Raw genomic sequence first — 142,941 nt, forward strand, 5'->3', positions numbered from 1 at the left:
TGGAGAGAGGAACCCACTCCTCTCCCATCGATCCATTCTCTCCATCATTTGGTCCATGGCTGATCCGATCCGATGGAGGACGGTGGTGTGGTGGAGAACCCGTTCCTCCATCGAGGTGAGAGGGTTGGCTGCTGCTCTTGCTGACTCCATTTCGGCGGTGCGGGATTCTGTAACTCTGGGTGTCGGGGGGTGTGAAGTCAAGCGCAGGAACAACAGACAGTTCAATTTTGGTGCTTTTAATGCACAACTGGCAAACAACGTCCACACGAACAAACACTGGGTGCAACAAACAAATGTCCCCTACACGGAGGACAAAAAACCCAGTCCAAAATACAATTTAAGAACGAAACCAACAAACGTTCATCTACTCCCGAATCCAACATACAGCTGAACAATCCCGCACAAAGAACCGTACGGGCTGGCTGACTAATAAAGCCCCACTAATTATAAATCACCTCAACACAGGTGTACCAAATAAACACATAAGGAGGGGGAGGAAAAAGAGTCAGTGGCAGCTAGTAGGCCGGTGACGATGACCGCCGAGCCCCGCCCGAACGGGAAGGGGAGTCACCATCGGTCGGAGTCGTGACAGTCACATAAATTAGACAAACTATTTGAATTTTAGAACCCAAGAAATGGCAGAGCGAATTCTGCATAGTGCATCTTTATCAAAACAAATATAGGGATCTTGCAGTATTTGGGCGATGGTCTTCGACATCTTCAGATGATAGGCAGTATAGAAAGGTAGTATCTTGTGAACAGGGAGCATAGATGGTACAGCCAGGGAGGTAGAGACATCTGACTGACAGGCCATGGAGCTCCTCAACAGGCACCTGGCCGTCTTCGATAGTCACAGCTCCTCCTCCGTAGGTAGGCTGGATCATTCACTACTGAAATGTAGTACCCACTTGGGTGATGTTTCGGCGACTGTAAAAGCACCAGTAAGACCACCACAACTCAGCAGTGGTCCAGATAAGCCCCCTTGCAGGCTATTCTACATTGTAGAATAATAGTGAAGACATCAAAACTATGAAATAACACATATGGAATCATGTAGTAACCAAAAAAGTGGTAAACAAATCTAATATATTTTATGTCTTAGATTCTTCAAAGTAGCTACCCTTTGCCTTGATGACAGCTTTGCACACTCTTGGCATTCTTTCAACCAGCTTCACCTGGAATGCTTTTCCAACAGTGTTGAAGGAGTTCCCACACATTCTGAGCACTTGCTGGCTGCTTTTCCTTCACTCTGTGGTCCAACTCATCCCAAACCATCTCAATTGAGTTGAGGTCGGGTGATTGTGGTGGCCAGGTCATCTGATGCAACACTCCATCACTCTCCTTCTTGGTCAAATAGTGGTTAGAGTGTTGGGCCAGTAACCAAACGGTTGCTGGATTGAATCCCCAAGCTAACAAGGTCAACAACAAACAAAACATATTTTGTTCTGCCCATGAACACGGCAGTTAACCCACTGTTCCCCGATAGGCTGTCATTGTAATTAAGAATATGTTCTTAACTGACTTGCCTGGTCAAATAAAAATAAATAAACTAAGCGCAAACCAGATGGGATGGCGTATCACTGCAGGATGCTGTGGTAGCAATGCTGGTTAAGTGTGCCTTGAATTCTAAATAAATCACCAAGAGTGTCACCAGCAAAGCACCATCACACCTCATGCTTCACGGTGGGAACAAGTCTCTTCTTCTTATTGGTGTCCATTAGTAGTGGTTCCTTTGCAGCGATTCAACCATGAAGGCCTAATTCACACAGTCTCCTCTGAACAATTGATGTTAAAATGTGTCTGTTACTTGAACTCTGTGAAGCATTTATTTGGGAAGCAATCTGAGGTGCAGTTAACTCTAATGAACTTATCCTTTGCAGCAGGGGTAACTCTGGGTCTTCCTTTCCTGTGGCGGTCCTCATGAGAGCCAGTTTCATCACATCGCTTGATGGTTTTTGCGACTGCACTTGAAGAAACTTTCAAAGTTCTTGTAATTTTCAGGATTGACTCACCTTCATGTCTTAATTTAATGATGAACTGTCATTTCTCTTTGCTTATTTGAACTGTTCTTGCCATAATATGGACTTGGTCTTTTACCGAATAGGACTATCTTCTGTATTCCACCCCTACATTGTCACAAAACGACTGATTTGGCTCAAACGCATTAAGGAAAGAAATTCCACAAAAACATTTTAACAAGGCACACCTGTTAATTGAAATGCATTCCAGGTGACTACCTCATGAAGCTGGTTGAGAGAATGCCAAGAGTGTGCAACGCATTTATAAAGGCAAAGGGAGGCTTCATGAAGAATATCAATTATAAAATATATTTTAATTTGTTTAACACTTTTTTGGTTACTAGATGATTTGGGCTCCCGAGTGGCGCAGTGGTCTAAGACACTGCATCTCAGTGCAAGAGGCATCATTGCAGTACCTGGTTTGAATCCAGGCTACATCACATCTGGCTGTGATTGGGAGTCCCATAGGGCAGTGCACAATTGGCCCAGCATTGTCCGGGTTTGGCTGGGGTAGGCTGTCGTTGTAAATAAGAATTTGTTCTTAACTGACTTGCCTAGTTAAATAAAGGTTAAATTTAAAAATAAACAAAAAAAACATCCATATGTGTTATTTCATAGTTTTGATGTCTTCACTATTATTCTACAATGTAGAAAAAAGTAAAAAATAAAGAAAAACCCTGGAATGTGTAGGTGTGTCCAAACTTTTGACTGGTACTGTATATTACATTATATGATTTTCTTTTCATCAACAAGTAATATTATTTAGAGAGAAAACCCTGCAGAGTACACAATTTATGGTGTGGGAACTGGCAACTAGACCAAAATCAAAGAAATAAAATATATAAATATATTTGCAATGCTTGTTATTTTGACCATTGCAACTGTCAACACAGGAAAAAATACCACAAGGTAGCACACACAGACATTTATGTAAATGATTAATGAAATACACAGAATGAAACAGCATGGTAATGGAGATGTTTTGGGGGGGGGTATTAACAATGCATTCAGCTACAAGTGTTTGTGCGTTGGTGTCCGCGACGTGACTGGCTTTCTTTTTGTAATCCGTGATCGTGATTTTGAAAAGCACAATCTTTGCATTTTTGTGAATCCGGTGACTGAGATGGGAAGGAGCAAAATGGAGTCGTGTTCAAATTTTCCAAAAGGAGGACGGAAGAGGAGAAAAGTAGAAAATGCGCTTAGCAGTGGTCAAGTGTAGAATTTCGGCAAGTTGGACAGTCAATATGTTGATAGTAGTTGGGGAGCGCGGACCTTAAATTACTTTTGTTAAAGTCCCCCGCGACAATGAACACTGCCTCCGGGTACTCGGTATCCAGTTTGTTTAAGGTCCAATGAACATCTTTGAGAGTATTGTCAGAGGAAAGTCTCAGAAAAACAGAATACGTCAGTCGTCACTAATTCCCACAGCCACAAAGTAATAAACCCTGCCTATTTCTACAATTTGCCTAAAGCTAACCTTAAATTAAGACCAAAAAGCAAATTTTTGTTTTCTTGAATCTTTACAATATAGCCAATTTTGACTTTGTGGCTGTGTTATCTAGTGGATACCTGAGATGTCTTGCTCATTAAGCTCCGTAAGTTTTCACTCCAGGGGTAGATAATCCGTCGGGCATGTAGGTCCTGGGTATGTCTTAAGGATAGACGCGGCCAGCGCCGTAATTGTTCACGATTTTGGAAAAGACTGTCCAGCTTATTCATAAGGGTTATGAATATGGGATAATCAATCCATTTAAAGCTAAACACTGGCATAAAAAAGTTGACATCCTTGCACGCTTTGGAAGATACATGAGAACTGACAGACAAATTGTTCACAAGCTAAAATTGTCACTTTGAAGTCAGGGCTATAGGCCATTGAAGCGATTCTTAGGGCCTTCAGATCACTGCGTCCGCAGACCTGTTCTTCCAGTGCATATCCAGGCAGAGTTGTACCACTCAGGGCCTGTTCAATTTTACAGAGCGCTAGCCTAATCTTAAGCCATTCTCTCATCCGCAGAGCAGGAGAAAAACTCCCAGGTTTTGCCTGATAAAGGGGTTTGGGGCCACTGTCTGTGAATATCTTAACCGTAGAATCCCCCGGTTGGAACATGTAAGACATATGTCCCTCACTTGTACCCAAAACGTCTTTAAAACATTCTGGGGCTTCACACAGAACTTCCTCGAGGCTTTTGTCATTGGGTTCATGACATGAGACGCGTAGCACCCCGAGAATTGGCCTAGGAGACATAATTTTCTGTTTATTGTTCAGGGTTTATTTTAAAAAATCTTGTTAAGTGTTCTGGGGCCGCATGTCTTGTTCTGGGCTTTATTTATAATGCGTCTGCCAACCCCAATACCCCAGGACATTCGTGTTTCATAGACAACAGCCCTAAGGTCAATAAAACAGGGGGTGGGGAGCCATACTCTTTGAAATGTTCATCCCCCCCCAGTTCAAAGAGGTCCCTAGACATTAATCATCATGACAACTTCAAAGGCATTATATACATTTTTTCGGACTCACTCTAAGGCGTGAGAACAGGAACAGGGTGCCCATATATGGGAATAAGCACGTGATCACTTCCCGCCAGGATGTCCAAATATGGGCATGCACACGTCATCCGGACATAGGGTCATAAATCAAACGTTTAACGTGTGCCGTCTACTTTATTCTCTCTCTTGTGTGACAAAACTGCACATTTTAGAGTGGCCTTCATTGTCCCCAGCACAAGGTGCACCCCTGTAATAATAATGTTGTTTAATCAGGTTCTTCATATGCCACACATGTCAGGTGGATGGATTATCTTGGCAAACGAAAAACGTTCACTAATAGGGATGTAAACACGTTTATGCACAACTTTTGAGAGAAATAAGCTTTTTGTGCATTTGAAACATTTCTGGGATCTATTATTTCAGCACATGAGACATGGAACCAACACTTTACATGTTACGTTTATATATATTTTTTTGTACAGAATGGACATGAAACTTCTTACGATGGTCCAAAGGTCAGCCATGTTGGTCAGGGAGTTGGTCAACCATGGTTTGCCACTGCTGTGATAAGATATTGTGTGAAACAATGAATGTGAAGAAATGTTCTGCGCTGTATGTGAGTTAGCTAGCTAGCCAGACAGTTTTAGAGGAATGATTCTATTAATTTTCCAAATGAACTGCCAATATGCCAACATTCCATTCAAACAATGCAGTCAATCCACCGCCATAAACTGGCTCAAATCAGTTGAGGATAGTGTAACCCTTGATATTTTGGTGCTTTGAGAGGTAGAGTCCATATCTCTCTGATCTATGATACTAATGCACCTAGGTCCTACATTATGCAAATTAATTGTGCATGCGTTTTAGGCATGCTGCTAAGTCACATCATTGTTTCTTGCTTATCTTACATTTCTGTGCTTCAAAAACTTCATTTATATATATACACTGCTCAAAAAAATAAAGGGAACACTAAAATAACACATCCTAGATCTGAATGAATGAAATATTCTTATTAAATACTTTTTTCTTTACATAGTTGAATGTGCTGATAACATAATCACACAAAAATTATCATTGGAAATCAAATTTATCAACCCATGGAGGTCTGGATTTGGAGTCACACTCAAAATTAAAGTGGAAAACCCCACTACAGGCTGATCCAACTTTGATGTAAGGTCCTTAAAACAAGTCAAAATGAGGCTCAGTAGTGTGTGTGGCCTCCACGTGCCTGTATGACCTCCCTACAACGCCTGGGCATGCTCCTGATGAGGTGGCGGATGGTCTCCTGAGGGATCTCCTCCCAGACCTGGACTAAAGCATGCGCCAACTCCTGGACAGTCTGTGGTGCAACGTGGCGTTGGTGGATGGAGCGAGACATGATGTCCCAGATGTGCTCAATTGGATTCAGGTCTGGGGACCGGGCGGGCTAGTCCATAGCATCAATGCCTTCCTCTTGCAGGAACTGCTGACACACTCCAGCCACATGAGGCCCCCCAAAGAAATGCCACCCCACACCATGACTGACCCACCGCCAAACCTGTTATGCTGGAGGATGTTGCAGGCAGCAGAACGTTCTCCACGGCGTCTCCAGACTCTGTCACGTCTGTCACATGTGCTCAGTGTGAACCTGCTTTCATCTGTGAAGAGCACAGGGCGCCAGTGGCGAATTTGCCAATCTTGGGGTTCTCTGGCAAATGCCAAACGTCCTGCACGGTGTTGGGCTGTAAGCACAACCCCCACCTGTGGACGTCTGGCCCTCATACCACCCTCATGGAGTCTGTTTCTGACCGTTTGAGCAGACACATGCACATTTGTGGCCTGCTGGAGGTCATTTTGCAGGGCTCTGGCATTGCTCCTCCTGCTCCTCCTTGCACATGCTCTGGACACTATGCTGACAGACACAGCAAACCTTCTTGCCACAGCTCGCATTGATGTGCCATCCTGGATGAGCTGCACTACCTGAGCCACTTGTGTGGGTTGTAGACTCCGTCTCATGCTACCACTAGAGTGAGAGCACCGCCAGCATTCAAAAGTGACCAAAACATCAGCCAGGAAGCATAGGAACTGAGAAGTGGTCTGTGGTCACCACCTGCAGAACCACTCCTTCATTGGGGGTGTCTTGCTAATTGCCTATAATTTCCACCTGTTGTCTATTCCATTTGCAGTCAGTGTTGCTTCCTAAGTGGACAGTTTGATTTCACAGAAGTGTGATTGACTTGGAGTTACATTGTGTTGTTTAAGTGTTCCCTTTATTTTTTTGAGCAGTGTATATATATGTATTTTTTTACCAATGTCGAAAAGTCTGTATACATTCAATAAGTACATAAATAGACAATGATAACATATGCTAGGGGGTACAACAAATGACAGATTATACAAAGACCTTAAAAGAACCACACATATTGATTGTTTTAACAGCTTTCTTATTAGAAATATGTAGAATGGTCTTAATGTACTGCCCTAATTCCTTATAGAAAACACAGAAGAGTTGTTTTTATTAGTGAATTTACATTTATGAATATGAAATTTAGCCATTAGCACAATTAGATTTATGAGGTAAAATTTTTTTTCTTTATCTTTATTATGATTAAGGAAACCGAGCAGCACATTCTCCCATAACAAACACAAGTCATCAAGAATATTAACAATTATAAAACTGTGAATATCTTTCCATAATTGTTTTACATGTAGACAATGCCAAAATAAATGCAAAACTGTTTCTGGATGCTCAACACAAAAAGTCCAATCAATGTTAATATCTTTTTTGAGTTTCTTCAGGTAGTGATTCGCAGGGTAATAGTTATGGATCATTCTGAAAGAGACCTCTTTGACCTTGTTAACAAGCAAGTATTTGTGTGGTAATAAGCAGACTTTTTTTCCAACAGATATTGGTGACCAATGTATTCCAGTAACTTGTGACATAAGGAATGGATACAATTTCCCTTTGAAATAAAGCACGTATAGATCTGTTGTTCTGAGGGAGCGAGGAGAAACATATTTTCCCTATTGGAGAGTCAACTGGATTAAGCGAGTGTAGGTCAAAAAGGTGAGGTCTAGCTACACCTCTAAATAACATGAGAGTTCCAGATGGAATAGCATCAAAGACTATGGTGAACTCTCTAGGTGTTACAGGGATATTGTAACGAGATAAAAATGTCTCATAATTGAGTAACAATCCTTTTGCATTAAAAAGTTGACTCACCAGCAGGATATGATTATGATTATTATTTTTATATGATTATTTAAAAAATAAAGACTTGTTTCTATACAAAATGTCCTTAGTGTTCCAAATGAAATACCTATGCGGGGGAAAATTATGTTTATATATTAACGACCACGCTATGAATACTTGTCTATGAAAAGCAGATCATTTTGCAGGAATCTTTTCAATGTTATAGTTACAAAGTAACATAAAATTGAGGCCACCAAAACAGGAGAAGATATAATGAGGGATGAAATTCCAAATTCCCCCAAAAAATGTTTATCCCAATTTATCTTAAAAGTATTATTCAAAGTAGGAAAAACTAAAAAATTGAGACCACCATATTCATATGAGTTCATAACGACAGATTTCCTAATATAATGTGTGTGATTTTTCCAGATGAAGTTGAAAAGCACCTGGTCAACAGCTTTACCTATTTTGTTGTCAAGATATAGGGACTGGGCTGCATAAGTAAGTCTGGAGATACCTTCAGCTTTAGAAAGCAATACTCGACCTTTCAAGGAAAAATCCCTCTGCAACCAATTGTTACACTTCTTTTTGTTTTTTTCAATAATAGGTATAAAATTTAATGAGCATCTTTCCTGTTGATCCTTAGATATGGTAATCCCAACGTATGTTACTTTTTCCTTGACTGGAATATTGCATATAGAGGGTATCACACAGTCTTTAACAGCAAACAATTCACACTTATTAAGGTTTAGGCAAAAGCCAGATGCTTTGGAAAATATATTTATCACATCGACTGCTCTAGGAATCTGGTCAGCATCTTTCAAAAAGAGGGTTGTGTGATCTGCAAGTTGACTTATGATAATATCTCTGTCAGCAATAGAGATCCCTTTTATATTGCTGGATTTAACAGAACTTGTAAGAAGTTGGGTTGCAAGCAGGAAGAGGTAAGGCGAAAATTGGGCAAACTTGCCTAATTCCTCTTTTCAAATAAAATCTAGGAGAAGTGCCATGCTTTAATTTAATTGAACTGTTCCCATTCATATAAAGAGTTTTAATAGTACTACAAAATATTTCCCCAAAACAAAATTTCTCAAGGGAGAGAAATAGAAACTCATTCTCCACTGTATCGAAGGCTTTATAAAAGTCTAAGAAGACAATAAAACTATCTTTGAAGATTAAATCAGAATAGTCAGTAAGGTCTAACACCAGTCGGATATTATTAGATATATGTCTATTCCTCATGAAACCAGATTGGGTCTCTTCTATAATTGAGTCCAATACTGCCTTCATTCTTTTTGCTCATATTTTGTAGTCATTATTGAGCAGACAGATTGGACGCCAATTATCGAGTAGAAGCAAGTTTTTCTTGGGCTTAGGTATTAATGTAATCAGACTGAGTCAAATTGGGAGAGAGAGCATTATTTGTAATGTTTTCAGAAAATACCTCCAACAGAAATGGGGCGAACTGTTGAGAAAAAGTTTTTTTTATAAAACTCAACAGATATACCATCAGTCCCAGGATACTTATTATTTTTAAGGTGTTCAATAGAATAAATGATCTCTTCAACTATAATAGGGTCATCACACTGTTCCTTCTGAGCCTCCCCAATTGATTTCACATCCACCAGAGAGTCAAAAAAAGAGTTGAAGAAACCTCACAATACTTAGAACTATATAAATTCCTGTAGAAGTTGCAACTAAAGTTAGAGATTAATTTGGGATCATCTGTGATGAGACCATTAATATTTAATTGTTGAATTGTATTATTTTTAGAGTGTTATTTTTCTAACCTGAAAAAATAAGATTTTGTTCACCCTCTAGCCACTTCTTCCTAGATCTGACAAAGGCTCCCTCTGCTTTCAGTGTATACATATCACATATCATTTGTAGCTCAAACAGAACAGACTTGTTCTCCTCTGAGACACTTTCAACAGGCTTTTGAACAAGAGAGGTGATCTTTGTAATGACACTTTCTTCTTCAGCTCTCCTTGTCTTGGCAAGAAAACTCCCATATTTTTTTAAATATTTTCCAACCTCATACTATTACTGTGTGAATTGTCAGTTATAGCTTTGTTCTAAAAGTGTGTAATTAAATTGTTTATCTCCATCTTGACCAACTCATGTTTTACTAAAGAGCTATTAAGCTTCCAGTAGGATGCTCTGACAATGCCATCATCAGAGAAAAAGTTTCATGTCAATATAAATAGCACTATGATCAGTAAGGGGAGTGGCAAGGATGTTAACAGAAATACCCTGTTTATCAAAACATTTAGGCACCAGCCAAAAATCTATGTGATTGTCTGGAGCGTGCCCTATTACTCCAAGTGAAAGACTTGTCATTAGGAAACTGTACTCTCCAAATAGCCGGGCTAGATAATCTGGACCCTTTCTTTCTAAAACTATCTGCTGAAATTGTTACCACCCCTATTACTAGCCTCTTCAACCTCTCTTTCGTGTCGTCTGAGATCCCCAAAGATTGGAAAGCAGCTGCGGTTATCCCCCTCTTCAAAGGGGGGGACACCCTTGACCCTAACTGCTACAGACCTATATCTATCCTACCCTGCCTTTCTAAGGTCTTCGAAAGCCAAGTCAACAAACAGATTACCGACCATTTCGAATCACACCACACCTTCTCCGCTATGCAATCTGGTTTCAGAGCTGGTCATGGGTGCACCTCAGCCACGCTCAAGGTCATAAACGATATCGTAACCGCCATCGATAGGAAACAATACTGTGCAGCCGTATTCATTGACCTGGCCAAGGCTTTTGACTCTGTCAATCACCACATCCTCATTGGCAGACTCGACAGCCTTGGTTTCTCTAATGATTGCCTCGCCTGGTTCACCAACTACTTCTCTGATAGAGTTCAGTGTGTCAAATCGGAGGGTCTGTTGTCCGGGCCTCTGGCAGTCTCTATGGGGGTGCCACAGGGTTCAATTCTTGGACCGACTCTCTTCTCTGTTTACATCAATGATGTCGCTCTTGCTGCTGGTGATTCTCTGATCCACCTCTACGCAGACGACACTATTCTGTATACTTCTGGCCCTTCTTTTGACACTGTGTTAACAACCCTCCAGGCGAGCTTCAATGCCATACAACTCTCCTTCCGTGGCCTCCAACTGCTCTTAAATACAAGTAAAACCAAATGCATGCTCTTCAACCGATCGCTGCCTGCTCCTGCCCGCCTGTCCAACATCACTACTTTGGACGGCTCTGACTTAGAATATGTGGACAACTACAAATACCTAGGTGTCTGGTTAGACTGTAAACTCTCCTTCCAGACCCACATCAAACATCTCCAATCCAAAGTCAAATCTAGAATCGGCTTCCTATTTCGCAACAAAGCATCCTTCACTCATGCTGCCAAACATACCCTTGTAAAACTGACCATCCTACCAATCCTCGACTTCGGTGATGTCATTTACAAAATAGCCTCCAAAACCCTACTCAATAAATTGGATGCAGTCTATCACAGTGCCATCCGTTTTGTCACCAAAGCCCCATATACTACCCACCACTGCGACCTGTACACTCTCGTTGGCTGGCCCTCGCTTCATACTCGTCGCCAAACCCATTGGTTCCAGGTCATCTACAAGACCCTGCTAGGTAAAGTCCCCCCTTATCTCAGCTCGCTGGTCACCATAGCAGCACCTACCCGTAGCACGCGCTCCAGCAGGTATATCTCTCTAGTCACCCCCAAAACCAATTCTTCCTTTGGACGCCTCTCCTTCCAGTTCTCTGCTGCCAATGACTGGAACGAACTACAAAAATCTCTGAAACTGGAAACACCTATCTCCCTCACTAGCTTTAAGCACCAGCTGTCAGAGCAGCTCATAGATTACTGCACCTGTACATAACCCATCTACAATTTAGCCCAAACAACTACCTCTTTACCTACTGTATTTATTTATTAATTTATTTTGCTCCTTTGCACCCCATTATTTCTGTCTCTACTTTGCACTTTCTTCCAATGCAAACCAACCATTCCAGTGTTTTTTTTAGTTTTTATTTTACTTGCTGTGTTGTACTCACTTCGCCTCCATGGCCTTTTTATATTTTTATTTATTTATACATATATCTGTTTGCCTTCACCTCCCTTATCTCACCTCACTTGCTCACATTGTATATAGACTTATTTTTTTATTTTTTTCACTGTATTATTGACTATATGTTTGTTTTTACTCCATGTGTAACTATGTGTTGTTGTATGTGTCGAACTGCTTTGCTTTATCTTGGCCAGGTCGCAATTGTAAATGAGAACGTGTTCTCAATTTGCCTACCTGGTTAAATAAAGGTTAAATAAAAAATAAAAAAAATAAAAAAAAAATATCTCTAATATCAAACCTTTCCATAAACTGCCTCAAACTTGTATTCATAGAAGTGGACTGTCCCGGAGGCCATCTATCAATTAAATTATTCGGAGAAATATTAAAATCCCCACCTACTATAAGTAAAGCATTCGGGAACTTGGTTACAGTGCTGGTGCCAGCTGCTGCTGCTGACGTCACGGAGCTGAACCGTTTGTCGCGTGTTGCTGCTGGATTCGTCGAGCTGACCTATCTGCATGTGATCTTGGCGATGAATTCTGCTTTGGTCTTTGCCATTGAGCTGAGGACTGAAAGTGACTGACTGTGAATTAACTCTATTCCTCCTTAATATTAGGTGGCCCACGCGAGATAACTCTTAACGTGTGCAAACATTATTTTTTACCCATTTATTTATATTATTTCAACAGTTCCGGTACTGCTCAGGGTTATTCATTGTTGAGTGAAATGTATGTGAAAAATATAAATGTATGTTGGGATGTCAATTTTCTAACTCCTATTCACCAAAGAACATTCAAACGACTTTGTTGTCTGCTGAGTTGAGGAACGAGCAGACCTTAATATAAGAACCTCTTTAGGCATTTCATTAGGATAATTGAAGGGTCACAATAGGACTTAGATAAATTGTAAGTGCAACAAGTACTGATATTGTATCATAATATCACTCACAGCGTTCCAAGAAAACATCTGAGACATGTATGGTCTGTTTACAGATATTTTAGAGGCTATTTATACATAATTGTTTTATAAAACCCGTATAAACTGTATTTATAATTATATAGCAATATTTTATGTTTAATATTATTCAATTACACAATTTCTTATATATCACGTCTTACTTTTATTTTCCTGCACAAGTAAACGCAGGAAATGCATCACCTTTGTCTCTACTGCCATTCATTCCAATTAGACTGGTTTTGGATTTCTCCTTGACCAAAATGTATTCATTATGGAATTTGGGGGATTATGACATGGCCCCTTTGTTAATTTAATAGCATCTCTATGTCGAGGACATCCAGGTGCTCTGTGGTAGATCGTCGTTGTCCTCAGTATTATCACAGAGGTTCTAAACTCAGAGGCGCAACATCGCAAGACTTCCGGGAAATGATTGAGAAAGATGCCGAACAGACCAGGCCGGGGTTTGGGATTTGAGACGTCAATGAGACAAGTGAAAGATTCTTCCTTAGTTGTTAATTTTCTCGAAATCTAAAGGTACAACATAGATTCGAGCCAATGTCTTAAGTATCTGAACATGTTATTACTCCGACGTTGTGAAAGTGACAAACAACCGTTTAAATTATTCCTCAAAAACAACTTTATATTGAAGGAGTGCCTTTGATTTCACGGCATGCACACGCGCAGTTCGATGCAAGACGACAGTTAAGTATTTGTGCGCATGAGTTTAGTTAGCCAACGTCGCCAACAACTGTGTTCGAGATTTCTATTGGAGATGTTGTAGTTGCCTCTCACGTATCTGCGGTAGGCTACATTGTTGCCATGGTGAGGGATTTGTCTTTAACACTGTTGTCTCTGCGTCATTACTGACTGCTGCGTGTTGACTGGGATATTAGGTCTAGCTAGAGTTGGTTTGAAGTCTGGAGTATTTTATAAAGGTAATATTTGGCAGAAAAGCTCTAAAACAGATTCTAACCATTGTGTTTATTTAGGCTAGTGAATGTTAGCTGTAGTTGTAGGAACAGTGCCGTTTAGTTATCATCAGTCGTCAATGAATGCATCGATATCTTTTGTTAGCTAGCTAACGTTCGCTAACGACTGCTTTTTCTCTAAACTTGCAACAGTAGGTCATGATCAGCGTGTAACAGTATTTTCTAACTGGCATTACATTTTTTGCTTAAATGATAACGTTACTTTCTGAAATGTGAATTCAGTGAAAAACCTATTCGAGTAGCTAACTAGATAGCTCAATTGTGAATATCTTTCGTCTCTGTCTCGCAACAGCCACAGGTGTTCAGTGATGTGCGAGGGTCCATCCATGATATCTGGGCCCATACCCCCAGATCCTTCCCTTTCCCCCGAATACTACAAACGTCCTGCATCTGGTAAGATAGCTAAAATGTACAGCATTTTAAAATCCCAATAATTGTTGGTACAGCATGTCACACGGTGTCTTCCGTACTTCCTTATCCCAGCCAGGGGTCGTCTGGAGGGGAACGCTCGTGGGACCCCAGCCCTTCTCTCTGGTCCCCTGACCCCGGACCCTGTGTTGTACCCAGGCTGCTACAGCGCCCGTGCCCCTCAGCACCCCCGCATCGGCCCTAATGCCACACACATTCTGGAGAGGGGCCAGAGAGGGGTGGTGGGGGCCCTGCTAAGACTGGAGGGGGTCTCCCTCAGTCCCAACCCCTCTAAGCACAGTAAGTCCAACACCTACTGTTTCGTGGTAACCACAGGCCAACATCATCTTCCACTTAACTTGCCAAATTCAAAGCCACATGTGTGGTTGTAGTGGATGGACTGTTTGTCATTGTAGTACATAGCATGCAAGGGTGGTGACTGTCATTTACTATACAGGAAAATACTTTTAAAAGTTTCAACAGAAACAATATGGGACTGTTACCTTTCTCTCATTCCCGGTATTCTCTGTTTGTCCCACAGAGCAGCTGGTGCGTGACTACGGAAAGGAGAACGTGCGTCGGCTGAGGGAGATCCAGAGACGCTGCAGAGAGCAGGAGGCACAGAGGGAACACTCCCGTCCCGTCCCGGTCAAAGCCCTGTGGAGCTCCCCTAAATACCAGGACATCCCCTCCAGGGTCATGGCCCAGCTACAGGTGAGGGGGACTGGGAGATAGGCAGCCTTTTGTTTAGTGCACTGGGGGCTTCCACACCAAGCATAGACCTGTGCCAGTTAGTTCAAATTATAAGGATGTCCAGGGATGCTGTGCCCTCTTCCTATAACAAACCAGGGCACCACCATTAGTGTGGTATTTTTGTAATAATGTGGGATCGATTCTACATGGCTTCCTCTCTCTCTCTCTCTTCCTTCTGCAGGAGACCAGCCCTCCTATGAAGCCAGAGTGTCAGAACTTTTTAAAAGCACATTCTATCTGTGGCTCTGCTGGCCCCCCGAGACTAAAGCGGGCTCTCTCACCCTCCCCAAGACCAAGCTGTTTCCCGTCGCCGCCCCCCTCACCTCGCTCAGCCTCCCAAAACCATACAGAGAAACAGAGTTTACAGGTGAGATAGGCACATTAAAATAGCCCAGGCTGACTGAATTAATGGATGTACTCCAACTGAAATGTAAACATTTATTCCTCCAATCAGTGTGTATTTTAGCTGTGTATTTGCACATCTACCTCCAAACCTTGCCCTCTATGGTTGGAACCTCCACAGCTGAAGGTTGAGACATCTTTTTATTCAACTTCCATTTACCTCCAAATGTGGCTGAGCAGAATATCTCTTCTGTCTGTTTTCACCTATTACCAATATCAAAAATAAATGTGGTATGATTATTTTATGATGTGCTATGCTCTGAGCCCAAATGCAAACTTAATTAATTAGTATATTCTGTTGCAGGTGCAGGGCAGGATGGTGGACTTTGTGAGCCACAATGCACAGGCTGCAGGGAAGACAGTCCTCCGTCGCTCCCAGTCATTGACCAACCTGAGGAACAGTCAGCCCCTGCCCAGCGCCATCAAGGGACAGGTGCCTCAGTAGTAAGTACACTGAACCAATATACATTACCCTCTGTAACTGCACTGAACAAAAAGTCTATCTTGCATTCAAAAGTGGAAGTCACTGGAAGTAGCAAATCTTCACTCCAGATCCAATAATTCTGCCTCGTTAACAAACCATACTTTTTCTGACACTATAAATCATTCTCTCTATCTATCAGCCTTGAGGAGCGGAAGGAGCAGTGGCGACGGGAGGAGGAGGAAAAGAGGAGGAGTATTCCTGATCCATCCATCCCAGCTGGTCACACCCTGATGCCAGAGAGGGAGAGACAGGAGACCCTGGAGTCACTCAAAGAGAGTAGGTATTTTACCACAAGCACTTTTACATGATTTGTCTTATACCTATTATTTTTCAAGTTGCTTAGTATGTATACATCAGCTCAAATAGATGGTATTTACTATTGAAAAGATGCTGTGTATTTGTGTTGAACGTTCAGACCAAGATGGATGCTCTTATTTATTCTTTCTCTTTCGTCTCTCTCTCTGTCTCTCTTCTTCTAGCCCATCGGTCTCTGGTGAGTGAGCTGCTGTCTCTTCCAGTCAGAGCCGACTCTCTGGGTGTCCGTTCCCGTCGTGCTCAGCTGGACCGCAGGCTCTCTGAGGTGGAGGAGGCCATCAAGATCTTCTCCAGGGACAAAGTCTACATCAAGACTGACTCTTAACACAAGAGGAGGCCTGCCTGGATCTTATTCACTAGGCAAGATCATGGGAGAAAACATTCTGAAGCCTGGGAGACACTATTTGAACTTGTTCCATGAAGGCTCTTTTTATTTTTTGTTCTCTCCTTTATGTGCCTACTGAATGTGATCCTGCAGTCTGAGGCTGCTGGGAAATAGCCTAGACTCTAGAGCTATTATTAGTGTAATTTACAAAGAGGGGAAATTGTAAAATGAAGTGATTTATTTCTCCTGTGACACTAAGCAGGTTGCATTTACTAGTGCTTGACTACCAATGGCCTACTACTGAATGTATTGTAATAATAATACATTACAAACAAGAATCTCAAATTCCCTTGAAAACAAATGTAGGGATCTGGCAGTTCATGGTTGATGGTCTTTCACAGCTTCAGATGTAGAGGCATTTGGGAAAGGCAGTCAGTAGCAGTAGCTTGAGCAGAAGGAGCATCGACGATACAGACCGGCAGGGAGAACGTCAGTCAGATACTTTTCTTAGGAGGGCAATTAGGCAGCCCTACTGTAAACCAAGCACTTCTGTTGGCAGAGAATGTACATACCTTCACTGTAGTTGGTGCGTGTAATGCCCATTTTAGCTGACTCAGAATCATATCAACTTGGAACTGGCACACATGTGATGTTTCTCAGTTACATCCAAAGTGGGTTTATTGTTTGGCATTTGTCATTGACTGTGACTGTAATGAAGTAATTAGGTGTGTAGTACTTGAATTCTAGTTTTGTATTTCATTAAACTTTGAGGGTGTTTTATGGACGAGGACCAGACTCCTCTATATAGCACTCAAACAATTGTGTCCGACCTCTATTTTCAGTCCTTTTTTATGTGTGTACCATATTCGCATAATACTACCCGCTCACTGGTCTACTTTCAACCAAAAATTGTTATTTATCTCTTGCTATTTCTGTGTTCTGTCACGCACGCCCTGCTCCCTCGTAGTAGAGTTCATTGCTCGTCTACCCTCCCCTGTTAATATTAAAAGCTAGCAGGCTGCAGAGGCAGTTTTAGCTAGCTACATTACTTGCAAGAAAGTAAAATAATAATACAGCATACTTTTGAAAAAAGCTGGAATAGAGATGAGTAAAAGTAAAGCGCCACAGGAAACCCCAAACGAGGGAATAACAGACTTTCTTACAGGTAAATCAAGGGGCGTGCTAGCTACTAGCTAACGACACCTGGCTAGCACATAGGTTAGCTAGTCATCACAGTCATCATAGTACCTTCTTTTCTAGCTACCTTAATTTGCAAGCAATAGGTTAAGCAGATTGACATATTACTAGCTAGTATGTAAAACACGAATATAAACGTATTTCATTATTTAAAACTAGTTGCAGTCCTCGTAACGTTTAGTTAGCTAATAGCTGTGTCAAACGTAATTGAAACCCTTTGCACAGCCTGTTAACGTCAGGTAAAACGTCAGCCTCTGTGGTGATCATGGCTAATAGCCTGTGAAACCAACCAATATTCTGTTAGTTTCTTCAATATGCGAAGTCTGAGTGAGTATGATTCTATATTTGTTTCTTACACTCCCAGAATTGCCCAACTATGAGAGGAATGTCTTTTTCTTCTTCTTCTTGTCAATATGGGGGCGCTGTTTTCACTTTGTAAAAATTCTTTCCCAAATTAAACTGCCTCATACTCAATTCTTGCTCGTAGAATATGCATATTATTATTACTATTGGATAGAAAACACTCTAGTTTCTAAAACCGTTTGAATTATATCTGTGAGTAAAACAGAACTCAAGTTGGAGCAAACTTCCGGTCAGGAAGTGAGAAATCTGAAATCGGGCACTCTGTTCTAGGGTCAGTTTATTAATTTGCATGTATTCTATTGGTCAACATGCACTGCATACGCCTTCCCCTAGATGTCAGCAAGCAGTGAGAATTGGAATGGAGTTGCTAGGCAGATCTGAGGCCATATAAAGGGTCTTGGGATGTGGGGTGCACTCTTTTCAACGTTCGCCATGACGCGAGACAGACCTGGATGGCATTCTGGAAAGCTCTCGTTATAGGCCTTAGATATATCCGGCTCTGATTTTATTCGATATAGGTGTTAAAAACGTAATAATGTAGTTATTTTAAACCGAGTTATATCATTTTATATCAGTATATTGCGATTTTCCGAATTTTCTTTGTGCTGCGTATTGAAGAGTTGGACATGTCTGGGCCACATAGCTAATGTTTGCTGCTAATTCCTAAACTGAAGACTACATTCTACAGCCGGAGCAACGATTATTCTGGACAAAGGACAACTTGACCAAGATTCTGATGGAAGCTCATCAAAAAGTAAGAACTATTTATGATGTTAATTCGTTGTTCTGTTGAAAAATGTAAAACTACTATTCCGCCATTAATTTCGGTGCGGTCTTGCTTTAACGCACGCTGTATGTCGTAGTAACGTTAATTTAAAAAATCTAACACAGCGGTTGCATTAAGAACTAATGTATCTTTCATTTGCTGTCCAACCTGTATTTTTTAGTCAAGTTAATGATTAGTTATTGATTAGATTAGGTGCCTCTCCCAAGATTTCTCCCGACATTTTCTTTGCAGCTTGGCTACTATTCTCATTGTATAACCACGATTTGTGCCGCTAAATATGCACATTTTCGAACAAACAATATATGTATTGTATAATATGATGTTATATGACTGTCATCTGATGAAGTTTTGAGAAGGTTAGTGAAAAATGTAATATCTTTTGCTGGCTTATTCGCTATCGCTAACGTGCATGAATCAATGCTGCTGTGTGGTTGGCTATTGTAGTAAGCTAATATAATGCTAAATTGTGTTTTCGCTGTAAAACACTTAAAGAATCTGAAATATTGGCTGGATTCACAAGATCTTTTTCTTTCATTTGCTGTACGCTGTGTATTTTTCAAAAATGTTTTATGATGAGTATTTAGGTAATTCACGTTGCTCTCTGTAGTTATTCTAGTTGCTTTGGTGAGAGTTGTGATGGTGGCTGCAATGTAAAACTATGATTTATACCTGAAATATGCACATTTCTCGAACAAAACATATGCTATACAATAAATATGTTATCAGACTGTCATCTGATGAAGTTGTTTCTTGGTTAGTGACTATTTATATCTTTATTTGGTCGAATTTGTGATAGCTACCTATGCAGGAAAAAAATGGTGGAGAAAAAAAAGTTGTGTCTTTTGCTGTGGTGGTTAGCTAATAGATTTACATATTGTGTCTACCCTGTAAAACATTTAAAAAATCAGAAATGATGGCTGGATTCACAAGATGTGTATCTTTCATTTGGTGTCTTGGACTTGTGATTTCATGAACATTTTATTATATGATATCCCTGTGGCTTTAGGCTAGGCTATGCTATTTTTTTAATTACTCCCCTTTTCGTGGTATCCAATTGTTAGTAATTACTATCTTGTCTCATCGCTACAACTCCCGTACGGGCTCGGGAGAGACGAAGGTCGAAAGCCATGCGTACTCCGAAACACAACCCAACCAAGCCGCACTGCTTCTTAACACAGCGCGCCTCCAACCCGGAACACAGTGGGAGTCTGTACCTGAACAACTGTCAAATCAATTTGAGTAACGCTAATGTGTATTCTACATAGTGACGCAGTTTCACGTTTTCACGCAATGATATCACAACGTCATTTAGCAATAAATCAACCTGCCTCCAGCAACTTACCCTGAAAATTAGTAGGCAACACTGCAACCAACTCTCTTATTCCTGCCCCTAGGCAAAAATATACCCCCTACTCAAACTGAGTTCTGCTTTAATACTATCGTAAGAGTAAAACCAAACTTTCCAACTTCCTCTACTCCAAAATTTAAAAGTACCATGTACTTCGCTAAATTTATAACGTATGTCAGTCAATCCATAAGAATAAAAATATTCGATGGGCACAACTATCGTAATTATCTCTCCGTTATTATTTAGAATTCATTAGATTTAGGTAACTGTCTCTTCTATGATTCAGCATTTTAAATACGACTCCTTTCCCAATACGTTATTCCAGCGGACCATTTAAGCAAGACAACGTATTCCATCGAAATCGCCCCGCTATTATTTAGAATAGATGGGTCTTTCAATTTAACTTAAACAAGCTATTAAAACGTTCAGTTTATATCCTAAACAAACACTGACTAACCGTATCTCTCCCGGCAAACATATCAGTATTTGAATTACAATTTGAATGAATTTTAGTCTATCGGTGCCAAGGCTGAGATACGAACCCGAGTCTCCCGCGTGGCAGGCAAAAAGTTTACCGCTGAACCACCATCCCTATTGGAATGACAGAGCCTCCCTGCAGACACCTCTATTATTATAATTGTCTGTAGCCGCAAACTCCGGTGCCGAGACAATTCCCAGAAAATAGCCCTAATTTAAAGGTCCAAGCTTTTCCCCAGCGAGGATTCTCCTTGTCTCCTTGTTACTCTCGCTCTCCTTGTCTCTGCCTTTCGCTTTCTCTCCCGATTGTCGTGCCTGACCTTCCCCTTAGTTGAATTACAATTTCGGTGGTTGTGCCCTACTCGTTCACAATGTTTACAGGGAGCATTACACTCCCGGGCGAAATGTCCTGTCTCATTTCAATTTAAACATTTTCTATCGGTTGATCCTGTCCATTTTTTATTTTCCCCTGCCTTCCTCTCTCTCTCTCTGGCTTCTGAAAGCCAGACTCTAGCTGTGTTTAAACCTTGTTCCCTCTGCTTATTCTCATCCTTTCCACATTCCTTATGTATCTGTTTTATAAGCAAATCTAGCTTTTCGTGTCTCTATGTGTGTGCTTTTTTACCGTTATCCAATTACTATAGTTTTGTCCTGCACAATCTATGTGTGTGTCTCTTTTTGTGGAATGGTCGAACCTATTTTGCGCGCCTCCGGTAGTTCTTGCCTCCCTTCCTACTAATATACTTTAGATCAATTACTTCAACCAGTGTTACTTTTAGGTCTTACTGTTAGATCTTAGTATGTTAGATCGGCTAATGTATATTGGCCAATTTAACGTTTAGGTCTCAACATTAGATAGTTTCCATTGGTAGTGCGTGCAGATACCTTCGTGCCATTTCGGAAAATCTATGTGTATGTAATGTTTGATGTGTGTTTCTCCTTTCTGGAAACTTTATCTATAGAGTTGACTGTCAATCGGACATTAGGTCTCAAAGTTAATATCTCGTATCCACTCCGCTATATTAGGCTTCCCTCTCCTCCTTTTTGGACTTTATTTCAGTACTGTATAGGTTAAGTTATCTTGTTTGCATATAATTACCTCCCTCTCTCACCAGGCCTAGTTTATATCCTCTTAGGACTTTATTTAGGTATGTTTGTTGAATTGGATCTATGGCTAATCTACCCTGTGTTTAATTAGCCATATGAGTTATCCTATTTGTACAAGAACACCGTCCTATCTCACAGCACCTATTTAATATCCCCCCTTAATAACCCCTCTGGCCACCAAGGCCGCCGGATCTATTAAGCCTTAATAACCCCTCTGGCCACCAAGGCACCTGGATCTATTAAGCTAATTTTATTTATGGTAGTGCACCTTACCTCAGGGCATTTCGGACCTGCCCTGTTATCGATATTGGTTAAAAAACCTCCTGGTGAATCTGTTTGGAATACCCAAGCTCCTATTATTGATAAATTCTAATCATTTTAGAACATCAAATCAAAGATATCTTAAATCATTCCCCCCAAATTCGTAAATAAAGATTTACTGAACTGTCTTGTAGACTTGGCAAAGCAATGTAGGTTGGATCTCGCCACCACCTCTGTCGTGTACCAGTTCACCACTGGCCTGAAATAAACCCTCAATTCAGAGGTCAAGTCTTTGTCTTACGGATCCTGGATCCGCCCGTGCACGGTTTTCAGCAGTTCCTTGGGACGACAGAGGCAGATATTGAGATCCGGCTCGAAGGACCAATTGTTATGAGAATTCTGTTCTCATGTTCATTAACTGAACTTCAATTAAAATACTCTGTCTGTTACTAAGAATTTGTAAGGTTCTTATTCAAATGAAACAGACAGAGGCCAGTCTACTTAGTCAGCAGGTTTAATTACGAGAGCTCTGCTTATCATTTCCTGTACATTGGTCTATATACCTCACATTTCGTCATAAATGTCCCTCCTCCTCTCAGAAACAATGACAATATAGTTCACAAGTCTTCTCCTTCTCATACATTGCCTGCCACCTGTTATACAATCTACTACAAGCCCAGGGTCTTTCCCCTCCCTGGGTGGGGACAGAATGTCCTGTAAGGAACACACTAGTACAGCTCGTCTGTCGATAGCTCCTCTTTTCTCATACATTGTCTCACACTTGCACCCTGCTTACATACTAAAAAGGAACAAAAAGTCCTTGTTCCAGTTCTGACTAAAACTACACACATCAGATTTAGATTTATGATTCTAATAAATTTCATACAATCATACAGTGACAGGGTAGAATTCCGTTAGTTATAGTATACATAATTTAGTCATTATTCATAAAAATCATAACAGTATGTCTTCTGCTTTGTTTGTTAAACCCAATCACTGACCCCTTTTTTCTAGCCCTGGGGTGGCAAACTCTTCTCGCGGAAAACTACTGTTCCACAGGATTTTGTTCCAGCCTTTATCGAACACACCTAACCAGTTAACTCTCCCTCCTTCTCCAGTCCAGCTTAGGCCAGAAAGTTTTTTGATGAGGGAGTGAAGACCCTGGAAGGTTTGCTGAACTTTTAGAGCTACTTTTTACAGCACTTTGGATTTGAGATGATACAATGACTATGAGGTTAATGTGCAGACTGTCAGCTTTAATATTAGGGTATTTTCATCCATATTGGCTTACAAACTATCCTATTCCCAAGACATGCTAACCTTTCACCATTACATTAATGGGAGGTTATGTTATCATTTTGGGGGGGAATGATATTTATGCCTCTAACTTTCTCAGTCATCATTATTCACGATTCATTCAGGATTATCAGTAATCATGGCAGCATCCACATTAATGTAGAAGTGTTTAGTAAGATATTCTATTCCATATCGATTCATCTCAAATTCAAGCTGACAGTCTGCACTTTAACCTCAGTCATTGTATCATTTAAAATCCAAAGTGCTGGAGTGCACAGACAAAACAAAGAATTTGTCACTGTCCCAATACTTTGAGCTCACTGTATACTAACACTGTTACGCTTTTAGATCTGAAGAAAATTGAACACAAGCTCAATCATCATCAGCAGATTGGACTCAAGTAAGTGTGAATTTCCTGTCAGTTGATCACTCTGCCTGCCCCAATGTAAGTGTTTTGCTAATGTTGTATGACCATCAATGGTTGGTGTCTCATACATTCCAATTGAAGTTTCCTGTGCATGCTTGGTGGCGTGTGTGTGACGCTGCTCTGTGTCTGCTGTAGGTACTTTGAGGAGTTTGAGAAGAGGATTCCACGAGTTAAGATGTTGGTGGGTGATATTTGCTGTTGTGAATACTTTTTATTACATTTTTTAAAAGTGGTTAGAACGGAGTGTATTTACTGTTACTACTGTCTTAGACTTTTTGTGTGTTTGTCCAAAAATTCATTCTGCAGGGCGCTGGAGTTGCTGGATGCTGAGTACATCGGGACTATCTGTGGAAGCTACAGGAGAAGTGAGTCCTGACATGTAGTGGTGTACTTGGTGGTTTTTAGTATTAATAACTCTGTGTACTGTTTAGATGTGCATGTTTCATGTATGATCAAGGAAGTGATTGCAGTGGGAAGGAAAATGTTGTTTTTATAAAAACTAGATCATTTTATGTTTTGGGTAATTTCCTAATTATTTATCTGTTCCTGCATTCTCTTCTGCAGGTGCTGAATCCAGTGGGGATATTGAGATCTTGCTGACTCACCCAAACTACACCTTTATGGAGGAGAAACAGGTGACCACCAAACTCCACAATGCCTACTGCTGCTTTGGTACTGTAATGATTAATATACACTAAAATAAGTGGACATTGGGTAAGTGCAATCTCCATTTAAGTGCTTTACAGTTCACCAGTCCAAATACATTCTTCTTATTTGCCATGTATGTCTTCATGCTTTGGTTTAGTACATGCATTCATGACAGCCCAAGGGCATTTCATTCAACAGAAGACGACCTCTTATGACCTTCATATGCTCATCCCATCCTTTCTTTGTTGTTCTTCTTCAAGCCCAAACTTCTCCATGTCGTGGTTGAACATTTTGAGTCCATTGGGTTCATTACAGACACTGTCCAAAGGCGACACCAAATTCATGGTGAGGGCTGCGTGTGGCTAGCTAGCTACAGGGAATTTTGCTTTATCTGTTTCTTTAACAGTGAAATTAACTAAGATGTTTTGATTTGTAATGTAGTTTGTGCAGCAAGGGTCTGAACTGCATTCACTTAACTAAATTGGAAGCAACCGTTCAAGCACATGACTCACTGCTTATTTATGTGATAGTTACTCTCTCTAGTCACATTAGTCAGAATGTTTATCTATTCAACCTTTATTTTACCTGGTCGACGACCTGATCATTGATTTGATAGTTGCTGTCTCTAGGGAGTCTGCCAGCTGCAGCAAAATTATGAAGACGGGGAGGAATATCTTCACAGGCGCATTGATATCAGGTGTGTAGCTAGTTACAAACGCACCTCATCACATGTTGTTCTGATGACTCCGTTACCTGAGGAAGGTCAGACAGAGCACTTTCAACAAGTCATTCTATCTCCCATTATATCTATTTGTCACATGCTTCGTAAACAATAGGTGTAGACTAACAGTGAAATGCTTACTTACAGGCCCTTCCCAACAATGCAGATCGAATGAAAATAGAGAAATAATAGAAAAGTAAAAGCTGTAGTAATAAAGACAAAATGAGTAATGATAACTTGGCTATATACACAGAGTACCAGTACTAAGTCAATGTGGAGGGGTACGAGGTAATTGAGGTAGATACAGTACCAGTCAAAAGTTTGGACAGACGTACTCATTCAAGAGTTTCTTTATTTGTACTATTTTCTACATTGTAGAATAATAGTGAAGACATCAAAACTATGAAATAACACATTTGGAATCATGTAGTAACCAAAAAAGTGCTAAAAAAATCTAGAATATACAGAAGATAGTCCATATTATGGGAAGAACAGCTCAAATAAGCAAAGAGAAACGGCTGTCCATCATTACTTTTTAAGACATGATGGTCAGTCAATCAGGAAAATTCAAGTGCAGTCTCAAACTATCAAGCGCTATAATGAAACTGACTGTCATGAGGACCGCCACAGGAAAGGAAGAGCCAGAGTTACCTCTGCTGCAGAGGATAAGTTCATTAGAGTTAACTGCACCTCAGATTGCAGCCCAAATAAATGCTTCACAGAGTTCAAGTAACAGACACATCTCAACATCAACTGTTCAGAGGAGACTGTGTGAATCAGGCCTTCATTCTTGAATTGCTGCATAGAAACCACTACTAAAGGACACCAACAATAAGAAGAGACTTGCTTGGGCCAAGAAACACGTGCAATGGACATTAGACCGGTGGAAATCTGTCCTTTGGTCTGATGAGGCCAAATTTTAGATTTTTGGTTCCAACTGCTGTGTCTTTGTGAGACACAGAGTAGGTGAACAGATGATCTCCGCATGTGTGGTTCCCACCGTGAAGCATGGAGGAGCAGGTGTGTTGGTGTGGGGGTGCTTTGCTGGTGACACTGTCAGTGATTTATTTAGAATTCAAGCCACACTTTACCAGCATGGCTACAACAGCATTCTGCAATAATACGTCATCCCATCTGGTTTGCGCTTAGTGGGAATATAATTTGTTTTTCAACAGGACAATGACCCAACACACCTCCAGGCTGTGTAAGGGCTATTTGACCAAGAAGGAGAGTGATGGAGTGCTGCATCAAATGACCTGGCCTCCACAATCACCCGACCTCACCCCAATTGAGATGTTTTGGGATGAGTTGGAACGCCGAGTGAAGGAAAAGCAGCCAATAAGGGCTCAGCATATGTGGGAACTCCTTCAAGACTGTTGGAAAAGCATTCCAGGTGAAGCTGGTTGAGAGAATGCCAAGAGTGTGCAAAGCTGTCATCAAGGCAAAGGGTGGCTACTTTGAAGAATCTCTAATATAAAATATATTTTGATTTGTTTCACAGTTTTTGGGTTACTACATAATTCCATATGTGTTATTTCATAGTTTTGATGTCTTCACTACTATTATACAATGTAGAAAATAGTAAAAATAAAGAATAAGCCTTGAATTAGTAGGTGTGTCCAAACTCTTGACTGGTTCTGTATGTACATAGAACTAGGAATAAAGTGACAGATAATAAACAGCAGCAGCGTATGTGATGAGACAAAAAAATGGTGTAAAAAAGGGTCAATGCAGATAGTTAACCAAATAGCCACCCAAACTATTTAACTAACTATTTAGCAGGCTTAGGGGTAGAAGCTGTTCAGTGTCCTGTTGGTTCCAGACTAAGGACTCGTTCCAGGCTTGCATCGGTACCACTTGCCATGCGGTAGCAGAGAGAACAGTCTATGACTTGGGTGGCCGGAGGCAATTTTTTTTTTTAGGGCCATCCTCTTGACACCGCCTGATAAAGAGGTCCTAGATGGCAGGGAGTTCGGCCCCAATGATGTACTGGGTTGTATGCACTACCCTCTGTGTCGCCTTGCGGTCGGATGTCAAGCAGTACCAAGCAATGATGCAACCAGTCAAGATGCTCTCAATGGTGCAGCTGTAGAACTTTTTGAGGATCTGTAGGCCCATGCCACATCTTTTCAGCCTCCTGAGGGAGAAGAGGCGTTGTCGTGCCCTCTTCACAACTGTGTTGGTGTGTGTGGACCAAGATAGATCCTTAGTGATGTAGACAGGAAGGAACTTGAAGCTCTCGACCCTACACTACAGCCCTGTCGATGTGAATGGGGGTATGCTCGGGCCGCCTTTTCCTGTTGTCCATGATCAGCTACATTGTCTTGCTGACATTGAGGGAGAGATTGTTGTTCTGGCACCACAGTGCCAGGTCTCTGACATCCTCCCTATAGTCTTTCTCATCGTCGTCGGTGGTCAGGCCTACCAACATTGTATCGTCAAACTTAATGATGGTGTCGCTATAACCTTGCTCTAACAGAAACGCCATTTCCCTTATCTTACTGCAGGTTAATTCCTAAGGACCAGTATTACTGTGGTGTGCTGTATTTCACTGTCAGTGACATCTTCAATTTGAACATGAGAACTCCCGCTCTGGAGAAAGGCTTCACCCTCAACGAGTACACCATCCGGCCAGTGGGGGTCACTGGTGAGTCACACAAATATCAGCAGTCCAAAATCAACCCCTTGCCTCTGCTGTTAGACATATTATGTTTGGTTCTGAAAGGTCCGGATGGGTGTAAGCTGAGGAAACTCATATTGCTCACATGCAACGAATCCTTCAGATCCAAGTGTCTAGAGGTGGATTTTGGATTAGACACCTGTATCTTAGATACATTTATGAATTTCAGTAAAGAGGCAGTTAGTAAACAGGCAGTTAGGAAAGCAAAGGCTAGCTTTTTCAAACAGAAATTTGCATACTGTAGCACAAACTCCAATACGTTCTGGGACACTGTAGTCCATGGAGAATAAGAACACCCCCTCCCAGCTGCCCACTGCACTGAGGCTAGGAAACACTGTCACCACCGATAAATCCACATTAATTGAGAATTTCAGTAAGCATTTTTCTACGGCTGGCCATGCTTTCCACCTGGCTACCCCTACACCGGTCAACAGCTCTGCACCCTCCACAGCAACTTGCCCAAGCCTCCACCATTTTTCCTTCACCCAAATCCAGATAGCTGATGTTCTGAAAGAGTTGCTAAATCTGGACCCCTACAAATCAGCTGGGCTAGACAATCTGGACCCTCTCTAAAATTATCCGCCGCAATTGTTGCAAACCCTATTACTAGCCTGTTCAACCTTTCTTTCGTATCGTCTGAGATCCCCAAAGATTGGAAAGCTTCCGCGTTCATCCCCCTCTTCAAAGGGGGAGACACTCTAGACCCAAACTACTACAGACCTATATCTATCCTACCCTGCCTTTCTAAAGTCTTCGAAATCCAAGTTAACAAACAGATCACCGACCATTTCGAATCCCACCTTACCTTCTCCGCTATGCAATTTGGTTTCCGAGCTGGTCATGGGTGCACCTCAGCCACGCTCAAGGTCCTAAACGGTATCATAACCGCCATCAATAAAAGACAATACTGTGCAGCCGTATTCATCCACCTGGCCAAGGCTTTCGGCTGTGTCAATCACCACATTCTTATCGGCAGACTCAATAGCCTTGGTTTTTCAAATGACTGCCTCGCCTGGTTCACCAACTACTTCTCAGACAGAGTTCAGTGTGTCAAATCGGAGGGCTTGTTGTCCGGACCTCTGGCAGTCTCTATTGTGGTGCCACAGGGTTTAATTCTCGGACCGACTCTTTTCTCTGTATATATCAATTATGTCGCTCTTGCTGCGGGTGATTCTTTGATCCACCTCTACACAGACGACACCATTCTGTATACTTCTGGCCCTTCTTTGGACACTGTGTTAACTAACCTCCAGACGAGCTTCAATGCCATACAACTCTCCTTCCGTGGCCTCCAACTGCTCTTAAATGCAAGTAAAACTAAATGCATGCTCTTCAACCAATCACTGCCCGCACCTGCCCGCCCGTCCAGCATCACTACTCTGGACGGTTCGGACTTAGAATATGTGGACAACTACCAATACCTAGGTGTCTAGTTAGACTGTAAACTCTCCTTCCAGACTCACATTAAGCATTTCCAATCCAAAATTAAATCTAGAATCAGCTTCTTATTTTGCAACAAAGCATCCTTCACTCATGCTGCTAAACATACCCTCGTAAAACTGACTATCCTACCGATCCTTGACTTCGGCGATGTCATTTACAAAATAGCCTCCAACACTCTACTCAGCAAATTGGATGCAGTCTATCACAGTGCCATCCGTTTTATCACCAAAGCCCCATATACTACCCACCACTGCAATCTGTATGCTCTCATTGGCTGGTCCTCGCTTCATATTCGTTGCCAAACCCACTGGCTCCAGATCATCTATAAGTCTTTGCTAGGTATAGCCCCGCCTTATCTCAGCGCACTGGTAACCATAGCAACACCCACCTGTAGCACACGCTCCAGCAGGTACATTTCACTGGTCACCCCCAAAGCAAATTCCTACTTTTCCTTCCAGTTCTCTGCTGCCAATGACTGGAACGAATTGCCAAAATCACTGAAGTTGGAGACTTATATCTCCCTTACTAACTTTAAGCATCAGCTGTCAGAGCAGCTCACAGATCATTGCACCTGTACATAGCCCATCTGTAAATAGCCCATCCAACTACCTCATCCCCATATTGTTATTTTTTGCTCCTTTGCACACCAGCATCTCTACCTGCACATTCATATTCTGCACATCTATCACTCCAATGTTTAATTGCTCAAATGTAATTACTTCTCCACTACGCCCTATTTATTGCCTTACCTCCCTAATCTTACCTCATTTGCACACACTATATATAGATGTTTTCTATTGTGTTATTGGCTGTATGTTTGTTTATTCCATGTGTAACTCTGTGTTGTAGTTTGCGTCGCACTGCTTTACTTTATCTTGGCCAGGTCGCAGTTGTAAATGAGAACTTGTTCTCAACTGGCCTACCTGGTTAAATAAAGGGGAAATAAAATAAAAATCTCTGTCATTAACTGGTGGGTTAGCCAGCAGTTCATGTCTGTTTCTCTGTGGTTGTCGGTATGGCCGGAGAGCCTCTGGTGGTGGACAGTGAGAAGGACATCTTTTACTACATCCAGTGGAAATACAGAGAGCCCAAAGAGCACAGCGAGTGAAAGGAGGGGCTAAAAATACACTTTTTATCCCCACATGATTTACCTTCAAAGGCTGAAAATTGTGTGTGTGTTTTAGGGTTTCTATATAATTTGGTGTTTGTTTTCCCAGGAGGGAAAAATAGGACAAAACCTTTTAGGTTTCTCCCACAATCCCACAGACTTTTTATACCAGGAAATATATATTGAAGTGAACTCAGTGTTTTTGAAATCACTGGTAAATGCAATGATTCATTGAGAAGGAAACATGCTTTAGATTGTCAACACATTTAGAGCTTCAAACACACTTTACCTCATTATATGCATGATCTGGTTTTTGATTGCCAGTGATTTCTACAGTCTCTGACAATGCCAAGAGTAAGACAAGCTGACAAGGTACAAATCTGTCGTTCTGCCCCTGAACAGGCAGTTAACCCACTGTTCCTAGGCCGTCATTGAAAATAAGAATTTGTTCTTAACTGACTTGCCTAGTTAAATAAAGGTAAAATAAAAAAAATAAAAAAGACCAGAATAATTTGTTTACAGTGCTGTCACTCAGCATAAACATGCAAATATATTTGTATTGATGGTGCTAAAGTAATAACTTATCATGTGTATCAAACAGCAACACCGTGTGTCTGCTTGTCGCTGTCTTGTTTGGCTAGCTAGGCAACAATGCCTTGCCTTGACTAAAGAAACACACTGGCTAAAGCATAGGACTACTACCAGATCTTTTTGGTATGCCTGACTAGTCACTCCTGCAGCATCTGTGTACATTGCTGTTTCCCTCACTCACTGTCCAGTTTCATATTTATGATCTGTGGAAGACATTTATCATGCTTTTGAGATGAAGTTAAGATTTCCATGTGAGGCATTTCTAAATCGACTTTTATTAAGTGTTTCTCATTCTGCTGGAGTTGACCTAGTATTTTATATCAAACCTGTTTCTCCATTTGTAACTCACCCATCAAAAAGCACAATATGCCTTTTTAAATGATTTGTTCTGGTCTAATTCCTCAAATGGAAAAGCAGAAAAATCTGTGCGCTCCCGGATAGTAGTTCATATGGTGCTCTTCGATGTACCATGTTTGTGGCATTGATGAATAAATAATTTTACTTCAAGTTAGGTGTTTTCTATACTACATGGCCAAAAGTATGTGGGTATATGCTTGTTGAACATCTCATTCCAAAATCATGGGCATTAATATGGAGTTGGTGCCATAACAGACCCCACTCTTCTGGGAAGGCTTTCCACTAGATGTTGGAACATTTCTATGGGGACTTCCATTCAGCCACAAGAGCATTAGTGATGTCGAGCACTGATGTTGGACGATTAGGCCTGGCTCGCAGTCGTAGATCCAATTCATCCCAAAGGTGTTCGCTGGGGTTGAGGTCAGGGCTCTGTGCAGGTCAGTCAAGTTCTTCCACACTGACAAACCATTTCTGTATGGACCTCGCTTTGGCAAGGGGGCATTGTCATGCTGAAACAGGAAAGGGCCTTCCCCAAACTGTTGCCACAAAGTTGGAAGCATAGAATCGTCTAGAATATAATTGTATGCTGTAGCGTTAAGATTTCCCTTCACTGGATCTAAGGGGCCTAGCCCAAACCATGAAAAACAGCCCCTGACCATTATTCCTCCTCCACCAAACTGTACAGATGGCACTATGCATTGGGGGCAGGTAGCATTCTCCTGGCATCTGCCAAACCCAGATTTGGGTTTTCAGGAAGCTCCTGGCGAACGGTTATTATGCTGACGTTGCTTCCAGAGGCAGTTTGGAACTCGGTAGTTAGTGTTGCAACCGAGGACAGACAATTTTTAAGCGCTTCAGCGGCCCCGTTATTTGAGTTTGTGTGGCCTACCATTTTGCGGCTGAGTCGTTGTTGCTCCTAGACATTTCCACCTCACAATAACTGCACTTACAGTTGACCGGGTCACCTCTAGCAGGGCCGAAATTTGACGAACTGACTTGTTGGAAAGGTGGCATACAATGACGGTGCCATGTTGAAAGTCACTGAGCTCTTCAGTAAGGCCATTCTACTGCCAATGTTTGTCTATGGAGACTGCATGGCTGTGTGGTCGATTGTATACACCTGTCAGCAATGGGTGTGGCTGAAATAGCTGAATCCACAAATTTGAAGGGATGTCCACATACTTTTGTATATATAGTGTAGGAAACTAGCTTCTTTGCAAAAAACTAGTCTAGTATTCATAGTGCATTGTAAATATCTGACTGCCACAAGAATAGCATTCTGTACAAGTCAGGACCAAATGGATATATAAGGCAACAAATATTAGTTAAATAAAATATGGAACAGTAAATGAAAATATTCAACATATATCTTTCGTTTTGGATCAAGGTAGCTAGCTAGGTGTCAGCTAGAGATACGTGCAGGAACTTGTAGGGATTTGTAGTCTTGCATGATATCTACTTTGATGCTAATTAGCATTTTACAATCTGAGTGTAAATAGAGCCGAATATATTGATAAAAGTCACCTTGCCGGGAGAGATGTAAATGGTTATCAAAACACCACACCAGGGCAAGCCTACATGAAACAGATATTGTTTTAAGTGGTTCTAAAATTCCCAATGGGAAACATTTAATGGTGAAAAAACGATTGTAACCATTTCCGTGTTTGACCGTTACACGGAACTCAAACCGGCTGTGCGCGTGCGCCATCGTGCATAAATGTATTTTGTCCCCCTACACCAAACGCGATCACGACACGCAGGTTAAAATATCAAAACAAACTCTGAACCAATGACATTAAATGGGGACAGGTCAAAAAGCATTAAACATGTATGGCAATTTAGCTAGTTAGCTTCCACTTGCTAGCTAATTTGTCCTATTTAGCTAGCTTGCTGTTGCTAGCTAATTTGTCCTGGGATATAAATATTGAGTTGTTATTTTACCTGAAATGCAAAAGCGACACAAAATTATTTTAGAAATCCAAGTTATTCAATTATTGCGCGCCAACGAGCGTCTGCGATGCCAAGGGCTAAAATAGAACTCCTTTCTATTTCTGACGCTGATCACGATGAAAGTCCTACCTCTCCCATCTCATTGGTTTATAGAAGCAGGTACCCACGTGTCATCTCCTCATTGGTTATACCCACGTGGGTGATTGAAAGATGAACTGTGTTGCCGGTGGTCGTGGTAATACTATTGTAATGAAACAGCAGGGAGCAGGTCTCGAACCCTCGACCTTCTAGCCCGAAGTCCGGCGCGCTATCGACTGTGCCGCAAAAGCATGCTCGTGCGGCAGAGTCAATTTCCTCGCTTATAAACCCAGGGTCGTTACTCTACTCCCTCCTTTCAAAGAGTGCGTCCTCGCGCTAGCTTGCGACTCTACGTCTTACAGGAACGCGCTCACCGGCCAAGCACACGCACTGTCGTGGATGCAAGGTCCAATCACTTCTGACACCAATGTAATGAAACAGCAGGGGGCAGGTCTCAAACCCTTGACCTTCTAGCCCGAAGTCCGGCGCGCTATCGACTGTGCCGCAAAAGCGGAAGAGTTGATTTCCGGGCTTATAAACCCAGGGTCTTTACTCTACTCCCTCCTTTCAAAGAGCGCGTCCTCGCGCTAGCTTGCGACTCTACGTCTTACAGGAACGCGCTCACCGGCCAAGCACACGCACTGTCGTGGATGCAAAGTCCGATCACTTCTGACACCAATGTAATGAAACAGCAGGGAGCAGGTCTCGAACCCTCCACCTTCTAGCCCGAGGTCCGGCGCGCTATCGACTGTGCCGCAAAAGCATGCTCCTGTGGCAGTCGATTTCCACGCTTATAAACCCAGGGTCATTACACTATGATAGTTTAGATGCGGATGGATTAATTGTCGGAGTAGAGGACCTTGTGCATTTCAGGTAAAATAACAACTCAATGTTTATATCCCAGGACAAATTAGGTAGCAACAGCAAGCTAGCTAAATAGGACAAATTAGCTAGCAAGTGCAAGCTAACTAGCTAAATTGCAATACATGTTTAATGCTTTTCGACCTGTCCCCAATTTTAATGTCATTGGTTCAGAGTTTGTTTTGATATTTTAACCTGGAGGCCGTGATCGCGTTTGGTGTAGGGGGACAAAATACATTTATGCACGATGGCGCACGCGCGCAGCCGGTTTGGGTTCCGTAGGTTTTATGGATTTTATGACACGTCCACCACAGATAGAACAACGAGACAGATATTTCACCGGATGTATAAATGTGAAGCATCCGGTTGGGTTCCACTCACGACCAAATATGGTCATGAGAGGAAGCCCGGTGGCCAGCAGAGGGAATAAATGGAGCGAGATGGATTTTGTCCGGCATTCTGCACATTTTCTCATTGATGAAACATTTCATTTCCACACAGTTTTCTGTTTTCGAAACTATAATTTGTGCGAAACTATAAAAGAGTGGACTGCGTTTAGTAGACTTTACCCTTTGCCAAAGTTTCAAAAAAGTGCGTTGTTTAGGAGCGCAAGGGCGAATTGAGATATTGCACACGCGTACTTCACAAAGTAGTCGTTCATTACGGAAATATCCAAATAAATGCTGGAACACGTCAATAGGATTTCACTGGAATGTGCTTGGCTCTACTAACTATGATTTGACTTGGTAACATTGGAAAGACAGGCTCTGGTTTATGTTGGGTTAGTTATAAAGCTATTTTTGTCCACTATGGGGCTCTATTCTAGGGTTTTCCAAACACGGTCCTGCCACCTGAAATTTCGGGAAGATTGCCCATTATTTCGTTTTTCTATAGACACAGAAAACGGAGGCAGTGGGAGAACCTATTCAAGTAAGTAGATATATTCTGAAAGTGATCTAAAGCGATGTATTATTCGCTAGCTTTCTACAAAAACGTGTGTTGAGGATAACTCAAATGAGCTGCTAACGTAATGTTAACTAACTTTATATACTGTATAGTTATCTACGGGAGTTTAAATATCACCCGTTTGCTAACTTCATATTAACTAGTTAGCTACAAACGCATCAAGATAGCTAACAGCCATGGAAGAGGGTGAAAGGATTAGCTAGCACTTCCAGCTGTCAGAGAAGGGAGAGGAGGCTACTCTGGATAGGACCGGTACCTTTTGTGGGAGGACATAATGAAACTATTCTCCAGTTACAGTACCAAGCGAGAAACTGAGGACATATAGCAACATAATATTCAGGGCTGTCTAACTTGAGTATAATGCAGCCTGTTTTAGCTTTCTGTTCTCAGATACAGAGAGTCGTCAAATCCTGTCTGCAGATGAAGAGATCCCAATGAATGTTATAAGAGTAAGGGTACATCCTTGTATGCCAAGGATTGTGTACCAACAATTGTTTAAAAGTCGTAAAAAGTTTATACATTGCAACTGGAGCAGGTCAACCCTGCTGGGTATACACACTTCTGTTCCACCACACACACCTGATTCAATGTATCAAACCTAATTAGTTAATAAAGTGTGCTATTGTTGGGCTGAAACAGAAGTCTACTCACCCACTAGATCAGAGGGAGGTTGGCTGCCACTGGTATTGACTTTTTTTTTTCACATGAAATTGTTTTAGTAATAGCCTACTTGTTACTAATATGTCTAACCTTTTACATAAGTTAGCTTAGTTGTACACTTTGAAATATGAAAATGTTGATTCCCTTTCTTTTTTAACAATTAAAACCAGTTTAAACACTTAACTATTATTCAAGATGACTAGTGTTGATGATAGATCACAATCCTAGAATAAAGATGGGAAGGGAATCTGTCTCTAATTTGTCTGTATTCTCAAATGAACTTGTTGAACATGAACAACACTTGTTTTTCTTCACTCGTAAGATCTCCACTTTAGTTTTATTTGTCACAATTGTTTTCACAGGATATCAGCCATGTGAACCCATTTTGCAGCTGATAATGGCATGCAACGCCAATGCAGCCATAGGATTACAGCAGTGGTTCTTAACTCCAGTCCTTCAGTACCCCCAACGGCACACTTTTGTTGTAGCCCCGGACAAACATGCCTGATGATTAGTTGACAAGTTGAATCCGGTGTGTTTCTCTGGGGCTGCAATTGTGATAATGCCTAAGATATTTTAGGTCCCGGGGTAGGCCGTCATTGTAAAATTAGAATTTGTTCTTAACTGGCTTGCTTAGTTAGTTAAATAAAACACTATCACAATTTGTCTATGCTAAATGTGTTTAAATTGTAAAGACAAGGTGAAGGTGCTCTACTCACACCACACAACAGAATCATTTAGATTAACCACGGCATATTACAACAATATTGTATAATTGAGCGATGTCTCCTTTCATATTTGGAAAAGGACAAAGTAGTTTAAGTAGAAACTGATGCTGCTGCAGCATTGTCATCTTCAGTGGGAATGCAGTTGATGTGGGTGTCTTTATAGGTCAGCTGGTGAACCTACAGTAGTACATAAATGAAAAAAACACCTGATGTTAGAATATCACTTCATGTCATCTAGACCATCAGGGTTCTTGTTGTGTTTAATTAATTCAGGTGTTTTAGTGTCATAAAGATGACATTGTTCGGCTGGAACAACCACTCAACACAGCAGGTTGTCTTATCACATTGAGGCCTTTGTCCAATGCTGTAATTATCATTGGGTTATTTTATGACTATGACAATCACTGGAGTTTTTTTTGTTTTTGTGTGCAATAGTGACCTCCAGGCTCCTCTTCATGTCCATTGCTAGAAGGGATCCAGCTTTTGTTAAATTAATATTTGACATTTCATAGCAGATTAGGATAATTTAGGCTGCAGGTTGGGAAAAGGGTTAGCTAAAATGCAAAACAACTATTTTGGGACAATTTGACCAAAGCTGGATCCCTTTTAGCCAGTACCCCTTCTTCATAGGCCTGGATTACATGGTTGCGTTCAAGACGATGTCGTTTTTATTGGTCTGTTGTCAGTAGAGTAAACCTAGGCTACCATCGTATAAAAAAAGTGCTACTTTCTCCAGTCAGTGTAGAATTGCATGACATGTTTATCAAAGGCCACATCTTCCAGTACAAAGGAAACGTCTCTAAACCTATGCCACTACGCGCTTGTTAATAGCCTAAAAAGGATCACTATCCAATCTACTCATCACAAATGCGATGATCGAGGCATACAGTCCTTTGTTAAAGGTGCATTTTTAGCTTCCCCAAAATGTTACTCACGTGATACATGCTAATTGCTAGACTACAAGCTATCTAGCTAATTTTAGATAATTTAGTGTAAACACCTAGTTAGCATAACAGCTCAACTAAATTCGAAATCAATCAAACTTGATTTGCCAGTGATAATGATCGTAGTAGATCAGTTACTGAGAGCTGTTTGGGTTCAGGTCTTGAACCCAGATATACCGTGTTGATGAATCAAATCATTTTAGGCACTGTTATCATACAGTTTGAGGTAGCCACTCGGCTATTATTGTCAGAATTAATGCGGTGTTCTAACATGGCCGCCAGGAGGCGTCGTATTAAGCTCGGTAATTTAGTATGATCTCTATGCCTTTGTGGCTTTGTTTTAGTCTGCTAAACAGCCAGTTAGAAGCAGGTCATGACTAGAAGGGATCCAGCTTTTGTAAATGGAACGTTTTTTTATTTTATTTAACTAGGCAAGTCAGTTAAGATCAAATTCTTATTTACAATGACGGCCTACACCGGCCAAACCCCGGACGACGCTGGGCCAATTGTGCGCCGCCCTATGGGACTCCCAATCACGGCCGGTTGTGATACACCCTGGATTCGAACCACTGTCTGCAGTGACGCATCTAGCACTGGGATGCAGTGCCTTAGACCGCTACGCCACTCGGGAGCCCAACGTCAGGTAGGACTTTTCGTATCAGGCAGCAAGCTAATATCAAATACAGTACAGTGAAGGATATGTATAAGTTACCCCTTCTGTAGGTGGTAGAGTATGGTTTAAGAACTGATAAATTTGTTTACAACGGTTTCCACCGAAACCAACGACTCGTGGGAACCGCAAAGCATGATGGGTTGAAATAAAATGCAATGAGAAACACCAGCGAAAGCTGCGAGAGATTGACCAATAACTACACCGAATGCATAACGGCTTAGCCAATAGGAGATAGGTGCGATCGGGTCCAGTCAGTTACACACCCACATTACTTTCTGTCAACCACTACTTAGCGGGAGTTGTAGCTGTTAAGCCAGGCGTCCATACAGCGGAGACAACCGGCGTTGGATTAATTAGGTAAAAATGAGCTTGGCTATTATGAGATGTTGATCGTTATCATTTGCTGGTCTATTATTAATTTGCCATCTGAATTGATAAGTAACGTTACAGTTGAAACCGTTATTTGCTTCTGAGTGGCACACGATGGTAATTGACGTTGATTCACCTGCAAGCTAGCTAACGTTTAGATTGTCAGACAGTTATCATTAACTTCCATTTTGACTTCTAACGTTCGCTAATATCGTGACATAATGACTTGTTAGAGAAGTAAGTTAGCACCTAAAGGAAAACAATGCTGTTTGCTCAATGTTAACGTTAGCTAATTTTAACTCTTGACTCATTTGGGAAAATGGTGTTAGCTAGCTACTGTATAACTTGGCTGTCTTGTTTTGTCTGTAACAATCTTGACAACTAACGTTAACTAGGTAGCAAAGGTTCCCACCCCACCCCACCCCACCGGGTGATCATGTGAAAAATGTCGTTAACATTCTTTGGAGAAAATAATTCCAGCTAGCAATTAACTTTAGAAGCGTATCCATAGAAACTGCGCAGTAGCGGTGATGGAAATTGTTATGCAACGTTGATAAAATAATAGTTCCCAGGGATGCCATGTGCCTGTTATGTAACTTTTATTTACATGGCAGCAGGCCAAGTGGTGCTTTGTGTGTTAAGCTCTGATCTGAAGATGCAGTTTTAGCTACTAGTGGATGAGTCTTAACACGCCAAGCGCTTTATAGAAGAAGTGAGTACCGTTAAATGCTGGGTGAGCCCAGGTTAATCCTCCCATGCCATTAATACCGTGATGTGTTTTGGTCTCCTAGGGCAACCATGTCTGACAGAAAAGCAGTCATAAAAAATGCGGACATGTCGGAGGAGATGCAGCAGGACGCAGTGGAGTGCGCCACGCAGGCACTGGAGAAGTACAACATCGAGAAAGACATCGCTGCATACATCAAGAAGGTACCCAGATGACAGTTCAATGACTATCTGGTCAATGGAAGTCACTGAACTTCACTAACAGCGTTGTGCGGAGACCAGGCTTTGTGGAATCTAGCCCCTAATACATCGATTCGCCCAAGGTCAATACTTAAAAATAAATAATAATGCAAGCCGTCTACCTGTTTGGCCTATGTAGTTGCGTGCCTTTGTTTGCTGTCTTTTTCAATTAATACCAATCAAATACCACCAGACTGTTTCCTTGTTGAGATATCAATTGGCGCATTTGCACTGAGTTGCTAGCTTATAGCAACAGCATGAGCAAACGGTTGTATTTGATTAACATTTATTGAAAAAGTATGGATTTCAGCTAACAAAATAATGAAACTAAAGGACAAACTTAAGTACACGTGGCCATTTACGTTAAGTATTGACCTTGGGCGAATCGACAGTGGGAGTTAGATTCCACAAAGTCTGGGTGAAGTTCATTAAACTTTCTTCACTGTAGAGTTTAGTCCGCTAAGTCTGTGCCTGAATGACTGCCTATTCCTCATGCAGAACAGTCCTTGTGGCTCTTGCCAAAAGTTACACTCGGGGCTGCAGGGAATTGATTGGATGTTGCAACGTGTGTTTGATGCTCAAAGGATCCGTTTAATTGCGTACACGGGTAAAGGGATGTTATCCCAGGTTTTGGTATGAAATTGAGTTAAAATAGTCACACCTTCATACTAAATGTTAGCTGCCTAACTTACTGTTACTGGTTTACTATAAATCAAGGGCAAACTATATGAAATTATTTACTAGGTACAGTTACAGCTCTCGAGTGGCGTAGCGGTCTAAGGCACTGCATCTCAGTGGAAGAGGCATCACTTGAGTTCCTTGGCATCCACATCACCAACAAACTAACATCCAGGGCCTCTATACTAGGCGGTGTCCGAGGAAGGCCCTAAAAATTGTCAGACTCTAGCCACACTAGTCATAGACTGTTCTCTTTGCTACCGCACGGCAAGCGATACCGGAGCGCCAAGTCTAAGTCCGAAAGACCTCTTAACAGCTTCTACCCCCAAGCCATAAGACTCCTGAACATGCTGCTGCTACGCTCTCTTTATCTATGCATAGTCACTTTAACTCTGCCTACATGTACATATTACCTTGACTAACCGGTGCCCCCTGTATATAGCCTCGCTATTGTTATTTTACTGCTGCTCTTTAATTATTGAGTTTTTTTTTTTTACATAACACTTATTTTCTTAACTGCATTGTTAAGGGCTTGTAAGGTCTATATACCTGTTGTATCTGCATGTGACAAATAAAATTTGATTTGATGGATGCCAGGTTGCAGTTGTAAATGAGAACTTGTCTTCAACTAGCCTACCTGGTTAAAGGTGAAATAAAAAAAATTATCTTGGCAAATGAGAAATGCTCTCTAACAGGTATTGTAAATAAACATTTGAGATGCACTTTATGTGGAACATTTCTAAGATCTTTTATTTCAGCTAATGAAACATGGGACCAACACTAATTTTGTTCAGTAGCTCACTTAATGGTTTCCTCAATGAATGCTGTGTCTGATTCATCACTGCATTCCTCTCTGCCCCTCCCAGGAGTTTGACAAGAAGTACAACCCCACCTGGCATTGCATCGTAGGGAGGAACTTTGGCAGCTACGTGACCCATGAGACCAAGCATTTCATCTACTTCTACTTGGGCCAGGTGGCCATCCTGCTTTTCAAATCTGGCTAAGCGGCCAGCGGCCCCAGCCCCTTCAACACCAACTGACCATTAAATACTGACTCGACAAAGGCTCTATCATCCTGGTCAATGGGGACTGCCTTTTTCTGTGCTGCTTTGTTTATGAAAGAAAAAATACATGGCCATGTGAGATTAAACACTTGTATTTATTTTTGTTTTCTACTACAGTAGATTTGATGTCACCGGTTTTTATTTTTATTAAAGCGATATTGTTTGGCTCTCTGGGTTTATCTTTTGGAGTACTTTATTTTAGCTACTTATGTTCACTCCTTTTTATTTGTGCTTTCAAGCTTGTCACAAAGTGGATTGTCCAAATTGATAGAATGACAGATTATGTAAGAGGCCATTTTATTTATGATAACCAGAAACTACATGCGGTGGCTGACAATATTCTCACCTCACTCACTTAACCATAAATTACACTCAGGTAAATGTCAAAGATCACATGAGGTAAAGGGCTCTTTGCCAAAATCTTCCATCAAATCGTGTTCATACATCTGCCACTGGTTTCCAAGTACAGCAATTGTACGGGTTAGATGGCTACAGCAGCGAGAAAGGATTACTTTCTAATTTGTTTATTTAACCTTTAACCAGGCAAGTCAACACATTCTTATTCACAATGACGGTCTAGGAAAAGTGAGTTAACTGTTTGTTTAGGGGCAGAACGACAAGATTTTTACCTGTCAGCTCAGATTCATTTTAGCAACCTTAAGGTTACTTCTAGTCAAACCAGGGAATATACACTGCTCAAAAAAATAAAGGGAACACTAAAATAACACATCCTAGATCTGAATGAAATATTCTTATTAAATACTTTTTTCTTTGCATAGTTGAATGTGCTGACAACAAAATCACACAAATTATCAATGGAAGTCAAATTTATCAACCCATGGAGGTCTGGATTTGGAGTCACACTCAAAATTAAAGTGGAAAACCACACTACAGGCTGATCCAACTTTGATCAAATGTCCATAAAACAAGTCGAAATGAGGCTCAGTAGTGTGTGTGGCCTCCCTACAACGCCTGGGCATGCTCCTGATGAAGTGGCGGATGGTCTCCTGAAGGATCTCCTCCCAGACCTGGACTAAAGCATCCGCCAACTCCTGGACAGTCTGGTGCAACGTGGCGTTGGTGGATGGAGCGAGACATGATGTCCCAGATGTGCTCAATTGGATTCAGGTCTGGGGAACGGGCGGGCTAGTCCATAGCATCAATGCCTTCCTCTTGCAGGAACTGCTGACACACTCCAGCCACATGATGTCTAGCATTGTCTTGCATTAGGAGGAACCCAGGGCCAACCGCACCAGCATATGGTCTCACAAGGGGTCTGAGGATCTCATCTCGGTACCTAATGGCAGTTAGGCTACCTCTGGCGAGCACATGGAGGGCTGTGCGGCCCCCCAAAGAAATGCCACCCCACACCATGACTGACCCACCGCCGAACCGGTTATGCTGGAGGATGTTGTAGGCAGCAGAACGTTCTCCACGGCGTCTCCAGACTCTGTCACGTCTGTCACATGTGCTTAGTGTGAACCTGCTTTCATCTGTGATGAGCACAGGGTGCCAGTGGCGAATTTGCCAATCTTGGGGTTCTCTGGCAAATGCCAAACGTCCTGCACGGTGTTGGGCTGTAAGCACAACCCCCACCTGTGGACATCGGGCCCTCATACCACCCTCATGGAGTCTGTTTCTGACCGTTTGAGCAGACACATGCACATTTGTGGCCTGCTGGAGGTCATTTTGCAGGGCTCTGGCATTGCTCCTCCTGCTCCTCCTTGCACAAAGGCGGATGTAGCGGTCCTGCTGCTGGGTTGTTGCCCTCCACGTCTCCTGGTAGCGCCTCCATGCTCTGGACACTACGCTGACAGACACAGCAAACCTTCTTGCCACAGCTCGCATTGATGTGCCATCCTGGATAAGCTGCACTACCTGAGCCACTTGTGTGGGTTGTAGACTCCGTCTCATGCTACCACTAGAGTGAAAGCACCGCCAGCATTCAAAAGTGACTAAAACATCAGCCAGGAAGCATAGGAACTGAGAAGTTGTCTGTGGTCACCACCTGCAGAACCACTCCTTTATTGGGGGTGTCTTGCTAATTGCCACCTGTTGTCTATTCCATTTGCACAACAACGTGAAATTTATTGTCAATCAGTGTTGCTTCGTAAGTGGACATTTTGACTTCACAGAAGTGTGATTGACTTGGAGTTACATTGTGTTGTTTAAGTGTTCCCTTTATTTTTTTGAGCAGTGTATATTTTACCCATACCGACGCAACATTTATCTTCCTATAGCAGTAGTTTAACTTGGGCCAGGCCATAGAATGGGATTTATAGGATCCCTGATCCAGACCTAAAAATAATTCAGACCGTCGGGGCTACTCGCGCCTCGTTAACCATTTTGTTTACAGCAGTTACGTGCCTTCACCGGCAACTCAGTATATCCTCCATTTGGGGCACCGAAAAGCATGCAAAATGTATAGCAAAGAATGACACCGCTTGCATGTAGTCATCACGACGTATTTGAAGAGCATTGTCAAAGCGTCTATAGGAAGTTTATTTAGAAACCTAATACTCCACAAATTGAATGTACAGTAATTCGAATAAACATTTATCCAGGGCATGTGTGCTAGGGCACAATACACTGCACCCACATCTCATGGGGTGCTACCAATGATATGTTAATTTAGAGCAGTCTGCCACAAGAGCTAGTTCTAGCAGTGAACATGTGGGTAGCCAATGCAGCCAGCGACTGTCCACCAGTTTCCAGACCTCGTGTGGCCCAAGTTAAACTACAGCTGTCCTTTATGGAAAGAGTTGCAACCGTGTCAAAATAGCATGTACCTGTCCCAGCATCCGTGTATGGGAGGTTAATGTATGTAGTCAAACCGTTCAATCATTAATACTTTAGTGCCAATTGACTAAAAGCTTTTCAATCTATACCAGTGAAGACATTCTCTAGTGTAGGGGTGAATGAAAGCCAACTGGAAACTGATTTGGTAGACAATACTACAGACTTCAATGGCAGCAACCTGAGACTCCCTGAATGCCATGGCGACAGCCCGCCCTGCCACAGAACCCCATTAAGAGTTATGAATTACAAGGGTGCTGCTGGGGCTCTACCAGGACACCTCCAAAAGATTGTGTGTTGGTGGGCTATTGTTGAAGTTTTGACATTTTCAAATCACATAGAGCCAGAAGGCGGGATAGGACTGTGGTGGTACTCTTTATTACAACATTTAGAAAACCAGTTTGTGAGGGTAGACGCCGTTGGAGAGGCAGAAAGAGGAGCGCAGGTAGCCCTTCAGCTGGGGAACCTTCTTAATGAGGGGCAGCAGCTGAGAGTCTACAGTCTTCTGGTCCTCCTTCCTCTGCTCTGTCAACTGGTACTTCTATAGCGGGGGAAGCAAAGTCAGACAACTTTAGCATTTTCTATTTACAACCTAGTTTTTCCCCCCACAACCAAAGCGGAAAGTAGTTATCTACCATTTATTGAACAATAGACCCCCACCCAAGTGAAAGATTTGAGCTGTCCGGATAAACAGACTATTCTCCAAATAACATTCTAAGGAATGAGGGATTTGGATTTATACACGTGTTGCGCATCTAGTACATGGGTCAGCAGGCCAAAACCAGCTGGCAAACAAATACAAAAAACACCAGGAATCCAGCTAAAAATGGTTTATTTAGGAAAACTGTTCACCAAGTATTACCACTAATACATTTTTAAAAGGAAATGTGATCGTGTCTAAATGTAATCAAGGTATAAAATTGTTACTTTAAAATGCAATCTCTTTTTGTGGTCAGTTGTGGTCAATTTGCACTGTACCAGTTATTATGATTATGTTACTGCCCGTCGACCACCCACTCTGACAAATCGGCCCATGGCTGAATCTAGCTGCCTACCCCGATATATTAAGTGCACACTGCTTGTACGCTACCAGTCCAATGACAACCTTCAATAGTTACCCCTCACCTCTACTCCCTCCCACTAGTTTGTAAATCCCAGAAGGGTTTGCAAGTGTGTATAGGTTGTGTATGTTTAATGTGGGGTTTACCTCTTTCTCTGTGTCAAAAATCTCTCCCTCCTGGTGGCGGGGTCTCCTCAGCCTCTTCTTCTTGAAGTAGGCATCTGACAAAGTCTTGGGGATCTTCATGCCAGAGATGTCAACCTTGGTTGCTGTGGCGATGACAAACTTTTGGTGTGCCCTGCGCAGGGGGACACGGTTCAGGGCCAGGGGACCTAAAAGTTGGAGAGCGAGTGGGGGATTGAGTTACAACTGAAATAGCAAGAGCAGCATATTTTCAAAACATCACATCAAGGTAGGTATGGATACCTGATGAGGTACTGCAGCTGCAGACATGAATGTGAAATAAAATCTCACTGGACATTCTGAAAATAACTTTATGCAACACTTATTTTGCCAATCCACCGTGATAAATAAGAATATTTCAAAGAAAGCACCGGTTCTTCTTACCAGTTACAAGCAGGAGACCACTGGAGAGCTGCTTCAGAAACACAACACGCTGAGAGGAGAGAGAAGAGAGTCACTGGATTGCACAGAACAACATCTACCACATGTACATGCTACAGTAGGGATCACCAGCCCTGATCCTGAAACAGGGTATACAGGCTTTAGTTCCAGCCTAGCGCAAACCCACCAGATTCTTACTTACTGGTAAAATCAAGTGCCACAGCTGAAACCATCAAACTGTGGCTTTCTATTAGAATAAAGAGCATTAAAAAAACTGTCCACAAGAATAGAACAGAAATTGTACTAGGCCACTGCCAATTTAAATGTATAGGGAAACGCATTACATAAATCTTTAACAAATCTGTTCAGATGTTCATCAACTTGAGTTTAATGAAAATGTTCCACTTTACACATTTATGTGCTCCCAATACAATGCTGCGAGTGTCCTCTGGCAATTGAGCCGCACTTCAAAGCTGACACCATAGCAGCAGGACCTGCTGGGTGAATTCAGTGTGTGGGCGCAGTCCTGTGTGTAGGAACTACTGCAGTATGCCAGCAGTATGCCTGTGTGAGGCTTGTATGTGTCGTGTTTCTATGTGTGGGCAAAAGGTGAACTGATTTGTCAATGTGGGAGTATCAGGCAGCTTATCACATGTAGGGCACAAAAGGGCAGCAGAGCAACAAGGGTTTTAAATTCATATGCACAGCACACAATCTGCAATATTATTGGTTGCAAAATAATTCTACAGTGAGTAAGCCTCAGTGTGAAAGCAACAGATATTTATGAGTAAGAGCAGTGTCATGAGTTTGGCCATGAGGGTTCTCACCTTCCTGCACTGGCATCCAGTTAGCAGGACAAGGACAGTTTAAGGTGGTGTGGCTGGAGTGAGGTTACGGTATGATCCAACTCAATGACACATGAATGTGTGTGCATACATGAGTATTAATGCATGCGATCTAACCTTTCCGCGGTGGCGTCCAGTGAGCAGTACAAGCACGGTTCCTGGGGTGATGGTGGCACGCAGGTTCCTCTTATGCTGGCTGAAGGGCTTCTTACCATGGCTCTTCAGTTTCCTTGCCACATCCTCTGTGGGGTAGTAACGGGGCTGGGGGCAAACAAGTCAAGGGATATACATTTACATTTAAGTCATTTAGCAGACGCTCTTATCCAGAGCGAATTACAAATTATTATATTACACAACCTCACAAGTGTAGAATTAAGCAACGCCACATCTTGCTACCAGACCTAACTGTATGCACTATATTGAACCGATGAAAAGTCCAAACCAGCATTTTTATGTATACGACAGACCAAATCCGTCTCAAACCGGAATCTTGATCTACTGAATGTGGAAGTGAGCTACAAAATCCAGCAATGGTTACAACGACCCAAGAGAAACTTGATTCCAACCACAATTTGGGAAACAATGTTTGAGTGAGCGAAAGACTCACCATTTTGCGCATCTTGACAACACGAGTGCCTCCATTCTTGTCACCGCCAACAGTCTTGGTGATGGTGGATGGGGTCTTGACCTTCAGCTTCTTCTCAATCTAAAACAAGGACCGACAGCACACGTTGAGGCTTTCCGTACACTACACAAAGAAATATGACTCAACATTAACCAAGATCTAGTTTTTTATAAAACTCTGAACCTGTTAGTATTTATTAGGTATCCCCATTGGCTGCTGCCTTACTCTTCCTGGGGTCCAAACAAGTTTAACAGGTTTAATCTAGAGAACCAAAGTTACCGCTTCCCCCAGTCGGTGTGCCTCCCCTCTCTCACCTTGGTCTCAGTGGTCTTGGTCTTCCGCTTGTACATGGCCCTGCGGGCATACATGGCGGAGCGAGAGTAGCGACCGATGCCCCTGGCCAGGACAGGGTTCCGGCTGCAGTGAGCCTTCTTAGCCACTTTCTTCTTGTCTCCCTCTGCCATCTGGGGAGAAACGGGGATCAGAATGGGTTAAACCCAGACAGTTCTACAATAGAGCAATATTTCTAATATAGATTTATAGGATTGTAGTAATTCCATGGTCGAACATTCATTACTAGTGGATCATGAATGACTGATGCTGGTTAGTTAACTACTTTCAATATGGTGCTGAAACAGAACTTGACAGCTAGCCTGATGTTAGCTGTAATTTTTCAGCTAAGCACATTGTGGCTTCAGATATTCAAGAACGGGTAACCAAAATACTTGGCTGTAAACTATGGTCAAATTATAGAGCAAAATCAGCAGGCCCCATCACCGGGTGATTGCCTGCCACTACAACACTAGCATGCCATGAACATTTCTGCAACTTGGTAACATAACAGCACAAGTGAGCAGGTAAAAACGGACATTTCAACAGACAAGTCAATTAGGCATTTAACAGAATTGACAAAACACCTTAAATTGACTGGAGAAAGTGTACACGCAAGCATGGGCATATACCGGCATGACAAGTCGTAGCTAACGTTACGTTAGCTATACCATTCACCTTAAGTTAGAAACCAAGCCGGCTGGCCCTTACGTTTTAGTTGTGAGGGCCAGTGAATAGAAATTAAACATGGGCCAAATCTGAAATCTGCTCAAGAATTACAACGCGTTGAGATATGTAGTAGGCAGTGGGCCTACGCTTACGAAACATAACGCTATTTACAAGTCATCACACATAAAAACAACCATATTCAAACATAAAGACTCTTAAGGACATAATCAATAGCCCCGTATAAATTGGATGCGGTTATTTGGTACATTTTGTATGGATGAACACCGATTTTATTTATGCAGTAGTGTGGTGAGACGCCATTCTTACCTTTGCTATGAAAAAAAGACTGATATCCGGGAAAGTTACGTATATAAGCACGTTGCATTTGACGTTGACGTAAACAACGCAAACAAATCTTGGCCCTTGTAGTCCTTTGAGAAAAAACAAATTTAACAATAAAATAAAACAATTTATAGTCAATAAACATTGTTAATGAAATCTATGAATGCTGTATTTGTCTGATAAGAGGAGTAATGTTCATATTTGTAATTTATGGACAAATCTACATTATTTCCAGCAATCATCAAGTAATGATGAGCTGTCTAAGAAAATACTTGTATCTATAGTCTCATAGGACCAGTTTCCAGGACCAAGATTACGGTGTTGTTCCAGGTCACCTTCATTGCAGACACACTGCACAGAGCAGCACATTGCTATATTGATGTGGATCCTGAGATACATTACATGACCAAATGTATCTGGACACTTGCTTGTCAAATATCTCAATCCAAAATCATGGGCATTAATATGGAGTTGGTCCCCCCTTTGCTGCTATAACAGCCTACACTCTAATGGTAAGGCTTTCCACTAGATCTTGGAACATTGCTGTGGGGATTTATTCCATTCAGCTACAAGAGAATTGGTGAGATTGGGCACTGATGCTGGATGATTAGGTCTGGCTCGCAGTCGGCGGTCCAATTCATCCCAAAGGTGTTTGATGGGGTTGAGGTCAGGGCTCTGTACAGACCAGTTAAGTTCTTCCACACCGATCACAACAAACCATTTCTGCATGGACCTCACTTTGTGCATAGGGGCATTGTCATGCTGAAACAGTAAAGGGCCTTCCCCAAACTGTTGCCACAAAGTTGGGAGCACAGAATCGTCTAGAAGGTCATTGTATGCTGTAGCGTTAAGATATCCCTTCACTGGAACTAAGGGGCCTAGCCCAAACCATGAAAAATAGGCCCAGACCATTATTCCTCCTCCACCAAACTTTAGTTGGCACTATGCAAACCATTTCTCTTTGCACCCAGTAGCGTTCTCCTGGCTTCCACCAAACCCAGATTTGTCTGTCGGACTGCCAGGTGGTGAAGCATGACTCATTACTCCGGAGAACGCATTTCCACTGCTCCAGAGTAGAATGACAGAGCTTTACACCACTCCAACCGACGCTTGGCATTGCGCATGGGCTTGCGTGTGGCTGCTCAGCCATGGAATCCCATTTCATGAAGCTCCCGACCAACAGTTCTTGTGCTGACGTTTCTTCCAGAGGTAGGTTGGAACTTGGTAGTGAGTGTTCTAACCAAAGATCATTTTTACATGTTACGGCACTTGACGGTCCAGTTCCTTGAGCTGGTGTTGCCTACAACTTGCGGCTGGGCCGCTGTTGCCCTTAGACATTTCCACATCACAAGAACAGCACTTAGAGTTGACCGTGGCAGCTCTAGCAGGGCATAAAATTGACAAATTGACCGATACCGATTATTGGAGGACCAAAAAAAGTCGATACCGATTAATCGGCCGATTTAAATTTTTTATTTGTAATAACAATACTGAATTAACACTTTATATAATACATCAATAATATCAATTTAGCCACAAATAAATAATGAAACATGTTCAATTTGGTTTAAATAATGCAAAAACAAAGTGTTGGAGAAGAAAGTAAAAGTGCAATATGTGCCATGTAAAAAAGCAAAGATTTAAGTTCCTTGCTCAAAACATGAGAATATATGAAAGCTGGTGGTTCCTTTTAACATGAGTCTTCAATATTCCCAGGTAAGAAGTTTTAGGTTGTAGTTATAGGACTATTTCTCTCTATACGATTTGTATTTCATATACCTTTGACTATTGGATGTTCTTATAGGCAGTTTAGTATTGCTAGTGTAACAGTATAGCTTCCGTCCCTCTGCTCGCCCCCGGAACACATTGACAACAACCACCCTCGAAGCAGCGTTACCCATGCAGAGCAAGGGGAACAACCACTCTAAGTCTCAGAGCGAGTGACGTTTGAAACGCTATTAGCGCGCACCCCGCTAACCATTTCACATCGGTTACACCAGCCTAATCTCGGGAGTTGATAGGCTTGAAGTCATAAACAGCTCAAGGCTTGAAGTCATAAACAGCTCAATGCTTGAAGCACAGCGAAGAGCTCCTGGCAAAACGCATGAAAGTGCTGTTTGAATGAATGCTTACGAGCCTGCTGGTGCCTACCACCGCTCAGTCAGACTGCTCTATCAAATCATAGACTTAATTATAACATAACACACAGAAATACGAGCCTTAGGTCATTAATATGGTCGAATCCGGAAACAAGACGTTTATTCTTTCAGTGAAATACGGATCCGTTCCGTATTTTATCTAACGGGTGGCATCCATAAATCTAAATATTCCTGTTACAATGCACAACCTTCAATGTGGTCATAGTTACGTAAAATTCTGGCAAATTAGGCAGCCCAAACTGTTGCATATACACTGACTCTGCGTGCAATGAACGCAAGAGAAGTGACACAATTTCACCTGGTTAATATTGCCTGCTAACCTGGATTTCTTTTAGCTAAATATGCAGGTTTAGAAATATATACTTCTGTGTATTGATTTTAAGAAATGCATTGATGTTTATGGTTAGGTACAGTCGTGCAACGATTGTGCATTTTTCGCAAATGCTCTTTTGTTAAATCATCCCGTTTGGTGTAGTTGGCTGTCTTTGTTAAGAAGAAATAGTCTTCACAGTACGCAACGAGCCATGTTAGCAGGCAATATTAACTAAATATGCAGGTTTAAAAATATATACTTCTGTATTGATTTTAAGAAAAGCATTGATGTTTAATGTTAGGTACACATTGGAGCAACGACAGTCCTTTTTCCGAATGCGCACCGCATCAATTACATGCAACGCAGTACACGCTAGATAAACTAGTAATATCATCAGCCATGTGTAGTTAACTAGTGATTATGATTGATTGTTTTTTTATAAGATACGTTTAATGCTAGCTAGTGTAAGAAATTGTAATAGATACTGGAAACTTGTTATAACAACTTCTCAACACAAGCTATACTTTGCACAACATGCACCCACCACCCGCTTTTCTCTCAGACACATTCTGCTCTCATCAGATAACAACCACAGACACACACACATTCTTTTCAAGGTTGGGACTCGAAGACAAAGAACAATGTTAAGAGCCAATGGAACGTCGACACCAGGCCCGAACAGGACTACCCACAACCCAGATCGACCAATCCGACGAACAGACTCCCAGAATATACCTACGTCATTTTATTGTATAGCTCCTTCCGATAGTTCCATAAGAACGAGTCCGTGCAGCACGCTTTGCCAGATATCTTTACCTTTGAATAAACTGCCTTTACTATACCTTATCCACCTCGTCCAATGTCCCAACTTGGTCTCATTTCTCCAGTAACGATTCATCAACACTAGCAACTTACCTTGGCTTCTTACTGCATTCGCGTAACAGGCAGTCTCCTCGTGGAGTGCAATGTAATCAGGTGGTTAGAGCATTGGACTAGTTAACTGTAAGGTTTCAAGATTGAATCCCCGAGCTGACAAGGTAAACAGCTGTCATTCTGCCCCTGAACAAGGCAGTTAATCCACCGTTCCTAGGCCGTCATTGAAAATAAGAATGTGTTCTTAACTGACTTGCCTAGTTAAATAAAGGATAAAGGTGTAAAAAAATATATATAAAAAATAAAATCGGCGCCCAAAAATACAGATTTCCGATTATGAAAACTTGAAATTGGCCCTAATTAAATCGGCCATTCCGATTAATCGGTCGACCTCTAGTCCACATTCACTGTATAATGCCTGAAGTTGGCACAGTGTAAGACCTAGTAACTACTACATGATACTCCATAAAGAATCTCCAACAATCTCACACATGACAATTTGTGAATCCCAGGTTTTTTACTTTAATCATAAAAAAATATCTTTACAGGCAACCTGACAGCGTACACACACATCTTACATATATATCCAGTAGTTAAGGCAATGGTGATCCATGCAAAGGAGTGATAATTCAGGCAAGAAATTCTGGATAAATTATGCAGCCAACTCAAAACACTCACCTCAACTATTCATATGCTACAACGAGACGTAAATGGTATGTCCTGCTATGAGCTAGCATTGTCGCTAAGGCAAACAAAGACTTACAAAAACAGGAGTTAGCCCTTCAGATTCACAAGGCCTCTTTAAACAGATACAGTATGGTTGCCATAGATGAACATTTAGAAAAAGGTAAGAAGAATATGAAAAATCCAAGAAAGGAGGGAGTTTCAGACATTTATGTTCCTAAACATACCATTGTCTTCTGTGTTCAGAGAAACAGCCATTTTCTGGAGTAATTATGAGATCTTTGTATTTTTTTTTCTGAGTGTAGATGCTAGAGCCATGTCTAATTTGAAGTGTGGGTCAAACATACAAAGATCTTAATTTTTTTTACATTGGAAAGTGGATATTCTTACATTTCAAGTCGATACTAAGAAAACTCTACATTGGACAAAAACCTAAGGTCTTATTCGAGTGTGTATATGGCATGTACTCTATTGAGTATGTGTGGTGTGTGTTAAGAGTGTGGATGGTATTCTAAGTACACTTCTGAGTGTGGATAGTTTGAGCGGCTCATCAGTGAGTGTTCTTTATGATTATGGCGATACCCTGGCCACCACCGATGCAAGCTGATCCCACAGCATACTTTCCCCCAATCCGCCTGAAGGAGAGAAAGCAAAACCAAATGTAAATCACTCATCTGTGAGATATGAATTGCTCAGCCATTGAACAGTGTTAATTATTAATTTAGCTTCTGTATGATGATTGGCTGAAAGCTGTGGTATAGAACAGCCCTTAGCCGTGGTATATTGGTCAGATACAACCCCCCAGGCCTTATTGCTTAATTAAAAACCTCTTACCTGTTCCCTTACATAAAACACATTTTTTTTCAAGATTTGATTAGACAGTTTGTGGAACTACATATTGAGTAATAAGAAGTGCTCTGAGTAGTAAGAAGACTACTGGTGTGGTGGGGTTACCGGAGCTCGTGGACCAGGTGAGCAGTGATGCGTGCTCCTGAGGCTCCCAGGGGGTGGCCGATGGCAATAGCCCCTCCATCAGCATTACTCTTCTCTGGGTCCAGACCCAATGCCTTGGCAACTGCCAGGTACTGAGCAGCAAATGCCTCATTCACCTGAGAGACAGCAAAGGTGAGAAAGAGGACATGAGAAGTCAGAGCAGGAGAAAGAGAAACAGAGCAAGTGAGAAGGAGGAAGTCAATTCTATAGGGTGCGCTACAAGAAGGAGATTGAGTAAAGCAAAACAATATCTGCGATTTCCTGCATCAGTTCCTACTTCCTATTCATGAACTTAAACAGACAAGCATACCTCCACCAGATCCATGTCTTGGAGGGTGAGACCTGCTTTCTTCAGGGCTTCTGTGATTGCTGGGACTGGGCCTGAGGGGGGAGAATGCCAGAATCTTACCAACAGAAACCACTAGATGGCCATGCTAGAAAGGACTATATTTGGCTGTATCATATGTTTTCATCAAGTACATGAGATATGTTGCCAGTCACCCACCAATTCCCATAATGCTTGGGTCACAGCCAGAGACGTGATAGGCCACTATTCTTGCCAATGGGGTGAGCTTGTGCTCCTTCACAGCTTCCTCACTGGCTATCACCACGGCAGCAGCTCCGTCAGACACACCCTGTTGAAAAGGAGCAGAACTTGAAGAACAGTACATTAAAAACTAGCACATGATTTAAACCTAGCACACAAAAATGATCTGCATGACATTTAAAACCGGTGTGCTTGGAGACAGACTGAATGTGATACTCCGTTGGCAAGAGTTGGTAGGAACTGGATGAAAGGGCTTGGACCCAGAAGTGAATCAGTTTTGTTAAGTACTCACTGATGAGTTGGCGGCAGTAACCGTTCCTCCCTTTTTGAAGACAGGGGGTAGCCTAGCCATCTGCTCCAGGGTGGTCTGGGGACGAGGGTGCTCATCCTGGGTCATGGGTACTTTGCCCTTCTTTGCCTTCACGTCGATGGGTGCAATCTCTGCCGTGTAGTGGCCCGCCTCATGTGCTAAGGTTTAGAGCGCACACAGACAAAGTCAGTGATGTAGTCAGCATTCAGATAGAAATCTGGAAAAGCTGTTCATTGTCATGACAAGAAACAGAAGTATTTCTGGTTTACAGAGGACAGATCATCAGGAATTCCTTATTAAATCAGGACAGTCTTCATGCCTTAAGGATTGTAAACATGTAAGCGTAGTTATGTAAGGGTTGACCTCTAACCTGCCTTCCACCTCTGCTGGGTCTGGTGTGCGTATTTGTCACAGTCGTCTCTGCTGATCTCATATTTCACTGCCAGGTTCTCTGCTGTGATGCCCATAGGGATCTTAATGTGCAGGTCAGTAAGCCCCGCCCACAGAGTGTCCTCTAGCTGAGACAAAGAATACAGAACATGTTAGCTTAGTCCTTGGCATTGGTTTCGAGCAGCTGTTAAAGGGCTCTTGCAGTCAAAAATTATCAAAACCACACACATTTGGTTCTTATCCCTCATTTATTAATTCAATACCTTGAGGTCGAGTCCGAACTTGGTTCCGAAGCGAACGTTGCGGACAGCGTATGGAGCCTGGCTCATGCTCTCCGAGCCTCCACACAGCACCACCTCTGAATCCTTCAAACAGATTTCCTAGAGACATACAGGGTCTTAAAGGGGACAAACACACAAGGCTGCTAATGTTCCTAAGCAATCAGCAGAGGAAGAAACCATGCACCTACAATTGACCTACAAACAAAAGGGTAGGTGACACTGCGGCAGAAAGAAATTTCCTGAGGTCTCTGACCAAAAACTTTGCATAATATATATTTTTTAATTCTAGTGTACAGTGGGCAGGAGTCCAGTTCAGACAGAGATACTTGAAGAAATGCTCAGTGGAGAGTAACAGTGTAGTCTTAGTGCTTACAGTGTGTCTACTGTACCTGAGCTCCATTGATGATTGACTGAAAGCCGGACCCACACAGGCGGTTCACGGTGAGAGCAGGCACTGGAATGGGCACCCCACACCTCAGACCCACGTGACGAGCAATGTATGGAGCATCTGCAGAGCTCTGGAAAGAAAGGAAGAGAGTCTTAAGTCAACACACATTTCCTTCCTAGAGAGTTAATCCTTGCCTCAGCTTACTCTTTGGAGTTTTAGACCCACCTGCATTACGTTTCCAAAGATGACACTGTTGACAAGCTCAGGTGCCACTCCCCCAGCAGCAAGGGCAGCCTTGGAGGCATGCTCTGCTAGGTCTGTTGCACTGTGGTCCTTCAGCACCCCACCGTAGGTTCCAAACGGGGTCCGCTTAGCAGACACAATAAACACATCTGGATGGAGAGAAAGAGGAGTCGGTGTGAGGTGACTAATCAAGCTTTACTGCAGCTTTGGACATGGTTTGAGTGACAAAACAGTAAAAATATTGGACTTGAAAAAAGTCTGTCTTGCCTACACTCACTGCCTGATGAAAGTGCACGTTTGAGAGTCCTATCATAAAACTCCACTGCAGTGTCATTGCAATTCTCATGCAACTATGAAAAGTGTCAGTCACCTTCACCCTACATTCATTTTCAACTCACCTAGCCTTTAGAAATGAAACGATAGAGACAACTGTCAGTTGTTGAATATGTGGAGGGCAGACACTTGACAAGAAATACATATGTTCACATGTAGAGAGACTGACAACTGTCCTTTATTTATTCATTCATTCAGAATAATGATCACAGTTGGAGAGGCTAAACGGTGACAACTCTAAAAGGGAACAATGTTTAAATTCACAAATGTAGGCTATAGTCAGTAGTGAGCAACTAGCCATGAACACTAGTTTGAACTTTGTCGACTGTCTGGAGTTTCTGGTTATAATTTGGCACCGACAGGCTATCAGCGTTACTACCCAGACACCTTTACAGAGCAAGAAAAACATGTTGTCAGAAAACTAAAGTATGCATTTCGTGGCGCGTGGTTTATGAAAAATAACATATTATTACTTACTTCTGAGCAGTGACATAACGTTGATTCCTCCTTACGTCCACGAAGGTCAATGTATCTGTTTGAACCGGGAGTCAACTTAAGGGCGCTTTTATGACAAACGCTGACAATCTTGGGTCGTCACTAGTTACCACAGCCACAAAGTCATAAACCCCGCCTATTTCTACAATTTATATTCTTAAAGGGTGCTTTTAAACCTAACCTTAACCACACTGCTAACCATATGCCTAACCTTAAATTATGACAGAAAAGCACATTCTTGTTTTCATGATTTTTTCCGATATAGACCATTTAGACTTTGAGGCTGTGGTAACTAGTGGAAATTTGACCTTTTACCTAAATAATGTGTATCTAATCATTGAGACAAAAACATTCGACAAAATAACTCTGCTCAACTTGTTTCTGTAAGGAAATGTTAAATGGTTACTTGTACAATATTTATTCAGTTATGTAGCTACGTTTACTTGAAAAAGTGTCTAATGTTACTGACAAATTGTATCTCTGATGTAACCAGTGCAATCTGGTCTCAGAGCATATCTTGTTATTCTTTATGTAAATCCAGGACACTCCGTTTAGTATGATATTCTACTTTCGTATGGTATGTATTAATTTGTGGATGTCCATCACCCATTTGTATGATATGTTACCAATTTCAATTCGTATTATATCTTACGAATTAGCAAAACGTACAATATGTTACAAATATACTAAACACATAATATATTACGAAAATCCTAAACGTGCAATATGTTACGAATTAGCTAAGAGTGTTATATATTACGAATTTGAAAAACTCTCAATGTGTTACAAATTTGCAAAATGTACAATATGTTACGAATTTGCAAAACGTATGATATGTTACGAGTTCTAGCTAGGTGGCTAGAGTTTAGGGTTAAATTTAGGATATAGGTTAGGGTTAGCTAAAATGGTTAGGGTTAGTTAGCTAACATGCTAAGAAGTCCCAAAGTTGTAAGTAGTGGAAAAGTTGCTGATTAGCAACAATTTGTTGCTAACGTTTGCTTAATACACCCACCTCGACCAACCACCTAAGTTACCATCTGTCTTATGCAACCATACTAAACGTAACATTTCATACAAATGGAGTGTATTTACGTACATAATAATACGACATGCTCTGAGACCGAGTTGCAACGTAACGTGAGCGAGGCGAGCTACAACAATGGGATCGAAAGTGTCCATGTGAAGCTCGAGCTAAATTTACGTCTGTTTCAAGTTGCACTTCCGTCCTGCGGCTGTCAAGGGGACAGCAATGATAAAATGTGTTGATACACGTGAATAACTTGTATCTGATTGGATTGAATAGTAATCAAATCGTATATCGATCATGTCCATTGCTGTATCGCGTGCCCTGTGTAGGGTATTGTCCCGACAGGCTGCAGTGCCAACTAATGTTAGGTGAGTTGTCTCATGCAATTCTGGTTAGCATAGGCAAGCTAGCTAACGTTAGCTACAGCAGTTGAACATGTTTTCTTTTCTCATCCAGCTGTTTGCTAAAACCTGAGCTAGTTAGCGAACTACGTTATCTATTCACTGCAGTGGAGTTCCACAAGGTTCGGTTTTGGGTCCGGTACTGTTCAGTAAATGTGTGTTACCTATTGGCAGTGTTATCAGAAGGCACAGCTTTGATTTTCACCGCTACGCAGACAATACACAAATTTACATTTCTGTGTCACCAGAAGATTTTAGCTCCACGGATAATTTAGACTGTATTAGTGATTTAAATACTTGGATGGCTCACAACTTCCTCAAGCTAAATCAACACAAGACGAGGTACTTATTGTTGGAGCCAAAGCACAGAGAGAAAATCTAGCTGCACATTTTAATTCACTAGCAATACAAATAAACACCAGGTACATAACCTAGGTGTTGTTTTAGATTCTGAACAAAATGTTGAATCACACATTAGGAATGTGACCAAAATAGCTTTTTTACCACCTAAGGAACATTGCCAAGGTGCGACCATTTCTCTCAGGGTGATACAGAGACTCATCCATGCTTTTATTACAAGCAGGCTTGGCTACTGTAATGCTATCCTGTCTTGTCTTTTCAAGAAAGCTGTTGGTCAAACTGCAAAACATACAGAATGCTGCAGCATGGGTACTGATCAAGACCAAACGGAGAGCACACATTACGCTGGTTTTAAGGTCTCTGTGCAACAGTATAACTTTACGGCGTCCCCTCGCCCCGACACGGGCGCGAACCAGGGACCCTCTGCACACATCGACAACAGTCACCCACGAAGCGTCGTTACCCATCGCTCCACAAAAGCCGCGGCCCTTGCAGGGCAAGGGGCAACACTACTTAAGTCTCAGAGCAAGTGACGTAACTGGTTGAAATGCTACTAGCGCGTACCCGCTAACTAGCTAGCCATTTCACATCCGTTACATCTGCACTGGCTGCCTATTAGTTTTAGAATTCATTTTAAGATAATTCTATTGTTGTTGTTTTTTTTTTAAATCAATCCACAATTGTGCACCCCAATACATGTCAGACATGAATTAAAGTTATGTACCCAGTAGGTCCCTCAGGTCCTCTGGCACTGGCCTTTTAACTATCCCAAAGCCTAGGACCAAGAGGCAGGCAGCCGCTAGTTATTATGCCCCCAGACTATGGAATAGCGTACCTGAAGGTGGCTGAAACTGTAGACATAAGAGTTCTTAAAACACATATTTTCTGCTTTGCCTTTCCTTAGGGTGCTTTTTGGTTGTTCAGTTTGTGTCATTCTTTTTGTTTATTTATCATGTTTGTTGTGTAGTAAATACTTCAGCTTTTATTTTCATTTGTTTTTTCCTGTAAAGCACACCGCATTGCATTCCATGTCTGAAATGTGCTTTATAAAGCTTGATTTGATCTGTTACAGTGGCTAGATTGAGCTAACTAGTAGTTCTCCCCTTCCTCTGATTTGGTATGTTGTTCTGCACAGCTCTTTGATGGGAGTGGACGGTCATGTCAGTCAAGGTCCTTGGTTTGCATCTGTTCTCACATTGAAGACATCTGCGCCGCTAAGGTAAGTTGAAAATCCTTTTGTCTATAAAGGGTTTGTTCTCTGGTGCACTTTCAGACTCTCTTTGCAGTTTCCTATAGGCACCATTTGTTATAAATGCACTACAAGCTCAACTTTCACTCATTCTGCCTGCGTGTGCTCTAACAGAGCAGAGCCCAAGAAGAAGAAGAAAGTGGACCCTCGTAGAGAGCAGATGGTGAGAGAGAGACTGAAGAAGAAGTTGAAGAAGCTGGAGAGAGTTCCTCCTGAGCTCATTCCCATTGAAGACTTCACAACCCCAGCCAAATACATGGACGAGACCAGGTATGGCTCACACACCTTTAGTGTTTAAATTAATGGAGTGGCTGACATTCCCATACAAAATCTGAGCACCACCATGAGTTACTATGGTGGGCACACCCTACCATTGAAGTAGGCACATCCATAAGCTTGGAAAATGTACTGTTGCTTCGCCCCCAACAGTCAATAGTAGCTTAGTTTGAACCCTGCTTACCATAGTGATCTCCAGCAATAGTCTTAGAAACACACCAAAATCAGCTGATGGATTGAAATTGAGTATGATGCTGTGCTTAACCAATTGTTCTGTTTAGTGACACACTATTAGTTCAATCCAAATTAATTTCTCTGTCCCAATGTACACCTGAATAGATCCCTACTCTATTTGTTGATTTTCCCCAGGGTGCGTGGTGCTCCTCAGCTTCCCTTTGAGGAGAGTGAACGTCGGGCTCTACTGCTGAAGGAGTGGTCCCGCTACAAACAGGTAAATGTGATCTTGTAAGCCATTGTTGGTTTAAACTCTATCACTACAGTCATAAGTCATATTTGGAAGCAGAAATCAGTGAGCAGCCATTGACAGTACCTTCTTTGTAGACATTTTGATATACCCAGTTTCTGTGCCACATTTTGACTTCTTTCTGCTACGAGCAGACCCAACACCGGGCAGAGATGGAGGCAGTAGGCCTGGCTGTGGAGGCCCAGAGGGAGGCTCTGGAGGAGCTGAGGCTGGAGTCAGAGGAGCTCTACCAGGCAGCACTGAGGCCAGACCCCTTGCTCTTCCCCTTCAACCACCAGGGACCCAGCTACACACCGCCCAAGGCCCAGTATGAGGCACCTGAAGGCAAATACAACAACATCACCAAAGTCTACACCCAGTGAGAGGGTGGCAGCATTAACATTGTGGGCGTAACATGTGTTGACATGGTTATTACATCCCCTGGTCTTTACATGATTTGGACAGACTAAATATTTGACGAGCATGTTCATGAAAATAGATTAGACATGAAAGCTCAGAACAACCTCCCTGCCAACAATAGTGGATGGATGTCTCATTCAAAGGGTATTTCAACCGCTTACCGAACAGAGGACCATGACCCGGTCATATTCATTGTATTGACAACTGCCCTGTCATGGAACAAGTTTCAATTCAAACTCATAAAGTGATTCACATTTTGTACTGTATTGTTACATTCATAAATGTCATAGTTTAAATACAACCTGTAAGTAAAACATACCAGAGGGTTGAAAAAGGATTCACTTAAAAAAAATATATATATATACTTTTGAATGTATATAACAGACTGTAGATGAGGTATCCTGTGAAATAATAAAGACAAAGAGCCTGTGTAATGGTGTTACAGAAACACTGGCCTCCATTTCAATAGGTAGAGAAACATACAAGCATACAGGTCAGTTTACTTGAGTGGCCTGCCCAGTCCCCTGACCTCAACCCAATAGATCATCTTTGTAACGGTCCTGACCAGTTTTATGTTGTTTTTGTATGTGTAATTGGTCAGGGCGTGTGTTTTGGGTGGGCAGTCTATGTTTTCTGTTTCTATGTTGGTTTTGGTTGCCTGGTATGGCTCTTAATTAGAGGCAGGTGTTTTGTGTTCTCCTCTAATTAAGAGTCATATTTAGGTAAGGGTGTTCTCACTGTTTGTTTGTGGGTGATTGTCTTCCGTGTCTGTATGTTATTTCGTACCACACGGGACTGTTTCGGTTTATGTAGTCTGTTTCCATTTCGTGCGTTCTTCGTGTCAATGTAAGTTCTCATGTTTAGGTCAGTCTACGTCGTTTGTTATTTTGTATCATTTCAAGTGTAGTTCGTGTTCGTTTTTCGTCTTGTTTAATAAATATGTGTTCAAACTTCGTTGCGCCTTGGTTCCCTCAATACTCCTCCTTTTCCGAAGATGGAGAGGAGGAGGATCGCCGTTACAGAATCACCCACCATACCAGAGCCAAGCAGCGGAGTCAACGGAGAAAGGGACAGGAAAAGAAGGAGCAATGGACATGGGACGATATATTGGACGGAAAGGGTTGCTACACATGGGAGGAGATCCTGGCTGGTAGGGATCGCCTCCCATGGGAACAGCTGGAGGCACTGAGGAGAGCAGAGGCTACCGGAGAGAGGAACCGGAGCTATGAGGGAACGCGTCTGGCACGGAAGCCAAAAAAGCCCGTAAGTAATTCCCAAAAATTTATTGGGGGGGGGCTAGGAGGTAGTGGGCCTAGGGCAGGTAGGAGACCTGCGCCCACTTCTCAGGCTTACCGTGGAGAGCGGGAGTATGGGCAGGCGCCGTGTTACGCAGTAGAGCGCACGGTGTCTCCTATACGAGTGCATAGCCCAGTGCGGGTTATTCCACCTCCCCGCACTGGTAGGGCTAGATTGGGTATTGAGCCAGGTGTCATGAGGCCGGCTCAACGCGTCTGGTCTCCAGTGCGTCTCCTCGGGCCGGCATACATGGCACCTGCCTTACGCATGGTTTCCCCGGTTCGCCTACATAGCCCGGTGCGGGTTATTCCACCTCCCCGCACTGGTCGGGCAACCGGGAGTATTCAACCAGGTAAGGTTGGGCAGGCTCAATGCTCAAGAGTGCCAGTACGCCTCCACGGTCAGGTATTTCCGGCGCCACCTCCCCGCCCCAGCCTAGTGCCTACAGTGTCTACACTACGCACTAGGCTACCAGTGCGTATCCTGAGCCCTGTTCCTCCTCCACGCACTCTCCCTGTAGTGCGTGTATCTAGCCCGGTGCCTACAGTTCCGGCACCACGCACTAAGCCACCTGTGCGTCTCCAGAGCCCTGAACACACTGTATCTTCTCCCCCTACTAATCCTGATGTGCTTGTCCTCAGCCCGGTGTCACCAGTGCCGGTACCTCGCATCAGGGATAGAGTAGGCTTTGAGAGTACAGTGTGCCCTGTCCCTGCTCCCCGCACTAGTAGGAAGGTGCTTATCCTTAGCACGGTGCCTCCAGTTCCGGCACCACGCACCAGGTCTACAGTGCGCCGTATCCGGCCTGAGCCATCCGTCTCCCCAGCGCCATCTGAGCCATCCGTCTCCCCAGCGCCATCTGAGCCATCCGTCTCCCCAGCGCCATCTGAGCCATCCGTCTCCCCAGCGCCATCTGAGCCATCCGTCTCCCCAGCGCCGTCTGAGCCATCCGTCTCCCCAGCGCCGTCTGAGCCATCCGTCTCCCCAGCGCCGTCTGAGCCATCCGTCTGCCATGAGCCTGCAAAGCCGCCCGTCTGCCATGAGCCTGCAAAGCCGCCCGTCTGCCATGAGCCTGCAGAGCCGCCCGCCAGACAGGAGCCGCTAGAGCCGCCCGCCAGACAGGAGCCGCTAGAGCCGCCCGCCAGACAGGAGCCGCTAGAGCCGCCCGCCAGACAGGAGCCGCTAGAGCCGCCCGCCAGACAGGAGCCGCTAGAGCCGTCCGCCAGACAGGAGCCGCTAGAGCCGTCCGCCAGACAGGAGCCGCTAGAGCCGTCCGCCAGACAGGAGCCGCTAGAGCCGTCCGCCAGACAGGAGCCGCTAGAGCCGTCCGCCAGACAGGAGCCGCCAGAGCCGTCCGCCAGACAGGATCTGCCAGAGCCGTCCGCCAGACAGGATCTGCCAGAGCCGCCAACCAGACAGGATCTGCCAGAGCCGCCAACCAGACAGGATCTGCCAGAGCCGCCAGCGAGCCATGAGCAGCCAGAGCCGCCAGAGAGCCATGAGCAGCCAGAGCCGTCAGAGAGCCATGAGCAGCCAGAGCCGTCAGAGAGCCATGAGCGTCGAGAGCCGTCAGCCTGCCATGAGCGTCGAGAGCCGTCAGCCTGCCATGAGCGTCGAGAGCCGTCAGCCTGCCATGAGCGTCGAGAGCCGTCAGCCTGCCATGAGCGTCGAGAGCCGTCAGCCTGCCATGAGCGTCGAGAGCCGTCAGCCTGCCATGAGCGTCGAGAGCCGTCAGCCTGCCATGAGCGTCGAGAGCCGTCAGCCTGCCATGAGCGTCGAGAGCCGTCAGCCTGCCATGAGCGTCGAGAGCCGTCAGCCTGCCATGAGCGTCGAGAGCCGTCAGCCTGCCATGAGCGTCGAGAGCCGTCAGCCTGCATAGACCTGCCAGAGTCCCTCAGCCAGGATCTGCCAGAGTTTATCAGCCGGGACCTGCCCCTTGTCCCGGTGCTGCCCCTTGTCCCGGTGCTGCCCCTTGTCCCGGTGCTGCCCCTTGTCCCGGTGCTGCCCCTTGTCCCGGTGCTGCCCCTTGTCCCGGTGCTGCCCCTTGTCCCGGTGCTGGCTGTTTATTTAGGGGATGTGAGTTTTAGGGTGGGCATTGGGAGGGGAAGACAAAAACGGGGAGTGACTATGGTGGTGTGGGGACAGCGTCCAGAGCCGGAGCCACCACCGTGGTCAACTGCCCACCCAGACCCTCCCCTGGACTTTGTGCTGGTGCGCCCGGAGTTCGCACCTTGAGGGGGGGGGTTATGTAACGGTCCTGACCAGTTTTATGTTGTTTTTGTATGTGTAATTGGTCAGGGCGTGTGTTTTGGGTGGGCAGTCTATGTTTTCTGTTTCTATGTTGGTTTTGGTTGCCTGGTATGGCTCTTAATTAGAGGCAGGTGTTTTGTGTTCTCCTCTAATTAAGAGTCATATTTAGGTAGGGTGTTCTCACTGTTTGTTTGTGGGTGATTGTCTTCCGTGTCTGTATGTTATTTCGTACCACACGGGACTGTTTCGGTTTATGTAGTCTGTTTCCATTTCGTGCGTTCTTCGTGTCAATGTAAGTTCTCATGTTTAGGTCAGTCTACGTCGTTTGTTATTTTGTATCATTTCAAGTGTAGTTCGTGTTCGTTTTTCGTCTTGTTTAATAAATATGTGTTCAAACTTCGTTGCGCCTTGGTTCCCTCAATACTCCTCCTTTTCCGAAGATGGAGAGGAGGAGGATCGCCGTTACAATCTTAGGGATGAGCTGGAACGAGCTGTTTTGCAACATTAATGTACCGCCGTCCAATCTGCAGCAACTGTGCGATGCCATCGCAGCAGCATGGACCAACATCCCTGTGGAATGTTTGACACCTTGTAGAATGCCCCAAAGAATTCAGGCTGCGCTGGAGGCAAGGGGGGTCCAAATAAACTGGTCAGTAAGTGGATATCATTGCTCAGTATACAGACACACACATATCTTAATTTGTATAACTTATGGAAAGAATACAAAGCACATTTTCACAATCAATACTACTTCAAGGTCTCAGAGCGAGTGACGTCACCGATTGAAACGCTATTAGCACCCCGCTAACTAGCTAGCCATTTCACATCGGTTACACAAGCAGTAGAGGTACACTCTCCTAATACCATTGGATTACACTGGACACCTCTGGGAAGAAACCCTTTATGACAGAGTGGTTCTGGTGGTCCTGGAGAGCAGGCTTTTACCCAGCCAACTGAACTAATAGTGTTTAAAACAAAAAGCCTTCACACCCTCTGCAGGGGGCATATTCAGCTAAGTTACAGAACATTCAGATGTAATAAATTGTGCAGAACAGACATTCTGTCATGAACAAATACAACTTTTACCAGCTCTATACAAAACAATTATAGATGCAATGTCAATAGATTAGTCTGAATAAGCCACTTGGCCATGGTTTACTTGCCACAACTCTACTGTGATTTAGATTACGTAACTCTACTGCTTCTACACCTGCATTGCTTGCGGTTTGGGGTTTTAGGCTGGGTTTCTGTACAGCACTTTGAGATATCAGCTGATGTAAGAAGGGCTAAATAAATACATTTGATTTGATTTAGTTTACATAACTAAACAGACCTTAGATGCTACATTGTGGTTGGTTTGGCCATGTTTAGGGCCATGGCAGTGTTAACTCGGGAACTTTCTCTGCTCCACCATCCGGTTCCTCTCACTCTGCTGTAATGACTCCCGGGGTAGGGGGAGGACAGTCAGAGTTGGTTAGGGGACAGTGCAAGAGAGATCTTTCACAATTTCCTGTTCATAAGCAAACTGTAGCCAATATTTCTGGATGTTGATGGCATTTGCCCTGTAAATGCAGGATTGCTGGTTCCTGTGCTGCTTAGGCCGTTTCAAAGTGATGATTGAGTGCTCAGCTGTACCTTGGTCTCTGGAATTGGGTTCTTCTCCCACTCTCGACATGTGTAGTAGTCTTCCTTCCACTGCCAACAGGAGAGGGATGTGCCATGCGTATAGTAGTTATGGAAACGGTTCCACAGGCTTTTGCAGGGTCTGAAATCACGCCAGTAGTTATCACAGGTCCGGGGTGGCTAGGGAGATCATAATTGCAGGTAATTAGTAGCCTTGGGCGGCATACTGTATATACCGTATAACGAGTTATTTGGAAATAGCTATGGGATCGTTTTTCAATACCGTCAAAACAATTGCTTCGTTTTTGTTATTATAAATGTGAATACTTGTTGTTGCTTTCTAAGTAAATACCTGAAGTCAACTTGTGCAATATGTTAGGAGATAAAGAAGATCGCGTTCATTTCACCTGTCACATAATTTTTCATTATGAATCTTACCAACCGAGGTAAAGACTGTTTCAAGTTCGATATTCGCGCTTTCAAACCTCAATAGCTTTCAAACCACTTGAGCCACAGACTCCAAATAAGTGTCATGATGTTGGAAAAATTGCGCACAACATTGCACAGGTCTTATTTTCACGATTTAGACATTTAGCTTTCCAAAGCTAATAAACATGTGGAAATGTCAGCAGCGTTTCGTATTCCTAGTTGAATTAGTTAGGGAGCGTGAACAAAGTACAAACTTATTTTACATTGTAAGAAATTGTAATAGAGACTGGAAACTAGTAATAACTACATTTCAACATAAGCCATATTTTATACAAAAATACACATACTCCTCATTTCTCTTGGACATATGCTGGACTTATTAAGACACCAACTACAGACACACATAATTCCCCTCCCCCATAATAACCACAGAACACACCCAACACATGGTTGGAGCTCAAGACAAAGAACTATCTCAGGAACCAATGAAACGTGGACACCAGGCCTGTTCAGGACTACCCAAGACCCAGATCGACCAATCGGAAGGCCAGACTCGCAGATCTACCTACTTTGCTTGTTGTCTATATAATACTGTACAATTCTTGAAACTATCTCTTTTCCGGAAGGTTCAATAAGAATCAGACAGAAAGAGCCTTGCTGCAAGATTTTACTAAGATATCTTTACATGTGATTAAACGGCCTTATTATAAAATTATCCACCTCGTCCTATTGTCTCCTCTTGTTCTCCTGTCAACAGTAAACGTTTTACTAACAACATTCTCATTTCAATAGCTCCTTGGTCATGTGACATACTTACTTCAAACAAGGTTCAGAATGTCCACTGACTACTCTTCTATATTGCACACACTTTAGTTTGTCAATTTTCATCTCACAAGATTTTGCATGAATTTTTCCAAATGTAAAGTTTCAATAGCTCCTAGGTCTTGTGACCTAGTGACTTCAACCAAGTTTCAGAATGTCCACTGAGTGGGCCTACATATTGCACACCCTTTAGTTTGTCCATTTTCATCTCACACGATTTTACATGAATTATTCCAAATGTAAAATTTCAATAGCTCCTTGGTCATGTGACCTAGTGACTTCAAACAAGGTTCAGTATGTCCACTGATTACCCTTCTATATTGCACACCCTTTAGTTTGTCAATTTTTCATCTCACATGGTTTTGCATGAATTTTTCAAAATGTAGAATTTCAATAGCTCCTTGGTCATGTGACCTGGTGACTTCAAACCAGGTTCAGAATGTCCACTCAGTGGGGCCTACACATTGCACACCCTTTAGTTTGTCCATTCTTATCGCACATGGTTTTCAATTAATTTTTCAACATTTAGAATTTCAATAGCTCCTTGGTCATGTGACCTAGTGACTTCAAACAAGGTTCGGAATGTCCACTGACTACCCATCTATATTGCACACCCTTTAGTTTGTCCATTTTCATCTCACATGGTTTTGCAATAGGTGTGCAATATAGAAGGGTAATCAGTGGACATACTGAACCTTGTTTGAAGTCCCTAGGTCATATGACCAAGCAGCTATTCACAATTTACATTTGGAAAAATTAATGTAAAAATGTGTGAGATGAAAATGGACAAACTAACAGGTGTGCAATATAGAAGGGTAATAAGTGGACATACTGAACCTTGCTTGAGTCCAGTAGGTCAAATGACCAATGAGCTATTGATATTCAAAAATGTAAATAAATAATTTAAAATAGTGCGAGATGTAAATCGACAAAAAAGAAATGTGTGCAATGTGTGTCTATGCCATCGGGTTAGCTAGAACCAGTTCTGAAAGTTTTAGGAGTAATGGTCAAATATCTATTGTAATTTGAAAAATGTGATTTGTCACTATGTTGACAGTCCTTAACTGCTGTTGGTGGACGTAAGGAAAACTACAGGCGAATATCCGTCGAATATCCAACCTGAAACTGTCTTTACCTCGGTCCCAGTCAGGTGGTGTTTGTTTACAAGAGACCGGAGACTTGTTGTGAGTCCCTCATACTGCTTACACGTAGGAATCACGGTAGGTTGCCTGTAAAAACAATTGGGCAACATTTCTATTTTTACCTCTTTCTTTTCGGTATTCGCCTTTTATGTAGCCATTGTTTTTGTCAGGATGGAGCAAAAGACATTCAACGTTGTGCGACCGTTGTCACTGTAACTTGACAGCTGCATGTTCTAAGTTCCTCATTTTAAATTCAGACCTTCCACTACTTTCCTTCCTTCACATTCACAACAGTAAGTTAGCAGCTTGCCATAGCCTACTTGTAAATAATTACCTTGTATTTTCCTGTTATGGTGAATAAAAAGTTGGCTACTCAAAACATTGTCAGATAGCCTATGTTCTGGTAATTATATAAGTTGGCTGGACAAAAATCCATTAATGTTTATGCAGGTCCTAAGAAACATCAGACAAATACACTATACAAAAGTATGTTATTCTATTATTGTATGTGGACACAAATGTTCCCTCAATTTTTTTTCATCACTGAGCAAATTTCAGGTCTGCTGAGCGCAAACTTGATGAACGTCGCAATTATTTGTTATTTATTTAACGAGGCAAGTCAGTTAAGAAAATTCTTATTTACAATGACGGTTAAACTACCCTAACCCGGACGACGCTGTGACCAGTTGTGATACAGCCCGGGATCGAACCAGGGTCTGTAGTGACGCCTCTAGCACCGAGATACAGTGCCTTAGACCGCTGCGCCACTTCGGAACCTACATTCCCCTGCCCTGATCACAGTAGCGGAAAATAAAATAAAGACGCCCTTCCCCTCTGCTCTCAAAACAATGAGCTCTGTAGCAGGTAGAGCGTCACATTGACACAACGCTGATGGCAAAGCAACGTGAAGCTTATAGTAGAGCTGAAGTGTAACGCCGTACTCAAAACAACTGGGAACTCGGAAATCTCCAACTTCCGAGCGTTGAAGAAAACTGGTAACTCGAAGAAAAGAAAAGCTCAGACTGGGAAAAATCGTCTTGAATTGGCATCCAACTCGGAATTCCAAGAGCTCTGACTTTCTGACCCGAAGATCACTGAAGCCATAATTTTACCAAATTTTTTCCCAAGTTCCCAGTTGTCTTGAAAGCACCATTAGCCTACATTCTCCTGCCCCGATCAGTCAAGTCAACACATATGGCCTATATTTTATAGTAAAAATGAATATAATAGAACAAAAATATAAATAATATTTTTCCCACACAACTTGAGTGTCATTAACATGTGGAACTGCTGTCAAAACAAAACAGTTGTATTTTGGAACAGAGCCCATGTGCTAATTTCTTTTTGAGGTAGAAGCATTAGAATCTGCTCTTCCAGATAATTTAAAAACATCTGACCTGGATGAACCTCTGTAGGAGCATTTCATAAAGTAGCTTTTTTGATCCACCTTGGATGTGATCACATTACACACACTTTCGCTTCTCAACCTACTAGCCATTTGTAGTTGAAGTTAGAAACATGTGCACACTAATCCATCATGTATTCACTAAATATAGAGGGCTTTTAAATATTTATTTGGCAAAGTCAAGAAGAATTTTTTTTAAAGTGTGCATTCCAGTGGAGGATGACTCATAAAAATGTCTGGAATTGTGTAAATGGAATGGCATCAAGCACATAGAAACCATGTGTTTGATACCATTCCACTAATTCCGCTTCAGACATTACCACGAGCACTTTCTCCCCAATTAAGGTGCCACCTACCTCCTGTAGTGCATTCCCCCACACCAAATGCCAAAGCATTTCTGTGACAATAGACAAGAACAACTCAAAGACAGAACTACATGCATTTAAATGGAGAGAATAAATGCATAAAAAGCATTTCTGTAAAGCTTTGTGATTGACAAGAAAAAGTTTGACGGACAAGAGAATGTTCATGACTTAATATGTGCCAAAGACTAAGATGAAAGGCAACATTTATACTCAGGACTTTTAAATACATTACTGCAATCATAACTAGATCGGTTGGTGGAGATAAAAGTACAGGCTTTGTTGCCGGCAATACCAGTCAGATACAAAGAAAAGGCATCAAAAAGTTGGCGATTTTCAGTCATGTAAAATGTCCAATGATTTCTCTGTATTGTTCTATCCTAGTCCATACTGTGAGACTGCCTCCAACCAACCATGCAGCTCAGACTCATAAATCCCTAAATTATTCACATTTATTTTCAAGTTGTTCTTGTATCCCTTTACTGTGTTTTATTCTTGAATCCGCACACTTGTGAAATACAATATGTAGCTATTTCAATACCTACTGATACACTTTAACATTAGGCTCTATAAACTAATATAATGGACGCATCATTCCACACACAAATTATTTTAAGACAAAAATAAACAGATCTATACAGAGTGCACTTTATTCAAAACACTGTACTTTATTTCAGAGTGTTGATAAATAAACAAAGGAAATAGCATTTATCTACCACTCATCACTCAGTTCGAGTCCAACAGGTTCCAATGTCAGAGGAGCGTTTCCAAATTAATTTGATACATATTCCAAGAAAAATCAAGAAAAATCAAACCCACTCCAACATTAACAAAGGTCATTCTGTTGAAAGGTAGAAAATTGTTTATGATATTTATTATATTGTATTGAAAGGGTTGCTGTCTTTGAATGGGCTCATACCAGCAACCCTGGACTCTAACCACAGTCCTAATAACATTCAATTGTTTTTATGTGCTTTTAACATGCTTACCATGGGCAAGACCATTACAATATGATCAAAGGAAAGTAACGCCTTGTTGATTCCTGCCAAGGAAAAGAAAAAAATGAACCCAGCTCTTAACATGACCTGCCTTTATTGGTTGCTTATGGTGGGTGTGTGAGTATGTATGCAGAGTCTGCAGTCAGTCAGTCTCTGCAGTTGAATACTGTAGTGCCTCAAAGCTTTCTGCCACCTTTCTTGCGTAGTGACTTTCCCTCGCCAGAGAAGGCGATGAATTCTGAATCCTCCTGAAAACATGCAACTAGCTTTAGCGTACATCATTCAAATCTGGCACATACAATTTGAACCATCTAAATACAGCTTTTATGCCTTCCTGGAATTTCAGTGTTTGCAAGAAAGGGATGAAGCAGTTTATGACATTTTCCTTCTTTGACCATCATACTTACATCCTCTGTTGTTTTCCTGGGCAAAGGCCTAGAGTTTCTGATGAAGGTGATCCTGCCAACCTTGTACTCATAGTTAGGAATCCCTCTGTATTGGGACAGAGAGGGGTTAAAGATTAAGATCAGAGCTGATTTCATCATAGCTGCAAATACAAAAGTGACCGGATATGGGGAAAGGGCTTGGGGTTGTTTTTGGACTGGTAATAGCTCCCAACCTTTTAATGTCACTGGGATCGATAGGGACGGGGCTGGGCTCGATGCCTTTCTTTTTGCCATCCAGACGATTGCCTGAACCAGTGAAAGCCTATAGAGAGAAGTATTCATAGACTAATTCATGGGTTGAATTGAGGACTGCATGAGCTTCGCATAAATGAAAGAGAACATGAACCATATGGGTATGAACTGAGGTAAGTAAGGAAAAAAATCCATAAGCATAAACTCACTCTGAATCTCATGTCCATATCAGTCCAAGTGTTGGGGTCTCCTTCCTCCTCCTGTTGTGAGGAGTGATTAGAGTTCATCAAAACATACAGTATAAACACTGAGACCGGATTAGAAATACTCAACATGTGTTGTTCTTACTGTGGGCTCCTCTGGTGCTTTGTAACACCTCTCTGGTTCTTTGTAACCCAGCGGCGCATCAAAATCCACCTGAGAGACAACAACAGGTATGGCTGGGTGAGGTAGAGCTATTAGGTACCATAATCTAAGTTAGTGTTGTGTCTCCACTTATGGTATGATAGATAGTACAGAAGATCTTACATTCATATCACATTCAATGATAGACACTGCCTTGTCTGGCTTAGTCTCCATCACTCGCAGTTCATAGATCTAAAATCAGTATAGAGAAAGATAACAGGTCAGGCACAACTGTATGCCACACACAGGCTGCCGGTGTCACATTTGGGGAGGACGGGTTCATATTAATGATTGGAACGGAATAAATGGAATGTTATCGAACCCATTCCAGCCATTATTATAAGCCATCCTCCCCTCAGCAGCCTACTGTGATGCCACACCTTACATTTAGAAGCAAAATTCTGGTGACAAGTCAAATTCCATTACAGTTTTGCCTTGTGCATTGTAATACAGTCATCATACAGTATATGGCCAAATGTTTGTAGACACCCATTCAAATGAGTGGATTTGGATATTTCAGCCACACCCGTTGCTGACAGGTGTATAAAATCGAGCACATATCCATGCAATCTCCATAGACAAACACTGGCAGTAGAATTACCTTACTGAAGAGCTCAATGACTTCCAACGTGGTATCATCATAGGATGCCACCTTTCCAACAAGTCAGTTCATAAAATTTCTGCCCTGCTAGAGCTGCCCCGGTCAAATGTAAGTGCTGTTATTGTGAAGTGGAAATGTCTAGGAGCAACAATGGCTCAAACGCGAAGTGGTAGGCCACACAAGTGACTGAAGCGCATTAAAACTCGCCTGTTCTCGGTTGCAACACTCACTACTGAGTTCCAACTGCCTCTGGAAGCAACGTCAGCACAAGAACTGTTCGTCGGGAGCTTCATGAAAGGGGTTTCCATGGTCGAGCAGCCGCACACAAGCTTAAGATCACCATGCGCAATGACAAGCGTTGGCTGGAGTGGAGTAAAGCTCGCTGCCATTGGACTCTGGAAACACATTCTCTGGAATGATGAATCTCACTTCGCAATCTAGCAGTTCGACGGACGAATCTGGGTTTGGTGGGTGCCAGGAGAACGCAACCTGGTTTCATACAGAAATGGTTTGTCGAGATCAGTGTGGAAAAACTTGACTGGCCTGCTCAGAGCCCTGACCTCAACTCCATCAAACGCCTTTGGGATGAACTGGATCGCCGACTGTGAGCCAGGACAAACCGTCCTACATCAGTGCCGTACCTCACTAATGCTCATGGCTGAATGGATGTCCCCGCAGCAATGTTCCAACATCTAGTGGAAAGCCTTCCCAGAAGAGTGGAGGCTGTTATAGTAGGAACGGCGGGACCAACTCCATATTAATGCCCATGATTTTGGAATGAGATGTTTGACGAGCAGGTTTCCACATACTTTTGGCTGTGTAGTGTACCATTAACTTTAAACAGTTACCTTTTCATTGTAGTTAATTGCGACAACATCTCCTGTAGTTAAGCAGGCAAAGTTTCTCAAGGCATTTTCCAACCTATGAGACAGTGAAGTGAAATGTGAGAATCATTTGTCTATTTTTAATGACACTTAAATGTGCAGAGGTGAGTAATTAAAGGTCTATAACTGTACATACACTGCTTTGGGGTTAGTGATATCCAGGAAGTCTGGGCTCTGTGGCTGGAACTTGGAGTATGTGGCCACCATGAGGTTCACACTCTCCACCTGGACCAGGCCCCCTTCCTCCAGCAGGAGATTCTGCATCATCTACAGGGGAAACACAGACAACCATGTCACTACAGACAACATACACACTAAAGTTCATGACCACAGAGGTGTGATGATTTTAATACAGGGCCACTGACACGGCCCGCTACCAACACCTGCGGGCTCTCCTTCACCGTGGCCAACGTGAGTAAAACATTTAAACGTGTTAACCCTGCCCAGACGGCATCCCTAGCCGCGTCCTCAGAGTATGCGCAGACCAGCTGGCTGGTGTGTTACGGACATATTCAATCAATCCTTATCCCAGGCTGCTGTTCCCACATGCGTCAAGAGGGCGCGTCATTGTTCCTGTTACCACATGAGTCATTGTTCCTGTTCCCAAGAAAGCTAAGGTAACTGAGCTAAACGACTATTGCCCCGTAGCACTCACTTCCGTCATCATGAAGTGCTTTGAGAGACTAGTCAAGTATCATATCACCTCCACCCTACCTGACACCCTAGACACACTCCAATTTGCTTACCGCCCCAATAGGTCCACAGACGATGCAATCGCAATCACACTTCCCTAACCTATCTGGACAAGAGGAATACCTACGGAAGAATGCTGTTCATTGACTACAGCTCAGCATTTAATACCATAGTACCCGCCAAACTCGTCAATAAGCTCGAGACCCTGGGTCTCAACCCCGCCCTGTGCAACTGGGTCCTGGACTTTCTGACGGCCACCCCCAGGTGGTCAGGGTAGGAAACAACATCTCCACCATCAACACCGGGGCCCCGTAAGGGTGCATTCTCAGCCCTCTCCTGTACTCTCTGTTCACCCATGACTGCGTGGCCATGCACGCCTCCAACTCAAATCATCAAGTTTGCAGACGACACTACAGTGGTAGGCTTGATGACCAACAACGACGAGACGGCCTACAGGGAGGAGGTGAGGGCCCTTGGAGTGTGGTGTCAGGAAAATAACCTCACACTCAACAAAACAAAGGAGGTGATCGTGGACTTCAGGAAACAGCAGAGGGAGCACCCCCCTATCCACATCGAAGGGACAGTAGTGGAGAAGGTGGAAAGTTAAGTTCCTCGGCGTACACATCACGGACAAACTGAAATGGTCCACCCACACAGATAGCGTGGTGAAGAAGGCGCAACAGCGCCTCTTCAACCTCAGGAGGCTGAAGAAATTTGTCTTGTCACCGAAAACACTCGCAAACTTTTACAGATGCACAATCGAGAGCATTCTGTATCACCGCCTGGTACGGCAACTGCTCCGCCCACAACCGTAAGGCTCTCCAGAGGGTAGTGAGGTCTGCACAACGCATCACCGGGGGCAAACTACCTGCCCTCCAGGACACCTACACCACCCGATGTCACAGGAAGGCCAAAAAGATCATCAAGGACAACAACCACCCGAGCCACTGCCTGTTCACCCCGCTAACATCTAGAAGGCAAGGTCAGTACAGGTGCATCAAAGCTGGGACCGGGAGACTGAAAAACAGCTTCTATCTCAAGGCCATCAGACTGTTAAACAGCCATCACTAACATTGAGTGGCTACTGCCAACATACTGACTCATCTCTAGCCACTTTAATAATAAAAAATTGGATGTAATAAATGTATCACTAGTCACTTTAAACAATGCCACTTTATATGTTTACATACCCCACATTACTCATCTCATATGTATATACTGTACTCTATACCATCTACTGCATCTTGCCTATGCCGCATAGCCATCGCTCATCCATATATTTATATGTACATATTCTTATTCCTTCCTTTATACACACAAGTGTAAGGTAGTTGTTGTGAAATTGTTAGATATTACTGCAGTCAGAACTAGAAGCACAAGCATTTCACTACATTCGCATTAACATCTGCTAACCAGGTGTATGTGACCAATACAATTTGATTTGATTTTAAATGTTTTGACTGTTCGAGTACTCCAATATCTTTTTCGAAAATATTTTTTGAACAAGGCCTGCATTGGGAAAAAACATGGGAACAGTGCGCAACAATGCCTAATTAATCACAACCATTACAGATAACAAATCCTAATTGCCCCATAGAGACAGTGTACAAAACATTAGGGACACCTGCTCTTTCCATGACATAGACTGACCAGGTGAAAGCTATGATCTCTTATTGATGTCACTTGTTAAATCCACTTCAAATCAGTGTAGATGAAGGGGAGGACAGGTTAAAGAAGGATTTTTAAGCCTAGAGACAACTGAGACATGGATTGTGGACAGTATGCCGTCGTTGTAAATAAGAATTTGTTCTTAACTGACTTGCCTAGTTAAATAAAGGTTCAATAAAATAAAAAATGCTCAGAAGAATTGAGGCTGTTCAGAGGGTAAAAGGGGATGCAACTCAATATTAGGCAATGCCATTTTAATATTAATTTATTGAAACCGTAATATCAACTGGTTATATTATATCATGAAACACAATCTTTAAAAATGTCAGTAACCTTAGCAGTGGCGCTTGTTTGTAGAAGCCGATGGCTGTGCACTGGCATAGCTTTGTTGTTGTGTTAATTAAGCGTGTCTTAAATCAGACAAGATACGCTTAATTCCCGAGCCCTTAACACGGTCAAGACACGTTATAGTAAAAAACATTATGTAATATAAACAGAATTAAACTAAATATTTTTTCCAAGTAAAAAAAAAAAGATGCCAGTGCGAAGTGATGCATCACGCATCTGGAACATAGAATGAAATTATGTGTAATGGCTGTCTCGACCCCAAGAAGTACCAAAAGAGTGTCTGTTCAGAAAAGCAGAAAGAGTCCGGAGAGACGAGGCTTGTTCAGGGTCCCAGCCCCAGAGACACATGACCAGCTGCTAGATATAGGAATTCAACCGCTACAAGCACCGTTTTTCTGTGCATCATTGGCTGTAAGTGACAAAAAAGTGATCACTACATAGTTAAAGTACTCTACCTTCGAACAATGTAGCTATCTACAGCTAACTTTTGTCAATGATTTTTGGTTTGTTTATTATCCCAGTATTAATCATTACCCTCTTCATTGACTTATCGGTTAGTGTTGCACAAGTCCTACAGGCTCACATTTGTAGGCTACATTTAATAATATATTCAGTTGATCATAGTGACAATTGTAGCCTAGATCATTTATACCGTTTTTTTCCACATAACAATGAAGAAACTGATAAAGCCCATTTTATGTGGCACATGCAAATGTGTTGCATAATGCATTATGACAGTCTCAGATATTAAAACCTTATTTTCCTTTTATTTAAGGTCACTGTTACAACTACTTCTAGTACAAGGTAACAGATACTTAAGAGGTCCTTTGGAAAGAATTGGTACATGTCTTCAAGGTAATCAGCCCAGAGCAATACCAAAGTATTTGATGCAAGAATGGCGAACACCATGTGCGCCTCACAAAAGACCTCATCCAGCATCAAGGTGCCCAAGTCCAGTTTGACATTGCACAGAAATTCAGCAGGACCATAACGAGAGAAGACAGACCTCATGCAGCGATTTGATAAAGACTGAGCTGAAGCCAAAGTCTGGAAAGCACTCAATCTCAAGTAAATCTGAGGACATCAACCATATAGTAAGTGCGCTTCTTCATCAGAAGGCGTTTGCTTTGACACCTGGCAGGTTCTACCCGAGCTTCCAGAACTTCCAAATAAACCTGATGCACAAATTGGACTATGAGGAACAAGTGTAATGGATCAGATTCATCAACCAAACGGACATTACACCGTGAGAAGAACAAACTGTCTGCCCGTTTGGCACACAGACAGAGGCACAAATGTTGACTGTTGATTTCAACTGTAGTGCTGAAACTCTGGAATGGAAACTGTCATCTTGAATGCCACAGTTAGAGAAGTAATTTAAGAAAGAAAAAAGACGTAATACTGAAACCAATAACAACGTAGACTGACAAAACGTGTATTTACTTTTATAACGTTACATTCTTTGTTGCATTTATTTATGTAATTATTTTCACATATTGTTACATTACAGCCTCACTCTAAAATGAATTTGAAAAAATCCTCAATCTACACACAATAGCACGCGTGTGTAGAGGGAGCGGTCGGAATGCAATTGAGTGAAAGAGACACGGAGGGGAAAGGGAATTTAGGAAGAAGAATTGTATTATTTTTTGTTGTGCCCCACAAATGCACATGTACAAATGGAACACTAGAGTCAAAGCAAATGAACGTTCGTTTTTTTAGGGGTAAGGGTGACAAAATGTCACTTGCCCGTTCAGGCAGCCACAAAGCACATTCCACCACCCCATAAGGACAATGCAAAAACAGATTCAGAAATGTTGGCAAAAAAAGTAAATACATTTACATAAGTATTTAGACCATTTACTCAGTACTTTGTTGAAGCACCTTCTTGGGTTTGATGCTACAAGCTTGGCACGCCTGTATTTGGGGAGTTTCTCCCATTCTTCTATGCAGATCCTCTCAAGCTCTGTCGGGTTGGATGGGGAGCGTCGCTGCACAGCTACTTTCAGGTCTCTCCGGAGATCGATTGGGTTCAAGTCCGGGCTCTGGCTGGGCCATACAAGGACATACATGCATGTAGGACTCAAGGTCTTGAGGTGGTCCATAGTTGACTACATGACATGCTTAAAGTCTATCCCCATTCCCAGTGCTGAAGTAGCCATCACAACTCTGAGATTAGATGACTCATTTTTCAAGGCTGCGATTATGTGCAATTTTATGCCCTCGGTTGTCTCTGAGCGGTGCATGTTGAAAAGCCTGTTTTCCAGTGTGTCCTCTGCTCCTGCTGAATGCACAGATTTCTCCCCAAGGAACTGCTGAAAAACCTTGTTGTACAGCAAAGAACAGTCTTCAATTCTCTTACAGTATATGACAGTCCTTGGGGTCTCAGGCCCTGAGCAACCATGAATTCTAAATGGCATCAGTAGTTCGCAAAGTAGCCGAAGCGGAAAATATACGGGACGCAATTATTCCAAAACTGCTGCTCGTTGTTGGAACACATTTTCCTACTTCAATCAACCAGTCCATTTTGATTTGAATTTGTGATAAAACTGATGCCATTTGGCAAGGAATGTAGGTTGTGTGTCTCATCAGTTAGATACGTTTTTATAGGCATTTATTTCTGTAGGCCAAAAGGAGCTTGCGTGCGCCCTCAGCACGCGTGTGTAGAGGGAGCGGTCGGAATGCAATTGAGTGAAAGAGACACGGAGGGGAAAGGGAATTTAGGAAGAAGAATTGTATTATTTTTTGTTGTGCCCCACAAATGCACATGTACAAATGGAACACTAGAGTCAAAGCAAATTAACGTTCGTTTTTTTAGGGGTAAGGGTGACAAAATGTCACTTGCCCGTTCAGGCAGCCACAAAGCACATTCCACCAAATAGTTTTACAGTATTTGAGAAAAAAAAGTGATCTCTGGTTAAAGATGGAGTTTTAAAGTAGTCAATTAGAGTACTCATGCCCATCCCTAACTTTAATGCATGTGACATAACATACACGGTTCCCAATTAAAAGCATCCATCCATATACACTGCTCATGGAGTCTGTTTCTGACCGTTTGAGCAGACACATGCACATTTGTGGCCTGCTGGAGGTCATTTTGCAGGGCTCTGGCAGTGCTCCTCCTTGCACAAAGGCGGAGGTAGCGGTCCTGCTGCTGGGTTGTTGCCCTCCTACGGCCTCCACGTCTCCTGATGTACTGGCCTGTCTCCTGGTAGCGCCTGCATGCTCTGGACACTACGCTGACAGACACAGCAAACCTTTTTGCCACAGTTCGCATTGATGTGCCATCCTGGATGAACTGCACTACCTGAGCCACTTGTGTGGGTTGTAGACTCCGTCTCATGCTAACACTAGAGTGAGAGCACCGCCAGCATTCAAAAGTGACCAAAACATCAGCCAGGAAGCATAGGAACTGAGAAGTGGTCTGTGGTCACCACCTGCAGAATCACTCCTGTTTTGGGGGGTGTCTTGCTAATTGCCTATAATTTCCACCTTTTGTCTATTCCATTTGCACAACAGCATGTGAAATTTATTGTCAATCGGTGTTGCTTCCTAAGTGGACAGTTTGATTTCACAGAAGTGTGATTGACTTGGAGTTACATTGTGTTGTTTAAGTGTTCCCTTTATTTTTTGGAGTAGTGTATATATATATATATATATTTTGGTTGAAGTGTTCTCACTTTATTTAGACAGAAAGGAAATCAGAGGGGGAGATAGGCAAGAAGGAGAGAAACAGTGGGAAGGGTGGGGATCAAACCCTGGTCTCTGGTGGGGAGTCTTATATACAGTGGGGAGAACAAGTATTTGATAAACCTGCAAAATCGGCAGTGTTCCTACTTACAAAGTATGTAGAGGTCTGTAATTTTTATCATAGGTACACATCAACTGTGAGAGACGGAATCTAAAACAAAAATCCAGAAAATCTCATTGTATGATTTTTAAGTAATTCATTTGCATTTTATTGCATGACATAAGTATTTGATACATCAGAAAAGCAGAACTTAATATTTGGTACAGAAACCTTTGTTTGCAAATACAGAGATCATACGTTTCCTGTAGTTCTTGACCAGGTTTGCACACACTGCAGCAGGGATTTTGGCCCACTCCTCCATACAGACCTTCTCCAGATCCTTCAGGTCTCGGGGCTGTCGCTGGGCAATACGGACTTTCAGCTCCCTCCACAGATTTTCTATTGGGTTCAGGTCTGGAGACTGGCTAGGCCACTCCAGGACCTTGAGATGCTTCTTACTGAGCCACTCCTTAGTTGCCCTGGCTGTGTGTTTTGGGTCGTTGTCATGCTGGAAGACCCAGCCACAACCCATCTTCAATGCTCTTACTGAGGGAAGGAGGTTGATGGCCAAGATCTCGCGATACATGGCCCCATCCATCCTCCCCTCAATACGGTGCAGTCGTCCTGTACCCTTTGCAGAAAAGCATCCCCAAAGAATGATGTTTCCACCTCCATGCTTCACGGTTGGGATGGTGTTCTACTCATCCTTCTTCTTCCTCCAAACACGGCGAGTGGAGTTTACACCAAAAAGATAAATTTTTGTCTCATCAGACCACCTTCTCCCATTCCTCCTCTGGATCATCCAGATAGTCATTGGCAAACTTCAGACGGGCCTGGACATGTGCTGGCTTGAGCAGGGGGACCTTGCGTGCGCTGCTGGATTTTAATCCATGACGGCGTAGTGTGTTACTAATGGTTTTCTTTGAGACTGTGGTCCCAGCTCTCTTCAGGTCATTGACCAGGTCCTGCGGTGTAGTTCTGGGCTGATCCCTCACCTTCCTCATGATCATTGATGCCCCACGAGGTGAGATCTTGCATGGAGCCCCAGACCGAGGGTGATTGACCGTCATCTTCAACTTCTTCCATTTTCTAATAATTGCGCCAACAGTTGTTGCCTTCTCACCAAGCTCTTGCCTATTGTCCTGTAGCCCATCCCAGCCTTGTGCAGGTCTACAATTTTATCCCTGATGTCCTTACACAGCTCTCTGGTCTTGGCCATTGTGGAGAGGTTGGAGTCTGTTTGATTGAGTGTATGGACAGTTGTCTTTTATACAGGTAACGAGTTCAAACAGGTGCAGTTAATACAGGTAATGAGTGGAGAACAGGAGGGCTTCTTAAAGAAAAACTAACAGGTCTGTGAGAGCTGAAATTCTTACTGGTTGGTAGGTGATCAAATACTTATGTCATGCAATAAAATGCAAATTAATTACTTAAAAATCATACAATGTGATTTTCTGGATTTTTGTTTAAGATTCCGTCTCTCACAGTTGAAGTGTACCTATGATAAAAAGTACAGACCTCTACATGCTTTGTAAGTAGGAAAACCTGCAAAATCAGCAGTGTATCAAATACTTCTTCTCCCACTGTATGTGACTTGTGCCAGGGAGTGTTACCACTTCCCCACAGCTCTGCAGTTAAAGCATCCTTTGATAGAAATATGGCACAAGATTTATAAAAAATAAGTGTTGAAATAAAACAACCCTCCTCACCCAGTGTGGCAGGTAGCAAATCCCCTCATCTGCTACAAACTCCAGGACACCACAGTGTGTCATTCTGTCTGAGTTCTTGTTGGTAAGTTTGAACAACATGGGGTAGGTGATGTTAAGTCTGCCTTTGGTGGAAAAGAGTGAAGGGTAAGAATAAGTCATCTGTTGGGTATAAAACTCAGGTTCGGAAAAATTGCATATGTAGATCATCAGAGTTTAAATCTGGATAAAGTAGGAGTATACTTACTTAGTTGGTCAAGTGCAGATGGCGGCATTATAACTATAATGAGAAAACAGAGCAATATGAGCACTGAAAAACACTTACAGAGCAGGATAAGGCAGAATCAATTGACAGTAGGATGACAGTGACTGCAATATCTACAGTCACTTGTGTATAGGACAGTGGGGAAAAGCTTAGGTGTCAAACTGTATACATTCCTGGTATAGTTATGATATATTTGAAAGTTGGCAATTTATAGAATTGCCATCATATAGATTAATTACTTTTTCCTCCTTTCTCCACATCAGACCGGTCGTTGGGACCCGCCAGCATGGACACAGAGTAGCAGCGGTATTGAGTGGAGAAGCGGTTTTGGAAGGTCCGTGGCATCGGGTGGTCAAACATGTTGAAGGAAAACTGTGGCAAATATTTTGAGAAACATAAAGTAGTTAGATCAGGTAAAAATGTGTTATTTTTAGAGTTGGTTTGACAACGTTACCCTGACTAATTTCAAATCCAACTTTTATTTCAAACATCATCATACCAACTAGTTAGCCTACTTCAGCCTACTAGCTGACAAGTGACACCATTTAACTTTTTAAAGCTGTACGATTCACAAGTAAAGTTGCTGAGCAAGGTAACGTTAGATATTAATTTTGTCAGAATGATGGTGCATATTTCCTTTGATTTGAATGGCTAACTATTTCCTACTACCAACCTAACAGTTAACGGCTAACGTTAGCTAGTGAATTCCGATACGATGTGGCACTGGTTACGTTTGCATTTTTCATAAGCAACAGTCAAAACCAGTGTTGTCGAGTACTTACCATGATGAAAATTAGCACTCCAAACTTTATATATCAAAATGTATAGAATAAAGCTATACCAAATAGCGTACTTATTCTCCGACAAACTGCCTGCTGAAATTCCAATGTTATCTTCCGCTTAGCCGCAACGAAAGCAGGAAGTGACGGATTTCCCAAAACAAAGCATGACCACCAATCAGAATCCTAACACCAACATTCTATCCTTTGTGATTGTCTAAACGCGCTGACGCCTACCTGCATGCAATTTCTATTGGTCAGTTTTACACAACGCCTACAAAGTGGAGTTTTATTGGCTGTTTAACATTTGGCAGCTGAAGTGCGAATTGGCGCCATTTTTCCAACAAGGACAATTTGACCATACGACAGAAAAGCTCGTGGCTGCATTGAACAATAATAAAGTACACGTAAAGTTATTTTATATTTTTCTGTTTTTATACAACCTCACGAATATATTGGAAAATGTTTATTACGGACATAAGAAAGGAATTCTACGACGTTGTTGTCAACCAGGTAAGAACTTCTAACGCTACATTTAGTTTCCTGTTAACTAACGCGTTATCTAACCGCAGAGAGGGGTGAAAATAGGAATACCACCGACAATTTTTCAGTCAACTAACGTTCATTATTCGCCTGCTATTTTTGCTAAATAAAATAGGATGTTAACGCTAACGTTACTTTTACAAACTTCTGTGTCTTGACTATTGATCTGTTCCTCCATTACTTTCAGAGAGTTGCCCTCCTGGTGTCATCTGATATCGATGCACTCTGCGCCTGTAAGATATTACAGGTAAGTCAAGGGCCCTATCTTTTGCTGTCAAATAAGTTAACTGATCTGCTACATGTTTGTCTAATTCACATGTTTTCTTACTGCCTCTTTCACCCCCATCTACCCAGGCTCTGTTTCACTGTGACCAGGTCCAGTACACCTTGGTGCCAGTGACAGGTTGGCAAGACCTTGGTACTGCCTTCTTAGAGCACAAGGAGCAGGTAATGTGAAACACCTGTCCACACCTGAATACCCTGGAATTCACCTTAATGTGTCTAACAGGATTATGAAACTACAAACATCCATGAAGGTGTCTGTTATTTGCTCTCATTTCAGTTCCGCTATTTTGTCCTGATCAACTGTGGGGCCAATGTTGATCTCCTGGAGACACTTCAGCCAGAGGAAGACTCCATCTTCTTCATCTGTGACACACACAGACCTGTGGATGTAGTTAATGTCTACAATGACACCCAGGTGAGAAGTCAATGTCTATCCTAAATGACAGCCTTTTCCCTACATAGTGCAAAAGTAGCACACTATATGGGGAATAGGGTGCCATTTAGGACATAATCAATCAATAATTGTAATTGAGTGCGCTGGTCCATCACTAGCCCAGCTTCTAGACCAGTATTCCATTCTCGGTCTAACCTTATAAAACTAGCTCACTGTGTGACTTATTTACCAATCTTTGTCTGTGCCTGTTTGATGCTTTTCCCACGTCGGGAGATATATCCGTGGGTGGTTCTGATTCAGAATGCATCGCCACGCTATTCCCAGGAACGAATTAAATTATTAGATGCTACCACCCCCTCCAAATCAATACCAAATATGGATTTCAGTGTTTGCGCGCACACGCTCCATTTTACTTCCTGTCTGTCAGCATGGTGCCCGAATTGCGAGGCTGATTAGCTAGGACACACAGGTGTGCGTGCAACGCGAGAACACAACATGGAATCCATCTTTGGTTTTGATTTGGCAGGGGGTGGTAGCATCTAACAATTGAACTTAATAGTTTCTTATGCACTGCTCGTTCATGTAAAGGATAACATTTTAAGAAGGACTGTCTACCAACTATGGATATACATTCCAACATGGAACACGTGCTGCTACATAGGTAGTCATTTGATTGCGAGTTATCTCGAATGCATTCACTATACAATACAATTAAACCTCTTAAGTTCAATTATTAATAAAGAGGTCTAAGTTTGGGCTAGTTCTTCACAAGGGGCTGCTTCACTTTGGCAGCAGTTGGGTGACTTCAGAGGAGAAAAGTCCTTTAGGATACTGCCCTTGAGATGATAATGAGCACAGAAGTTGCTGTCCAGATGAAGAGCCAGTGTCAATCAGTGTTTTGAACTCAATCTCCCACAATCCACCCCAGGTGAAGCTGATGATAAAGCAGGATGATGACCTTGGAGTGCCATCCTATGATGATATCTTCCGCGATGAAGAGGAGGAAGGCGGGGATGACTCTGGGAATGAGAGTGACGGAGGCTCTGAGCCTTCTGGGAAACGGAGGCGATACGATGAGGTATGCTATGCTGTAGAGCTGAGACAATAAACCAAAAATTGACACTGACCACACCGATCACTTATTGCAGGCATTTTGAAGATATTGTTCATTACGATAAGTAGCCTATACTAAAGAAATGTAAAGTTTGATATGAAATAAGTTTGCTAATATGGGTGATTGTTAATGGGACAATTGATGACGACAACATCAAACTAGTAGTTTAAAGGATAATAAAATAAATGGTACATACTATTTTTATAAACTTAGCATTCTATTTGTTATCGCATCACTTAAATCCATATCTCGATAAATTGCCTTTTGTCCATATCGACCAGCTGTATTGATGCTACAAAAATTGATGATAAAAATTATATTGATCCCATCCCACCTCTACTTAACAACCCTTTGATCCAAGGTGGATACAATATTTCTGCTTCTTATTAATGTTTATTTTGCCCAGTGTAATTTGATTTGCATATGATTTCCACAAAAAGTAGACGAAGCCGATCAAGTTTGCAGTGATGTATTGTTATTTATACCAACATGTTCCCATGTTTTAGGGGGAAGTGGAGAGGAGGATTGAGCGACAGAGAGCAACGAGAGAGTGGGAGGCAAGGAGGTGAAGTTTCTCTAGAGTTTTAAAGCCCCCATGCAGTCTTTTGTAATTTAATATTTAAATCATCACTGTTTGGTTAATAAATCACTGTTTATTTATTGAAAATAACTCAAATATATTTTTGTATAATTTATTTCCCTGAACCTACTTTGGCCCTTGAAATGCTCTGTCTGATCGAGTGGGCGTTAACAGACACATTTGAAGATGTTTACATACACAGCCCTAATTGGCTGATAGGATGATCTAGAGCCCACCCCCTTACCCAGATGAACAGTCATTGACGCTTTATAATCAGATCACATTGTCATGATGTGGGCCAGAAGTTCCATCCCATCTGAACAGGCAGAATTTCCAGGCATAAAAAAAAGAGGGCTCTTACACAAAAAGGGCATTAACACCGAAATTGTGAAAATTATGATATTTTGATCTCATTGTGTGGCCTTTTAAAATAATAATAATAATTACAACAGGTAAATCATGTTTTTAACCACACTGCCCCGTTAAACGTTTAAACAGTCTTATGACATTGACTTTTGAAACGTTTCATTTCAGACGTGAGATCCTGTTTGACTATGAGCAATATGAATACCATGGGACTTCGGTGAGTATGGATTATATATTGGTTATGTTGAAACTTGCTGTCTGTGTGTGTGTGCGCACATACATACATACATACATACATACATACATACATACATTATTCTACAATGTAGAAATTGTAAAAATTAAGAAAAACCCTTGAATAAGTAGGCAAGTTCAAACTTTTGAACAGTTATATGTGTGTGTGTGTGTATGTTATATAAATAACATGGACTTTTCTAAGTGATCCCAAACTTTTTTCATTTATTTGTATTTATAAAAAATAAATCGGGGTCACTTAGAAATGTCCATGTTTTCCATGAAAACATACATGAAAGGAGTTGCAAAATGAATAGGAAATATAGTCAAGACGTTGACAAGGTTATAAAAAAATATTTTTAATTGAAATAATAATTGTGTCCTTCAAACTTTGCTTTCTTCAAAGAATCCTCCATTTGCAGCAATTACGGCATTGCAGACCCATTCTAGTTGTCAATTTGTTGAGGTAATCTGAAGAGATTTCACCCCATGCTTCCTGAAGCACCTCCCACAAGTTGGATTGGATTGATGGGCACTTCTTACGTACCATACAGTCAAGCACAGATGGCGTCAAGCATTTCTCCAGCATCTTTTCATTTTTTTAAGCTTATCACAAATGTTCTACTTTGTGATCCGAACACCTCAATCTTAGATTCGTCTGTCCATAACACTTTTTTCCAATCTTCCTCTGTCCAGTGTCTTTATTTTTTTGCCCATCTTAATCTTTTATTTTTATTGGCCAGTCTGAGATATGGGTTTTTCTTTGCAACTCTGCCTAGAAGGCCAGCATCCCGGAGTCGCCTCTTCATTGTTGACGTTGAGACTAGTGTTTGCGGGTACTATTTCATGAAACTGCCAGTTGAGGACTTGTGAGGTGTCTGTTTCTCAAACTAGACACTAATGTACTTGTCCTCTTTTTCAGTTGTGCCCCGGGGCCTCCCACTCCTCTTTCTATTCTGGTTAGAGCCCGTTTGCGCTGTTTTGTGAAGGGAGTAGTACCCCACGTTGTACGAGATCTTCAGTTTCTTGGCAATTTCTCGCATAGAATGGCCTTCATTTCTCAGAACAAGAATAGATTGATGATTTTCAGAAGAAAGGTCTTTGTTTCTGGCCATTTTGAGCCTGTAATCGAACCCACAAATGCTGATGCTTCAGATACTCAACTAGTCTAAAGAAGGCCAGTTTTATTGCTTCTTTAATCAGAACCACAGTTTTCAGCTGTGCTAACATAATTGCAAAAGGGTTTTCTAATGAACAATTAGCCTTTTAAAATGCTAAACTTGGATTAGCTAACACAATGTGCCATTGGAACACAGAAGTGATGGTTGCTGGTAATGGTCCTCTGTAAGTCTATGTAGATATTCCATTAAAAATCAGCCGTTTTCAGCTACAATAGTCATTTGCAACATTCACAATGTCTACACTGTATTTCTGATCAATTTTATGTTATTTTAATGGACAAAAAATGTTGCTTTTCTTTCAAAAACAAGGATATTTCTAAGTGACCCCAAACTTTTGAACGTGTGTGTGTATATGTATTTGTGCAGGCTGCAATGGTGATATTTGAGCTGGCATGGGTCCTGACTAAGGACACTAAAGATATGCTGTGGTAAGTGAATTTATCAATGTTTTTTGTAAAATTATATACATGTAATTTATTTGCATGTGCAAACTATGACACTACAATTTATATTAAACATTTGATGTTGGACAGGTGGGCCATCATTGGGCTGACTGACCAGTGGGTTCATGATAAAATCACTCAGTAAGAATATTTAACTCCAACTCTCTTCTATAACACTTCAAATCTGATGCAACATCTAGGATGCCTACAAAGTTTTTGAAAAATACAAAGCTCATGTCTTACACGAGCACTAACTTCCGTGTATTGTTCCTGTGCCTCCCAGTATGAAGTATGTAACAGACATCGCTACTCTGCAGCGCCACGTCTCACGTCACAACCACCGTAACGAGGATGAGGATAATTCTCTCTCTATCGACTGCATGAGGATCTCCTTCGAGTACGAGTATCCTTTATCTTCACTGGCCAAAGGACCAGGGGAGCTCAGACTTGTGCATGACAACTAGTTGAGACCTAACTTTTTGAGATCTTTGGTTCAGCTATTTTGTTGCTGTGGTGTTTTCTAGGGCTGCGACGATACCAGTATCGTGGCAAGGAAAGAAGACACGAGGTGGATTTAACTTTAGGAAAACAGCCCTAATGTTGGAAACAAACATAATTACGTTGTCATCCAGAGTCACATTTTGTTTATTTTCCAAGGTATAGCACACTAGTTTACGTACTGCAGGATTTTAAAGAAATTAAAAGGGAGGTTTTCATTTTTGCCCTGGTTTTGCCTCGATACTAACGAGTATCGCAATACTGGTATTGTCCCGGCCCTAGTTTTTTAATTTTGGTCCGACGTGTTATTAGTAAGCGTTGCCACATTCTTGTGGCTGTGTGTATGCTGTCCTGACTGTCACCCTCACGTCCCTCCCTGGCATGCCTTTCTCTGTGTGTTAACCCCTTGACACCCTGTCTCAGTCTGCGTCTGGCCCTGTACCAGCACTGGTCTCTGTTTGAGAGTATCTGTAACTCCTCTTACACCTCCTGCAACTTTAAGCTCTGGTCAATGCATGGCCAGAAGAAACTCCAGGAGTTCCTCGCTGACATGGGGTATGCTATCCCCAAGTTCTGACTGTCAATTAGAATAGGATCTCCATCAAATGATCACTTTAGGGACATGCGTGACTCGCATTCTTGAATATCAATTACTAATCAATTAGTTAATGTAAGCTACAATTAGTCTGTAGCCTCTGAAGGACAAATGTCACTTCATCAAAAGTGATGGGCAGCAGTTTGTTATTTTGATTTATTGATAACAATGGATTGTGTTGTCCAGCCTGCCCCTGAAGCAGGTGAAGCAGAAGTTCAACTCCATGGACATGTCAGTCAAAGAAAACCTGCGAGAAGTTATAGAAGAATCCTCCAACAAATACGGGTAAGAGTGTTTGTCTATTGCATAAATATATCTGTAATTATCTGTAATTATCAATCACTCTGTGTATATGATGAATAAAATATGCCCTTCTCCTAATATGCCCAATAGACTATTTTCCAGTACACGACACAATGATGTCACGCACAGATGCGCGCAACTCTTGGCCGCAGTAAGAAAGCCATTGCCATCTGCGCCCGTTCGACATAGCCTAGATTCACTTTTTTATTACTCCTGAACAAAATAACTGGTGTTCTTATCGCATACAATGTTTTGATTCTTACTTTAACAGTCGCTAAGATTCCATTTGTTTGCGATCTTTGGAAAATAACTGTTTTGGGTACAGCAGTTGTAGTGTGAAATGCACTCATAAGCAACATGTAAATAAGAGGCTTTTTTTTGCTGGCGTTCTAAATTATAAGAACTCCCACTTGTTCTGCCACTAACTTGCACGCATCGCCCTTGTGTGGCAATCTTTGTAAACACAGAAAAGGGTCTATAGCCCTCATTTAATGCTGTTTTTTCTGTCCCTTCAGTATGAAGGACATCCGTATCCAGACTTTCGGCATTCACTTTGGCTTCAAGAACCATTTCCTGGCCAGTGATATCGTGCACGCTGCTGCCGCCCTTCTGGAGAGCACTGAGAAGGACGACAGCCCCGGCGACAACTTTATCAAGGCCCTCGACTGCCTCTCCAGGTACATGCGCACACACACTCCCCATAAGAAAAGCCTTTGACTGCCTGTCCTGGTGGAGGAGGAGTACTGGACAATCCCAGAAAGCTGGGTTGTTCTCTTATTCCTTGTTGAGCTCATGATACAATGTATAATGATTCACAGATAGCACAGAGTCTTGGGACCTCACGCTGCTCGCCCCATGTGTGTATTCACTCGGGATCAAACGGGAGAGGGACTAGGGTTGGGCGATATTACGAGAAGGAACGTTTATCGATGACGATTGACAGCCATCGACGATTGACAACCTAGTGATGTGACAAATGATGGTTTAGCCCATTTGAACTTGACTGGCGCTGCGCCGTAGGCCTAAAGAACGAGGGTAGGACAGGGCAGCACACGAGTGACATTCAGAGTAATCTGCCTATTCCTGTTTGCTATAGCCTATTTCAATAAATAGCCTATGTTGTATAGGGCAGCAGAACGAAAGAGGAATGTAGGCTAGACAGAATTCCACCAAAGCAGCGCAAAATGTTCGTTCAGAAAATGTTGTTTCTAGCTCTGTCGGATGCATGGACGTTAAAGCTTAAACTTATTACGTTTTATAACTGACACTCCTTGACTATATTGTCTAGCTGTTAAAAAAAAAAAAACTTGCGCTATATTCCCTTCTCTCCATTCAATATGAATATGACCTTTGGGCTAGGCCAGGGGTTCTCAAACTTTTTGGGGCCGGGGACCACTTTTGTGATAGCAAATTCACCAGGAACCCTGTAATTTTTCATCATTGGTTGGATTTATAAAGCACCTTTCTACTAACCAGAAGTACTCAAAGCAATTGACATAGTAGGGGGAATCTCACCTCATCCACCACTAATGTGCGGCACCCACCAGGGTGATGCACAGCAACCATTTTCTGCCAGAATTCTCACCACACATCACCTATCAAGTGAGGAAGCCAATTAGGAATGAGGGGGATGATTAGGTGGCCATGATGGAATGGGGCCAGGTTAGGAATTTAGCCATGACACAGGGTTTAATACCCCTACACTTATGATAAGTGACATGGGATTTTTTTAATGACCACAGAGTCAGAACATCTGTTTAACGTCCTATCTGAAAGATTGCACTATACGCAGGGCAATATCCCCTTCACTGCCCTGTGGCATTGGAATCTCCTTAGACCGGAGGGAAGAGTGCCCCCTAGTCGTCGTCCCTCCCCCCAACACCACTTCCAGCAGCATCTGGTCTCCCATCCATTATGAGTACATAATCACGATAGGACAAAGGTTCGACCAACCCTAAGAGGGACCTATTTGAATTCTGTCCAATAGTAACACATTTTGGTTGCAAAAATTGCTACGGTGTGCACTAAGGAATACACCCCAGGTGTTGGAATGATCCCATCCTGTTTTCTTTTCTCTGTAGGAGTAACCTGGAGCGTCTCCATGGTGGCATTGATTTGGCTAAGAAGAAGCTGATGGCCATCCAACAGACTGTAGCCAGTTGCATCTGCACCAACCTCATACTGTCACAAGGACCCTTCCTCTACTGCTACCTTTTGGAGGTGTGTGTGTTATACAGTATACTGTTACCACTGTAATATCACGGTACCAAAATGTCATGATACTTATGATGGCAACATTTTAGAATACCATAGTACCACTTCATATGATACTACCGAATGTTTCGGCCCTACTGTTTAAGAAGCCAATGGCACCTGTTATAAAATGGCTATAAAGTCTATTTTACATTTTTGATAAATTCTGTAAAAAAAAAAAAGTTTAGCAACGGCAACTAATGTCTTGTCCAATAATGTCCACTTGACTTTCATGAGCATATCATGTGGCAGCAGTAATCAGCCTGCCGCATCCCCTATCAGTCCTCACTCGCCTGTTTCTCTCTGTTCGCTCTTCCTGCACATCTGTTCCTCCATCAGTTTAAATGTAATGTAGTCATGATGGTGAGGGGGAATGCTGTCCCTGATCTGTTTTTTTTTATCCTTATATTTGATGCATTGAAGCAACGCCTAATGTAAGCCGAAACTCTCTTTCTAGTCCTTACATTCAGTTTGGTGCATACCGATTTTAATATAGGGAGCAATGTGTTTGTAGGAGAGAGAGTGGTGTGTGTGTGCGCGTTTGGGGGAGAGAGAGTTAGTATGTGTGTTAATTGAAGAGTAAAGGTTTCATGCAGGGTTTTCCCCTTACTGCCATAATGACATGCAGATTATTATGCATGTATGTTCCTCCAGCCAAATCACAGGTAGGCCTTTGCAAATTTGAGCAAATCAGCCATTCTATGCAGTATACAGTGTGCAGTATACTGAAGTTGAGTAGAAATTTGAACATCAGTGTAAGTTTTTTGTTGTTGTTGTGTGTAACACATGTGCATAACATTTAGAAAACGGGAACAAGTGTCGTGGGATGGGGGGAACCGGACGCTAGGTCGGAATTGGCCTGGTATTGTTTGTAAAATGTTGGTATCGTCACAACACTAGTGTGTGGTATGTCCTCCCTATGACCCTCCATCTCTGTGCAGGGAACTCCTGATGTGAAGCTGTTCTCCAAACCAATGGCCTTGACCCTGCTCTGCAAGTACCTGCTCAAAGCCTTTGTACGCTCTGTGAGTAACTCAGTATTTCACTTACCCATTATCCAAGGCAATGTCTAGCTCTATTGCCCCTGGTCTTCAATTAGTTTCAAACAAAAATGACAGTGTTTTAGATGTTTGTTTATGGTTTTTTGCATCGTTCTTGCTTGTCTGCCTGTGCGTGTACATAGACGAGGAATAAGCGATGTAAGCTGCTGCCCTTGATCATAGCTGCTCCCATGGATGTGGAGAAGAGAACTGTCATCGTTCTAGGCATCCCACCTGAGTCTGAGACATCCGACAAGAAGAAGTGAGTTCATAAGTTGTGTGCCTGTCTCTGCAAGCACTTTAATGTTCTTTATGTTTTGGGAAAAACTAAAACAAATGCTAATTTTAATCTTCCTTTTGTTCTCGCTCTCTCCCCCTCTCCAATAGTTTCTTTGGCCGTGCGTTTGAGAAAGCAGCAGAGAGCACCAGCTCCAGAACTCTCCACGACCACTTCGACACCTCTAGTAAGTAAAATGTTATTGTAAATGTATATCTTTTCCACAAGAGGGCAGACATGACACACTACAGATGGGCCTTGTTTAGCAGTACACTGGTTTCGTACATATATTTCAGTACTTTATTTGGCTCTCATACAGGTGCTTTCTCAAGTCATTGTTACAGCTTTAATCATTACATCATCAAGTGTTAAAAAAAAACATTTCCCTCGCACCTGCTAGCCATAACAGCTCAAATTGAGCAATACACATGCTCGTACTTACCTGTCTTTTGCCTTTGCAGTCATTGAGCTAAAGATGGAGGACAGGACTAAGTTTCTGGATGCCCTCATCACCCTGCTGTCCTAAGGAGTGAACTAACTAAGACACACTGATGTATGGATAAAGTTCCTGAAATTGATATGTGAAATCTGTAGATGCTGGAAGAGACTATATGACATTACAACTAGGTTCATGCTCAATGTGATGGAGAAATCTCTATTTTGTGCTTTACCTGTTTTCGCCAATGACTCGTATTTTCAGTTCAGGACACTTTGTGATGCCTATATGTATATTGTACTGTTTCTTGTAAGTGTATTGGGAGGGTTTGGGTTTTTAATCTCATGTAAATACATTTTTCTGTTGTCTTTGTTTTTTGAATGTGTCATGTAACACATTTATTAAATGATATTTTATTGATGTATAATTATTGAAGTTACCATCTACTAAGAAAAGGAATGATACACTTGAAACCTTTAGTAGTAATAGGGGTATGTAATAACATTGAACTTTGGCGCAGAATGTGATATGGACCGTAGAAACTGTATGATGGCTTAACCATCTCCCTCAGTATACTGATCTGGAGCATAGGTTAATACAGACCTTGGCCCATATAGTACAGTATAAATACAATTTCTGGGATGGGTGGGATCCAAGTCCCTCTCTGTGGGCTAATTGAGCCCCATGTCTCAAATCAGTATGAGGTCATGACCCACAGAGAAGAGGGTTCTGGGGGTGTCACAGGAAAGGCTGATCTGCTCGCCATGGTGAAAGCGAAACGTGCCAGAAGGAACATTGCACTTACTGAGCTAGGGGAGGGGAACGGGATCCTCATAGCAGACGTGGTGTGTCTACTGTGTATATTATTTTATTGCCTTGAACACAAATGTGGATGTGTAACAATCTGACTTCCTGCTGATTGGATGTACAGTATTATTGTATGTTATCAACTAACTGGAAAATGGTCAGATAAATTTGCTATAAAGATAAAGCTCATACTGTTCACTGGTCTGGTGAGAGAGATCTAATGATGTATAGTTCTATTGTTTACTATTTCATATCTAAACACACCCCACCAGTTACTGGGTAGGTCCCGTTTATTTCTGAGTGATGTTATTACCCAAAGTGAGTTGATGGAGCCAAATTATTGTTTACTTTACTTGGAGTTTAGGAGATAATCTCTAGATTGTAAGAATTAGAATTTGGCCACTGGGATTTTGAACTTTGCAGCCAAAACGTCCCTGGTCTGGTTACGCTATTCCACTGTTCCTTTACATTGTGAACTTCTTATCAAGGAATGTTCTGGCATCTGATGATGTCCTGTCTGCCTTTTCACCAAAAGGCAGCATGGTTGTGCCCCATCTCAACCCCCAATATGACCCTCACCCCTAGTGCCTATACCCCAACCATACAGAGGTCACAACTTTTAGATGCCAGTGAAATGTGGAGAAATTGTGAATTTCAGGCTATTGTGGCGTCTGTCCCCCCCTGCTGGCATTTCTCTCAACCAAACCACTTCACCCCTCAAACCCCACCCTATTTTTCGGTCCCCTCTTTCACCTTTCCAACCCCAAGTGGTGGGGGGCCACTGGAATTTCTGCTGCTCTGCCCCGGAGGAATGCAACACTACCCCCTGGCCATGTCACAACTACACAAACACACTCACATGTGGAAGGAGAGGGGTAGCGTGTGGGACGGAGGGTATTAGAGAGCCTCACAGTCACACATGTTGCCTTTACTCCTTTGGGTTAAGCTACTTTGTTCACAGAAGGAGCCCAGTGACTACTTTACGCAAGAGCACTGTGTGAGTGTGTGTCACTGTGTCAATACAAGTATATCTCGTTATCTATTTGGACAGTACTGGATATTTGTTAATTAGTTAGAAAGATTTAGAGATTTGAAAGTTCTAGGGAAAACATTTTCCAACTTTCTTAATTTTACTTCATAATTAACAACTGCAACATCCTTCCAAACAAATCCACTTTCAGAGTGTAGGAAATGAGTTGTGATCTCTTCTACAGGTTACTCTAATAAGAAAATGTGGTCAATAAACAATGTTACAGTGGCTGTGAAGCATTCAGGCACATACATACAGCATGTCTCAAAGACTTCTTGCACAGTAACCCTCTTTCTATCTAAAGCCTTTTCACTTGTTTTCTTCCTCTCCCTAACAATCCCGGATTCCTGATAGGATTAGCCAGACTGGACGACCAGGAACAAAAGCCCACAGCTGACTCCCACTGTCTGACCCCTGTCTCACAGAGACGCTATGCTGAGGAGGGTGAGTGGGCTACACACACATACGTTGCCCTCCCCCAGTCATGCATTCCCTGTGCCATCATCAGTAGCTCCCCAAAACAGCAGCTGAGGTCTAAAGATGCCCCTCCCACTGTGACCTTTAACCCAAGTGACTGCTAACCTCTGTGACCTCTCACAGTTGTAGGGTCAGCCCATAGAATTAGAAATTAGAATACTAGGATCTCTATGGGTCAACCTCTGAAGCTGGCATTACTGTGTTCTTTCTAATAGCACGCTTGAAAAAGATTTCAGTAGAAATGTTCATGTGCAGTTTTCTTATTTTTTCATTGGTAGTGTAGCAATGAACCTGACTACAGTGTATGCATGTATTCTTTCCTGCCTAAAAATATAGATACCATCGAACTACAGACCACGTTGTGAACAAAGGACCTGCCACTGCTTTCTGAACGTCTAACCATATACCCACCGTCATGGATCTGTGACTATACCGAATGTGAAGACACACACTCATACACGCAGCATGAAGAGACCAGTGTCTCAGATGAGTGGGCAGCCTCATGGACGGCCAGACCTGGGGCAAATTAAAGCTTTTCATGAGAAGGGACTCACACTGCACTTCCTTTAAACCTCAGAGAGGGAAGGGCTTTTTTTTTTTACACTACCCTAGTTTCCAGGGACACCAGAGAGACAGAGGATGTCCAGCCCTGAGAGGTCTGAATCATGCTGTTTGTGCTACTTAGTACAAAGATCAACTTTGAGATTGATAGAATACGCTCACACACGCTAGAATTAGCTAAACACTAATTTCATCCGAAACAACTAGTTTGTTGTTTATTTTTCCAAAGCTGTTCTGTCGTTTGCAGAGCAAATCCACAGCAGTGCCTGGAATAGCAACACTGAGTTTCCTGCAAGACGCAATTAACGTCAAAACAATGCTCTCCTCAGGATCCTGTGTGTGCGTGGTGTAAATATGTGGGCCAACAGGCACAGCTGATACTAAAACCAACCTCATCCATTAATTACAAAGACCTTGGGTTGACTAGACTGGGTGGATAGAGAACCTCTGGCATGGCATACACTCACACGTAGGGGCAGCTTTTCTTAGGACACTAACTGTTTCTCTAAATTATGGGTTGTAGGTAATTCCTGGGTTATAGTTTGGTTTATTTGGTTGATCAATACAATCCCCCCTTTTAGCTGAAAAGTTAAGATGGCCATACAAGCAGAGAGAGACTGACAACAGTGTTTTCAGTGAGCCATGATATCCGTGATAAATAAGAAATGTCTCTTCATCTGTCTTTTGACATTCCACAACCTGCAGGCCCTCTCCTTCATCTCATCTTCATTTCCTTCATCTCAGCCTAGAGCTGTCATGCCTTCTTTTCGGCCCGGTCTGTGTGTGTGCATGGCATGTTGTTGATTTGATTTGATGTCAAGTCTGGAACATGTTTTGGATTTTTACACGCCTTGTGGTTTCTTGGATGTGTTATCCGTTCTGTGGCATGTTTGAGTAATTGAGGGGTTTGTTGTATTTGTGTTGTGGGCGGCCTGACATTGTATTGGTGCAATATACAGTAGGCAAAATGGTGTTTCGAATCTGTTCATCTATTCTGGATGATTGGTGGGGTGTAAAATGGGATAGAACTCTCAATCTCTTCACTATGTTAATATACAGTGCATTCGGAAAGTATTCAGACCCCTTCACTTTTCCCACATTTTGTTACGTTACAGCCTTATTCTAAAATGGCTTTAAAAAATATATACAGTACCAGTCAAAAGTTTGGACACCTACTCATTCAAGGGTTTTACTTTATTTTTTACTATTTTCTACATTGTAGAATAATAGTGAAGACACTAAAACTATGAAATAACACATATGGATTCATGTAGTAACCAAAAAATGTCAAGCGTGTGCAAAGCTGTCATCAAGGCAAAGGGTGGCTACTTAGAAGAATGTCAAATATATTTTTATTTGTTTAACACTTTATTGGTTACTACATGATTCCAGAAGTGTTATTTCATAGTGTTGATGTCTTCACTATTATTCTACAATGTAGAAAATAGTACAAATAAAGAAAAACCCTGGAATGAGGTGTGTCCAAACATTTGACTGGTACTGTATATCTCATCAATCTACACACAATACCCCATAATGACAAAGTGATAACAGGTTTTTAGAAATGTTCGCAAATGTATTAAAAATAAAAAACAGAAATAACTTACATAAGTATTCAGACCCTTTGCTATGAGACTTGAAATTGAGCTCAGGTGCATCCTGTTTCCATTGATCATCCTTAAGATGTTTCTACAACTTGATTGGAGTCGACCTGTGGTAAATTCAATTGATTGGACATGATTTGGAAAGGCACACACCTGTCTATTTAAGGTCCCACAGTTGACAGTGCATGTCAGAGCAAAAACCAAGCCATGAGGTCGAAGGAATTGTCCGTAGAGCTCCAAGACAGGATTGTGTCGAGGCACAGATCTGGGGAAGGGTACTAAAAAATGTCTGCAGCATTGAATTTTATTTCACCTTTATTTAACCAGGTAGGCCAGTTGGGAACAAGTTCTCATTTACAACTGTGACCTGGCCAAGATAAAGCAAAGCAGTGTGACCAAAAACAGCTTGAGAGGATCTGCAGAGAAGAATGGGAGAGTCTCCCCAAATACAAGTGTGCCAATCTTGTAGTGTCATACCCAAGAAGACTTGAGGCTGTAATCGCTGACAAATTTGCTTCAATAAAGTAATAAGTAAAGTTTTTTTTGCAAACATTTAATAAAAACAGTTTTTGCTTTGTCATTATGGGGTATTGTGTGTAGATTGATGAGGGAAAACATTTAATACATTTTAGAATAAGGATGTAACGGAACAATGTGGGAAAAGTGAAGAGGTCAGAATACTTTCCGAATGCACTGTATTTGATAACCTCCTCACTGGAAATGTAATTCTAGTTTAAAAGAACATGTTGCTCCATCTTGATGACAAAAGCAGGAGTGTCTTGGGTGGGATGTCAGTGGGAGTAGCCTCTGGTTTTGCTGACCAATTCCAAAATCAACTTCAACACAAACACTACTGCTTTAGGACGTTGTGGTGCAGGGAAGATGAGATTAATGATTTGGCATGAGCGACTTTGTGTGTGCACGCGCGCACATCTGTGTTTGTGCTCGAGCGCTAGCCAGTGGTGTGAGACAACAACCAAGGAGCATTTCATGTGTGATGGAGCAGTGTTTAAGCCCCCCTCTTCTCCCACACCCCACTTGTTCCTTCCTGTTCCGCTGTCCACTGGACAGGAAGTCTGTGCTACTGGGCCTTGACAAAGCTCTGAGTCATTCCACTGGCTTCAGCCTCAGGGGTCCACCACTGTCTAGCCATGCTGAATTATGAGACTTTCTTAAGTAGCCTATAGGTTTTTACCACTTCTTCTAACAAATATCTTATGTACTTGCTCATCACTTAAGAAAAAAAAATACAATTTGTCCTTTTATTGTAAGCATGGGAATGGAGTGACTGACTCTCACTGTCTTTTATTAGAGACTATCTGGGTCATCTATTGCTCTGTCTCTCTTTGGCTGCATTCCAAACACTTAAAAGACACTATCCTCAGCCCTCAAATTAAGTGGGCACTTCTGATGACGTATCATGACGTCTGACGAGTATACGCTTGCAGGGCAAGGGGCGAGGGAGGAAGGAATGATTTTTAAATGGGCCGCCCTTGCCTGGAAATTCGTCACTCATTCAACCCGCGATGATTGTTTTCAGCCACCGGTAGCGTGTGGGTACTTTATATGCGCTACAGTCAATTATGATTGCATGTCTACTTAAATCAACTATATAATTATTAATATACGCCTACTGTATGATAGCTAGCAAATGAATTAGCTAACGAACATTAGCCTGCCTAGCTGGAACTTCTGAAGAAGGAAAATGTTTTATTTCTCCAATTCCCAAAAGCTAACCAAACAAAAACATCATTACTTTTACGAGGCGTGTTTGTGCCATCATGTACATTAGTAGCACAATTTCTTTTTTTTCACCCCTTTTTCCATCCCTGCAACTTGCGTACGGACTCGGGAGAGGCGAAGTTCAAGAGCCGTGCGTTCTCTGAAACACAACCCAGCCAAGCCGCACTGCTTCTTGACAAAACGCCCGCTTAACCCAGACGCACCATTGTGTCGGAGGAAACATCGTACACCTGGTGACCTGCACCCGGCCCGCCACAGGAGTCGCTAGTGTGCGATGGGACAAGAACATCCCTACCGGCCAAACCCTCCCCTAACCCGGACGACGCTGGGCCAATTGTGTGCCGCCCCATGGGTCTCCCGGGCGCGGCCGGCTGCGACAGAGCCCGGACTCGAACCAGGATCTCTAGTGGAACAACTAGCACTGCGATGCGCCACTCGGGAGGCCTGAGTAGCACAATTTCTAACCTTTTTACATTCGTTTTTATTTGCACTTGTATGTTGACTTATCCATATTGACATTGAGGTTTTAAGTTTCGGCAGACTTTTCTTAGCGGGTGTGTTACGTTCCCCAGTTTCTGTGTTGTATTTGAGTGTGTGTGTTTCAGGAGATGGCTTCCTGGAAGCCTCCCCAACCAGCTGATTGGTCGACCCCAGGCTAATTGATGATTGGAGCTGACTCCGCCCCCTCGTCAAGAAGCAGCTGACTCTAATCACCATTGCCACCAGAAGATATAAAAGCCAGTGTTCTGTTCAGAAGGAAAGAGAAATGATTAGAGAGAGATTTTTTCTGGAGAATTTGATAGTGATAAAGTGTTGGTTGTTTCTCAAAGATATTTGGTATGTACTATGTAAGTTGCTGCTGAGGGAGCTGATTGGTTATGTCTGTTATGTGTTATAGGACGCACTGTTTTGATTATTGAAATTGTTTTTTTCTGTATCATTTGTTCCCAGCGGGGAAGGAGAATGCACTTTGGGAGTGCTTAGGCAAGAGGCCCGAGGGCATACATATAACCGTAGTATATTCAATGTCTAGGCACACTAGGTAAGACCTGGGCGGACCCCACCCTGTATTTTGGTTAGGGCACCAGGTGGTGTTAAGTTAGGTAAGTGGGTAGGCAGGTTAGATAGGAGAAGGGGAGCTTTGATATTAACTTTCTTTCCTTTGGTTCCGTCCAGCCCCTTTTCCCCATATTACCGTGTAGGAAATAAATCCTAGTAACGGTAAATTCTACCTTTGTCGTCCTTTCTTGCACCTACGGTCCATACCTCTTTCGCTTCACGGAGAGTTGAGTTCCCTCTTTTTAGAGGCGTGCGTAACAGGATGTACAATCATCGCGAATTTAATTATGGGGCCGAAGTAAACATAATTGTACACTCGCAAACTCGATAAAGAACGAGGACTGAGGTGCTTACGTTGCGAACTTCCATTGTTTGGCTAATCGTTTGGACCGACGTCCAAGATGATGAGGGGGATTCCCCCAAGGACATAAGGCGAGGGTAAGTGGATGAGGGTGTGTCTTTTATGAGTTTGAAACGCAGCTTTTGTCTGAATCACCTCGTTAAAGTAAATCACCTAACTTGTTATTTATCAAAAAATCTGACTGAGAGAAAGTACATTTGAAGTCGGAAGTTTACATACACTTAGGTTGGAGTCATTAACTCGTTTTTCAACCACTCCACAAATTTCTTGTTAACAAACTATAGTTTTGGCAAGTCGGTTAGGACATCTACTTTGTGCATGACATGGGAAAATCAAAAGAAATCAGCCAAGAACTCAGAAAAAAAATTGCAGACCTCCACAAGTCTGGTTCATCCTTGGGAGCAATATCCAAACGGGGTGGCAGCATCATGTTGTGAGTGTGCTTTGCTGCAGGAGGGACTGGTGCACTTCACAAAATAAATGGCATCATGAGGGACGAAAATTATGTGGATATATTGAAGCAACATCTCAAGACATCAGTCGGGAAGTTAAAGCTTGGTCGCAAATGGGTCTTCCAAATGGACAATGACCCCAAGCATACTTCCAAAGTTGTGGCAAAATGACTTAAAGACAAGATTCAAGGTATTGAAGTGGCCATCACAAAGCCCTGACCTCAATCCTATAGAAAATTTGTGACCAGAACTGAAAAAGCGTGTGTGAGCAAGGAGGCCGACAAACCTGTCTCAGTTACACCAGCTCTGTCTGGAGGATTGGGCCAAAAGTCACCCAACTTATTGTGGGAAGCTTGTGGAAGGCTACCTGAAACGTTTGACCCAAGTTAAACAATGGAAAGGCAATGCTACCAAATACTAACTGAGTGTATGTAAACTTCTGACCCACTGGGAATGTGATGAAAGAAATAAAAGCTGAAATAAATCACTCTCTCTACAATTATTCTGGCATTTCACATTCTTAAAATAAAGTGGTGATCCTAACTGACCTAAGACAGGGAATGTTTACTATGATTAAATGTCAGGAATTGTGAAAAACGGGAGTTTAAATGTATTTGGCTAAGGTGTATATAAACTTTTGACTTCAAGTGTAAGCTCCTACCAGAATCCTGTTATAGGGTGTAGAAGCTTGATATGAAACCAAGTACAGTATTTGTTTATTCCGAATGTCAGTGCTCTTTCTTTCTCCCCCCCCCCCCCCCCCCCCCCCCCCCCCTCTCCCCATGAACAAAAATCGTGATCAAAGGTCTGCAGTCGACTGCAAGTTTCTGCAGTTGCTCCTCACCAACTTCATCCTGCAGCTATAGGTATGAGAGTCTTTAGGTGCTTTTAGACAACTTTCAAGCAGGCTGTCATGTCCCTTTTTAAGGAGTGGCATCTATCTGGCCCCTCTACCATAAAGGCCTGATTGGTAGAGTGCTGCAGAGATGGTTGTCGTTCTGGAAGGTTCTCCCATCTCCACAGAGGAACTCTGGAGCTCTGTCGGAGTGACCATCGGGTTCTTGGTCACCTCCCTGACCAAGGACCTTCTCCGCCGATTGCTCAGTTTGGCCGGATGGCCAGCTCTAGGAAGAGTCTTGGTGGTTCCAAACTTCTTCCATTTAAGAATGATGGAGCCACTGTGTTCTTGGGGACCTTCAATGTTGCAGAATTTTTTGGTACTCTTCCCCAGATCTGTGTCTCGACACAATCCTGTCTCGGAGCTCAACGGACAATTCCTTCGACCTCCTGGCCTGGTTTTTGCTCTGACATGCGCTGTCAACTGTGGGTCCTTTATATAGACAGGTGTGTGCCTTTCCAAATCATGTCCAATCAATTGAATCTACCACAGGTGGACTCCAATCCCGTTTTAGAAACATCTCAAGGATGATCAATGGAAACAGGATGCACCTGAGCTCAATTTCGAGTCTCATTACAATGGGTCTGAATACTTATGTAAATAAGGTATTTCTGTTTTTTATTTTTTATTAATTGTAATAAAAAAAATCTAAAAGCCTGTTTATGCGTTGTCATTAGGTATTGTGTGTAGATTGCTGAGATTGTCCATTTTAAAATAAGGCTGTAAGTGTAACGTAACGAAATATGGAAAAGTCAAGGGGTCTGCATACTAGCAGGCTACAGTGGAAATTTACAAATTAATGAACGTGATATTTGAGTCTCTCTCCCTCACCAATTGATTGTACAATGTAGCTTACACATATATTTCAGTTTGTGAGTGTGTGATATGGGGGATGGAGACATGTTTATTTCGACATAAATATTTTTTTTTATGAACAATGGCAACACTGCCATGTTGCACTGAGACTTGCTGTTGGAAAACCACGTCAGTGTCTGACTTTCGGCTGTTGCAGATGCACCTCCCGACTTCACTTCTCGACTTTCATCTGTACAGCCGGTTGCGTTCGCCTTACCAGTCAAACGAGCCCAATAACTCAGCCCAATCACCAACCACTGCACTGGGTTGATGTAACCCTTAAACACAGATCTTGGATCAGCTTACCCTCTCCAATTTCTAACCTTAACCATTAGGGCGATAAATCGAAACTGATCAGGGGAATTTTCAACTCCCGCGCCCACTCCCTCCTTTTTGTGTCTCAATCTCTCCCATTTAGGTCAAGTTTACCGGTCAACACAGTGTTCCCAATGATTCTACTGAGATTAATATTGGCATATTGTATCACATTGGGCACATGTTGTCTTTATGGTGAGAATGAATTGTGTTGTGATGGAGTAGGATATTAGTAGTGCAATATGAGTAATTCAAAAAAGTTTAACATTTCTTATCTGTAGTTTTTATTGTAAACATTTTGGATAGTTTTTTTTTCTTTAACAAATGATGGCTCAAACACAGAATGAACCACTGAGATCTTACATTCAGTGGTGTAGTGGATGGTATATGCCATTTGTCCATTAAACCCCTACAACTCATCCAGAACGCCGCAGCCCGTCTGGTGTTCAACCTTCCCAAGTTCTCTCACGTCACCCCGCTCCTCCGCTCTCTCCACTGGCTTCCAGTTGAAGCTCGCATCCGCTACAAGACCATGGTGCTTGCCTACGGAGCTGTGAGGGGAACGGCACCTCCGTACCTTCAGGCTCTGATCAGGCCCTACACCCAAACAAGGGCACTGCGTTCATCCAACTCTGGCCTGCTCGCCTCCCTACCTCTGAGGAAGTACAGTTCCCGCTCAGCCCAGTCAAAACTGTTCACTGCTCTGGCACCCCAATGGTGGAACAAACTCCCTCACGACGCCAGGTCAGCGGAGTCAATCACCACCTTCCGGAGACACCTGAAACCCCACCTCTTTAAGGAATACCTAGGATAGGATAAAGTAATCCTTCTAACCCCCCCCCCCCCCCCCCTTAAAAGATTTAGATGCACTATTGTAAAGTGGTTGTTCCACTGGATATCATAAGGTGAATGCACCAATTTGTAAGTCGCTCTGGATAAGAGCGTCTGCTAAATGACTTAAATGTAATGATGTAAATGTCCACTATATATTTTTTTGTGGACATTGCATATACTCACTTTCTAATCCCCACTGATACGTTTCAAAGTAGTGTAGTGGAGGTACACACTGTATCAATTAATAGTGTAGATGGACCAGATCAGAATGTTTAGTTTAAAGTGTACACATGCTGGAAGGCCTATGCATGAATGTTCCAAAATTCAATTTGCGGGAAAATACCGTTCACATGTGAGGGGTTTCATGGACAGATATGGAAATATCCGTTAGAATTTTAGAAAGAGGGGTGATTTAAAGATACAACAACTATCATGGATTGATAATATGACTAGGATAATGCCCTTGGATGCTAGACAATGAAATAAAGTTTAAAGAAAACCAGTACAACAGGAGAAGGCATGAGGAACTTTAAAAAAAAAAATTGCCTCCACCTTTCTATGGTGGGATTTTGGCTATAGGCTACTTTGAAGCAAGGAAAGTTAAATAAAGGTTAAATAAAAAAATAATTTTAAAAAGCAGGGAAAGACATCCATAATATGAAGTAAAACGCCCAGGTTTCAAACAATTAAGGAAAAGGGAAAATATAGTGATGCTAATGATAGGCCCAGCCGTCTTCTGATAGACGGAAAAGCTTTCCCAAAAACGTTCTATATTACATGTTAACTAGTTACAAAGTAGCCTACCTGTCAAAATTATTATTTGCACCATTGTAGACGATGTCATGGCGACGTTGGTCATGAATAGAAACACTTAATCCGGTCTAACGGTTGTCTCGCGCCGAATTGAGCATGTGCAGGCCATCAAATCAAAGGGACTCCTTCGATATAAAATATTTTTTTACGAAAAGGAAAACGTGTCAGTTTGTCAATTTCACGAGGTTGGAGTAATAATAAGTTCAACTACTTAAGACATTGTCTCGAATCTAGGTTGGGCCATTAGATTTCGAGAAAATGAACAAATAAAGAATAATGTTTCACTTCTCTCATTGACTTCTCAAACCCCAAGCCCCGACCTGGTCTGTTTGGTTTGTTTCGCAAGCTTTCCCGGAAGAGAAGTCTTGAAATTTCAAACCGGTGAATTTCTGACTCAGTTGACAGCCTCATTTATTAGTTTCAATTAGCCTACTTGCACAGTACAGCTTGGGCTGGGCTAACTGTGAAATACCAATAGGTGATTGATCATTTTAGGTTATTCAGAGCGTAGCCTATGTCCCTGTTTAACATATAATTTTTCACACATGGCACCTGTCTACCTGGGGGGCTGTTAGGAAAAAAAATAAGTACAATTATTGTATACTCAATTCTCTTGGCACCTCTACACCACTGCTTACGCTCTTACACATAGTTATTGTTGCTGTGGTCATTGCTGAATTATTGGCTTTTCGTAACCCCTTCTCCCTGTCCTTGGCCCAAGCAGATGTTCCGGTTTTCAGGGGAAATGGAAAGAGCGCCTGTGACGCGACTTCTGCTTTTGGACATTAACAAGGCGACACTCCATCTTAACTCCTCCACATTTACCTGATTGGTTGAACAGTGCAGAAGATAACCTCCCCCAACTGTTTTTTTCCCCTTCTCGTCAAGACCAGCATATAGGGGATCTAGTTTCAGGCGTTTCTTTTATGACTGCTACGTTAGGTTACAGGCGGGGAGTCTGTGTGTGGCTGGGTGGATGTGGTTCTTTGGAATGTCCCCAGGCTGGGCCTTTATGAGGCTCATCCATACCACCACATTATAGACCCTGTCGCTAGGCAACAGCAGGTCCTAAACCGTTACCATGGCAAGGCCCATTGAGTGACGTTGCTGGTCCTGTTTGCCTCTTTTCTCTCTGGAATGGGGGTCATTTTAGAGGTGCACCCCCAACTCTACACCCCAGACAGTCCCAAAATAACAGCCCAGCCCATTCCCGACAGACCATACTGCTTCTTTGTGCAGAAACACCAGATACACACCAGAGTCTGAATGCCTATAGAGGGGGTTATGGGAGTGATGCGATGCCTAGGTTGTCCTCAGCGAAAAGTTACAGTGAAAGTTTGGGATGATCATCTGCAAGTGCACACTAAGATGTTTATTCACAATGGAGTTCTATCAAGTGGCTCTTGGCCACTTTTGGCTAAAATGTCAATTGCATAGCCTACATGCAGTTGTTGGACATCATTTTTCTCTCTACTAATAATGTCGTTGTCTTTTTTTCACCAAAAGATAATCAGCCCAACTCATATCTACCTCGATTCAGTTGAGCTGGTGAATGACCTTTACATGTTCTAGTTATAACTGGGCATATGACCCACTAAGACTCTTATGTGGCCAGCTAAACTATAAGTAAGCTTTGAAAATCCAGCCAAAGCTTTGAACACGGGGCATAATCAGCTCTGAGAATACCAATAGCTTACATGCCAGATGTTTTTTTAAAATTAAGTTATAACGGAATTTTATGATTTGCATAATGTAGATCTAGTATTTTAAAACAATAATTACAGGAAATCATTTTATTTTAACTCAAGATGCCGAAAGTTGGGAATATATTTTAAGAGAAAAGGTCAGAACTTTTTTTCATCTCACCAAAAAAGTTGTTTTGCCACCACAATCAGCCAATCTTGCAACCCACAATCACACAGGCCTACAAAATCAAACCCCTCCATTGGCGGGAAAGAGCGATAGTGGTGGAAAGACATCCGGATTTGCACGCCTTTTAAACAGCGCGGTGGAGTGAGAAAGAGCTGTCTGAAAGGGGGGTGGGTCGGGGAGTATTGTGTGCTTAACAGCAGAGCCCCACTCTTGCTGAATGGGTATTGTCATCTAGATTTCTATAGTTCACCAAAATACTTTATCCTGCTGGGGAACTCAACGCATCACGTAGGCGTCAGGCCCAGACATAAATAATATTGAAGATTTGCAAACTACATGTTCGGATGACCTATTTATTATATTAATTCAACTACATTTCGATTTATTTAAATAAAACACGGTAGAACAAATACGTAAAACGATATCAGTTTAATCTCAGTTTAACATTGGAAAGAATATTGCATGAAATATATAATGGATCTTTACATCAAACAGCAACAAAACCAGTGAGTAAAACAGCAGTGTATTCCTACAAATCCATGACATGAAACACATCCAGTACAGCTTCTACATACAGATATAAAACTCACATTTGCAAACTTTTAAAAGTTTCATCTGAAAACAGGTGAAGTGGACTGGACATCCTATATTTGGCATCTAAATCTATGGTCCTAATTTTTGTAAAATAGATTATATTCCACTATTATAGACACATATAAGGACGCCTGAGTTGTGTTTCCTTAAAAATAGGCCTAGCCTACATGTATTTTTTTAGCTCGTCCCACAGTCCCATGAAGCAAAAATCCACTGTCCAAAAACCTTTTAGGTGGTTTGAAGTGCTATCACTCCGAAATCACAGTAACTGTAGCCTACACTGAAGTAAAAAAACAGTGGATATATTCAGTCGTATAATCTTCCTTTAGGAAAAAAACTTCACAATGGTAAACATTTCAAAATGCAAGGGATTATGAGCGATCATTGAAAATATAGACTAGGACATTTAAAAATACAGGTACCTAAAACAAAGACGCTCATTTTTGTAATTGGCTATCACTTTATATCCAGACGTATATGCATAGTCTCCAAAAAAGTTTATTTTCTGCTGTTTGCAAAAATGATGAACGAATATGTTCTCCAATATTGTGTTTAGTTTATAGTCAGTGTAACAAAATGATGCTTTAATTGATTTCAAAGTTCAGAGTAAACTGCAGGTGCAAAAAATACGTTTAAAAAAATAGTTTTTCAAAAGATCACAGCACATTTACGCAAAGCATAGCTACCCCATCCCGAGGGTGGGAAGCAGGGCTACACGTAATTCCTTTTGTCATAGTCTCCGGTCCCGTTTGGTGTGGCCCGTTTGGTCGGGGAATATTTGGCCGAATAGCCCGAATTCCCGTTAGAAGGACAAGAGCAGCAGAGTAGTGCGCCCCCGACCAGCAGGAGCGCAGTGGCCGCCCAACCGATGTAGAGCGCGGCCCCGATCTCCCTCTTTTTGGACGCGGGCACCTGTGGGTTGTAGAAGTCAGAGATGATGTTGTTGGCCATCCAGCAGAGAGGTACTAACACAAACAACCCACTGGTGATGTAGATAACCCCTCCGGCGTTCACCACCCGGGTTTTGACGTTCTCGGCGCTAATGCAGTTGGTGCACTGCGCCCCGGCGATCACCACCATCAGCCCCAGCACGCCAAACACACACGAGATGACGGTGAGGGCTCGCGCCGCCTGCAGGTCGTGGCCGAGCGCAAGGACCGAGTCGTGCACCTTGCACTGCATCTGGCCGGTGCTCTGCACCACACAAGACATCCAGAGCCCATCCCAGATGGTCTGAGCCACCACAATGTTGGCCTCGATGAACGCCGTTACCTTCCACATGGGCAGCCCGCACACCACCATCACCAGGAGCGAGCCAATGACGCACAGCCCCAGCCCAAGGATCTCCAGTCCAGCGGAAACCATCTTCGCTACTTTTTAAGGGATATTTGTTATAATTTGTGTCCTCCTCTGTGCGTGAACAACGCGTCTTTATGTGGATGCTGCGCTTTGGAATAAATGAGCTTCAGACAGATTCAGACAACGTCGATTTGTTTGAGACTCCTTACATCACTCTTGCTACAAATAGTCTCCAACGGGCTGTCGTTTTAGTCAGTATGTTACCGACTGTAAAAACAACTGGACGCATAGAGCGGCTTGACCAATTATATGTTTTGAGTGGGGTGGGGGTGACTCCACAAGTGCTAAAGCCAGAGGAAAAACTTTCACCCAATCAGAAGTCACCGCATCCTCTCAGCACCAATGAGGAGGCAGGGATGTTGGATGAGAATGAACAAAGCCAGGAGACCGCATTTTGTGCGTGCGTGCGTGTGTGTGAGAACAGTTAGTCGGTTGAATATAGGGTTGGGAACAAACGCAGAGGACTTGTAAGACCCTAGGCTGTAATAAAACATATTCTAACCAAGTTGCTCATTACTGGAATAGCCTTCACAATAACTAAATTATATGATTTTGAACCAAACATAATTGCTGGGCTCTTATTTCCAACTCAGTAGAATGTAAGAACATACAATTAATTGGTTATACCCATAGCCAGACCCATAGGCTACTGTATATGACTCTGGTTCTAGACAGAACTGCATCAGTTAGTATGACATTCGATGTTATTGAATTGAAAAAATATATTGGAACATTGTAATAATAGCCTAATAAAAAACAAAAACACCACATAGCCTATGTAATGGCCCTAGACATAGCAGTTAGGATTGCCTACTGCTGTCGACAGTATGCTGTTTGCAGACTACAGACTGGACTCACTGGACCATAAGCAGGTGTAATGTTAGTTGCATTACAAATGTAGCCTATGTAATGGCCCCAGCCAGAGCAATTAGGATTGCCTAATGCTGTGACAGTATGCTGATTGCAGGCTAAAACCGGACTCACTGGACCATAAGCAGGTGTAATGTTAGTTACATTACAAATGTTGTTTTTGCTTCTGGTGGGTTCAGGGTATAATTAAGCATATAAACATTTTCCTTTACGTCACTTAGCAGACGCTCTTATCCAGAGCGACTTACATGAGCAATTAGGGTTAAGTGCCTTGCTCAAGGTCCACATCGACCTATTTTTCACCAAATGTATGTAAACTTTGTTTAAACTCAGTTGTCTGTATTCTATCTCTAAATGTTGTCTATCACTAGCAGCACCATATCACCAAGTAACATTCTGAGTAGTCTATGTGTAAATGTAGCCTACTTGGCCAATAAAGGTGATTCTGATTCGAAACAGCGACCTTCAGATTGTTGGCCCAACGCTCCTAACCGCTAGACTAGCTGCCGCCCAGGCTACATGCCGCCTGTTTCTAATACATCTAGACTAGGTGTATATGTTAGAACATTTCTTTAAATATATTTAATTGAAAAAAAATGTTTAAAACCATGCACGCTCTCCTTGACTGTTTGTTTTCCAATTTTGCATCGACTTCAATTTAAAGTTTTAATTTAGGATACTTTCCGTAGGCTACATTAGCATAGACAATGCTTGTTACGATGTTACTGTTGACAAGCGTGGAATCACAGTGCTACTTCCTACACAATAATGTTTGAGAAATAATGTATCCTCCCACGAATTCCCATATAATAACGTGTAACAACCAAAGCGTGACATCATCAAGAACGATATCCGCCTCGTATAGAAACTGAGAAGTATGGCTGCCATCTTGGATCTTGAATTACCTATGCATATTGTGATTCCACCCTGGTTTGAGCCGTAATGAACCCAGTTGCACTGCCCCCCCACCCGTGAAACAAGACAAACGGGCGTCATGGGATGAGGGCGGGACATTGGAGCTGTTTCCGGAGTCCCTTCCCTGGCCTGGGATAGAAAGAAGAGGGGGGAAATACTTCTGTTTATTTACATTTCATAAGTTACGCACAGGTAAGGTCTCAAACGGTCCTATATGAATGCTTGTCTACCGAATGAGTGAGAGAAAGAGAGAAAAGGGATGAGCTTTTAGCGAGATCAGATAGTTGAAACTTGGCAACATGACACCACTCACTCACTGGAATAGCAACCTTTTCATGCTAAAGTTTGACATAAAACAAAGAGTTTCATAGTGCTTCGAAAGTTTAATTGATAGGCCTGTTTCCTATGTACAACAAGGTACACTGTTTCCATGTAAAGTATATACAATTATGCCTAACATATTCGCCGTAAATTCTACATAGAGTGTCGTGTTTGGAATATGTCAATCTTTCCCAAACTGGGTGTGGACGTCAACTAGTAGACAACAAAAGGCCAAAACATTTCCGCAACATTAAACATCCTAAATTATAATTTAAAGAAGTAACTTTTTGTTGTTGTTGAAAAATACAAAATCATTATGAAAAATCACGAACCACACATTTCACTTGTGACAATATTGACTTTGACAATGCATTGTGTATTGTAGCCTGTGAGTATGTATCTAGAGTATGTATGTATGAGGGGTAACTATCCCCAAAGGGCAAGGTCCAATTGTTCACACAAAAAAGCAAAGTTTGGTAAAAATGTGGTATATGGATGATGGTCATGCTTAGGCAAAAAAACTATGAAGGAAAATAAGTACCGCTTACACTTTTTTAGCTCTTTAAAGAAAAGAGGAGCAACAATTGCTCAGCCGCGAAGTGGTAAGTCTCACAAACTCATAGAGCAGGACTGCTGAAGCATGTAGTGTGTAAAAATTGCCTGTCCTCGGTTGCAACACTCACTACTGAGTTCCAAACTGCCTCTGGAAGCAACGTCAGCACAAGAACTGTTCGTTGGGAGCTTCATGAAATGGGTTTCCATGGCCGAGCAGCCGCACACAAGCCTAAGATCACAATGCACAATGCCAAGCGTCGTCTGGAGTGGTGTAAAGCTCACCACCATTGAACTCTAGAGGAGTGGAAACGCATTCTCTGGAATGATGAATCTCTCTGGAATGATGAATCACTCTTCACTATCTGGCAGTCTGACGGACAAATATGGATTTGGTGGATGCCAGGAGAACGCTACCTGCACCAATGCATAGTGCCAATTGTAAAGTTTGGTGGAGGAGGAATAATAGTCTGGGGTTAGCCCCTTAGTTCCAGTGAAGAGAAATATTAATGCTACAGCATACAATGATATTCTAGACGATTCTGTGCTTCCAACTTTGTGGCAACAGTTTGGGGAAGGCCCTTCCCTGTTTCAGCATGACATTGCCCCGTGCACAAAGCAAGGTCCATACAGAAATGGTTTGTCGAGATCGGTGTGGAAGAACTTCACTGTCCTGCACAGAGTTTTGACCTCAACCCTATGGAACACATTTGGGATGAATTGGAACACCAACTGCGAGCTAGGCCTAATTGCCCAACATCAGTGCCGACCTCACTAATGCTCTTATGGCTGAATGGAAGTAAGTCCCGCAGCAATGTTCCAACATCTAGTGGAAAGCCTTCCCAGAAGAGTGGATGATGTTATAGCAGCAAAAGGGGGACCAGCTCCATATTAATGCCCATGATTTTGGAATGAGATGCTTGCCGAGCAGGTGTCCACATACTTTTGATCATGTAGTGTATGTATGTAGGCTACTGTATGGATGTAGTCTGTGACCAAAACGTGTTGTTGTACTGAGTTCATTTCAATTCCTAGAACCCGACATAATCGTTAAACATCAGATTTATCATTGACCTCTGACGGTTTAGCACGTCCCGATAAAATACATTTTATGTTTAGACAACTCCACAATAACAGTAGGAAACAATAATAAGTATTCTCATTGTGTGTGTCTCTGAGCTAAGAGATGGCGGAGGGCCACTATTGAACAGCTATCATCCATCTTGGCTCATATCTTTTGGCTCAGGGAGTCTATGAACATTTAATTTCCCTCTGTTTGAGTGGATGGAGATTATAAAAGGGAAGCCTTTATTGTGAATGTTTAGGTTGTGATAGGAGACTCTTATATTGAACTCGAAGATGGTGGCGGTTTAGGTAGAGGTTGCCCATGAGCACAGATCTTGGATCAGCGTACCCTCTAAATTCTGACCTTATCCATTATCGGGAAAACATAAAACTGGTGTTTTATCAGTGTCAAGGGGCAAGTTCCTCTTACTCCTGAAAAACGCAGGCTGCCTCCCAAATAGCACCATAGCTGCCTCCCAAGTAGCACCATATCCCCCTTTGTAGTGCACTACTTTTGACCAGGGCTCATAGGTCCCAAATGGCACCCTAATACCCATCGGCCATTTGATTAACCTCAGTGTGAGCCGTCTCTTTCTCTAGTCTTATCTCATAAGGACAGCGCTGAGAGGGAGCCCTCTGACACCACTCATCAAGGAGGGACGTTTCCTTTTGTTTTGTAGTGTGGTGTGAACGGAAAACTAACATGAATCAGACTGACATGTTCAAGTGGAGATCCAGAGTGGTGCTCTCAGTAATTGTACTGTACAGGATATGTTGTAATCCTCAATACTGGCAAATGAACAGTGGCATGGAAGAGGATTTGTGTTCACCCATAGAACAGTCCAGTTCTAACCTCGTAGAATGATGTCATGAAGATATGCTATGGGGTCTGTTTTCTTTCAGTCTTTCTAAGGAACTTTGGTGCTTTGGTAATGGACACAGATGCTAAACTTAGAACTACCCATACATTATGGAAGTTGGGTCAGTACTGAGATGTTTATGCATTGTAGGAGTGGTGTAGTTGTAAGAATTTCATGGTAAGGCCTACACTTGTTGTATTCAGAGCACGTGACAAAGTTTGATTTTAGTTTTATGATTTCACAACATAAGTAGAAAAATGTGACATTCTATTTATATTGCTCTGCCATTTAACCCTGTGATCCCATGTTGGTCATACAGTAGCTAGGCCTTTGTGCATAGTGAAACAATGTTATGATAACATTTTTTGCTTTGCCAACAAACCCTTCTGTTGCTTGACTATTTCCGCTTCTGTCCCCATCATAATAAAAGGGCCATCCTGTGCTCTGTACTCTGTCTGTGTTATGAACAGCCCTGCTGGTTTCCGCTGGCTTGAAAGGCTTTCTCATTCCGCCCATTGTTGTGGTTTTTCTTTTCATTGCTTGTAGAGAGCTCCTGAAACAGAGTATAACAGCTTTATTATTGTTGCCCACATCACCTCGTGACCCCCAAAGGACCACTTATTACAGTCAAGCCTCAAACCCCCTACTGTGTATGTGTGTACATACGAGTCTGCCAACTTTCTTTTTATGAGGCTACGTTCAGTTTATTAGTTCGCTGCCCAGTCATAGAATAGCTCAAATCAGAGTGGACTGTAGCTGCCATTTCAGGAAGAGGTTCTTAAATCAAGAGACCAAATTAAGCAAAAATAGAATTCAAAATAATAACACATTTATATACATTTTCATAGGTCTCAATAATTACATCTGGCTTAAATTTGTTGTTTTAAGTTACTGTGTGGCTAAGAGGTAAGATGTATAGATTCACTGCCACCACAGCCCCTCCAGCTAATAAATCAAGTGTAAACCTCACATGCCAGGATTTTGGCTTAACTAAGGTGGCATTTTTCCTTCTTCGCCAAACTGTTTAATCTCCCTCAGGTCTCCCTTAAATGGGTATTATTAAGTGAGTATTATTGCCGCCTGCCTCCTGCCTGTATCTCCCGTAGTGTTGCCTTTGTGTTAATACCACAGCGATAATGGAACAGCTTAATTAATCTACTGCTGGTTCCCACAGAGACAGTCCAGGAATAACACGTGTGTGTGTGTGTGTGTGGACGTGTTTAACTATACTTGTGGGGACCAGAAGTCCCCACAAGAATAGTAAACAAACAAATATTTGACCAACTGGGGACATTTTGTTAGTCTCCACATGCTATTTCTAGGGGGATTAGGAGCTAGGGTTAGGGTAAGGGTTAGGTTATGGAAAATAGGATTTTGAATGGGACTGTCCCCACAAAGTTAGTTGTACAAGACTGTGTGTGTGTGTAGGGCAAACTCATTTGGTTGCGGTAAAATCTTTAAAAAAATAAAAATAGACATAAGAAACATACTGTATTGCTTTTGCATATTCAATAAATGCATTGTAACTTGTATGGTATGAAGGCCTCGGAACGTAGCCGTAGATAATAGATTAATAATGCTGTGAAATAAATGTATGCTATCCCTCGGATGCAGGCCGTCTCACCCCGTGCTGCCTGCTATGTCCTGCTAAGATCCATATCGCAAGCTGTTGACTTGTGGGCCCCGTCTGTCGGCATGCCACTCACTGACCCTAACCACCTCTGTGCTTCGACCCCTGATAGTGTGTGTGATTGGTGGCCAGTGGGGCCGCGGGTGGGCTCTTGTTCCGTCTCTTACCCAGGCGGAGGGGTGATCCGTATGAAAGGCCTCAGGAACCTGGGTGATAAACAGCCATTGTTTTCCTGAGAGCTTGATGAAACGGAGAGGGATATCTGGTCATGCTGCCTGCTGCAGACATATGAGGTCCTGCCACCATACACAATAGATCAGTGTTGTAGTACTACAGTCTTAAGGCCACATATTGAGTGTCTCGGTTTCGGATACATTTGTACTTGGTCTTGACAGTGACAAAAAACTCTATCAGCTTCCATTCAATCAGCGGATAAAACCGATTTGCCGGGCCAAATATACACACTCCACTTTATCTATTATATACATGTTTGCGCATTGGTGAACCTATAGGCCTTCAGTGTGTGACAAGTTTGTGATTCTGAAAGGACAGCAACTGTAATACCAGCGCACTCATGTAGGAGAATGCACTTTTTGTAAAACACAAAGAGCCATTGGTGTATTGGAGGGTATATACAGGTATAAACCGTTCAGTGGGCATTGTGTATGCTCACTACTTAATCCCTTATGTTGTGTATCAAAGTAGTGTAGTGGAGGTATACGACTTATCAATCATGTAGTACAATAGAGAAATCATGCACAAAGTAGCCTACACAATCGCAAAGCATGTGAAATATATTCAGATGCGCGCCGCACACATATCTTAGTTCAGCGGAATATCATCTGCAAGCAGCAAGAGTGTGCAGCTCTCAACTGGTTTTGGCTTGGAGCAGCTCACAGAAGAATAACATCGGTAGCCAGTAGGGTAGGAAAGACATTTATATCTACCAGTAAATGCTAAGTAAGGCAACAATGGATATGCAAACCAGGTATTTAAAAAGTTTAGTCCCAAGTGTTGGCTAGTAGGCCATTTGTGATGCGCAGTTGTCATCATGTGCTGTTTGCATCAGGGGTATAGACATGGATGGGCCTGGGCCTAACAGGACCACCCAATCAGATTTGATGTGGTTTAAGCATTGTTGTGGACTTAGACCATCACGATTTTGAGAGTGAAAATCTGAAATATGTATAGGAAAACTTGTAAAAAAACATAGGAAAACATAGGATTTTTCACACAGGGTGCCTTTCCTTTGCTGGATGGTGAGTTTGAGAACTTTTTGGCAAAATTATAGTATACCCACTTCTCCAGGTACCACTTCTCCACTGCATAGGGCCGATGGAAAGACAGCAGTCATACACAGCATGATGTTAAAGGATAAGCAGTCCATAAACTCTGACATAATAAGCCAGTAGGTCCCCATCCATAAGAATACAAAAACACAACCATTAAGCATTTCCTAAACGAAATGTACAACTATTACTTCCCATTGCACAAATGGTCAGAGTGAGGTGTTTTCTCATTTGTGTCTGGAAGTTGCAAGCTAGCCAACTTTGCCAGTTAGCTTGAGTGCTTGGATGGGACAAGCATGCATTGGCAGGCAAGCTGCAGAAGGATGAGGAGGCTACTATTGCCCATCGTTTATCAGTGCAATTTTGACAGCCAACTAGCTGAAAATGTTTGAGAGCGTTTATCTAATGTCCCTTCGTTAGATTTGAGCTCATCTTGCTCTGGCTAGCATTAGTTGTTGATCTTGTTGATGTGCATAACTGAGGGAGAGAGAGTCTACTTTTTCATGGTTGTTTGATAAATAGGACTGTAAAGTTCCCAAATGTAAGAGGACTCCCGTGGTGTTTACATATTTACAGAATAGATGTGTTTACATATTTACAGAAATACATTCGGGTGTATTTTTTTGAATTTTGGCAAATAAATGTGTTCTAATGATCTAAAGTTGCGCTGTTGTAAACACACTAAGGTTAAAAGTGAATGATGGCAGGCCCATGTGGCAAATGGCTTGTTTGTATAAAGGCCTACTGTAGCTCTGACTGGATGTATATATACAGTAGGGAGAACAAGTATTTGACACACTGCCGATTTTGCAGGTTTTCCTACTTACAAAGCATGTAGAGGTCTGTACTTTTTATCATAGGTACACTTCAACTGTGAGAGACGGAATCTCAAAAACAAAAATCCAGAAAATCACATTGTATGATTTTAAAGTAATTCATTTGCATTTTATTGCATGACATGAGTATTTGATTACCTACCAACCAGTAAGAATTCCGGCTCTCACAGACCTGTTTCTTTAAGAAGCTCTCCTGTTCTCCACTCATTACCTGTATTAACTGCACCTGTTTGAACTCGTTACCTGTATAAAAGACAACTGTCCACACACTCAATCAAACAGACTCCAACCTCTCCACAATGGCCAAGACCAGAGAGCTGTGTAAGGACATCAGGGATAAAATTGTAGACCTGCACAAGGCTGGGATGGGCTACAGGACAATAGGCAAGCAGCTTGGTGAGAAGGCAACAATTATTAGAAAATGGAAGAAGTTGAAGATGACGGTCAATCACCCTCGGTCTGGGGCTCCATGCAAGATCTCACCTCGTGGGGCATCAATGATCATGAGGAAGGTGAGGGATCAGCCCAGAACTACACGGCAGGACCTGGTCAATGACCTGAAGAGAGCTGGGACCACAGTCTCAAAGAAAACCATTAGTAACACACTACGCCGTCATGGATTAAAATCCAGCAGCGCACGCAAGGTCCCCCTGCTCAAGCCAGCGCATGTCCAGGCCCGTCTGAAGTTTGCCAATAACCATCTGGATGATCCAGAGGAGGAATGGGAGAAGGTCATGTGGTCTGATGAGACAAAAATAGAGCTTTTTGGTCTAAGCTCCACTCGCCGTGTTTGGAGGAAGAAGAAGGATGAGTACAACCCCAAGAACACCATCCCAACCGTGAAGCATGGAGGTGGAAACGTCATTCTTTGGGGATGCTTTTCTGCAAAGGGTACAGGACGACTGCACCGTATTGAGGGGAGGATGGATGGGGCCATGTATCGCAAGATCTTGGCCAACAACCTCCTTCCCTCAGTAAGAGCATTGAAGATGGGTCGTGGCTGGGTCTTCCAGCATGACAACGACCCGAAACACACAGCCAGGGCAACTAAGGAGTGGCTCCGTAAGAAGCATCTCAAGGTCCTGGAGTGGCCTAGCCAGTCTCCAGACCTGAACCCGATAGAAAATCTTTGGAGGGAGCTGAAAGTCCGTATTGCCCAGCGACAGCCCCGAGACCTGAAGGATCTGGAGAAGGTCTGTATGGAGGAGTGGGCCAAAATCCCTGCTGCAGTGTGTGCAAACCTGGTCAAGAACTACAGGAAACGTATGATCTCTGTAATTGCAAACAAAGGTTTCTGTACCAAATATTAAGTTCTGCTTTTCTGATGTATCAAATACTTATGTCATGCAATAAAATGCAAATTAATTACTTAAAAATCATACAATGTGATTTTCTGGATTTTTGATTCTGTCTCTCACAGTTGATGTGTACCTATGATAAAAAATTACAGACCTCTACATGCTTTGTAAGTAGGAAAACCTGCAAAATCGTCAGTGTATCAAATACTTGTTCTCCCCACTGTATATTTTTTAAGTGTCATGTTCTTTCTGGGGGTGTATATGAACAGATTGTAATACGATTTCATTTAGCTAAAATGCTGTCAGTTCCACTTCAAATGCAACGATGTTTCACACAAGTTATTTTCAAAGAGATGGCTAACAGCAAGCAAAGTGCAATATTAAACACAGTTCCACTCACCAGATGATAATCATTTAAAAATGAACTTCTTGTTGAAAGTTATTATTGAAAAGGGAGAAGCTAACAAATTGACAATAACATAAGCACCAGCTGTCAGAGAAGCTCACAGGTCACTGCACCTGTACATAGCTCATCTGTAAATAGCCCATCTAATCTACCTCATCCCCATACTGTATTTATTTATTTATCTTGCTCCTTTGCACCCCAGTATCTCAACTTGCACATTAATCTTCTGCACATTCTACCATTCCAGTGTTTAATTGCTATATTGTAATTCATTTGCCACCATAGCCTATTTATTGCCTTAACTCTCTTATCCTACCTCATTTTCACATGCTGTATATATATTTTTCTACTGTATTATTGATTGTATGTTTGTTTACTCCATGTGTAACTCTGTGTTGCTGTATGTGTCGAACTGCTTTGCTTTATCTTGGCCAGGTCGCAGTTACAAATGAGAACTTGTTCTCAACTGGCCTACCTGGTTAAATAAAGGTGAAAAAATAAATAAAACATCCTCTTTGATAACACCTACTGCAGCCGCTGCAAACTAGCCGACAACAAAAGCTAGCTAGCTAGACCGTGGGAAAACTCGGCTCGTTATTGCACAGTGACCTGTTGGCCTTCAAGAAGGCAGACGTTTCCATAAGTTTTTGTAAAAACAGTCCCACCCATTAAGTCAATGTGATTGGTTCAATCCACTGTCACTCAAATTCTGCCCTAATACAGTTGAATGGCAGATGCCTTTCTGATGGCCTATCCAATAGCTGACTTAGCGAGCTACAATTATTTCTCCAGAGACCAGCAAAGAAAAATCCTGATTGGATATTTTTTTTCTCTTCAGTGTTAACCCTTTCCTTTCTAAAAAAAACTGAAGCAATTAAATCAGAACATCATTGAAAAACGTAATATAATTATTTTTTATTATTTTCATTATTTTATAAATCCCTAGCCCTTCTCTGAAGGCATAGAAGGCCCATTGTTCCCCACTGTGTTTGGGTTAGTAATAATTTTGGTGTCTCTATTTTCCCTCAACATGCATTTTTTCACTATTTTGAATGTCTAAAGAATCCATATGTTCTAAAATATGAACACAGAAATACATGATCTTGAATTGGACTCGCATTTTTATGGTCTCGGTCTTGCTCTGGTCTTGAATTGGTCTCGCTTTAGGTGGTCTCGAACACAATACTGCAATAGATACATTTTCATCACTCTTTAATGGATTCCAGACAATATTAAAGTGTCATATGGCACACACTCCTCAAATATTTGTTACATTTCTTTTCTTGTGTTTTTCAAATAAAGTTACATAACAGGGTTCAGTAGTCTGGCTGTGCTTGCCATCTCTCCCTCTTTCGCTTTATCACACACAACCTGTCAGTCAGTGCCTAGTGTGTTATGATCAAATGGAGGGATGTTTTTACACAGCGCAGGGCACAGGTTGGTGGCAATTATGTGATCATTTATCATTCAGGGTCATTTCTCTGTCATCCGAGTAGTGCCATAGAGTAAAGCAGCGGGAGCCTAACTAAACATACATGGTTCTTAGTGGAGGTCTGGGAACCAACTTGTTGTCCGCCCTGTTTCTGCTCTATCAGTTGACTGTGATACAGTTAATGGGGATTTCCGTGAGGGACTAGATGTGAGCTTAGAGTGCCCTAGTGTGGATGCTGTCATTATTCAGAATGTCGGTGAGAGTGACTACTACATGTTAAAGGTAGTACTGTAGTAAGAGTTGAGTGTAGGTCTGGTGGTGAGTGATTTATACAGTTGTTGTCTCAAGCAGAGATGGCGAGAGAGCCTGGGTGCCAGTCTGCTTCCGCTTAAACAACGCTACATTGTTACCTTGCCAACAACAAAAACAAGTTTACTAAAGCAGAAACAGACTTGCACCCAGGCTAATGTTAGTGTTGAGTGACTTGTATGATATTTATTTTTCTGGTTGCAGGTTCAGGCGACCAGCAGCAGTGACCATGTCTCAGTCTGCAGAGAAAGGGAAGGTGAGTGTACCCCTACTTCTTTAGTATGCACACGCCCTAACCCAGGCACTCAGAGAGGACATCCTGTATAAACACCGCTGTTTCATTGGCAGCTTAATTGCTTTTGGGATTATCTCCTCCATTTAAAGCTTCTACACCTGCATTGCTTGCTGTTTGGGGTTTTAGGCTGGGTTTCTGTACAGCACTTTGAGATATCAGCTGATGTAAGAAGGGCTATATAAATATATTTGATTTGATTTAATCTCAATTTACACCAGCCATCTCTCACACACATCTCCTAAAGGCTGGAGATGAAGAATGTCAGGGAGGAGAGCGATATATTGTCTCATGCTTCATAAAAAACATGTGTAAACTAACAGTGAAATGCTTAATTATGGGCCTTTCCCAACAATGCAGAGAGAAAAATAATTATAACACAAGGAATAAATACACAATGTGTAATGATAACTTGGCTATATACACATAGGTACCAGTACCGAGTTGATGTGCAGGGGTACAAGGTAATTGAGGTAGATTTGTACATACAGGTAGGGAAAAAGTGACTAGGCAACAGGATGGACAATAAACAGTATCCGCACAGAGGGGGAGGGAAGAGAAACAATTCAAAACCCTTCCAATGCAAATCCTAGTGAGTTATAGTGCATTACCGTTATAACCATGTGTTTGTCAGTTCCCTGAGGCGGCAGGATATGTGGGTTTTGCCAACCTGCCCAACCAGGTGCACAGGAAGTCAGTGAAGAAGGGATTTGAGTTCACCCTCATGGTCGTTGGTGAGTATGACCTATTCACCAACTATGTCAATTCAAGAGAAACTCAACTACACATTAGTTATTTTGTGCCAGAATGCTGTTGTCTAGTTGAGGGTTTGTTTCCCAAATGGCTCCCTATTCCCTATATAGTGCACTACTTTTGACTGGTCAGAGCCCTGGGCAAAAGTAGTGCACAATATAGGGAATAGGGTTCCATTTGGGAAGAGCCCTGGTCAAAAGTAGTGCACAATATAGGGAATAGGGTGCCATTTGGGACGCAGCCTTGTAGATGTATAGATCCTAGAATGATCACGCCGGTCCGTATTTCTGCAGGAGAGTCTGGTTTAGGCAAGTCTACGCTGATCAACAGCCTGTTTTTGACAGACCTCTACCCAGAGCGATACATCCCTGGGGCTGCAGGTACACACACACACTCACACTCACTCACTAATAATGGAGAATTGTCTGTTCTGCTGTCTCCAGTATAGTATTGCCTGGAGTGGAATGTTAAGAGTGATCGTTTGTATTAGTCTTTCAAAGGCCCATCCCCTCCTCATGACTTAGATTATTGGCCAGTCTGAAAAACAACCTCCAGCTCCTACCGCTTTTGTGTTTGTAGTTCTGAAGGGATCGGATAGGTGTAAGCAATATGGTGTTGGCTTTTGCCAACACCATTTTCAAATAACACATGATTTGAAAATGTGTTTTTGGAACACTTCACATGTTTTCACATGTAGTTTCATGTTATCACATGTTGCTTTACATGTTGTCACACAAGATCATTTGTGAGCACATGAAAACGTGTTTTTGGAACACTTTACATGTTCATGTGAAATTCATGTGTTTTTTCCGTAAGGGTGCTAAAGGCACCTGTCCAGTGCCTTAAGATCTGCAGAAGGGGTTAGGGGCTGCCTGGGTTTGTTTTCAACTTGGATATTTTGTCCAGAGGCTTGGCTTAGGCAGGCTTTAGAGTCAAAAGGAAGCTTTGATGTGAAAACTAATGAAACTATACTATCGTTCAAAAGTTTGGGGTCACTTAGAAATATCCTTGTTTTTGAAAGAAAAGCAAAAAAATGTGTCCATTAAAATAACCTCAAATTGATCAGTAAAACAGTGTAGACATTGTTAATGTTGTAAATGACTATTGTAGCTGGAAATGGCTGATTTCATTTTTTAAATAGAATATCTAGTATAGGCGTACAGAGGCCCATTATCAGCAACCATCACTCCTGTGTTCCAATGGCACGTTGTGTTAGCTAATCCAAGTTTATCATTATAAAAGGCTCATTAGAAAACCCTTTTGCAATTATGTTAGCACAGCTGAAACTGTTGTTCTGATTTAAAGAAGCAATAAAACTGTCCTTCTTTAGACTAGTTGACTATCTGAAGCATCAGAATTAGTGGGTTCGATTACAGGCTCAAAATGGCCAGAAACAAAGACCTTTCTTCTGAAACTTGTCAGTCTATTCTTGTTCTGAGAAATGAAGGCTATTCCATGCAAGAAGTTACAAAGAAATTGAAGATCTCGTACAACGCTCTGTACTACTCCCTTCATAGAGCAGCGCAAACTGGCTCTAACCAGAATAGAAAGAGGAGAGGGAGGCCCCGGTGCACAACTGAGCAAGAGGACAAGTACATTAGTGTCTAGTTTGAGAAACAGACACCTCACAAGTCCTCAGCTAGCAGCTTCATGAAATAGTACCCGCAAAACACCAGTCTCAACATCAACAGTGAAGAGGCGACTCCGGGATGCTGGCCTTCTAGGCAGAGTTGCAAAGAAAAACCCATATCTCAGACTGGCCAATAAAAAGAAAAGATTAAGATGGGCAAAAGAACATAGACACTGGACAGAGGAGTATTGGGCAAAAAAGTGTTATGGACAGACAAATCTAAGTTTGAGGTGTTCGGATCACAAAGAAGAACATTTGTGATAAGCAGAAAAAATGTAAAGATGCTGGAGGAGTGCTTGACGCTATCCGTCAAGCATGGTGGAGGCAATGTGATGGTCTGGGGGTTCTTTGGTGGTGGTAAAGTGGGAGATTTGTATAGGGTAAAAGGGATCTTGAAGAAGGAAGGCTATCACTCTATTTTGGGGTGAAACATGGGGTGAAATCTCTTCAGATTACCTCAACAAATTGACAACTAGAATGCCAAAAGGCTGTAATTGCTGCAAATGGAGGATTCTTTGACGAAAGCAAAGTTTGAAGGACAAAATTATTATTTCAATTAAAAATCATTATTTATAACCTTGTCAACGTCTTGACTATATTTCCTATTCATTTTGCAACTAATTTCATGTATGTTTTCATGGAAAACAAGGACATTTCTGAAGTGACGCCAAACTTTTGAATGGTAGTGTACTTATCATTAGGCCGTGTCCCCCGGGATACCTCTCAGCTTAACCTGGTGTGTTAAACAAAATATTATTTATGTAATCTCTCCCTCTGTAGAGAAGATCGAGCGGACGGTGCAGATAGAAGCCAGTACGGTGGAGATTGAGGAGAGGGGAGTGAAGCTCCGCCTTACTGTGGTCGACACCCCAGGATACGGAGATGCCATCAACAGCCAGGACTGGTGGGTGTGGGTGGGTGCGGGGGGGGTGTCTAGGTGGGTGTGTATGGCTGGTGAGAGCTACACATAGATCTCTCTCACAGAGGAGTTTTCTCATATTTTGTTCTGTTTCCTGTTCTGAGTCCCTCTCTACTTTTTTGCCCTCCTGTACGCCCATCCTCTTTTACTCCCTCTCTCAAATTTCCTCTCACCTCCCTCCCCCACCCTCTCTTTCCTACCTCGCCTCCCCAATCTTTCATTCAACCTTTCACAATTTCCTTAGCCTCCTCCCCTTTGTCTGTTTGTGTGCAGGGGGTTTTTCTGGATCAAAAAGGTGCTTAGGTGGTGGGCGTGACAATGGGTACGGACGGCGTGTCAGCGCTGCTGAATTTAAAGGCCCAGTGCAGTCAAAAACGTGATTTCCTATGTTTTATATACCTTTCCACACTATGAGGTTGGAAGAATACTGTGAAATTGTAAATATTATGATAATACCCTTTTAGTGTAAGAGCTGTTTGAAAAGACTGCCTGAAATTAGAGCTGGATGGAGTTTTGGCCTGCCTGGTGACATCACCAGGTGTTAAATTAGTTAATAGACCAATAAGAAAGAGAGTGTAAAAAAAAATTAAAAAAAGAAAAAAAATTCTACCATTAACAGCTAGTTTTCAATTTTCTCCTCCCAACTCAGACCGTTCCCAGACAGTCATAGGAAAATTCCTGCTTGAGAAATTGCTCTTCCTAAGAAACAATTTTTGTTTTTTGTTGAAAACAATCAAAGTAAGGTGCTTTATTGTTACCCAGAAATTATTTGATATTGAGAGAAAAACTTCTGCATTGGGCCTTTAAGTGAACATTTTAGAGCAGCTAATTTCCTGCAATTCTACACATTTGCCATGGACCTGATAGAAAATGTTTCTAATTTCCTGCGATTCCATACATTTTGTTCTTTTGCTCAAACGTAATAACTAAATCAATTCAACTAAATTGTTCTAATTTTAAATTCACCCTGACTGTAGCTTTTATTTTGGTGGTTTTTAGTTCTCAAAGATTATAAAAAAATATTGGCATCATTCCATTTGAATTTAATTTAAATTCCTCTCAGTTGAATTGGACACGGCATTTATTCAATGTAGTGGCTTGATTCGTCTGGAGTTGATATGGAATGAACCCCAACAATGCCTGGGTCCAACTGGGGGATGTGATTTTTTAATTTTTAATTTAACTAGGCAAGTCAGTTAAGAACAACTTATTTACAATGGCAGCCTACCCCGGCCAAACCCTAACGACCTTGGGCCAATTGTGCGCTGCCCTATGGGACTCCCAATCATGGCCGGTTGTGTTACAGCCTGGAATCGAACCAGGGTCTGTAATGACGCCTCTAGCATTGGGTGAATATAAGTCAGAGGTAATATGGCACTCTATTCCCTATATAGTGCACTACTTTGGACCGACACTTGGCATTTTGCATGGTGATCTTAGGCTTGTGCTGACGTTGCTTCCAGAGGCAGTGTAACTCTGTAGTGAGTGTCCCAAGGATTTTAATGGCAGAAAATTAATGTCTGTGTGTATGAGTGTAGCTATGTCTGTGTGTATGAGTGTAGCTATGTCTGTGTGTATGAGTGTGTACAATAGTTGATGATAGCAGGAACAGTGATTCTTCCTGTTCCCTTGCCCCCTCAGCTGCTGTGTGGGCTCTCTCCCTCCCTCTCTCCCTCCACCTCTCTCCTCCCAGCTCCATTTCCTGTCGATTGTCCTGACATGCCTGTGGTTGAGTCGACATAGAAATCAAATAAACAACAAAAAATGGTCACATGCTTAGTAAACAACAGGTGTAGACTAACAGAGAAATGCTTACTTCCGGGTCCTTTACTAACAATGCAGAGTTAAAGATGAAGAAGATAGAAGTAGAAACCCGGGTTGTTACCACTGGCAGTGATCTAAGGGTTGAGTGCAATAGAGCAGGTTAGAAGCTCAGTGGCGTCAGTGACAACAAAGGGGCAACAGTAGCAGGTAATCAGGATATGCTAAGATTCAGAGTTGGGATCATTTCAATTTAATTTCAATTCCTCTCAGTTGAATTGGACACGGCATTTATTCAATGTAGTGGCTTGAGTTGTCTGGAGTTGATACGGAATGAACCACAACACTGCCTGGGTCCAACTGGGTGACGTGAATTTAGGTCAGAGGTAAGCTGCATCCCAAATGGCACCCTATTCCCTATATAGTGCACTACTTTTGTCCACAGTAGTGCACTATACAGGGAATAGGGTGCCATTTGGGAAGCAGACTTTATGTTGATGCTACTTCTGTTTGGGGGGGAAGTTGTAGCTAAATACCATGTGACCACGCCTAGTGGCCCTGCAGGAAGTAATCAGAGAAAGCAGGTCAGATGGCAGAGATAGGCTGCATCTCTTTCTGGTCTCCTTTCCTCCATGTTGCTATCTGTTATCCCTGGTTTTAATATCAGTGCAGATGAAGTATGAAAGTTGAGGAGAAAAAGCTTAGGCTTTTGAGTTGCACCCACTTCGTAAGTATATACAGTGTATATACTGCCAAGGCTACAAAGACCCACAATCTATTTCTGGAGGTGGTCTTCAAGTTCACACAATGTCTCTGGTTGGTTTGTGTTTGATGTGTGTTGTGTGTGTGTGTCCCCTCAGCTTTAAGACCATCATCCAGTACATTGATAACCAGTTTGAGCGTTACCTTCATGACGAGAGTGGCCTGAACCGCAGACACATCGTAGACAACCGAGTCCACTGCTGCTTCTACTTCATCTCTCCTTTTGGACACGGGTAACAAACAAACAAACAAACACACACACACACACACACACACACACACACACACACACACACACACACACACACACACACACACACACACACACACACACACACACACACACTTCTACTTCATCTCTCCTTTTGGACACGGGTAACACACACTTCTACTTCACACCACTATTTAGACTGGCTAGTGGTAACATAATCACTTATTTTTTTCTATCTACTATTATTTATCTGTATTATATTTCTACCTGTCTCTGGATCTGTCCAGTCTGAAGCCTCTGGATGTGGAGTTTATGAAGGCCATTCACAGCAAGGTCAACATCGTCCCTGTCATCGCTAAAGCTGACACACTCACACTGAAAGAGAGAGACCGCCTTAAGAGGAGGGTGAGTTGGGCACACATGCATAAGTATGCCACATATTCAATAGTTTTGCCTCATTCCCTTAGGTTTAAATCCCTTTTTAAACACAGGTGTAAAAATATAGCATGGCCCTTCACTAATATCATGATGGAACCAGTGGAATGTGAGATGAGGTTGTTGCCAGGATGTTGTGAGCTGCATCAGCCTCACTAGCTGTTCTTGTTTGTGTCCTGAGCCATATGGAACATTCATTACAACGTAGATGATAGAATAATAATCAGAGGCAGCTATCCAAGTCGGACATTGTGATTGTGTGTGAATACGCACGTTTGGCCTGTTGTTTGTGTGCGTGTGTGTACATTTGTGATGATGCAGCTTGATTGCTGCTAGACAATAGCAGGATTATTTAGAAGTACAGAAAGAGAAAAGATGGAGCCAAGAGAGAGAAAAGAAAGGGAGAGACAGGGAAGGAGAGAGAAAAGAGGGAGAGCGAGAAAGCACACGTCTTGGTCAGTATCCCCTCCCAGATGCTTCCTATTGGAGCAGACCCAGGTGTCTGCCTGCCTGCAAGCTCTCAGCTTTCTGATGTCTGGTCTGACATAATATGCACACACACACACGCCCTTGTTCGACCCTTTGTGTTATCGTAGTCAGGTTACACTCTGGGCTCCCTTTCATCTCACATGCATTAGACCCTGTAAAACACACACACACACACATACCAGGAGAGGTGTTTTAAGATGATATAGCCCACGCTAGGCAGAGGAGAATAATGTTGTGTAAATAGGATTTCCTGCTTCTGTGATATCACTCCCCAACTCCCCTCATCCCCCTCCACCCACCCAGCCCACCCAACAATTGTGTGTTGCCTGATGATTAGATGTTTTGGTTTCTGCTCCTTTTGAGTCTGTGTGTTTGAGTCACAGTTTGTTTACATTTCTGTCTGGGATCAAACAGTGCCTTTCTCTCTGTGGTGGGAGAGATGGCAACCAGATCCGGACAGGGCTTGTATGTGTGTGTGTGTGTGTGTGTGTGTGTGTGTGTGTGTGTGTGTGTGTGTGTGTACATCTTGTATAATCATCTGGTGACATCCACCCAATATAATCAATAGTGAATATCTTATTGTCTAACTTCTGCCCCTTTGTTTTGCCTGAGCTGTACAGTAACTACTCTGTACTGTATTTCCCCTCTCTAACCCCCGTACTGACAGCCCAGTCCCAGCTAGTAGTGTATGTTCAGTCCCAGACCCCCCACCAGCACTCTTTCAGACCTCCGAGACGTTGGTCTTTTCCCCCAGTGGAGAGGCCTCTGCCCCGGCCTGTATGGGGCCGGAGTGGGGTTTGCCTGGCACTCAGGGCTGGAACGGCTCTCCTAGCTGGGCTCCAGTGGAGGATGGCAGACTCAGTCACTGTACAGCTGCTTTGTTGGAACCCCCGCTCTGTACAGAGCTTGTTCTACGGGACTGAGAGTGTATGTGTGTGTTACGGCAGACTCGGTCACTGTGAAGCTGCTTTGTTGAAGACAGTCTGGTTGTGTAAAGTGCTGATGTTACATATTAATAATAAAGCCCTTTTGTGGGCGAAAAACTCATTCTGATTGGCCTGGCTCCCAAGTTGGTGGGCCTATGCTCTCCCAGGCCCACCCATGGCTGCGCCCCTGCCCAGTCATGTGAAATCCATTGATTAGGGCCTGATGAATTTCTCAATTTACTTGTTTCCTTTTATGAACTGTAACTCAGCAAAATCTTTGAAATTGTTACATGTTGTGTTTATATTTTTGTTCAGTATAGCTTTTACCCTATCTGTATAGGGTGAGTGTTCTGACAGCCACAGGGGATGGGCTGGGGTGAGAGAGGGAGAGGCGATATGCTTTGATAACATCTCACACCCTTTCCTGCTCAACTGTTTAAAACTGTCTGTTTGTCCAATTGGTTCCCATGGTCCACTTAGCGTTCCCTTAACAACTGTCAGTTAACAAGTAATTAGGATAAGCTGAATAGATAGCCTACACACAGATGTGCACTGTAATACACCACAAACTCGCATACAGTTTCACACAAACCTCAGCTACTCCTCCACAAACAACATTTATGAATTCCCCCATGCCCACATGGGCCTACCAGCACACTCAGATTAAATAGGGATGGCATAATTGACACAGTCTGTATCAGGCTAATGGTAGTGAGTTCCTGGATAAGTCATTATAGCCAGGAAGTGGAGGGGAGCGCTCACTATCACAGGTCCTTATTTAACCGTGGAACCAAGCTGTATTTTTTTGCATATTCAATTACCCTTTGCTAAGCATCAATTTAATTTATTTTTAAAGGGGGAAAAAATGTCTGACTGTGATTTGCTCATCTTGGGTTTACTTGTTGTCCTTTGCGCTATGTTTGTTTGTCAGTTTAATCAGATAAGTAATAGATTGCTATACCAGGGTAGTACAATACCCCTCACCTATTAGACGAGGGTAGTCGAATGCCCCTCCCCTATTAGACTAGGGTAGTGGAATACCTCTCCCCTGTTAGACGGACTAGGGTAGTAGTAGAATACCCCTCCCCTGTTAGATGGATTCAGGTAGTAGAATACCCCTCCCCTGTTAGACGGACTCAGGTAGTAGAATACCCCTCCCCTGTTAGATGGATTCAGGTAGTAGAATATCCCTCCCCTGTTAGATGGACTCAGGTAGTAGAATACCCCTCCCCTGTTAGACGGACTCAGGTAGTAGAATACCTCTCCCCTGTTAGATGGATTCAGGTAGTAGAATACCCCTCCCCTGTTAGACGGACTAGGGTAATAGTAGAATACCCCTCCCCTGTTAGATGGATTCAGGTAGTAGAATATCCCTCCCCTGTTAGATGGACTCAGGTAGTAGAATACCCCTGCCCTGTTAGACGGACTCAGGTAGTAGAATACCCCTCCCCTGTTAGATGGACTCAGGTAGTAGAATACCCCTCCCCTGTTAGATGGATTCAGGTAGTAGAATACCCCTCCCCTGTTAGATGGACTCAGGTAGTAGAATACCCCTCCCCTGTTAGATGGATTCAGGTAGTAGAATACCCCTCCCCTGTTAGATGGATTCAGGTAGTAGAATACCCCTCCCCTGTTAGATGGACTCAGGTAGTAGAATACCCCTCCCCTGTTAGACGGATTCAGGTAGTAGAATACCTCTCCCCTGTTAGATGGACTCAGGTAGTAGAATACCCCTCCCCTGTTAGATGGATTCAGGTAGTAGAATACCCCTCCCCTGTTAGATGGACTCAGGTAGTAGAATACCCCTCCCCTGTTAGATGGATTCAGGTAGTAGAATACCCCTCCCCTGTTAGATGGACTCAGGTAGTAGAATACCCCTCCCCTGTTAGATGGATTCAGGTAGTAGAATATCCCTCCCCTGTTAGATGGACTCAGGTAGTAGAATACCCCTCCCCTGTTAGATGGATTCAGGTAGTAGAATACCCCTCCCCTGTTAGATGGATTCAGGTAGTAGAATACCGCTCCCGTTAGATGGATTCAGGTAGTAGAATACCCCTCCCCTGTTAGATGGATTCAGGTAGTAGAATACCCCTCCCCTGTTAGACGGACTAGGGTAATAGTAGAATACCCCTCCCCTGTTAGATGGATTCAGGTAGTAGAATACCCCTCCCCTGTTAGACGGACTAGGGTAGTAGTAGAATACCCCTCCCCTATTAGATGGATTCAGGTAGTAGAATACCCCTCCCCTGTTAGGTGTTAGATGGATTCAGGTAGTAGAATACCCCTCCCCTCTTAGATGGACTCAGGTAGTAGAATACCCCTCCCCTGTTAGATGGATTCAGGTAGTAGAATACCCCTCCCCTGTTAGATGGATTCAGGTAGTAGAATACCCCTCCCCTCTTAGATGGACTCAGGTAGTAGAATATCCCTCCCCTGTTAGATGGACTCAGGTAGTAGAATACCCCTCCCCTGTTAGATGGATTCAGGTAGTAGAATACCCCTCCCCTGTTAGACGCACTCAGGTAGTAGAATACCCCTCCCCTGTTAGATGGATTCAGGTAGTAGAATACCCCTCCCCTGTTAGATGGATTCAGGTAGTAGAATACCCCTCCCCTGTTAGACGCACTCAGGTAGTAGAATACCCCTCCCCTGTTAGATGGACTCAGGTAGTAGAATACCCCTCCCCTGTTAGACGGACTCAGGTAGTAGAATACCCCTCCCCTGTTAGACGCACTCAGGTAGTAGAATACCCCTCCCCTGTTAGATGGACTCAGGTAGTAGAATACCTCTCCCCTGTTAGATGGACTCAGGTAGTAGAATACCCCTCCCCTGTTAGACGGACTCAGGTAGTAGAATACCCCTCCCCTGTTAGACGGACTCAGGTAGTAGAATACCCCTCCCCTGTTAGATGGATTCAGGTAGTAGAATACCCCTCCCCTGTTAGACGGACTCAGGTAGTAGAATACCCCTCCCCTGTTAGATGGACTCAGGTAGTAGAATACCCCTCCCCTGTTAGATGGATTCAGGTAGTAGAATACCCCTCCCCTGTTAGACGGACTAGGGTAGTCGTAGAATACCCCTCCCCTGTTAGATGGACTCAGGTAGTAGAATACCTCTCCCCTGTTAGATGGACTCAGGTAGTAGAATACCCCTCCCCTGTTAGACGGACTAGGGTAGTAGAATACCCCTCCCCTGTTAGATGGACTCAGGTAGTAGAATACCCCTCCCCTGTTAGACGGACTAGGGTAGTAGAATACCCCTCCCCTGTTAGACGGACTAGGGTAGTAGAATACCCCTCCCCTGTTAGACGGACTAGGGTAGTAGAATACCCCTCTTCTGTTAGACGGACTAGGGTAGTAGAATACCCCTCCCCTGTTAGACGGACTCAGGTAGTAGAATACCCCTCCTCTGTTAGATGGACTCAGGTAGTAGAATACCCCTCCCCTGTTAGATGGATTCAGGTAGTAGAATACCCCTCCCCTGTTAGATGGATTCAGGTAGTAGAATACCCCTCCCCTGTTAGACGGACTCAGGTAGTAGAATACCCCTCCCCTGTTAGATGGACTCAGGTAGTAGAATACCCCTCCCCTGTTAGATGGACTCAGGTAGTAGAATACCCCTCCCCTGTTAGATGGACTCAGGTAGTAGAATACCCCTCCCCTGTTAGATGGACTCAGGTAGTAGAATACCCCTCCCCTGTTAGATGGACTCAGGTAGTAGAATACCCCTCCCCTGTTAGATGGACTCAGGTAGTAGAATACCCCTCCCCTGTTAGATGGATTCAGGTAGTAGAATACCCCTCCCCTGTTAGATGGATTCAGGTAGTAGAATACCCCTCCCCTGTTAGACGGACTAGGGTAGTCGTAGAATACCCCTCCCCTGTTAGATGGACTCAGGTAGTAGAATACCTCTCCCCTGTTAGATGGACTCAGGTAGTAGAATACCCCTCCCCTGTTAGACGGACTAGGGTAGTAGAATACCCCTCCCCTGTTAGATGGACTCAGGTAGTAGAATACCCCTCCCCTGTTAGACGGACTAGGGTAGTAGAATACCCCTCCCCTGTTAGACGGACTAGGGTAGTAGAATACCCCTCCCCTGTTAGACGGACTAGGGTAGTAGAATACCCCTCTTCTGTTAGACGGACTAGGGTAGTAGAATACCCCTCCCCTGTTAGACGGACTCAGGTAGTAGAATACCCCTCCTCTGTTAGATGGACTCAGGTAGTAGAATACCCCTCCCCTGTTAGATGGATTCAGGTAGTAGAATACCCCTCCCCTGTTAGATGGATTCAGGTAGTAGAATACCCCTCCCCTGTTAGACGGACTCAGGTAGTAGAATACCCCTCCCCTGTTAGATGGACTCAGGTAGTAGAATACCCCTCCCCTGTTAGATGGACTCAGGTAGTAGAATACCCCTCCCCTGTTAGATGGACTCAGGTAGTAGAATACCCCTCCCCTGTTAGATGGACTCAGGTAGTAGAATACCCCTCCCCTGTTAGATGGACTCAGGTAGTAGAATACCCCTCCCCTGTTAGATGGACTCAGGTAGTAGAATACCCCTCCCCTGTTAGATGGACTCAGGTAGTAGAATACCCCTCCCCTGTTAGACGGACTCAGGTAGTAGAATACCCCTCCCCTCTTAGATGGACTCAGGTAGTAGAATACCCCTCCCCTGTTAGATGGACTCAGGTAGTAGAATACCCCTCCCCTGTTAGATGGACTCAGGTAGTAGAATACCCCTCCCCTGTTAGACGGACTCAGGTAGTAGAATACCCCTCCCCTGTTAGATGGACTCAGGTAGTAGAATACCTCTCCCCTGTTAGATGGACTCAGGTAGTAGAATACCCCTCCCCTGTTAGACGGACTCAGGTAGTAGAATACCCCTCCCCTGTTAGACGGACTCAGGTAGTAGAATACCCCTCCCCTGTTAGATGGATTCAGGTAGTAGAATACCCCTCCCCTGTTAGACGGACTCAGGTAGTAGAATACCCCTCCCCTGTTAGATGGACTCAGGTAGTAGAATACCCCTCCCCTGTTAGACGGACTCAGGTAGTAGAATACCCCTCCCCTGTTAGATGGATTCAGGTAGTAGAATACCCCTCCCCTGTTAGATGGATTCAGGTAGTAGAATACCCCTCCCCTGTTAGATGGATTCAGGTAGTAGAATACCCCTCCCCTGTTAGACGGACTAGGGTAGTCGTAGAATACCCCTCCCCTGTTAGATGGACTCAGGTAGTAGAATACCTCTCCCCTGTTAGATGGACTCAGGTAGTAGAATACCCCTCTTCTGTTAGACGGACTAGGGTAGTAGAATACCCCTCCCCTGTTAGACGGACTCAGGTAGTAGAATACCCCTCCTCTGTTAGATGGACTCAGGTAGTAGAATACCCCTCCCCTGTTAGATGGATTCAGGTAGTAGAATACCCCTCCCCTGTTAGATGGATTCAGGTAGTAGAATACCCCTCCCCTGTTAGACGGACTCAGGTAGTAGAATACCCCTCCCCTGTTAGATGGACTCAGGTAGTAGAATACCCCTCCCCTGTTAGATGGACTCAGGTAGTAGAATACCCCTCCCCTCTTAGATGGACTCAGGTAGTAGAATACCCCTCCCCTGTTAGATGGACTCAGGTAGTAGAATACCCCTCCCCTGTTAGATTGACTCAGGTAGTAGAATACCCCTCCCCTGTTAGATGGACTCAGGTAGTAGAATACCCCTCCCCTGTTAGACGGACTCAGGTAGTAGAATACCCCTCCCCTCTTAGATGGACTCAGGTAGTAGAATACCCCTCCCCTGTTAGATGGACTCAGGTAGTAGAATACCCCTCCCCTGTTAGACGGACTCAGGTAGTAGAATACACCTCCCCTGTTAGACGGACTCAGGTAGTAGAATACCTCTCCCCTGTTAGACGGACTCAGGTAGTAGAATACCTCTCCCCTGTTAGATGGATTCAGGTAGTAGAATACCTCTCCCCTGTTAGATGGATTCAGGTAGTAGAATACCTCCCCCCTGTTAGACGGACTAGGGTAGTAGAATACCCCTCCCCTGTTAGACGGACTAGGGTAGTAGAATACCCCTCCCCTGTTAGACGGACTAGGGTAGTAGAATACCCCTCCCCTGTTAGACGGACTAGGGTAGTAGAATACCCCTCCCCTGTTAGACGGACTAGGGTAGTAGAATACCCCTCCCCTGTTAGACGGACTAGGGTAGTAGAATACCCCTCTTCTGTTAGACGGACTAGGGTAGTAGAATACCCCTCCCCTGTTAGACGGACTCAGGTAGTAGAATACCCCTCCTCTGTTAGACGGACTCAGGTAGTAGAATACCCCTCCCCTGTTAGACGGACTCAGGTAGTAGAATACACCTCCCCTGTTAGACGGACTAGGGTAGTAGAATACCCCTCCCCTGTTAGACGGACTAGGGTAGTAGAATACCCCTCCCCTGTTAGACGGACTAGGGTAGTAGTAGAATACCCCTCCCCTCTTAGATGGACTCAGGTAGTAGAATATCCCTCCCCTGTTAGAATTACTAGGGTAGTAGAATACCCCTCCCCTGTTAGATGGATTCAGGTAGTAGAATACCCCTCCCCTGTTAGACGGACTCAGGTAGTAGAATACCCCTCCCCTGTTAGATGGACTCAGGTAGTAGAATACCCCTCCCCTGTTAGATGGATTCAGGTAGTAGAATACCCCTCCCCTGTTAGACGGACTAGGGTAGTAGTAGAATACCCCTCCCCTGTTAGATGGACTCAGGTAGTAGAATACCCCTCCCCTCTTAGATGGACTCAGGTAGTAGAATACCCCTCCCCTGTTAGATGGACTCAGGTATTAGAATTCCTCTCCCCTGTTAGACGGACTCAGGTAGTAGAATACCCCTCCCCTGTTAGATGGATTCAGGTAGTAGAATATCCCTCCCCTGTTAGATGGATTCAGGTAGTAGAATACCCCTCCCCTGTTAGATGGACTCAGGTAGTAGAATACCCCTCCCCTGTTAGATGGACTCAGGTAGTAGAATACCCCTCCCCTGTTAGATGGACTCAGGTAGTAGAATACCTCTCCCCTGTTAGACGGACTCAGGTAGTAGAATACCCCTCCCCTGTTAGATGGACTCAGGTAGTAGAATACCCCTCCCCTGTTAGATGGACTCAGGTAGTAGAATACCCCTCCCCTGTTAGATGGACTCAGGTAGTAGAATACCCCTCCCCTGTTAGATGGACTCAGGTAGTAGAATACCCCTCCCCTGTTAGACGGACTCAGGTAGTAGAATACCCCTCCCCTGTTAGACGGACTCGGGTAGTAGAATACCCCTCCCCTGTTAGACGGACTAGGGTACTTCATTGAGTACCAGTCCTTCTATTGAAGTCAGAGGCACTAGCCAAGAATCTGCCACAAAAAGACCTCGGCTGTAGAATGATTAATGACTCTTGTGTTTTCCCCCTGATATTTATTCATTTGTTTTTCGATCACCACTTTCTCACCGTTTTTACATTGTTTGTCCTTTCATATAATTGTGTTCCCCTGCCTTCAGCCCCAGCCCTGCTCTCTCTGTATTATTAGGGGGAAACAGCTTGTATAGAACAATATACGTTTCCTGCAATGTGTCAAGACTATACCACCGACAAAACGCAGCCTGCCACCCTGCGCAATATAAGCTTATCAACCTCTGAACAAACCTTTCTCTTGCTCTCTGTCTCCATCCTTTTCTTTTGTTCTCTCCTTCTCTCCCCTCTTACTATGTTCCTTTGTTCTTCCTGTCTCTCCATTCCTCGTTTTTTTTTGTAGTGCCAGTTTCCCTGGCAACGGTCGCAGTGGTCTGTAACTCATAAGTAGTCCTGAACAGGATATATTGGAGAGTTTATCCTCTGTGTCTGGGACCCTGCAGTCATATCCTGTGTGGGGCTTTACTCATAAACCACCTCACTACTGCTTCTCTATTTGATCAGACTATACACAGGAGCTGGTTTAGACTGGATCTTGGCTGAGACAATGCTACTGAAAAAATATCAGATAACAAAAGCCCTGCATATTAGCGGTAGTGGATTTGCCATATCAGCGGTAGTGGATTTGCCATATAAGGGGAGCCATTTTGAAATGCACTAGTGAATTTCCAGCTGTCTATGGAAAAGAGAATACAAATAACTGAGCTTATTCAGCAATGGATTTTAGATGATCTTGGCGAGGGAGGGCATGTAGTGCTAGTACACTGTACTGTATGTACCCACTAACCTGCTTTAGTGGTATAGTAGCATTTTAATTATTTTACTGCAATTGCTACTATTAGGTCACTACATGGCCACTAGTTTGATGGGAGGCAGAGGTCAAAGATGGCTTGAGAGCTCAGGAGGAGTTATTTTCTCTCGCTGAGCCGGGGAGGGGGGATACAACCAATTGTTCGGCCCTCCTTTTCTCTCTCCCCCCTCTTCTCCTGTTCTCGCGGAAGGCAGTTTGGCCGTGCGGCTGCCATATATCACCCAGGCCGCGGCCCGTGATGCTGTCACAGCTTTCCCGTCATTGTCTCACTCCTGTCGACTCTCCCAGGCATCCTCAGTCCTCTCAGCCTTGCTCCTGCTGTGTGAAACGGCTCTACAGCCCCACAGGGGTACTAGTAGCTTAGTATAGCGCTATACCTCAGTCTCTAGGCCCCCAAATCCTGCATTGTTTCTTTTATCCTCTGAGCATCTAATGGGTCTTTACTCCTAAAGACCATTGAGTGTTTGTATGGGTAAAGGTCAAACACTGACAATGACCTCATCCTTGCTGAGGTCTCTCTTGTGTGTGTGTGTTCGTGTGGTCGTTGTCCAGTCCTTTTCCTGCCTGTTACTCCAACATGCGGGGTATTTATTTGTCTGCCCTGTGGCAGTCATTGTGCCAGGTCATGCCCGTGCTTCTGCAGGAATAAAAATAATAAATACACATTTCCCTCCGTGGAGAGAATGACTTTAACACACAATTACCTTTTCAGGAGTGGATTTGGAACAGGCCTTTTACAGTGAGAAAACACCAGGTTTCCTTGCTTTTGGAACATCTTAGTCCCCCCCTGAATATTTTTTTTGCCTGACACCCCTTCAAAAGAAAGACATAGAATCTACTAGTTAGACAAATAATATACGTAAAGATATTAGCCCCTAGAAGTCAGAAGATCTTGAGGTCAAGATGGTGAAGTCATTTTTAATATTGAATATCTATCCATGTGTTTATGCTAGAGACTTACCAACTTGTAGTGGCTACAGCTCAATCCCTTCTTTCCGGTGATATAAAGTTTGTGTTTATTCCATAACATAGGGCTTGTGATTGTACACATGAGAGGATCCGAACAAGAAAATCATCACGAAATCGTCTGTAAAACCCAAACCATGTGAGCTACAAACGAATGTCACCAAAGGGGAGACTCTCACATACACGACCGTGTCGCTTGTTTAGCTCTACGACATCCACAAACTTTACGGCAGTCTTCTGAATTCTCTGTCGTGGATGTCCTCCTTTCGAAGAGGTCTTCTCACAAAACCGACTGTCCAGACCGAACCGTTGGAGCTATAAACTAATATGTCACCAATCTCACCGCACTCCAGCTTCAGGGGAGTGGTCTGAAGGTAGCCCAGTACCTGGCTGTAAAAACTGCATCCAGGTAAAATGTTCCAAAAAAGAACCTGACCAAACCTGGGTCTAAAAAAATGACATGTTCTTATATCTTTCAGATATAGGAGACACTTCAAAACCTTGTCCCTTATGATTCATTTTTAGACTTTCTGTTTTTGCCATTAATGAATGTGTTGTTCAATACGTTTCTATGGGATTTAGCAGTAACCACCAAATTCAATGTTTCATCAAATCATTTGTTAATTTAAAAAAGTATACCTACAGGAGGTCTACAATTCTAAATCAAATGGCTAAATGATACATTTCATGACCATCTTAAAGCAATTCCATATGTTAGCTAACGAGATATTGCGATCTAAGGGCTTAGACCTACGGGGTTAATAGATATATTTGTTTCTTACTACATTTATGTCCAACCTACTGTGAAACTGCACTGTGACAACCAGAACCAGCCTGAGGTATTTTCATGAGCCCCTTTCAAAACTCTTAAGCTGACATGTTCCTTTGTGATACCAGCTTCTACATTATTACATGGCTTAATTAGTACTGTATTGAACTTTCCTTCACACTCTGTGATCAGAGTTTGAGGTGGGTGGTCTGTGGATCGGTTGGGCCTTAGCTCTACTGTACGAATACTCCCAGTCGAGAGAGAGGGTGGGGGTGCTGTCATTCCGTTGCCTTTTTAAAATTACGCGTTAAGCCCACTAGTTACCTTAGTGACTGTCTTCCCCAACACCCCTCCACTCCCATGCTCCCTGGCTGGGCAGACCGAGCAGGACCGGTCCAGTCTGGTACAGTAATTACAGGAAGGACCTCTGCTCTTGTGGTCCAGTGAATAGGTCTGGAATGTCAACTTGATGTCTTTGTTTAATGCTCTTTCAGAATGAGTCACTCTTTGCTTCACCATTTTCATTTCTGATCTGGTGGAAAGAAGAAAGCTCCTCTGTTTTACCATGCAGTGCTGTGAGGGTCTCTGTTAGCCTGCGTACCTGTACACCTGCATGCTACAGTACATTACTGTCTGGGCAGCTAGATCATGGTGCAGTCGTCAGGATGTCTGTATGTCCCATGGGCCCAGGTCAAAGTAGTGGACTATATAGGGAATAGGGTGCCATTTGGGAAGCTGAATGAGTCTTCTACAGGATCACCTGGAGCTTCTCAGCCCGAGGGCCAGATGTTAGGGGCCATGGGGGCAAAAGATGGAACAGGGAGTCAAAGGCTAGTTGTGTAATACTGAGAGGCTGGGGCAGGTTTACAGGCAGCCCCAGACAGTATGTGCCATTACAGGCATCCTCTCCCTGGCAATCCCCCCCCCACCCCCCCCCCCCCCCCCCCCCCCCCCACACACACACACATTCTCCTGCTGTCTGCCAGATTATCCCAACCCGAGAGCTGATCCTACAGAGAGAGAGGTGTGTGTGGAGGGGGTGGTATGGGTGTCTAATACCCTCAGCTTGCCTCCCTCAGAGTGAGTATTGTTGGGGCTCCGTCACCCCCTCTGACTCCCTAGGGGCAGCAGGAGGGTAAGTCTCGAGACATTTCCTGGAAAGACGGAATCATTTGTTCTCTCGGGGCTTAAGGTTAACAAATTACATTTTGAATTAAAGTTGTTTTTGAGGGAGGGACCTAGAGGGATCTAATGCGCACTGACTCCCTCATTGGTTGTGTTATGTGTGTGAGCCCAGTCAGTAGGAGAATGTGTGAGCTCAGTCAGTGGTCAAATATAACATTTTTGGTTGTTATTCATTGTGTATTGGATAGCTTTATTGGCTCCAGAGGCTGTGGTCTGTAATGTTACATAAAGCTTACTTAGCAATCTGGGCCCTTGCTGCCTTGCCCTCCTCATCCTGGGTCGATAAGAGTTTAATGATGCCATTCGTTTTTCACTCTGATTTGTTGATTTCATAAGACTTTCCTTAGGTGCATAGTTTCACTTCCAAGCATTGTTCCCTGGTGGACTAGTTGTTTAGTGGGGACAAACAGCCCATGATGGCAGACCTGAACAGGCTGCTGAGTCAGGCCAAGAGTAGGGCCAGGTGGACAGACAGGGCTGTGGTCTGTGGCTGATGTTACACAGGATGCGTCCCGATCAAAAGTAGTGCTCTATAAAGGGAATAGGTTGCTATTTGGGACATAGCCACAAAGATTGGGACTGTTGTTCTCATAATGTAGAGGCTGCTATCTACAAACACCATTATGGTCTGTGGCCACTGTAGCTAACTGTACTGTGGTGGAGCGGGGCTTAACCCAGGTTTGTGTTTGTGACTGTTTTTCTATTGGTTTGTGGCTATGATAGTCATACTCCTGTGGGTGTTTTTATATTGGGTTTACTTTGAGGTCATGTTTATGAGAAACATATGGAAATATGATTTGTGTTTGTTATTCATGGTGTCTTTAACCAGGGTTACTGCATCTGTTAGTGTGTGTTGGAGGCCTAAGTAACTCAATGTTTCCTTTTTCCCTATGTAGATAAAACCTCCTATATATATATCTCATATCTCCTATGGCCCTCGTCAAAAAGTAGTGCACTATGTAGGGAATAGGGTGCCATTTGGGACATAAGTGTTTCAACTTATCATATTCACTGTCTCCATAATACCCCATACAGTAAGAATGTCCCTCCCCACCCTTATAATTTATTTCCCCCAAGGGGAATGTTTCTTCCTCCTCCTCATCACGGCTCCACTAACACACAGTCATATTAGATCACATATCAAAACAAACTAAGCCTTTAAATCAGAAGCTCTCACTTCCTTTTCTAATTAATACTGAGGCAGAACCCTGTGTGCCATTGTTACCAGTGACCTGGCCTGCCAACTCAAACACAGCAACAGAGACGGAGGCAGGCGGAGAGAGAGAGAGACGGAGGCAGGCGGAGAGAGAGAGAGACGGAGGCAGGCGGAGAGAGAGAGAGAGAGACGGAGGCAGGCGGAGAGAGAGAGAGAGAGACGGAGGCAGGCGGAGAGAGAGAGAGAGAGACGGAGGCAGGCGGAGAGAGAGAGAGAGAGACGGAGGCAGGCGGAGAGAGAGAGAGAGAGACGGAGGCAGGCGGAGAGAGAGAGAGAGAGACGGAGGCAGGCGGAGAGAGAGAGAGAGAGACGGAGGCAGGCGGAGAGAGAGAGAGAGAGACGGAGGCAGGCGGAGAGAGAGAGAGAGAGACGGAGGCAGGCGGAGAGAGAGAGAGAGAGACGGAGGCAGGCGGAGAGAGAGAGAGAGAGACGGAGGCAGGCGGAGAGAGAGAGAGAGAGACGGAGGCAGGCGGAGAGAGAGAGAGAGAGACGGAGGCAGGCGGAGAGAGAGAGAGAGAGACGGAGGCAGGCGGAGAGAGAGAGAGAGAGACGGAGGCAGGCGGAGAGAGAGAGAGAGAGACGGAGGCAGGCGGAGAGAGAGAGAGAGAGACGGAGGCAGGCGGAGAGAGAGAGAGAGAGACGGAGGCAGGCGGAGAGAGAGAGAGAGAGACGGAGGCAGGCGGAGAGAGAGAGAGAGAGACGGAGGCAGGCGGAGAGAGAGAGAGAGAGAGACGGAGGCAGGCGGAGAGAGAGAGAGAGAGAGACGGAGGCAGGCGGAGAGAGAGAGAGAGAGAGACGGAGGCAGGCGGAGAGAGAGAGAGAGAGACGGAGGCAGGCGGAGAGAGAGAGAGAGAGACGGAGGCAGGCGGAGAGAGAGAGAGAGAGACGGAGGCAGGCGGAGAGAGAGAGAGAGAGACGGAGGCAGGCGGAGAGAGAGAGAGAGAGACGGAGGCAGGCGGAGAGAGAGAGAGAGAGACGGAGGCAGGCGGAGAGAGAGAGAGAGAGACGGAGGCAGGCGGAGAGAGAGAGAGAGAGACGGAGGCAGGCGGAGAGAGAGAGAGAGAGACGGAGGCAGGCGGAGAGAGAGAGAGAGAGACGGAGGCAGGCGGAGAGAGAGAGAGAGAGACGGAGGCAGGCGGAGAGAGAGAGAGAGAGACGGAGGCAGGCGGAGAGAGAGAGAGAGAGGCGGAGGCAGGCGGAGAGAGAGAGAGAGAGGCGGAGGCAGGCGGAGAGAGAGAGAGAGAGGCAGAGCGAGAGAGACGCAGGCAGGCAGGCAGGCAGGCAGGCAGAGAGAGAGAGAGAGAGACTGACGAAGGCAGGCAGGCAGGCAGAGAGAGAGAGAGAGACTGACGGAGGCAGGCAGAGAGAGAGAGAGAGAGACTGACGGAGGCAGGCAGGCAGAGAGAGAGAGAGAGAGAGACTGACGGAGGCAGGCAGGCAGAGAGAGAGACTGACGGAGGCAGGCAGGCAGAGAGAGAGACTGACGGAGGCAGGCAGGCAGAGAGAGAGACTGACGGAGGCAGGCAGGCAGAGAGAGAGAGACTGACGGAGGCAGGCAGGCAGAGAGAGAGAGTGAGACGGAGAGCTGGTGGGTCATAAAACCAAAATGTCCCCCATATCCACCTTCTCTCTGCCAATTACAACACAGAACTGTAATCAGCCGTCTAGTTAGACAGTAAGTGGAGAGCATTGTGTAGGAAGGAGCATGTCAATACTGTATGTTACAGCAGCGCAGGATGTAGCAACTAAGAGGCCTGGTATCCTGTACAAAAGCCCAG

The 142,941-nt window shown here is 43.0% G+C and overlaps 9 protein-coding genes and 1 pseudogene across 14 annotated transcripts in view; 6 read left to right on the forward strand and 4 right to left on the reverse strand.

The window, feature by feature from the left end:
- The first annotated feature begins 12,918 nt into the window (after window positions 1-12,918).
- Window positions 12,919-17,185, forward strand: enkd1 (enkurin domain containing 1). 4 transcript variants are annotated; one of them, XM_055887268.1, is made up of 8 exons: window positions 12,919-13,214; window positions 13,962-14,062; window positions 14,153-14,377; window positions 14,619-14,791; window positions 15,012-15,197; window positions 15,537-15,676; window positions 15,856-15,992; window positions 16,196-17,185. In XM_055887268.1, exons 2-8 carry the CDS (start codon window positions 13,978-13,980, stop codon window positions 16,354-16,356), a joined length of 1,107 nt encoding a protein of 368 aa, XP_055743243.1. In that variant the 5' UTR covers window positions 12,919-13,214; window positions 13,962-13,977; the 3' UTR covers window positions 16,357-17,185. The 4 variants fall into 4 exon arrangements, with proteins under 4 accessions (XP_055743243.1, XP_055743244.1, XP_055743241.1 ...); XM_055887269.1 differs by lacking the exon at window positions 12,919-13,214 and adding an exon at window positions 13,345-13,481; XM_055887266.1 differs by lacking the exon at window positions 12,919-13,214 and adding an exon at window positions 13,346-13,502.
- A 5,420-nt stretch (window positions 17,186-22,605) lies between these two features.
- LOC129825763 (DNA polymerase beta-like) lies at window positions 22,606-30,219 on the forward strand (annotated as a pseudogene).
- A 7,636-nt stretch (window positions 30,220-37,855) lies between these two features.
- LOC129826486 (dynein light chain 1, cytoplasmic) lies at window positions 37,856-41,271 on the forward strand. The gene is made up of 3 exons (XM_055887271.1): window positions 37,856-37,997; window positions 39,188-39,326; window positions 40,907-41,271. The coding sequence occupies exons 2-3, from the start codon at window positions 39,195-39,197 to the stop codon at window positions 41,042-41,044; spliced, it is 270 nt and encodes an 89-aa protein (XP_055743246.1). The 5' UTR covers window positions 37,856-37,997; window positions 39,188-39,194; the 3' UTR covers window positions 41,045-41,271.
- Window positions 41,272-44,256: 2,985 nt separating this feature from the next.
- On the reverse strand, window positions 44,257-47,480 carry LOC129826485 (60S ribosomal protein L6-like). Its single transcript, XM_055887270.1, has 6 exons — window positions 47,309-47,480; window positions 46,977-47,075; window positions 46,487-46,630; window positions 45,528-45,576; window positions 45,108-45,292; window positions 44,257-44,441 (listed from the first exon to the last, which is right to left on the reverse strand). Exons 1-6 carry the CDS (start codon window positions 47,456-47,458, stop codon window positions 44,289-44,291), a joined length of 780 nt encoding a protein of 259 aa, XP_055743245.1. The 5' UTR covers window positions 47,459-47,480; the 3' UTR covers window positions 44,257-44,288.
- A 4,698-nt stretch (window positions 47,481-52,178) lies between these two features.
- Window positions 52,179-56,459, reverse strand: acaa2 (acetyl-CoA acyltransferase 2). The gene is made up of 10 exons (XM_055887272.1): window positions 56,327-56,459; window positions 55,499-55,665; window positions 55,275-55,403; window positions 54,868-54,984; window positions 54,585-54,732; window positions 54,197-54,372; window positions 53,863-53,992; window positions 53,668-53,738; window positions 53,319-53,473; window positions 52,179-52,999 (listed from the first exon to the last, which is right to left on the reverse strand). Exons 1-10 carry the CDS (start codon window positions 56,340-56,342, stop codon window positions 52,915-52,917), a joined length of 1,194 nt encoding a protein of 397 aa, XP_055743247.1. The 5' UTR covers window positions 56,343-56,459; the 3' UTR covers window positions 52,179-52,914.
- Window positions 56,460-57,532: 1,073 nt separating this feature from the next.
- mrpl40 (mitochondrial ribosomal protein L40) lies at window positions 57,533-60,974 on the forward strand. The gene is made up of 5 exons (XM_055887273.1): window positions 57,533-57,739; window positions 59,268-59,351; window positions 59,496-59,651; window positions 60,027-60,108; window positions 60,276-60,974. Exons 1-5 carry the CDS (start codon window positions 57,669-57,671, stop codon window positions 60,501-60,503), a joined length of 621 nt encoding a protein of 206 aa, XP_055743248.1. The 5' UTR covers window positions 57,533-57,668; the 3' UTR covers window positions 60,504-60,974.
- A 9,538-nt stretch (window positions 60,975-70,512) lies between these two features.
- Window positions 70,513-82,787, reverse strand: LOC129826490 (ubiquitin recognition factor in ER-associated degradation protein 1-like). Of its 2 annotated transcripts, none has more exons than XM_055887275.1 (12): window positions 82,648-82,787; window positions 82,105-82,237; window positions 81,848-81,880; window positions 81,604-81,725; window positions 73,532-73,662; window positions 73,360-73,432; window positions 72,034-72,102; window positions 71,854-71,922; window positions 71,715-71,765; window positions 71,487-71,575; window positions 71,275-71,359; window positions 70,513-71,112 (listed from the first exon to the last, which is right to left on the reverse strand). In XM_055887275.1, exons 1-12 carry the CDS (start codon window positions 82,648-82,650, stop codon window positions 71,044-71,046), a joined length of 927 nt encoding a protein of 308 aa, XP_055743250.1. In that variant the 5' UTR covers window positions 82,651-82,787; the 3' UTR covers window positions 70,513-71,043. The 2 variants fall into 2 exon arrangements, with proteins under 2 accessions (XP_055743250.1, XP_055743249.1); XM_055887274.1 differs by having other exon boundaries at window positions 70,513-71,115; window positions 82,648-82,786.
- Window positions 82,788-82,975: 188 nt separating this feature from the next.
- On the forward strand, window positions 82,976-93,613 carry cdc45 (CDC45 cell division cycle 45 homolog (S. cerevisiae)). Its single transcript, XM_055887276.1, has 18 exons — window positions 82,976-83,157; window positions 83,375-83,434; window positions 83,542-83,634; window positions 83,750-83,887; window positions 84,795-84,944; window positions 85,487-85,545; window positions 86,095-86,143; window positions 87,708-87,769; window positions 87,875-87,925; window positions 88,068-88,187; window positions 88,706-88,837; window positions 89,064-89,162; window positions 89,696-89,857; window positions 91,262-91,400; window positions 92,375-92,458; window positions 92,617-92,735; window positions 92,861-92,937; window positions 93,212-93,613. Exons 1-18 carry the CDS (start codon window positions 83,107-83,109, stop codon window positions 93,274-93,276), a joined length of 1,710 nt encoding a protein of 569 aa, XP_055743251.1. The 5' UTR covers window positions 82,976-83,106; the 3' UTR covers window positions 93,277-93,613.
- Window positions 93,614-107,281: 13,668 nt separating this feature from the next.
- LOC129826492 (claudin-4-like) lies at window positions 107,282-109,078 on the reverse strand. Its single transcript, XM_055887277.1, has one exon. It carries the CDS (start codon window positions 108,824-108,826, stop codon window positions 108,173-108,175), a length of 654 nt encoding a protein of 217 aa, XP_055743252.1. The 5' UTR covers window positions 108,827-109,078; the 3' UTR covers window positions 107,282-108,172.
- A 1,610-nt stretch (window positions 109,079-110,688) lies between these two features.
- Window positions 110,689-142,941, forward strand: part of zgc:63587 (uncharacterized protein LOC393431 homolog) — a 39,741-nt gene continuing 7,488 nt past the window's right edge. Inside the window, exons 1-7 of one of the 2 annotated variants that reach the window (XM_055887293.1) lie at window positions 110,689-110,797; window positions 120,808-120,859; window positions 121,530-121,629; window positions 121,942-122,028; window positions 124,059-124,182; window positions 126,819-126,953; window positions 127,219-127,336. In XM_055887293.1, coding sequence (XP_055743268.1) covers window positions 120,833-120,859; window positions 121,530-121,629; window positions 121,942-122,028; window positions 124,059-124,182; window positions 126,819-126,953; window positions 127,219-127,336 — 591 coding nt within the window. In that variant the 5' untranslated portion in view covers window positions 110,689-110,797; window positions 120,808-120,832. Of the gene's footprint in view, window positions 110,798-120,807; window positions 120,860-121,529; window positions 121,630-121,941; window positions 122,029-124,058; window positions 124,183-126,818; window positions 126,954-127,049; window positions 127,096-127,218; window positions 127,337-142,941 lie in introns of those variants that run through there. The other variant, XM_055887294.1, reaches the window with a different exon arrangement.

Source organism: Salvelinus fontinalis, chromosome 28, assembly GCF_029448725.1.
Source record: "Salvelinus fontinalis isolate EN_2023a chromosome 28, ASM2944872v1, whole genome shotgun sequence".
NCBI lineage: Eukaryota > Metazoa > Chordata > Actinopteri > Salmoniformes > Salmonidae > Salvelinus > Salvelinus fontinalis.

Bases quoted from the DNA above. Each gene is read 5' to 3' on its own strand.
- enkd1 (XM_055887268.1), top strand. From the start codon at position 13,978: ATGTGCGAGGGTCCATCCATGATATCTGGGCCCATACCCCCAGATCCT. The intron at 15,198-15,536 runs GTGAGATAGGCA...ATTCTGTTGCAG, and splicing joins CAGAGAAACAGAGTTTACAG to GTGCAGGGCAGGATGGTGGA. The intron at 15,677-15,855 runs GTAAGTACACTG...TCTATCTATCAG, and splicing joins AAGGGACAGGTGCCTCAGTA to CCTTGAGGAGCGGAAGGAGC.
- LOC129826486 (XM_055887271.1), top strand. From the start codon at position 39,195: ATGTCTGACAGAAAAGCAGTCATAAAAAATGCGGACATGTCGGAGGAG. The intron at 39,327-40,906 runs GTACCCAGATGA...TGCCCCTCCCAG, and splicing joins TCGCTGCATACATCAAGAAG to GAGTTTGACAAGAAGTACAA.
- LOC129826485 (XM_055887270.1), bottom strand. From the start codon at position 47,458: ATGGCAGAGGGAGACAAGAAGAAAGTGGCTAAGAAGGCTCACTGCAGC. The intron at 47,076-47,308 runs GTGAGAGAGGGG...TCCTTGTTTTAG, and splicing joins CCAAGACCACTGAGACCAAG to ATTGAGAAGAAGCTGAAGGT. The intron at 44,442-45,107 runs GTAAACCCCACA...CCCCCGCTATAG, and splicing joins TTTTTGACACAGAGAAAGAG to AAGTACCAGTTGACAGAGCA.
- acaa2 (XM_055887272.1), bottom strand. The intron at 53,993-54,196 runs GTGAGTACTTAA...CCTTTTCAACAG, and splicing joins TTACTGCCGCCAACTCATCA to GGTGTGTCTGACGGAGCTGC. The intron at 53,000-53,318 runs GTAACCCCACCA...TCTCTCCTTCAG, and splicing joins CACCTGGTCCACGAGCTCCG to GCGGATTGGGGGAAAGTATG.
- mrpl40 (XM_055887273.1), top strand. From the start codon at position 57,669: ATGTCCATTGCTGTATCGCGTGCCCTGTGTAGGGTATTGTCCCGACAG. The intron at 57,740-59,267 runs GTGAGTTGTCTC...TGTTCTGCACAG, and splicing joins GCAGTGCCAACTAATGTTAG to CTCTTTGATGGGAGTGGACG. The intron at 59,352-59,495 runs GTAAGTTGAAAA...GTGCTCTAACAG, and splicing joins AAGACATCTGCGCCGCTAAG to AGCAGAGCCCAAGAAGAAGA.
- LOC129826490 (XM_055887274.1), bottom strand. The intron at 73,663-81,603 runs GTGAGGAGGGTT...TTTCCCCTGTAG, and splicing joins TTTGCTACCTGCCACACTGG to ATGATGCAGAATCTCCTGCT. The intron at 71,923-72,033 runs GTAAGATCTTCT...GTTGTCTCTCAG, and splicing joins TCATTGAATGTGATATGAAT to GTGGATTTTGATGCGCCGCT.
- cdc45 (XM_055887276.1), top strand. From the start codon at position 83,107: ATGTTTATTACGGACATAAGAAAGGAATTCTACGACGTTGTTGTCAAC. The intron at 83,435-83,541 runs GTAAGTCAAGGG...CCATCTACCCAG, and splicing joins GCGCCTGTAAGATATTACAG to GCTCTGTTTCACTGTGACCA. The intron at 87,770-87,874 runs GTAAGTGAATTT...GATGTTGGACAG, and splicing joins GACACTAAAGATATGCTGTG to GTGGGCCATCATTGGGCTGA.
- LOC129826492 (XM_055887277.1), bottom strand. From the start codon at position 108,826: ATGGTTTCCGCTGGACTGGAGATCCTTGGGCTGGGGCTGTGCGTCATT.